The sequence below is a fragment of the Haemorhous mexicanus genome, chromosome 1, assembly GCF_027477595.1.
Source record: "Haemorhous mexicanus isolate bHaeMex1 chromosome 1, bHaeMex1.pri, whole genome shotgun sequence".
Lineage (NCBI taxonomy): Eukaryota > Metazoa > Chordata > Aves > Passeriformes > Fringillidae > Haemorhous > Haemorhous mexicanus.
Window position 1 is genome coordinate 60,953,305 of NC_082341.1, and position 144,179 is coordinate 61,097,483.

Below are 144,179 nucleotides of genomic sequence, written 5' to 3' on the forward strand. Positions count from 1 at the left end.
TTACAGACAAATAAGATTTTTATTTACTGGGGTAATAAATCCTCTGGTCACATATTCGAAGCATGTCTGGCTCAGGGCTGCTTTGGAATGGAGGTGAGGCCAGAGAGAGGACATCTTGAAGAGAAGCTGAATATTACATGTGTGGTAAGAGAGAAAACAGGAATTTATCCTGGAAGGAGATAAGGAGGCAAGTGCTCCTGGGGCAACATGGCAGCTTGTTTGGCTGCAGATCAGAAGGCAGGATGCAAATGGCACTGCAAATTTTGTGGGTTTGCTATTTTTTCTTCTTGGCAGAGGCATGGTCAATACTAAAAGTTTTCTCTGAAGAGAAAAGGGCTAGGCACAAATTAGTGCTTGCAGCACAATCATGGTATTTTTGCTAACAAATTGTTGGGCTGGGTCTTTGAGTCATGCTGTGCTTGGTCCTTCCCTCTCAGGTAGCTTCTCTTGTGTCACTTTGCAGTAGTGATTCAGAGGGACACAATGTGCAGAAAAAAATCTGGCTTTGCTAGGTCATCAGCTTTTATATGCAGCTATCCCAAATGGTGCTGATGGTTCTTGTAGCAAACTTTGACATTTACCCAATCTTTTGATTCAGCACAATGCAGCTCACTGAAAGCTTGCTCCACTGAAGTACTTCCCGTTGAAGGCATCGCTTTCCTTTCATATGGTAACCTCAGTAGACCAACAAGTTGTTATTTAAAGCATGGAGAGATGTGGTGAGTGAAATGCAAATGCCTCAGGCAGGGGAAAAAGGCATTCGGGTCAGTGGTGTCTGACAGCTGGTGTTCTTTTGAAAGACAAAGTCATTTGAGGTGAATATTAAAAGCCTGGGTGTTTGCTCACGGTTCAAATTTCAACTTCTGTATCTTCGAAGAGAAAAGGGTAATTCCAGCCATGGGAAACTTGATCCCTGATGGAGGTGCACTGCCTTAATGAAAGTGTTCTTTACAAACTTTAATAAAAATGTTCTTTAATAAAAGTTTTGGGACTGTTCCCCACAAATCCCCTCATTGTGAAACATTTCAGCCAGCCCCACTCTGCAAGTATCTACAGAAAGAAAACTGAAAGGGTTAAGGATAATCTTGATCAGATGTTCAGTGCATGCTCTGAGCATCATGTAGTGCTAAGTAGCTGTAACAGAACACAGGATGTAATTTTCCTTGTGAGCTATTGCACCGGGATAAATGCAGGAGCAGCAGAAAGGTGACTTTGGGGGCTGGTCTGCTGGGTGTTGCTGGTGGCATCCTTTGGCTCTCTGAAGAGCTGTGTGTAATTCACAGCTCTGTGAAATCACCCTCCCGGCAGCTGTTGACTGAGTTATTATGTGGTGATCCAGAAAACTCCAGCTATGTTTCCCGGACATGGCTGGTAAGAGAAGTTGCTTCCCATGCTTTTTTCTGCTCCAGCCTCGTTCCATTTTCTTTGGATAGTGCGGGTGAAGGAGTATTCACCACTCAGCTCACCTTCTGAAAGGCTGCAGGAGGGAGCTGGAGGCGTTTCTCCCTGGGGGGAGAGGGAGCAGGGTCTGTTTTCCTGGCCCGGTGGCCTGCTGCTGGCATGCCTGGCACTGCACCTGGGGGCTGCCTTCAGACCACCCCGTGGCCTTGCTCCTCACACGTGCACAGAAGAGCTTTCTGGAAGCAAACGCAGTGTGTGACTGGCGAGGCTCTGCTGCGAGGGCAGGATGGGCAGCCCCTGCAGCACAAGGACAGGCTGATCTCACATGTTCAGATCCCACAGCCTGGCATGGCTCTCTTCCAGGGGCCTCGTGGTCCAGAGCAGAATGAGGATTTTGTGCACAGATATTAAACGTGGCATGTGCTGTGGTGCGTGATGGAAAGAGCATTTTTCTAAAATATTTGATAAACAGAGCCTGTGCTGAAGAGGCTGGAAGCTGGGTAAGGAAGGAGTGGCTCACTGGAAAATACCCATTTTGCATTTCCAGAATGAGTAAAACTTCCTGTGACCAAACTGCAGTTATGTTAATGTTTCCTTCCAGCTTCAGACACAGTTTTTCCCAGAGGAGGCAACTGGAGTGTCTCCCTGGTACAGGCAGTTTAAATTCACCTTGAATTAATGGAAAGCACTTAGTATGGTTGCGTAAGATGTGAGTTGATCAGGGCAAATTTGGTCAACAACACTGGAGAACACTGGGTGTAGGACACATGCTCTAACAGCAAGATGTGGGTCAGTGAGCAATGACAGTAATAAAAAAAGCCAAGAGAAGAGTGTGGTAATCTGATTTTTTTGTTGTTGTTGTTTTTGTTTTTTTGGGTTTTTTTGTCGGGTGAAAAAGCTTGCCCTTCCTCAACTGAAACAAAGATTTTTTTTTGCAAATATGCTCTTAAGACTGAAACCTTGATTGGCAGTGGACTGCCTGCTTCTTCTGTGAGACATTTGTGGAAGAGGAGAGGAGCTAAGAGTTATGACAGGTATTTTATGCAGCTTGGGTAATGTTGGAAGCCCTCCCACATGAGCTCCATTTAGTGTTCCACATGGTGTTTGCCAGCAGGAGACATTTGGGTGCATATTTCAAACATGCCTAGCAAAAGGCATCTGAAATTACAAGGGCATAGAGGGGCCAGAGGGTGCCAAGGGACACTGCCAGCATAGGTAGCACAAGCCTCAGCTGAGCAGAGAAGCACTGGAGATCTGGCCTTCCACAACTGGGGAAGAGGCGCAGTGGCATGGGTCCCCAAGGCTGCTCCCTCTTTTGGGGCTGGCCTGAGTGGCTCAGAGGACACACGAGGATGTTAATTTTCTCTCTGCGATAGATTCTGTATTCAGCAGAAGCAAAACCACCTGTAACTGCAGCTCCTTGAGCTTTCAGAAAAGTCAGTCTGCAGTGTTTGTGTCTGTCTTGTCTAAATTCTCCTCGACTCAAGTATTATTCTTGCAATAAAGATGGTCTTTGGGGTTTTCCCCCCCCCCCCCCATTCTGCACTCTTTGCTCATGGTAAGGAGAGCATTAATTTAGTTTTGTTCTGTTTTTAAGTGTACCAGAGATGTTGAGCTTATCTAACAGAAACAAGCCAGGTGTGTGCTACAGTGTGCAAATGACACCAGGAGCACTTGTCCTTGTCCTAAAACAGAGAAAGAAAAAACAGTTTGGGTGCTGTAATGCTACTGACTCCAGGTCACCTGGTGGTATTTTGAATCATGATGAAGCTGTAGTTTCTCTGTTATTTTTATTTTCTCTCTGCTTGTTTACTTCACAGTGGAGAGAAAATGAGTCAGAGTAGGCTAGGGATAACTTTGGACACTGCATTTGCACACTCACTTGTTCAGCAAAAAAGGCAGCTTGAGGATCTCCCCAGTTGCATTTCATGCCCTGTGTTGGCTAAGATGGATCAGCTTTTTGCAGAGTGGCCTGTACAGTGCTGTGTTTGTGACCAGAACAGTGCTGGCAGCTCACCAGTGTTTTAGCCATCACTGAACTCTGGTTGCACAGCATCAAGGCCACCTCTGTTTCTCACTCTGTCCTCCCCTCCAGCAAACAGGCTGGGGGTCACAAGAGGCTGAGAGGGGAACCAGCCAGGACAGCTGACCCAGGTGTTAAAAGGGACATGCTGGACCCACAGCATCACACTCGGCAATAAAACCAGGCTGCGGGCAGGAAGTTTCTTCCAAAGTAGCTGTTGCTCAGAGGCTGGCTGGGCACTGATCTCTTAGTGGGAGGTGGTGAGTGGTTGACTTTGCATCACTTAGTTATGTTCTTTTTATTCACTACAAGACCTTTATATCAACCCATAGATATTTTCCCCATGGCTTCACCCTGCTGATTCTCTTCCTCATCCTGTAGGAAGGAGTGAGTGACCAAGTGGCAGTGGGGGCTTCACTGCTGCCTAGGATCAACTCACCACACTCCTTCTTTCCCAGCTCACTCCCAGGTATCAGCAGCTTCTTGTGGAAGACAATTGATCCTGTAATTAGTGAGCATTTTGCCCCAGGGATGAGTGAAGTGCATGGGAGAGGGAGATGGTACAGAGCTCTTTCTGCATCATGTCAAGAAAGGTCCAACAAAAAACAACTTAATAAAATAGCCATTTTAGTTAGATGGAATAAAAAGAGAAATCTGTCCCTTCTGATGCTGAGCACCATGCATTGGATCAGTGATGAATGGAGCCTGCATGGTACTTTCCCATGGCACACTGTGCAGATCGCATCTGTGGAGACGTTCCTCTATTACATGTCTTCTTAAGAGAAAGCACTCCTGCTCCTGAAGGTTGTTAAGGTGAGAACTTCTGGCTGCATTGTTGGACATGGGCAAGCATATCCAGGTGGATTAGGAGCTGTCTGTGGACTCCTCTGATGTAGCTAACTACTGAGGTGACCTTGATGCCATAGGACACACCAAAGGCATCCCAAGAGCAGGTGGGGAAGAAATAATTGCAGCCAGCTGGACCTGTTTGACAGAAGAGCAGGCTGTGGGTTAAGCAGTCCTGGTTCAACTTTTTACCTGAGTAAGCAGCTACCCAGGTAAAAAGTTGAACCAGGACTGCTGTTTGTTTATTTCCCCACTCTGAACTTTGCCCATTGTTTACAAAGCTGTAATGGTTTGAAGAAGGGTTCATGTATCTCTGCCAGCTGCCAGGCTGATTCCTGCTCTGACATGTTTGCCTTAGGGCTTTTTCTCCATTTGTCTGTGGAGATGGTAGCAGTCCAAGTACAGAGAGGAGTCTAGTCATCAACCTCCATGGTCATGGTTCCTGCTCCCCATTGCAAAGCATGTGACTACTGCCCATGGATGGGCTTGTTTGTCAGAGCTCCTCCTTGGAAGTGGAGAGGGTGTTCCTCTGCAGGCAGGTGGGTGTTCCACTGATGCTGATATTCACTGCTCTCTTTGCAAAGACCAGCTCACAAGGAAAAAGGAAGAGTGGTGAAAATGCAATAAAACTGTATCTCCTATTAATGCTAGCTTGATTCTGCCCATCAGCTGCCAAAACAGGGGCTCACCCGTGCTAGGAGGGGCCAGGAGGCAGCTTGTGCCACCAGTTGCAGCAGAGTTGCTTTAAAAAAATCAAAAAATGGAGAAGAGGACAGCTGATTTAGTGATAATACATTATGGTAGGAATGGCCAATTTCAAGACACTTAAAACCCATTTACTTGTTTTATGAACAGTACAGTGAATATTTCTTTTTAATGTCCCCATGGCTGTAGTTGTAGAATGAGATATATAATGTGATAATTGAAGGGAATTTGGCTACCATAGGGATTCATTTTATCCTTTTATTGTGCAATGTGTTCAAGAAGTAACTTAGAGCTTATCTGCACTTTAGCAGGGTCTTGCAGGGACTTCATATGCTTGCTTCTATGCATCAGCATTTCTGTAATGTAGAATATAAAATAATCTTAATACTCATCTTTCAAAAATCAATTGACAGAAAAACAGACTGGTTGGGAGACTTGCAGCAATCTGCTATTTTTGCTACTGCAGTGACTACAAGTAAAGTACCAACAGCTGTCCTCCTCCTCCTCCTCCTGTAAAAAACTGCAAAGAGATGGCTAAGACTTGTCATGAATCTGGTCCATTGGGTGGTTCATTCCTGTGTCCTGTTGGTGCCAGTGTCATCCTGGTAGGAACACTGCCATATGGAGCCAAGTGTAGAAAAGGGGCTCTGCTTACTTTTTTTAAGTCAGTGGACCTATTTGCAAAAACTAAACCTTATATAGTAATTTTTACTACGTCTACCAACATTAAAAAGCCCTTTGAAAACATCCCACGTCCGTTCACCATTTTCAGCTTGCTTAAACCACGGAACATTTCTTACCAGATTTCTTAATCTAAAATAAATCAAAGTTCTCGTGATGTTTGGAGGTTTGGGGACTACATTGTTACTCTGTTAGCTGCTAGAAGCTACTTCATAACTAGGTGGCTAGAGGTGCTCACATAATCAATTTCAATTCTCCTACAGCAGATGTCCTACAAAGATTAATTTAGTCTTCAAAGATCTGGTGTGAAACTTTGTCTGCTTCTGTTTTCTGAATGGGTCATGTCGCTCTAGCAAATAGAGGGTTTTTCCCTAAGGGGGAATTTTGCCAGTTTGTGTGAAAAAATAAATACACCTGTCCTTTTTCTCCTCACTTGAAACAGAGGACTGCTGTCTGGCAGTGAAGCAGTACTCTTTCTAGGGTAGGCTCTGCTTTTACATCAAGAGGGCAGTCCTTCTGAGCTCCCTCTCAGTTACTGTCTCCCAGAGAAAGAAGTCTGCTTTCATATGAAGCCTCACAAGGCTCATTCTTGTGTGACTGCACTCAGACCTGCAGGTTGCGGAACTTTTCCTTGATGATGCAAGACTCTCTCTCTCCAATCACCTGTAATCACCTCAGGTTTAGATAAATTTCTTCCAGCACACTCTCCTGCTGGAGTCTTGCTGGGTCTGCTGTGGTTGGGTGATCCTGTACCTGGCAGGATGCTACGCTGGAGGCAGCAAGCACCTCAGGATGGCACCACTACCAAGAAAACCTGAGCCTGGCTTTTTAGATATCCTGAGACCTGAAAGGTCCCTTCCTGATGCTGGCAGCTACTCAGCCCGAGGAGTTCAGCCAGCCTGTCATTCCTCCTACTCAGTGTCTGGTGTCACTGGTCAGTTTAGCTGACATCCATGGATTAACTCCTGAACAACTAGGATGTTTTTAGTGACCAGAACTGAATTGTGTTCACACAGCAATGTGCTGTAATGCAGAGTTTTTACCTTTACAGTTTCAAGTAAGGGAAAACAACCTAAATTTAGGCAGTTGTCTGCTTCCAGTTAAGTATTTTAGAATCTGAATATTGTATACGATTTGTTATTGAATAGACTTAAGTGTATCCTGGAATAATTCTGAAAGCTAACCTGGAGATCTGGTGGCAGCTTGGATAGTTTCGTCTTCTTAGGTAACCATTACTTTAAAATACCTGTTTTCTCAAGACAATTTCTTCATGATTTCTCAAAATACATATTTAAATGAAAAAAAATGGACTTTCTAATCTGGGCTACTCCTATTTTCAACTTGCAATTTGTTTAGACCATTGTGCTTAAGGAAAAATAATGTGCTAAGGGCTCCAAGGAAAGCATGTAAAGAAGTTGGCATAACTGCCTGATGATAATGCATATGTGAAACACGAAATACGAACCATTAAATAATAAAATGTTTTAAATAATGCAGTTTATACATAATTTGGTTGTTATAGTGTCTCTGAGTGAGTCAGATGCGATGACATCAGGAACTTCAGGATCCTCATCCAAAAGTCAGAGTTCATAACATCCACTATGTATTTTTAACTTCAGCAATCAAACTGTCAACTCTCTATAATGGAATTGAGCTTTGTTCAAGTAGCAGAGCTGCTACGTCCTTGTAGGAAAGCTAAGTCTCAATGTTATCACTGGTCACCTGATCTACATAGGAGGCTGTGTTGGATATTTGTGTGATGGTACTCCAAGAATGTCTTTGACAAATACATTCAGTGGTAATGTGCAGGTTCATGTGCTCGTATGCTGCAAGAATTGCCCAGTGGAAGAAATGGTTGCAGTTGAGCAAGGTGCTGCTATGCAGGAAGTAAACAAAAGGCTTCTGATATCCTGAAACTAACATTTCTATTTTTAATTCAGCTCTTTTCCCTTTTAACACTCACAAAAACCTTTTGCAGTTGCTGCTATAGGACACAAAATCATACATCACTCAGATGCAGGAAAATCCATCTCATTTCCTACCTGTTGGATGAGCAGCAGGGGATGAGCAGCCTTCCTTCTACTAATAAGATAGAAGGAAGCATGTCTGGGATAGCAATATGGGGAGTCCAAGGAACAAGCTTTGAGGACAGCTGTGTAGCCACTTGGATGCATGGTGGATGATCCATCCTTTTCAGTGTGGCTGAAGGAGGTGGATGCAGTGTGCACGCTGTTATTCTCCACACAACACCTGTGTGCAGCACTTGTCCTCTCCTGGCCCAGTGCAAGCAGCAGTAGAGGCTCCCTGGTCGCTTTGGGTCTGCCCTACTTTGGGTAGAAGATGCATGATTTCCCTCCCCAGCCACTGCAATTCAGAGAGCCACAGAAATCACAGAATCATAGAATGGTTTGGGTTGGAGGGCACCTTAAAGACCATCTAGTTCCAACCTCGCTGCCATGGACACCTTTCATTAGGCCAGGCTGCTCAGAGCCCCAGTCCAGCCTGGCCTGGAACGCTCGCAGGGATGGAACAGCCACAGCTTCTCTGGACAACCTGTTCCAGTGCCTCACCACCCTCAAAGCAAAGACTTTCTTCCTAGTATCTAATCTAAATCTACTCCCTTTCAGTTTGAAGCCGTTCCCCCTTGTCCACGAGGCACGACGGAATTTTCCGTAACTCCAGGGGAGCAGGACCCGGGGCGGTGGCTCAGCGCAGCCCGAGGAGGAGAAGACGCCCCGGTGCGCCCGGGGGAGCTGAGCCCCCTCCGGCACCGAGTCGCCCACGGTGCCCCGGTGCGACCCACCGCGTCCCAGTACCGCGGTGGAAAGGGGAGGAGGGCCCGGGCCCGGCGCCGCCGCTCCCCGCCGGAGGAAGGGGCGGCCCCGGCGCTCATTGGCGGAGGCGGGGCCGCTCCCGGTGCGTCACGGGCCGCCCCGGCCGCCGCTGCCCGCCCGCGGAGCGGCGCCGGGGGATGGAGGCGGCGGCGGCCGGAGCTCGGGGAGCAGGTGCGGGGCGGGCGGCCGTGCCTGCCCGCGGGGCGGGAAGAGCGCGGGTGGGCCGGGGAGGCGGAGGAGCCCCCTCGGAGACACGACCCGGGGGCCGGGCGGGGGTGGCGGCGGAGCCGCGTGTCCGCGCCCTGCCCGGCCGCTCTCAGCGATGGAGCGGCGCGGCTGCCGTGCCGGGGCCGGGCTTCCCCTATGGGGCGCCAGGCTGGGACTGGGGCCGGCGCTGAGGCTGGAGCGGGGGCGGCCCCGACCCGCCCGCGGCAGGGCGGTGGTCCGGGCTCGCCAGCGCCTGGCTGGCAGCGGCCGGAGCCGCCCTCGGCAGAGCCAGGCTCACGCCCCATCCCTTTCCCCAGGTCCGGGCCCAGCGTGAGAGGGCGCAGTCATGGTGCCGCATCCCGGCCAGGAGCCCGCCCGTGGCTAGAGCCGGCCCCGGCCGGAGAGCTGCGGCGGGACACCCTCAGCCTGAGGGCATCCCTCAGCCTGAGCGCCTCCCCGCGCGCCCCCGGCATGGAGCCGGGCGGCCTGGAGTGGCTGCTGGTGCCCGTGCAGCAGCTGGTGTCGTGGGTCATCGCGGGGACCATGGTGTTCGGCGGCGTCGTGCCCTACATCCCCCAGTACCGGGACATTCGGCGCACCCAGAACGCGGAGGGCTTCTCCACCTACGTCTGCCTGGTGCTGCTGGTCGCAAACATTCTGCGCATACTTTTTTGGTAAGTTGGCTGTGTTTCCGCTCAGTTCTGAAGGTTCCTGCTTGTTTGCCAGGTGTAAAGATTTGATTGGAATGTTTGAAGAAATAATGTTTTCCGTACGTTTTCACTTCTCATGAAAATCTAAATGCTGTCTTTCCATCAGTGTATTTTTGTTAAGTAGAGTGAACTGGGCTGGGGAGCATGGTCTGTTTCCCTTGCCAGATCTGATTATCAGCACTCTGATTTCCAAGGTGAAACTTTTTAACTTGTTGGTAAAGAGGTTTATGCTAAGTCAGGTCTTTTTTTCTTGCCGACTGTATTTTGCATTTCTCATGTTCTATCTCCATTTTCAGAATGAAAGCCTCGGTACCACACACTTACTCGAGTGTCTAGTTGGCATTAGAACACTTGCCATATATTCTTGCATTTTCCCAGGATGTTAGCTGGCTTCAGAAGGGGTTCCCTTGTAGATCTTCATGCACAATTACAGGTGAAAATTTTCATTCTTGGAAAAGCAAGGAAAGGATGTGCTGTCTTTCAAAAGCAAATTTCTTTTGCACTCAACACGAGTTTCAGTACTTAAGAGCAAGTTAGTTTCCATATTTCTTGTGGTGGTGGACAAAGAAAATGTTATTACGGCATGATTTCTTTGAATCAGTGTTAGAAATATCTTGCTCATTACTTCTGATTATATAGGTGCTACACCACTGAGAATGTACTTGGGAAACCAAAGATGAAATGGTCTGGGCAATTACTGCAACTAAGGACAGTTATTCTCTGATTCTGTTTTGACTACAGAGTAGTGGTTTTTAATCCATAAAGAGCTGATAGGTAACAAGGCTGCATCTGTTTGTTGGTTTTCAGGTTTTTTTTCAAAGAAACCTCCTCTGACTCTGTATAATGGCTTCCTGGGTTCTGCTACAGCAAAATGCAACATGTAAGTGCTGTGCTGGAGTGGAAAACAGGAGACCCTTTCTTGGCACCACAAGCTGGCAGTCACACAGAGGAGGAGTCATCACTAGAACAGAGCTACTTGTTGCATTGGAACTGTGTTTTCCTGGGGAGAAGTACATGGAGAAAGCAGAGAGCAGGAGGGAAGTAGAGGAGCTGGCAGGTGGAGGAGAAGTGAAGAGCCTGAGCTGACAGTGTTAGAAAGAGAAATAGTCTAATTTTTGGTTTTACTGGAGGCAGTCAAAATATAGAAATGGCTTACACCTGAATGGAGATGCTGGCAGTTTCTAGGTAACTCAGGTGAGTGCATCTGTTAAGTGAGACTCACACTATGGAAAAACTGAAAGATCTTTAATTTGAATTTTAAGTTCATCTAGTTAAGAGACGTGTGAAAGTATAAATACTGCAAGTAGTGAAAAGTTATAATTTATATCAATATTGAAAGGTTTGTCAATACCTCAAAAGAGAGAGAATGAGTTATATTGATAGGCGTATGTAAGAGTAGTTAAGCCACATGATAGTATCACTCCCTGACATGTAGGCACTGTGTAAGTTCTGGTCACCTTGGAGCTTGGCATGGAATGGCTTCATGCAGGAGCCTGCAGAAATCTTTCTGTCTATACTTGCAATGAATTGTGTCTCTCTTTAGTTCTGCTGAACTAAAAGACAAAAGAGTACTTGCATAATGATAATTCAGTGTTCCTGGGAGAGGATATTTTGCTTGTCTGCCTAAAAAATCAGGCATCCCTGGTAGTTGGTTATAAGCACCAGTAAGTCATGAAAACAGCATTGAGGGTGGATGTTATCCTTGGGTATCTGGATGATCAAAGGAAGATCATCATGTGATTCCTGTGAACATTGTGAAAATGCACTCATAGAGCATCTTGGCAAGTCAATTTTTGCATTATTTGGTTAATGTCACCTACGGCCAATGCATTATCTGGGACACAATGCTCCTGATAATGACATAAACAGCAGAATGATTTTAATTGTATATGTAATATTCTTTGGAGGAAATTTGAAAGTTTTTATTTATTTTGTTTTAAATTTAATAAATAATTTAATCCATTCTGGTGCCAGGACAGAATTGTTCCTACAAGTAATTTTGTTCTGTATATAATTTTTTTCCCCAAGTACCACTTGACATCTCCTTCCCTTTAGCAAACCCAGTATTAATCCAAGTCTCCCTTCTGAAAACTCTACTGCCATAAAGCTTCCGGATTCATTTGGTTTCACTTAATTACCTCTGATTATTAAGCATGTGGTTTGAGCCAGAGTAATTTTTTCTGGGCTTCCCCTCCACCCTAATTTAAAAATAAGTACTTAAATTGTTAGGCCTTAAAAACTTACAAATTTTAATAGTGTTGCTTTTCAGGACTTAATTTTTTCCTAGGATGGCTGATGTTTTTATTGTTTTTTACTTGTTTGTTTCATTTTTAACTTCAAAGACACTTCTATTATTTGTTTCTGTTGTTACTTCCAGGTTTTCCCTGAAATTTCATGTATTGAATTTGTGGCTTGCAAGGACAGTCTGTTCCTGCCTGTTTTGCCTTTTATGTCTCTTTATATTTGCTCTTGGGTAGTGCTGGTGTTTCTGTATTTGTGTTACTCATAGCAGGCCCTCCCACGTTTCCCTTTTGGCTTTATTATACTTCCTTCTTCTCAGCTATGGAGACAATTCCTTCACATTCTCTTTGTGGAATGATGGATTCCACAGTTCCTACAACTGAACTTGGTTATTTCAGAGGTTATCCTTTTTTGGTTTAATGCCTAGTTTTGTTGTGGTTCAAGTTTGACCTTTCATCTCTCCTCCAAATAGAGTATTTGCTTCCTAATCTTCTTGGCATGTTTTATGTGTCAGTAGAGTTTCAGCTGGTGAATTGGACTGTGACAGTAGCCAGTGAACAAAGTACTATTTAGATCAAGGATAACAATCCTGTTTCCAGTTACCTGTTCTCACCAATGCTGTTTCTGTGATTCTCACTGTCTTCAGTGGTAAGCCATCTTTTGAAGTCAAGAGGACTCAGTGCAATGCCTCTCTTCCTTGTCATTCTTACATCTAATCACTTAATTTCAAGGTGTTCCCAAAGAGCTTTAGTTTGCTAGGGATGACAATAGCACAGTATCCATTTTTCATGCTTCTCTTTCACACAGTGTCTCAAAATGTCATCTTTAAGGAGCTGTTTCTGCTTTCAGTTCTGTGTATTTGGCCTTGCTGTGTTTCAGCAATGTGCCGGAACTTTGTGTGAAAGGATTGGTCCGGAAGAATGAAGACAGGGTATGGATAGCAATGGGCGTGATTCTTCTTCACTTTATTTATGCATGCATGGCTTTTGTTTAGGAAAAAGAAACTAGAAGTATGGCCATGTTTAAGTCTTTTGCCCTTTCAAAGAGGATTCTTAAAAAAAAAAAAAAAAATAGAAAAGTAGACAGTTTGTGCTTATGACATCATGCAAGGGAGTCTCTGTTTACCAGTGTGAAGAGCAGATTTTGTGCTGTAGTAGATTTTATACCAATTTAACTTTATTTTTAGTAGTAATCTATTGTTACAATTTTATCTAACATATCAAAGCAGTATTTATTTTGGGGTGCCAGTATAGCTGGCAGATATGATTTATGGCTGCATCGACTGCCTCTTTGTTTAGTCATGCCATTGTCAGTTCTGCTTCTCCTGTCTGTCTTCTCCAGCCCCACAGGTCACTGTTTCTCTGGACTGGTTAGCTTGGGGAAAGTGTGCACTGTGGATAGACATGGAGAGGCAGTGCAGAACTCCAGGCCTTTGTAATTGTGGTGGATATGAAAGTGTATGGCCTGCTCCAAAAAAAAACCTGATAGCAATTTTCTTCCCTCTACATTTTTAATTAAACATTTCATTACCATTTTTGATAGCTTTTGCCTTATGTCTTATTATACGTTCTTGAGTTAGCTCTGTGTTCTTGCTCAAGGGATACCCTGAGCTTTGAGGTGATTAATTAATCTGTTTAAGGTGTCCCAGGCTGTTTGGAAGTTATGGGATGGCTCCAGAGTTCCCTGTGGCACTAGACCAAGGTGCACACATCATCTGGGTTCGTGTGGCTGCCAGCTGAGTAGCTTTGCATTGTCATGATGGAGAACAGGAATGAGAAGGCGGGTGAGAGTTGTGTAATCAGTAGGGGGTGGAGGATGCAGCAAAACTTACTTGTGAGTTCTCCCTCTCTACCCCCTCTCTTTCTTTGCCCTTTCTTTTTTAAAACAGAGCTTATAAAGAGATAAATTACAATTTCTTCTAATATTAAAATGAGAATAAATAGCTAGAGGAAAAGGAACTGTAGATTTCTTAGAAATCAGCATAGACATTTTTATATATATCTTGACCAAGTGCAGCCAAAAGTACTTCTGTTGCCTGCTATCCCCAGAACTTTTTTGGGATTTTTTTTTTTTTTCAGTTTTATATTTTGTAAAATGGATGTCATTATATAATAGGTTTGAGTATTTGCCAAGAAGACAATGTTCTTTCCAAAGGGAGTAAGGAATCCCTTGCAATTCCAAGGGACACTGTCCTAAAAACTCATACAGCAGTGCCACAGAAATCCAAAACCAGAAAATAATACCATCCAGTTTTGGAGTTGTTCTCACAAAATAGTTGCTGTAAGGCAAACTGTGGGAACAAATTCTGACAGCCAGGGACAGGATGGAGACTATGGACTGTTATTTTTGATCATAGGTAACCCTCTACCTATTCCACATCAGTTGACCTGAAACACAAAGTCTTCTTAAAACAGCAATATCAATAGAGCTCAGAGCTGTCTTTGCTGGAGTCAATGGAGTAAGCTCCCTGTTTAAGAATAGAGGTTTAGATACTCGAGTATGGAGCTGGAGGTAATTTACAGAGAAATGGTGAACTTGCTCTTGTCAGGGGTAGGTTCCTAGGTATTTATTGTGCTGTAACATCTACAGTGCTACCTGTGGACCAAGTCCCTTCTGTCTTGTGCAGCTTTGGCTTTGGAAAGCAAAGCAGTGAAGTCTGTAAGATTTTCTGTGAGAAAGAGAAACTTGTGCTTTTAAGGCTTCTGTTACTAAAATGGATCTTGCCAGTTTTTACCATGTGTGGCATGTGGGATGATGCTATGAATCAACCTGATAGAATGACTACAACTTTGAAAGATTGCCTTACGTATGGCCTGCTGGTGGAATCTTGCTCAGATATTGAGAGCAAAAGTGTTATGCAATCCCTCCTCCTTTGTATAAGTGCCACAGAGCAGGGATAAGATGTGCTACTTTTTTATGCAGAAAGTAAAGTGGAATTTTGTATGCCCAAGTGAGGAGCTTCATTTGGGATGATGCATATAGTCTTGGAAGTTTGCATGCCAAGAGGAACCTTGTATCAAAAGATTCAATTGCAAAACTAGTTTGTTTCTTCTATTTGCTTAAATCCTACAAGTTAAATTCTGTAATTGTGTGGGGTGACTTTCAGGACAGCTGCCGTTCTGCTACCCAGGGCTATATGTCGTGATCCTGGTGGTGTGTGCTGTATCCTGTGTGCTTTCCATGTTGCCTAGAATCTGTAACTTCCTAAAGAGCTGAAAAGCAAACAGCAGATGAAAGCTGAAACAGCATCCAGGAGTGTAGGAGGAAAAAGAGTGATCTGGCTGCACCAAAAGCAGTCAGTTTCTTTTCAAAGATGTCTTAGAAAAAGCGATAAGCAAACCTTTTATGTTTGGTCTAGCTTAGGCTTCTTTTCCACAGTTGGCATTTGCTGTTTCAAGTAGGCCCAGGACTGGAATAGCAGGATTATTGCAGAATTGTATCAATGGAATGACATAGTTTTCTCAATAACTAGTTAGTCTCTGCTCTGGCTTGAACGTGCACTTCTCTTGTCTTCTTCAGCCTGAGCATGCATTAGTCATTTGAAGGCTGTGGAAACACTAATAACAACTAATAACGTGTAAGCCACTCCCCCTGCTTTATCTGCATATTTGACTAGTACAGGAAATAAAGGGTTCTTTTGTTTTTACAAATGAAGTAAACAATGGAAAAGCTCTTTGTCTCTTTATAGTCTGACATATGAACTCTGAGTTCCTTGAATACTGCAAGTGTCACTGTTCATTTTGTTATACAACACTGTAGTTATGGGATGAAAATGCAGAATAAGGTGGTGACCCCTCAGCCCCAGGACTTCAAAGCTGATCTTTTCCACAAGCCTGTTCTAGTATCCTTAGGCTCTTCACCTTTCTCTCATAAGGTGCTTTAATTACCTTAATGTGCCTCCTCTCCTGTCCCCTGCTCATGCAGAGACAGGAATAATGTCTGTGAGGCAAAAAGGAAACAGAGCATGGAATGGCACGCTTTCCCTGCAGGCCTTACATCCCATAGTGCTCCTGGCTCAAGCTGGCCTGAGGAGTCTTAAACTGGATTAGTGTTGCTTTGGCAGGCCCTGATATTAATGTAAAGTACGGTAAGTAGCTCAGAGTGGTGTTTGTGTCCATGATCCTGAGCAAAATGAGTGTTCTGGCTTTACTTTTACAGCTTCAAGAACCCAGGAATGGTCCTTGACAGTGGTATTCCCTTCAGTCTTGCTGCCCAGGTAGTGTGGTGTAATCCATGTGGTGAAGTTTGCCCTGCCTGTTGGTCTCCGTGGCAGCTGTTTGTTTTCCTGCATATGTGATCTAGTTTAGCGGGTTGTGTTGCCTGCAAGACTCATTCTGGTGTTTGAGGAGATATATTTCACATGAGTATGTTTTATTGTATAACCTTTGTTGTCTTTGACTGGATGGTTGTGAAAAACCCTACAGGTGCTTTGCATTGTTTGAAGTTCCCATAAGAATTTTTAAATTTCTATTTTAACTCTCTTGTGTGTTGTGAGTTTTGTTTTACTTCTTTTCCCACCTAGTGTTTAGGTGGAGAGGGTCTGTAGCAATACTTGAATGTCATGACAAATGGTTGTGATCAGACAAGGCGGTGGCTATGCTTATTTTTGTTTGTAGTGAGTGGGTATTTATACTGCAGGCAGTACTTTTGTGAGGCACCCATTAGTGAATGACCAATAATCTCATCAGCAGGGAGAAGCTAACCTTGCAGTGACCTGTGGCTGGATTTGCTGTCATAATAGCTTCTAACTTGTTGTGCTGCTAGCTCAGTCCCTTTTAAATGCATTACTGTCTTTTTACCTGCAAATACATTTGTAATTGAAGATGGTTTTTCTAAATCTGATGTAAGCTGGTTTATAGTTAACTACTCTATAATTCTTAGTAAGTCTTTCCCATATTTTTTCTCATCCCTGAGTAAGAGACAAATATAATAGTATTGAATTCCAGTAGGTGAGGGGAACTTGGCCACAGTCAGCAACACAGGCTGAGTGAGCTCTGGAATTATGAACCTGGAGCACAGGCTAGGCCAAACTTTTATTGTTTTCCTCTTCATTTTGAACTAGTGCAGTGAAAGCCTTATTCAGAGCACACGCTGCCTATGATTATGCTTATCAGCTGTGTTCTTTATTTCCTTCCTCGTAGTGTCCTCAAAATTTGTTACAGTAAAGGCTCCATTGAGGGTATAAGTGGGGGGCTGAAGGTCAGAACTGCTATTCCTGCAGTAGTAACTGGTGGCCCTCTGGCAGTAGCATGCAGCCTCAAGGAGTTGTACTTTTCCTCAGCTGTATGCCATTAGGCAGGAAATACTTGGCTGTTTTCACTGATGTGAGCTGCTTGGCTCTTCTGCACACGATTTCCAAGGAAGCTAGTCAAGGACTTTCCACTCTCTGTCCTGTTCCTTGTTAGTTGACTCATAACAAAAATTCTCTCTGGTGAAATGGCGGCAGTGGAAACACAGTAGTGTCAGACAGCATGATGGTGAACCTAGCTGGTTTTTACTAGCATGGACCTCAGCTGTAAAAGTAGCCCAAGTGTAACAAATTCCATTTTGTCAGGGTGCTGTAAAACAGGAGCTTTCAAGAGAAGAGGGCAATAATTGCCGTGCCTTTGAGGCTTGGGACTTGGTCAACATGATGTGGTGGAAGATTGACCTTAGTAACTGTGCTTTTAGGAAATTCAGAAAGCCTGTGTGCCTCATGGTGCAGGTGAGGGAGCTGGGGAGCACAGCAATGTATTCTGACCAAATCACTTTCTCAGCATCTCTGTCTTCAAGGCATAAAACCTGGCAGAACCGAGCACAGAGAAGCAGCTCACTGTGATGTGTGTGACACCTTCCTGTTGTAAATGCAATATATTTCCACCCTTAACCCCTTATGCACTTACTGAGTGTGTGGTGAGGATTGCTGAGCTTTCATCAAGTGATGTTGGAAGAGCATTACTGATCTCCACTGAAGGATTCTCCTTTTCTTACAGCAGAATCTTGTGCAATCACTTAAGAGTAAGCTCTTCAGTCAGGACTGGCTACAATCCAAGTTCACCCTCTCTGTTGTATGAAGGAAGTGCACGGAAGCTCCCATGACATGTCATCTGTACTTCCTTACTTCCCCCATTCTTCGTTCAAATAAGGCAAAAATTTATTAAATAGTTGGTTGTTCTGCAGACCTGACTTTTCCACTCAGATGTCTAGATAGGGCTGTGGGTATTTATTTCTTTATAGAGCAAGTGCTGTTGTTTTTATGACTTAAAAATGGAAAATTGAGAAAGGGAAGTTTTGCACAGAATTCCATGTGAAATCTTTGGAGTGTGTGTGTGGAGAGCACACGTAACTGGTGTTAATGTGGCATAACTCTCTGGTCTCTCTGTACTGACTGCTTAATGAATGCGAGTCTCCTTTCAAAACAATAGGTTGGCTGCTGGCTTTTGAAGCAAAGACTCAAGCTTCTCTCTTCAGCACCTCTAGGATCAGTCCATTGGGATGTTGAAATGAGGTTCTCAGATGCTTCTGCTCTGAGCTCCTGTATGGGCAGCTAGGTCTGTCTGGTGACTCTGACTTCCTAAGCCTTCCATACCTGTTACTGTTAGCATTTTTTTTTTGCAGGTGCTTAGATGTTTTACCTACTTTCTTTTCCTTTTTTAGGTTTGGAAGGCGTTTTGAATCCCCTCTTTTGTGGCAGAGCATTATCATGATCATTACAATGTTACTGATGCTGAAACTGTGCACTGAAATTCGTGTGTCCAATGAGCTGAACGTCAAACGCCGCTCTTTTGCAGGTCAGTGATGGGAATTGGCTTTTTTAGGATAAATATCTCTGAAAATATGGTGTGCTCTACTTTCAGTACAAAAGTTCTGTGTTGCACTCCAGTCTCCCCACTGTAGCACTTTCTGAACTTTTTTTTGAAGATGCTTATTTTCCAGATAAAAATGTACAGCTGAAATTTTATTTCAGACAGGTCTCGGTTCAGTCTAGAAATTGGAATTCTCCCTAATATTTCACACCGCATTCTGAATATAGAGCTGGTTGTTATGTTATTGTGCTAGCCTGGATTTTTTAAAATATCTTGGCTGAAGTATTTTCTTCTGCTGTATTTTTTACCAAGTTCTTAGTTATGATCTTAGGCTATTATCTAAATGCTGTAATTGCAAACATTTGCTTTTGTAGATAATGATTTTCTATTTACTTGGAGTTACTGACCGTCAAGAAGCCAGGTGCTTCTTACCATGGTTGCAAAACTAGCTCTCTTTGGCTTTAGTGAGATTAGTTGGGATTTATGGGAATTTTCTCATATTTTTTATTTTGGTTAATTTTGATAATTTCAGTTGGGACAGACTATTATTCTGTTTAATAAAATGTTCAGTCTTTGTGCACAGTCCTTGTTTTTTTCCCTGCAGATAAGAAATCTGAGGTGGGTAGATTTTTGTTTCTCTGTGTTGACTTTGACTTACAACATTTTATATAACAGCTTATTACCAACAAGAACAGAATTAACACTGTCAGCTTTCTGTCAGTTGTTTTGCCATTAAGGATGTATAATTTATTCTCTCCATCTGTTCTCTTCCACACTCCCTAGTAATTGAGGGTCTGATCCAATTCCAGATATCCACAGCCATCATTAGAAGGCAGCAGCTCCTGGCTGTGCAGTAGGGTAATTTATCTAATAGCTAAGGAGGCTACTTCCATTCCTGCTCATTGTGGAGTGTAGTGAGAAACTATTCAGGTAAGTGAATTCATGTGGAAGAGGAGCTGCAATCCAGTTTCCAAACACAAGCTGCTGTGTTCACAGGGATTTTCAGTCTGGCAGGATGAATGACTTAAAAACTGATTTCAGCCAGATTCAGCAGCAGGTAAAATCCAGGAAGTGTTTGGGAGGGGCATGTATGCTTTCTTTCTCCTCTGCTGTTTGTGCTAGCGTTTTGTGGTGTGACAGAGAGGTTTCTCTGTTTGCCCTTTCTGAGAGGAAGTTGTTCTTGTGCACATTTACACACACACTCTTGCAGGCTCCTTCAGTAACCTTTGGACAGAAAAGGGAGGCTCTTCAGTTTAATATATGGTGCTCTTTAAGCAACTCTCCGTGAAAGACATACAGTCTCCTAAGGGGTAATCAGTCCTTCCCTTGACAGATGATAGAAACTCTTTAAGGTTGCGTTGTATTATATAAACCTTTTTCCTAAAACTCATTTTGTCGTATGGAATTTGCTAGAGAGATGGATTTTTACCTGCTTGTGGTCCTTAATTATTTGTTTTCATAGAAAGGCTTGTGTCTTCCCACAAACACTGAGAATAGTTGGAATATTTTTCTTACATGGGATTGATTTTTAGTAAGGACAACTGTATGATGGCTCAGAATAAACATTCAGATTCATACAAAGCTCCTTTCAAGCTGGACAGAATGATAGGTTTAAAGCACAATACGAGTAGGAGTGAGAACTGTGTTTCTAATCATACACCTAATCTTATCTCTAAAGTTTTATGGTGATCTAGGCAAGCTGATAAGTCTGTGTACTTACTTTCTTTCCTTATAGCTTACTGGGGCAGTGAAGAGCTAGGTTTGAAGTCACTGTTTTTTGCTTAACCTTGCAGAATCCTGAGGGAAGGTACAGCATTTCTGTATGATAATATAATTGTTATTTCTCACATGGCTGGTTTTCATTGTAAACGTTTTTCTTTTCTATCCTCCCTTTGAATGTTTCAGCAAAGTAATCCAAAATATTTAGAAAGAATAGAATATTTCAGTGGAAGGGAGTTTTCTGTTTTTTTAGATTATTGTTAAATGTGGTATTTCTTCCAAATGGCAGAAGTATATTTTTACCAGTGTGTTTTCAGTTATATGGGAATTGCTTTTTTTCCTTTTGTTTCTATTTTTCTCACAAATTAGATCTCTTAAGTAATAACTAGTTCAGAAATAATCTGCTTCCTATCTTGAAGCATTAAGAAGCAATCTCTTCAAATCCTGACAAGCTTCTTCTGTATTCCTTATCATGTTTTGTAGTGTTACTGGCTTAAAATACCCAAAATGTCAATAGCTGTTCAGAACATATAGTCGTTCAGTCAATTTGCTTCTACTTGGATATGTAGGATAACTATCATAGCATGAGAAATGCAATCTCCCTAGATTTTCTAGTAATGTTATTTTTTTAGATTTTTTCTTTTTTTTTTTTTTTTTTTTTACTCTCTACATAGAGAACTTAAAAAGATTATGTGAGTTTTCTTAAATTTTTTTCCCTTCTCACAGTTACTTCTCAATTATGGGATTTTTTCCCCCCACTCACTTTTAGTATTGCAAAATAAAATTAGGTTGAAAGTGGTGCAACCCATCTTGTGCTGTTGCTGCCTTCTCTGATTTTTTGTTTTGGATACAGAGACTTTATCCTTCAGTACATACCTATCGAAAACAGAGCAAATGCTGTTCATATGCTGTTCTATTACTTTATTTTTTTTTTTTTAACTTGGACTGTGTAGCCTGTGTTTAACAATTCAGGTTGGGGAAAGCCAGCACCCATCAGGCAAAATACAAAACTAACAGATACCCCAATTTGATTTTAAAATCTCCAGTGATAGGACAGTTCTCTCCCCTGCATGAGAATGCTTTGAAAACTACACTGGGTCCTCAGGTGAAATCAGCAAGCATGAGCAACAGCTTTTTGTCTTTTATCTTGTATTTAACATTACTGCATCTTAAGTGCTCTAATGCAGATCTTCTGGTACCATTGTTGAGGTAACAGTAGTTTTCCATATTTGTTCCCAAGTTTTAAAGCTGTGTCTGTGGAGCCGTATGTATGCTGCATTGTTGGCTCAGTACAGAAAGGGCCAGGCTTCTTGTTAATTTTGTTGTTGGTGTTTTTGTTCAAAGTATTGTAATATTTTGGGGCATGATGGTGCTACCATGCTAAAGAGCTGAGTATTGAAATACAAAATGTGGATTTGCTATGTCTTTACTCAAGAACCAAGAGGTGGCTGAAGCAAAATTGTCACAGGTACAGACAGCTGAAAACATCTGGTTACTTTTGGGATGTTGGTGGGCCAGAGCGGTTTCTTCATATTCTTGGAAAGACAGACACTCTCCCTAGATCAGTCTCCCACCTCTCTCTTACAAAGATTCTAGTAGTGCCCAGGACGTTGTGACAGGTTTTGACCCCCTTGAATGTATGAACTATACTGAATTCCAGTGGACAATATTTGTTGAAAGGAGACTCTTGGACATCTCTCCGTACTTGTGCAGCCCAAGCTCCACAAGTAGAACATTAAATCCTGTGTTTTTACATTATTTCCTCTTGTCATTCATCCAGTTTTGTTGGTTGACTTATTCTCTTATATAACTTGTACCTTACTATAGCACTCTGATCCTTTGAGGAGCTTTGGTTTTGGCCCTGGAAAACTCTCTTGTGGAATATGTGGTTTTCAACTGGCAGAGGAAGGTTAGAGTGGAAAAGGTTTAACATGCAGCATGGTTGCAGATGAGGTCTGTTCTCTCCTTCTTCTTGTTGGGCTTTGTGACAGTATTTTTGAATAGCATTTTCCACCAGAGGCAAGGTAATTACTGTCTCAGCTGTTAATACATACATATCCACACAACCAGTGTTGCTGAGGTAACAGGTTGTTTTCTCTGATCATGAAAAGTTAGAATTTGCTGTCTAAAGTAATAATCAAGCTGCCTGTTTAATTGTTTTTTAAGCCTTTATTTTCCCCTCATAGGTACACTGCTTGTTGGGATGTCCACTGTGACTGTTCTGGGACTTCCTACTGCTCAGTCCTATTTTAACATTGTGGGGTGGGAGGCTTATAGAAAGCACGGGGACTAAAATTTCTGTCATGTTTTGGTCTGGCTATTATTTTTTAATGAATAAAATGTACTAACTGACTAAACTGTAACTCAAATAACCACTGTTGCATTTAATCATAAAAGTCTGTTTGTCTTTCCTTTCTTTTTTTTTTTTTTCCCTTCAACTCTTTTTTTATGTAGCTGCAGATAGTAAGGATGAAGAAATCAAAGCACCTCCCAAGAGATCCTATCTGGGTATGTACTGTACAAACCCATTCTGCCTGAAGTTTTCCCCTTAACCACATATTTCATGATTTGCTACTTTTTGTCATCATTTTTGGAAATAATTGCATGATCATTTCTGTAGAGAATGTTTGCATTACCTTTTCTTGACATACTAAAACCTGGTGTCTGTTTTTTTGTTTGGTTTTTTTTTTAAATTTTTAACCTGCCCACTTATAACTTTCATGGAAAAGAGGAAAAGATGCTTTCAGCTCCATTTCAGAAACCAATTCTTTGATGGCAGTTGAATTGACCACATTGTGTGTCTTCCTTACTCCTTCCCCAAGCTGGACAAACAAAATAGAGATTCACCTCTTCAGGCTCAGTTGGCCTTTTTTCAGCTCTAATGCTGGAGGAAACTATGAAATATACAGCAGTATCTTTCAGCAGATATTTCACTTTGATATTAAAGCAAAGTGCCTGCATCGTTGTGAATATTCCTCTCTTTTTCATTATAGAGCAGCCTCAAAATTGCTATTTGGGAATTAGTAATGCCCAAGGTCAGAGCTTCCAGTCCTCAGTTTCCAAGCTGGAATCTTAGTTGTTTAATTTACCTAAGGAACAAGAAATATTAGGTGCAAACCAGCCTTGCAGTACTTTTTCCACTCTTAATAGTTTGGAATGCCAGTTTTAGTCAAGTAACTGTAGTTTTGTTTTAAATTAGTTGGGGTATTGCATCAGAGAAGTTATGTTGACACAGAAGTTCCCCAAAGTCAACTTTTAGACTGGTTTTACCTGAACTGATTCAGAATCTTCCATTGGTACCAGCTGTGTTCTGTTGCAGTTATTTAGTTAGTGAGAGATCAACTCAACTGGCAATATCCAGGACACTGAAGAACATTACTGTGGCAAAAGGAGAGTCTCTGTATTTCTCAACACACAGTTAATCAAGCTGGAGTTAGCCCTAGGAAACTGCCCAAGAGTGGTATTAACCTGAGTGCTTTCTTGAAGCCATAAGGCCATCCTTGCTTAGGTTAAATAAAACTCTCTTTTAATGATTCATCTTCTGGATCTCCCCTTACAGATTTAGGGGCAAAATCCATGCTTTGGGAAATTTATCAGGTTTTTTTGTCTGATACCAGTATTTTTGCAAAGCACCTTTTCCTTTTGTATTTTCAAAGCATTCTTTTTTCTGGATTTGGTGTCAAACGGTTTTCTTTCTGTTTGTCTCTAACTCCAGTTTGTGTGGTCATTCTCACTGGCTTGCAACACTAACCATTGGAATGTAATGTTTAAGCAGTTATGTCTTCCTTGTGCCTGTATTCCTGTTCTCTTTTACTAGTTTCCAGCAATGTTTTATTTACAGTCTCAGAGCTATAAATAGTTGTCAGCTTCAAGTGGTTAAAATTAAACAGAAATAAGTAACTTAATGCGACCTTTTACTTATTTCAATCAATTTTTTTCCTCGTCCTATTCAGTTAAAAAGTAATTTGTTGGTAGTTTGATAGCTTAAAAAGATGTAGAATAAAGCACCACACATCTTAATCCAGCTGGTCTAAGTCTGAAACATTTGGTTAATAGGTATTACTTGAGCTTTGTTTTGGAGTGGCTTAGCAAAATGGGATGAATTGAATTATTGCTAAGAAACGAGGCAGCCTTACACTACTGCTCTGAAGTTTAAAGACTGGGTGGGCAAGTTAGTAATATGACAATTCTCACTGCTATAAAGAAATTAGAAATATTTCGAGCTGTTTGTGTATAATGTGCATACTAAAGTGTGTGCTGGTGCTATTAAGAGTGGGGTGCACGTGCTGTGTGTCACAGCCTATGTCATACTCAATTTACATAGGGCTTAACTGAGCTGTACCCTGCAGTGCTGTGCTTTGCTACAGCTCTGGGGAAGCTCACTTAGAGATTAGCTGAGGGGAATATTTGCCATACTTTCATGTGCTAGTGCATTCTCATTATGTCCTTCAATGAGTTTTAATTAAAACTTCTGCTCAGGAAGAACATACTGTTTTTTAATTTCCTTTAAATAGTTGAGTGGTGTAAAAACTTTTTCAATGTGTTTTTAGGCTTCAGAAATTATAATATTACTTTCTTTTTCTGGTCATGTAGTAAATTGTCTGTAAATGAAGATGATCTGTGAAAACTATTTAGTTTTAGAGCTGTTGAACAATTAATCTGAACATGTACTGGGCTACCGATGAATTTTAGGTGAACTTGTTAGATAAATACAGAGGCATTTGTTTGGTGCTTCTTGAATAGGAACTGAAGAGTTCCCTGAGATTGCTTTTAGGTTTGTTTTATTGTCAATAGTTCAAGAAACTACTTAATGCTACTGTTTTTCCACGTGTTATCTGAAAAAGTCTTTATCTCTGTCATGTGACTCTGAAAAGTGACTTTCTATCAGTCAGTACTGAGAGAGAGTTGAGGGTGTGGGGGAAGGTTACTGCAGTTTGAGTGACCTAAAAAAATTTTCAGTAAGGTTGGCCCCAGGGTGTAGGGTTTTCTGATTCCATACAGAAATAAAATTATTTTCCTTTTTTTTCTTGGTGAAGGAAAGATTAAAAAGAAGTAGCTCCAGTTCTGGAGGATTAATGCTTTATTTCCTTTGTTTTCTAATTAAGATATCTAGTTCTACCTAGTGCCTGGAAGCATGGCAACTGCTGAGACTGAACAAGGCGCAGTTGAGTTGAAATTTGGGTTTTTGCTTGTTCCTTCTTTCATGATGAGATGATTTAGAACTTATGTGAATAAGAGTATTAATCTGTTTTGTTAAATACAAATTCCATATATATATTTTGATCCCTGTGAGTGTTGGAGACTGTTGAGGTAACAAAATCACTAGAAAGTAACAAAAGAAGTAACAAAGAAGTAATCAAAGAAGTAACAAAACACAGCCATAGTTCCTAAGAGCTGTGTGTTGTTTAAAGTTATTCAGAGTGGTTTCAGTGTGTGGCAGGTGAGCCTCAATGTGGATGGGACTTGTTGGATTTTTTTTTTTTTCCTTCTAAGTAGATGGTTAGGCGTTTGGAAAAACATTTCTGGGATTTCCTTCTCTATCTGAAGATGGTTTTAACACTTCCTGTATTACTGAATCCTGAACCTTGGTTTTAACTCAAAAAACCTCGTCAAATCACACTAAATTTTAAAACATGAGTAATAAGAACTAGTGTTAATGGAACAGCAAAAACTTAGAGTCATCAAATACCTGTTGCAAAATATTTGAAACTACTAAACATTTTTTAGAGGGGGGAAATGTAAAATGTATGTATAGTTGACTTTGCAGACTTATAGCTGCATAATAATGAGGAGAAAATAGTAATGTGGATTGAGCAGGTGCAGGAATCTGCTGCATGTTTCCACTGGCAGTGTGACAGCCTGGTGAATGACTGACACTTCCACCTCTCCTTTTGTCTGTGCTCCTTAGTTAGCTCAGGGCATCAGCTGGCTTGTGTTGTTCAACAGCACCACCACAGTGTTGACATATTTTAGAACAGCACTACTGCATTACATGTGCCATGAAGGATGTAAACTGTATTTAATCAGCTCTCTGACTTCTTCTGTTCAGTGTTGGGTCTGTTTGGGTTCAGCAGGGCATCCTGCTGGGCTCAGCAGGGCATCCCGCACAGCTTGCAGGCAAGCCCTGTGTTTTTCCAGGGGTGCTCTGTAAGTCACATGCACAATGTGCTTCTCTGTCCAGCCTCACCACCCTGAGCAGAGCTGGGGATGCAGCAGAGGCACAGCTGTCCTTGCTGGTTGTGGGGAGCACCTGGCTTTCATTGAAAGTGCTTGACTTCTGCACTGTACTGTCCACTGGTTGAATTCCCTGTGCAGCTGGAACAATGAGAGCAGAGTTGTTGCTGGGGTATCACCACCTCTAGTTGTGCATGACTGAACATGGAAGTGCTCTTGGAAGGATTTTGATCCCTCCTCCCCAGGATTATATGTATCCTAGTTAGACTTATTTCAGAGTGCTTTTGTTAGTATTTTGGGGAGGATGTTCAGGAGAAGAGATTGTAATGGCATGTCTGTGAGAAAACAGGATGCCAAAAGGATATTTTTTTTGCTTATTTGTTTTGCTTTGTTTAGTTTTGTGGTTTCTTTGTTTTTTATTTTTTTTAAAAAGGATTTAAAAAATATTAATGGAGTTCTAGTTGTTGATGAATTCATGTCTACTTTGCCTGAGAAAATGGCACCTGTCTGCATTAATGCTTTGGTTGTAATTCTGTGTATGATGGGAACAGTTATTTTCCCATGTCTTTCTCTGCATCAATTTTAGACCTTTTAGGAGACGAAGGAGAGTAAGAAATGGAGATTATAAACACATAGGGGCAATTTAAAATTTGTTTTAAGTAATACTTAAGTGGTAAACATCGGTGTCTTGTTTAATACATAATTTTGGTTTATTTTTAGTTGATGTTGCAGAAGAGACCAACACAAGTCTGGAGAATAATTTGTCTTTACAGATATGGGTCTGTGCTGGAGGTCTAAGTTATTCAAGCATTTCGGAATAATTCCGTCTAAATAGAAACTTGATTTTTTTTAAAAAGAGCTTAAAAATTGTTGGCGTACTGAACAGATTGAACAGAACTTTTTATTTTTTAAACTACAGACAGAGAGGGAATAGTTTCATTTAAAAAGTTGTTCCTTTAATTTCGTAGGGAGTTTGTCCTGAACCATTGCAAGTTGATCACTGAAATAATTCTCTTTCAGAAAATGTGAGAAAAATGGGTTTGGATCAGTCTGTTTTCTGGAACCAGTCTTATGTTTCCCAGTAGATACTTTCTTTCAGGCTTTGAAGTTCCATTCAGTGTAAATCTTTCTTCAGCCCCTTAGGTTAATGGGCCTCAAAATAAAAGTTCTGTGGCCTTTTATGTCCTGTTGAAAATGTTGAAAGTGGTTCTGTAGGAGGGCTTACCTTTTTGCAGGCTTATCTGGCATTGTTCAGAAGGTATAAGAGGGAAGGATAAGTTTAAATTCTGTATTCCAGAGAGACCTTTTCCTTTCAGAAAAGACAGCTGGGAAGGCAGAAACCCAGAGAATGATTTTTGAGGCCTCTGAGCAGCTATGATCCCTGCCTCTGGCAGTTTGCACTTTCCTTAAGGTGAGAGATCCAGAAATAACACACATCCTCTGCAGTGAGGTGGAGGCGTGAGGCCGATCTGCTTCCTGCCTACCTTAGTGCCCTGAAAGCACATTCCTGATCACAGTGATCAGGAATGAATTTTCTTTTATTTCCCCTTTTCCCTATGGTGGAGGCAACTGGCCCACGTGGTTATCTGGAGGGTGGAGGAAGGAGAGAGTGAGAATTGCAGTAAATCCAGAGACTTAGAGATAAAGTTTTGAGGGATCTAGGTGGATAAGTCACTCTTGTAATGCATGGCCTGTAGCGGGTTTAGGCCTGAGAGACAGGTGGTGGCTTTGCATGAGAGTTAAGGTGGTCACCTTTAGAAAACCTAAGGGTATTTCTTTTCGTGGGTGTCTTGGTTTAGAAAGACAGGTGTCTGCTAAGGAAGGCAGGAGCCTCCCCAGAATTGGAAAATGTAACACCCCTCCCTCCAAATTGCTATAAATTTTAAATTAAGGGACTCTCAAGCAAAAAAGTATAGGAGCAGGGAATAACAGTTCTTTATTAGGGAAGAAAATAAAAAGATAAAATAAACAATGCAGTAATCTAAAACAACACTGACAAAGTCAGAACACAACCTGACACCCTGTTGGTCAGGGTGCTGGTAGCAGTCCAATTGGAATTGTGGCTGCAGTCCTCCGGGAGTGTCAGGTGTGGTTCTGTTGGAGCAGGGATCCTGTAGCAGTGTGTAGTGTTCCTCTGAAGATCCAGTGGAAGAGGCAGCTGTTCCTCTGAGAAATCCAGTGGAGAAGCCCTGCTGGTGTTCCAGAATCTCAAGATTATACCTGGGTAGGAATGTTTGGCTCTTCCCTCTGGGCAGAGCATCTCACAGTGGGGTGCTACAATTCTTATCAGTCCTTCAGTGACATTCAGTAGCCTGTTATCAGCAGATGTCCCCCCAGAGGGAGGAGTGGCTGTGGAAGAGATAAGGAAAGCTGCCCACTTAACAGAAGACAACTGCCATACAGATGGCAAATAGAATACAATTTGCTTGGCAATCCAGGACAGTGGGATGCAATAGAAGTGGAAGAGACTGACATTACCTGCATGACTGATATGTAAAGTATGAGGCAATAGCTCCCAAGCCTTAAACTAATCTCAGATGTATTGTTCCATTCATGAACTGCAGACTTATCAGTAGTTGTAGTTAAGCCATAGGGAATAATCCAGTGTTGTGGGCTCAGCCTGGCAGGCAGCTCTTCCCAGCAGAGCCATCCGCTCACTCTCCTGCAGTGGGTGGGAGGGGAGAGTCAGAAGGCTAGAAGTGAGAAACTCCTCTGTTGAGGTAAAGACACTTTAAAGGGTGAAACAAAAGCTGTGAATACAGGCAAAGCAAAATAGGGATTTAATTCTCTGCTTTCCATGGGCCAGCAAATGTTCAGACATTTCTAGGGAAGTAGGAATTCATCATGGGACATGATGGAGCAAAAATCCATAATTTCAGACGTCCCTGCTTCTTCCTCCTGAGCATGCTGCTTACACTTTCTGTGATCACTTGATGAATGTGTGAGCCAGCACAGGCAGGCTCTACTGTGATTTGGTTGTCTACAGAACAGGGCAGGAATCTCAGGTATGTTTGATTGGATGCCTCTTATCACAGGCCTGTGTTACCTAAACACAGATGCTTGAGTTGCTTCTTGAAGAAAGACGAGGTGATAAAATGTGGTATAAATCCAAAAAACCACAGTATTTTTTCTGAGCCCAAGAAATGTCAAGGACTCCTCTCTTAATTCTGCTTTCTGGATTAGAAATGTACGAGAGCTGTGGAGCACCTGTTACTTCATGCTAGCACATGGGTCCTCCTTTTCAAGTTGAAGTCTTAAATTAGTCAGTATGCTTCATAGTGGATTCTTGCTGGGTCTGCCAGCTATCTGAAATGGAATGACATGTGTCTGCCAGGTAAACAGTTTTTTTGGCTGCTGACCTGATGTTTTCTTTAAGTAGGTACTGTAACTCAGAGGAAAGAGATCTTATTTAGGTGGTAACACTTGATCCTTTTTTTCCAGAATTTTGGTTAGCACAAGGATGGTTGGACAGGTTCCTACTGATTTTGGGGTTTGTTTTGGAACTTAGATATTTTGCCTTATTTTAAGATAAAACTAGACTTGGTAAGCAGAGAGGTAATGTCCTTTAACAGATGACTTGGGGAAAAAGTGTTTTCAGCTGTGCAAGTTCTTGTGCAGGTCTGAAATAGAAGCAGTGAGCTTCAAGTTCATTTCAGTTTGGAAGCTGCTTCTCTCAAGTTTAACTTTTGTATCAGTTACAACAGTTGAGCAGGAAGAATAGTTGCCACCTGTGGGATGGGGAATGGAATGAACACCCACCATGGAATGTGGATGGGTGAGTTGTATTTCACGTTATATTTTTAGTGGACAATGAAGCCAGCAGTTCTAGAGTCTGTAATTTTTGATAACTATTGATGAATTTTAGTTTCTAAACTTTCTGTTTGGCAACTTTACAAAAAAGTTTTTGTCTTTTGGGCTTCACTCAGAGATCAGAGTTGGCACCTTTGACAAGGGAAATCTTACCTGGCCGGTAATGTTCCTCTCCCTAGTTTGTATGTGTTTGTATGTATGTTTGTATGACTAGTGATTGTTTCATATTAGCCATGCATTTTGCACCAGCAGAGTTGATGCACTGTATGAAGTATTTTGCATTCAGCAATAAATGCAGCAGCGTTCCTGTGCTTTGAGAGCTGTATTGTAAAAAGTACTCTTTCAAAATACTTGAGAAATTGGAACTGCCACCTGCAACTTCTTTTAGTTATTAAACTGAATCCTCTGAAGCCTTAAGCACTGAAGGGGTTATTATGATCTTGTGTAATGTGGACAATAACATTTTGCTTATATTTTATTGTAGTGCATACAGTAACTTGTGGTTAAACTGGTTCTTCTTCAGAGTTTAAAAATTTACCCATTTTTAATCAGCAAGGTTCAAAGTACCACTTCGTAAGGTGAAATGTCCTCGGCTTTTAAATTTTTAACAGGTTACTATTGAGAAGAGTGGACTAGATGTCCTGCAGAGGGCTTTTCTGATCCAAACTATTGTGGGATTCTAAATAAAATAGTTGTAATTTGCTCTGTCAACTGTATTAGCTTTGTAATGTTTTGTATAGCATGTTAATTCATTTGGCTTCAGTCATTGGTGGTAATCAAACAATATACATATTCTCTATCCCTAAAACAGGGAGTTGAGAAAGTATTACCTGTGTTTCCTTGTTACCAGGGCAGGGAACCTGGTGGACATTGTTCTGTTTTTGCTGCTACTGCATTTTGAAATTATTATTTAGCTCCTTTTAAGCTTTCAGCTTACAGACAGTAGGGAGATTGTCAACCACAGACTTGTACAATCTCTTGTGAGTTAGAGTCATTTCAGTAAGATGTTATTTCATGGTAGAGCAGTATGTTTGGACCTAAGTCTTTTGACCCCCTCTTTGCACCAGCCTTGCTGCTGCTTTTGAATGGCTTTGACATGAAAATGTGGGTAGGCTGTTGTTTTGTGAACTTCTTTATGCAGTTTACAGTGCTTGTGTTTATAGTTTAAGAGGATCTGCTAGGCTAAATGTAGCATGTTAAGGGCACATGCCTGTTCCAAAAGCCTGCCTGCTGCAAGGAAAAAGGGGATGGACAGGCAGGCACAGTTTAGGTGGAGTGAAGGGAGGTGTGTGCAGTGTGAGGGTCCTTTCCTTTTCTGTGCAGCACGAGGAGCACACTGCAGTGCTTGGGAGAGCTGGAAAGAAGCAGTGCAGCTGCTGTTCTCCCTGCCTGACTTTTTTTTTTTTTTAAAAAAGTTGAGCGAGGGGAAAAGAAAAAAATCTTTATCTGCTACCAAGAAATTTCAGTGTTACCTTAAGTTGAGAGAAAACTGTTTTTCAGTCTGGGGAGAAAAGAAGAGAGGTGGTGGAGGTTGCTCCCCAGCCTGGCATGAGCAGTAATACCTAGAGGTTCACAGGAGCAAGGTTCAGCACCGTGTTTGTGGAGTGTGCCTGCTCCGGCTGCTGCTGCCCCTGACCAGCCATCCGGCAGGCCTGTCATCCAGCTCTGCTCTGCTGGGAAGAAGAGACTTGAAACAGGGTCTGTTGGAAGAGCTGTGTGGTAGCAGAAATACTATTAATGGTGTAAGAACCATGCCGTGTTGGTGGTGTGGTGGGGAGATAAACCTGTGAATAAAATTTGGATTTTTCTTGTGCCTCACGCAATTCAGATGGAGGAAGGAGAACTCCTAGCAGCATCTAGCCACATGAGGGTGCTCTGAGGTTTCCAAAACTTGTCTGCTGAGCCACTAAACTGGAACATCAGAGACAAGGCAGAGCTTACTTCCAGGGCTGTGGAAATAGTAAATAAACAAAGATGTTGAAAAAATATTTTCCTTCTTGGTGGGACCCAGAATAATTAGGTGCCTTAATAATACAAGCAGTGAAACATCTAAATTTCAGACAGCTGGTTTGTCTGCTCACCCTTCACATTGGGGAGTATGTGTTCAGCAAAGCTGCTGTTTTGGTTTGGTGGAGATGAGAAGCTTTTGCAATTGCCTGCTTCTTGAGCTTGTCACATGCTGTTGAAAACTTGGTCACATCTTGATCTGAATGGTGAGCTTCATTCTTTAAATTTGGCTTGGAAAGGTCTTCTGAAGTTATTTGATCCAGTTCCCCACTTGGAGTGGGTCCAGTTAGATGAGGTTGCTCAGGGCCTTGTCCGGGTGCGTTGTATCTCCAGATATGGAGATTCCACAACTTCTCTGACACCTGTGCCAGTGTCTGACTGTCTTCATGATGATAAAAGTTTTTCTTCCATCTAATTGGCATTTCCCTTGTACCTCGTGTCTTGTTATTGCCTGTGCTGTCTCCAAGTGCCTTCAAGAGCCTGCCTCCATGATCCACTTCCCCCTTAGATAGCCATAGGCAGCAAGAACCCTTCTCTTAAAGCTGAATGGGTCCTATTAGCCTCTTCCTGTACACCATATATCTGAGCCCTTTAATTATCTTGGTGGCCCACCACTGGGCTCATTTATAGAATCATGAAATTATTTAGGTTGGAAAAGATCTCTAAGATCATCAAGTCCGGCTGTTAACCCAGTGCTGCCAAGCCCACCACTAAACCGTGTCCCTAATCACCACACCTAATCTAATAAATTCTTTCACATGTGGTCACTCAGCTGCTACCCTGGGCAGCATGTTCCAGTGACTGACAATCCTTTCTGTGAAGTTTTTTTCCTAATATACAATCCAAACATCCTATAATCCAACCTGAGTCCATTTTTTGCTCATCCTATTGCTTGTTACTTTGGAAAAGAGACTGACTCCCATGTGTCTACAGCCTCCTTTCAGGTAGTTGTAGAGAGTGAGAAGGTCTCCCCTGAGCCTTCTTTTCTCCCTAAATATTCCCAACTCACTCAGCTGCTCCTCATCAGACTTGTGTTCCAGCCTTTCCCAGCTCCATTGCCCTTCTCTGGACACGCTCCAGCACTTCAATATCTTTCTTGTAGTGTGGGGCCCAGAACTGGACACTGGACTTGAGATGTGGCCTCAGCAGTGCCAAGTACAGAAGGTCAAGTACTGCCCTGGTCCTGCTGGACACACTATTGCTGATGCAGGCCAGGGTCATTGGCCTTCTTGGCCATCTGGGCACATGTTGGCTCATGTTCAGCAACTGACAGCTGGCAGGCACCCCCAGGTCCTTTTCCACCAGGCAGCTTTCCAGCTACTCTGTCCCAGCCTGTAGCTCTGTGTGGGGTTGTTGTGACTGAAGGTGCTTGGCCTTTTGACTGTCACGCTTGGCTTCACCTGATTGATCCAGCCTGTCCAAATCCCTCTGCAGAGCCTTCCTACCCTCCAGCTCATCAACACTCCCACCCAACTTGGTGTCATCTGTGAAACTGCTGAGAGCACACTCCAGTAGGCCAATGTCTTTCTTCTACTTAGAAGCCCTGAATGCATGACTCCCGATAATGTGTCTTGTGGGCATTGAGTAGAGAGGAATAAAAAGATCCATCCATCTGCTTGCCATACATTTGCCCAACTATACAGCCTGGAAGGTGATTGAGTGCTTTTACAATGGGGATACACTTTGACTCATGCTCAAATTGCCTGCCATGTTACCCTCTGCTGTTCTGTGAAGCTGTTCTCTAGTGAGTCAGCTCTCTGCACCAGTACTGTGTGGTTACTCCTTCCCAGCTGCCCAGTGACCCTGAACTTCATTCCTGTCAGCCCATATCCTCAGACTAAGATCCCTTTGAATAGCAGTGCTGTCCTCAGTTCATAGAATCATACAATATCCTGGGTTGGACGGGATCCACAAGGATCACTGAAATCCAACTCCTGGCCCCGTACAGGACAGCCCCAAAAATCACACTGTGACCCTGAGGGTGTTATCCAGACACTTCTTGTACTCTGTCAGGCTTGGTGCTGTGACCACTTTTCAGAGGAGCCCAACCACCCTTTGGATGAAGAACCTTTTCCTAATATCAAAACTAAACCTCCCGACACAACTTCATGCTGTTTCCTGAGGTCCTGACACTGGTCAGCAGAAAGAAGAGATTGGCATCTTCCCTTCTGCTTCACATTGGAATGAAATTGTTTATTGCTTACTCTCTCTAATTTGGTATTCATGAACTCACCATCATCCAGTTTGTTAATGAAAGATATTAAAGAGTGTTGGCCCTAATATTAATCACTGTGGGCTGCCCTGTACCTGGTTGTAAATTTTATGTTTTTTCTTTGAGAGGTGAAAATCTTTTAGCCTGATGATCCAGCCAATTTTCTGCCTTTTTTATTGTCCACAAACCAATCGGTAATTTGTTAATAAAGATACTACAGAAGCCTGTCAGTAGCCTTGTTGAAGGTGCTGTAAACAGCTCCTCTGCTGCTCTCCTCTTCCTCTTAAAACCATGAATTCATAGAATGTTAAGGGGTTGGAATGGACCTCAAAGACCATCTAGTCCCAATCCCACTGCCATGGGTAGGATGTGTCCCACTTGACCAAGTTGCTCAAGGCCTTATCCAGCCTGGCCTTGAACACTTGCCAGGCATCCACAGTCTGCCTGGGCAACCTGTTCCGTGTCTCACCACCTTCACAGTAAAAATTTCTTCCTAATATCTAACCTAAATTTCCCCTCTTTCAGTTTGTACCAATTACTCCTTGTCCTGTTGCTGCAGGTGCTGGAGAGTCCCTCTCCAGTTCCTGGTAGGCTCCCTTCAGATACTGGAAGGTTGTCTCTCAAAGGTCAGAGTGGTCAGTTGCAGTTTGCACTTGGTAAAGCCATGCAGGCTGTCCTGGTTACTTTCTTATTCTTCCTGTGTTTTGAAGTGACTTCCATGAGGACTTCTTCCATAACCATCCTAGGGATGAGGTTATCCTTCTCCTTGCAGACAGGTGTGATTTTTTTACCTTTCCTTCCCCATGTCCCCAGTAACAGAAAATCTCTCCCAGTACCATGATCTTTCAGAGATGATGGACTAGCCTTGCAAAGACATAAACCTGCACCCTCAACCACCCCACATATATCCTCTCTGTGTCACTTGAAAATTTAGGTGCAAACTCCTGCTTTCCTGTTCCTGGGTACTGCTTCACTCCCTCATCTTTGCTAGCAGGGCTGAGGAGCTGTAGGGGGCAGACCTCACCAGTGAAAGCACATTAAAGCATTATTAATGCAAGAAGGCAAGAGGTGATTTCAGAGCCATGGTGACAATTAGTTATATGGCTTTCATGGTGATGTCCTGCTTTGCTGCCTGCCAGCTCTCTTTCAGTTTCTGTAAGCAAAAAAGTGAGAAGAGAAATGTTGATTTTCTATATGATGGCCAAGTTGCCAGTTCAGTGCAAAAGATATAAGTGAAGAAATTTTTAAAGTGTGGCTCAACTCCCCACAGACTTCAGAATAAACTTTCAGGCTGAGGGGCTTTTAATTGTTAGTACAGATACATTGGTAGCTTGCTTTTAAGTTTCCTAAGTAGTTTATAGTGCTGGCTGCCATTGTGTGTGCTTAAAGAAGCACTGTTGCCCAGTGCTGCCTGCTCAGACATAATAGATTGTCTAGACAGCTTGCTAGGGAGAGAACTTCTGGTTGCAGCACATTTTTGCTATTCTAGAAGATCCAGATTTTGTAGATTCCATGAGTTTTTAAAGAACCTTATCTTTGCATTTAGGTCAGTGGTATAGAATCAACAATTCAACGCATGAGCCTGTCATCAGGGTCAACATCTGCCAGTGTTAAAGTTCTGTCATGTACAGGGGATGGAGCATAGCTTGCACTCACTTTCTGCTGCTGACTCTCTAACCATACTCCCTAGGAAAGGCAGATATCACTTGGGAAAGCTCCTTTGATATGTTTAGGGCGTTCTGTTTCAAATGAGCCTGCTGAGATAACCATACCCACTGCTGTATGCAGTGAGAGGAATGGACAGTGAGGTGACCTGAAGTGCTGGGCAGGGTGGCAGCACCCACTTGCTCTCAATTAAAATGCTGCACGGGGCAGGTGTGACATTGGATGTCTAAGCTGCCATAATTTGCTCTATGAACTGTATGTGGAGGTAATGCTAAAGGTACAATGTGATTGTTGTACAAAAGCTGATGGATTTTTTCACTGCATTTTATGTCCTGTATGTTTTGTTAGCTATATTTAATTATTTAAAAATCACTGAGAAGATGAAGTTACTAGTTTTTAGTAAGCTAGAAATAGGTAATATAAATAAATAAATCAATGCTTCTGAAGCTCTTATAAATAATACCATTTTAACAAGGCATTTCCTGATGCTGGAGATTGAAAGGCACTTATCACTGAAACATCAGTGCTTTGCCATTTTCATTGCTGTATGAACAGAAAACAAAATAAACCCTTTTCTGTTTTAACACAAATGTCATGCTTTTAGCCTGTAATGCAGTACACTGACCATCCTGGACTGAAAACAATTTGTGATAACTTTATGTTCTGAAAATATTCCCATTTTCTCTCCACTGCACACTCCCGCTTTGCAAGCAGTGATGCACCAAATGTTTATTGGAAAAGGATTTTCAAACTCTAGGAGAACATTTCAAGTGATAGGGAAGAGAGATCTTAGACACTCCCCCTTGTTTGGGAGTGCTTTTTAGAGATGACATGGGAAATCCTATTTTGTGTCCCATCTCTGAAGCAGGAAAATGAAGCAGTAGAACCTAGATACTCTGTATTCCATGTGAATGCTGAGAAAGGATGAATTAGGGCAGGGGGCTTAGGTGCTCCTGCTTTCCTGTGTGTTCTTGATCCCCTGTTGCCACCATGAGAAGGTGCATGCAGTTGGCTCTGTTTAGCCCTCATTGGCCCTTTAGTTTGTGTTTGTTTCTCTGCCCCTGAATGTTTTTAGCCCTGTAAAGACTGGAGTGGAGCACTCCAGTTATACAGGCTGCAAAGCAGTATCAGGGCACTTGGATGGGATACAAGAGACTGACATGGAGGCTCCTGCTTGCATGGATAACTCAGAGTTTATTAGTGTGAGCAAAGTGGCTCTGATGGTTTCTTGATAAGCCAGGCTGCAGATGGGAGAGAGAGCCCTCAATGGGAGCCTGAAGCCTGCATCCTAAACCTTTAGGCTGTTTAGGTACTGCTGGTTCCCCATCTTTTAGTGTTAGTGTGTTTTTTTTCCTGACTTGGGATGGAGAAACATCTGAAATCTCAGTGTTTTCCATAACAGGAAAAGGCATCCTATCTGGGTCCATCCATGACTTGCTGAGTGGCCTGCAGAAGCTGGAGGCGAGCCAGTCTCTCCCCATGAATTGCAAAGGGCCTGAATCTGAGGCTTAGTCTGGTGGGTTGGACTCCAGATCTCAAGTCTGAGGAGATGAATACTGCCCTCTGTGGTGCTGAGATCAGCACTGTGTCAGGGAAAGCTGCCTGCCTCGTGAAGTTTTACTTACTGATTTTCTTTTGCAATAGTAAGTTCACAGTTGGCTTTATCTACTTTTATTTTTGGAATAATTTTTTATGAACCAAGGTGTGCTGAAGAGCAAACACCAAACCAAACACCTTTTTGGTGTGGATGCCAAGTTGTCACTTCTGCTGTTTGGCAGTCAACAGATGCCCAAAGAGTGACGACTGCTCAAGAGAAGAAACTTGTTTACAAATTATTTATCAGTTCTGTTCCTGTGTGTTGGGGAGGTGGGCATTATTTGGGAGATGGTGCAGACCTTGGCATTAAGTGTGAAGCTGTTTGATGGGAATGCTGCAGTGGAGCAGATTTGGCCTATGCATCAACTGTGCTCATCTGCACTGAGATGTGACAGTCAACTTTCAGAGACAGGCAATACATCATCTTCGCCCTGCCTTCCAGCTTGATACTTTTTACTGTTGCATGCACCTGATATAGATTATTTCAGGTTGCATTAGATATTAGGGCAAATTATTTAGACATTTAGAGGTGTGATAGCACAGTGTAGGGCAGTGCAGGCTCACAGCCACATTGCAGATTGCAGCCAGACTGCTGGAGGGTTGTACAGGACATAGTGTCAAGGAACAGGCAGAATTAAGGTGGAAGGATTACTTTATAGGTCATACCAGTTCCTGAATTCACTTCAGAGTCGTGTCCCACCAACTGTTGTTCCTGTTTCAAGGCCCAAACCATCTCCTTTTCACTTGCAACCACTCTGCTTCGTTAAAGCTGATGAGGAAAGTATGGGTTTTTTTCTCTTAGTGCAAAGAAAGGTTAGTGTTGAAGCTACCATTGCAAATAATGATTTAAATTACCAAGGAAGAAATATGGTAATAAAATAATTTATTTTGTGTCTTTACTAAAGAAAGTTTGGTTCATGTGGTGATACGTGTAAATAGAATAACTGTGTTTTAATAATGATCTGTTTAAATGACATTTCTTACCATCTTAAAAAATTAATTAAATGGTCAAATATTGCATTACTTCTACTTATAGCAAGCTGCTTGGTTGAAAATTGATTTAAAATAGAAGTGCAAAATGACTTAATTTAAATTATAAAAAGGTAAATGAACTGCAGTGTTTGTTCTGAAGGTTCATTTTGTGGAAATGTTTCTTTTTAAAAAACAAATGAAGTGGATATTATTTTCAGATAGATTTTTAGTAAAATTGATTTACTCTTTTTTTCTCATTCTTTTATACTCTCAGTTGCCCTTCAAAGACACAAGAACAAAGCAGATGTTAGCTCCCATCAGTTTCTTGTTGTGAGAATAAATGAGATATTTTTTACTAAGCAAAACTGAATACCTATAAAAATTGTTCTTGCAGAAGCAGACAAAGCCTTCTAAGCTCTGGCTCCAGTGCACCAGCCAGTAATTCTTCAGATGTAGTATTTGACTCACTAAAGGTATGCAGTAGTGATTTAAGTGATGTTAATAGGCTGGCAAATATAGACCTCATCAGAAGGGGTGCATAATCACATTTCAAAATTTGATTTTGTTTTATGCTTCAGAGCAAATGTTTCTAGCTTCAGAATGTTACCTTGTAACTAAGAGAATGGTGTGTAGTCTCTGTAGGAGGAGGTGACATAACACTGAGCAAGGTTGGGAGGAAAGGATGTCACTTAGCTCTTCCTGAGAAGCTGCTTCCTGTGTGGTCTCAAATCAGCAGCAGAAAAGGTGGTTTTTTTTTTAGTGAATTGTGAATTTATGGTGAGGGGCAGGATGTACACAGTCTCCCTCCTAACACTTGGATTACTAGTAAACAGCATGTTTCCCTCCATGTGGGAAGGAAACAACTGGAGCAGCTATAGGAGGGAGCAACTATGCCACCATTATTCCTGAAGTTATGAAGGTCTCCTTTCAGATGCATTTATTATGTGCCCTACTTTCTCTTTGCTGTGTGATCAGTATGCATTACATCTCTGCATCAGGATCCTATGTCCAATCCCATGGGTGGGGGAAAGATTCCAAATCCCAGAATTCAGTTCTGACAGATTTATTTTTACTTGCATTTACGTTTAGAAAAAAGGGTCTTGTTCATCCTGACCGATTCCATGGAGAAATAGAAATCTGTGAAAGGAAGACAGATCCTGAGTATTCAATGGAAACATTTTTATTTTGAAAAGCTGCTTAAAGCTGTCTTTTTTACTATTACCCATTGCAACTCAGAAGTCTGAAGAGAATTTTGGAGATGGAACATTTTAAATATTCAGAACATCTCTGTTTCTTTGAGTAAGGTATGAGTGTCAGGATTTTTTTCCCATCAAAATCAGGACCAGCGCTTCTGTTTCTAAAACACATAGACTGCTTTGGTGTTACACACACTTCAGTAGCCCTTGCAAGTTTGCTGTGGTTTTTTGTGTGTGCGCATGTGTGTAGGTAAGCTTTAAAACCTGACATTTATCTCTGCAATAAGAAAAATTATGCCATCCTCTCCTTTCTTAAAGTGCCTTTTTAGTAGGTTGCTTTGGAAGTGTCACAAACTGCAGTTGTAGGTAATTTTTTTCCCCTTATCTCCAGTTTGTATAGCCTTTGGAAAAAAACAGTTGCTGGTCTTGACATTCTCTGCTTCCTGTCACCCCCATTTTTTTTGTCCATTTATACATACCATGACAAACTTGCAGTAACTCCTTGCTTATGTCAGTGTTTTCCACTGCTGCCCTTTCTTGTCTTTGCACCCCTTGGCATGTAAAAATCAGGAGCAGTTATTTTAAGACAATGTCTTTTGCCTTAGATCTTTTACTTCATCTTCAGAGATGCTATTTACTCCCCGATGCCTTTCTTCACCCCCTGTTGAGAGTAGGTTGTAGTAGAACAAGTAACTGCACTTAGGGAATAGAGCAAACTTCATATGGAAATGGCTTAAAATAGTCTTGTACACAAGTTGCTAATTTAATTTTTGTGTACAGTAGATGTTAAAGAACTGATCAGCCCTGAAAGAAATTCACTGTTTCTTCACAGCAAAACTCAGAAATGCAGTGAGGATTTTGTGGATAGGATTGTTGTTTGCAGCGCATTGTTTATGGTTCATCTGTCATCATTCTCCACATCCCTTGCACTCCTGAGTACACAATGTGAAAGGGACAACAGCAGTGGAGGGCAAATCCCAGAATCACTTGGCCAGGGATAAAAGGATGGCACCCTGTAATGGCAAAGTCATCTCTCTGGTGAACACTTCCAGTGCACTCTCTTCTGCCTGTTTTGGTTTGAAGGTCTTTTGTTGTCCTTTTTAAAAGTAAAAGTATTTGTAAAAGGGCATAATAGCCAAAGTCTTTTGACTCTAGCAATGGCTGTGTGCCAGGGTGCTTAGCAGCAATGCTGAAGACATTTATGATCCTCTTTTTTCCCCCACTTGTTCTTGCCCCCTCACTTGTACTGACAGAACAGTTTGTGGGATTATGTTTTGAACCAAATAAGTGAACCAGTCTTGCTTAAAATGCAGGCTTGTTCTTTTCTTCTATGTGTAAAATCTTTAAAAAAGGAAGTAAAAAGCACACATTTTGTGGCTTCAGTGGGAAATGCTTCAGGGAACTAAACTGAACAGTTAGAGGTTGAGAGGGATAAGAGGAACTTAAACTTCTGCTGGGAAATTGGAACAATTTGTGAATGCACACCTATGTCACCACCAAACTCTTCATTATAGAGCCACTTATTTAAATCAACTACCTTTTGATCTGTGTCTTGAAGGGTTTGTAGCTTCGGAGCGTTGAACTGCAGGCACAAGGTGTTCAGAAAATGTGGTATTCAGAAGTGCACCTTATATTAAAAAATGCTGCTCTTGTCAAAACAGGGATTTATCTCTGGTCACACTAAACAGCTGGGAAGTTGAGGGGGAAATTGTGTTTCAGGGAAGCTCTGTCTTGCTTGACTCCTCCAGTTACAAGTGCTGTAATTGTAAGGCAGTCTGCAGGCACTCAAATGAAACTCTCTACTGGTCTCCTGTCCTGTAAATTCTTTCTGCTAGTGCAGTGGAAATTTCTGCTGTTTGGTGCCCGTATACAGTAATTTAAATTTGTGCAGACTTGTAAGCAGGATGAGCTTTGAGCTTTAGTTTAATGGTTGTGAGGGGACACTGAAGGCACAGAGCTTCTGGAAAATCTGCTACCAGAAATCCTTTTATTCCCTTTTCTCTAGAAAGTTGCATGGAGATTGGAATTACTGCCAACTTTATCTACCTATCTATATATATATATATATATTCTTTTTTTTTTAATAGCAGATGAATTTCCATAGTCACCTTTACACTTAAATGATGTTTATTGTAGTAAATGAGAAGTTATAAGTTCAGATTTTTTTGCTACTGCTGGCCTGAAATTTGTGAATTGATTCTTGGTGATGAAGGTTGTCACCAGTGAATGGTCACATCTTCCCAAACACACATACATAAATTATTTTAATGAATTTGGTCAAAATTGGTCAGAATGTAGGAGATGCTTCCAGACCTGGGTGGGTAATAGCTTCATGACCCGCTGCCACAGGACATGGGAAAACTTAGGTGGTAGGTCCTTAATTCAATCTGAGACATTAAAAGTTTAAACTCATTTCTTAGATCTCATCTGTATGTTTGCCTCTCTCTTCATCCTCCCTCACATTTCCCAAAGTCTTTCTTTTTATTCCAGCATAGAACAAAAATCGAGAAATAATTTTTTTTTATATGGGATTCTTTTTCACCAGCCTACACTATTATTATTATTAACTATAATGGATATTTGAAAGGAAGCTCTATGAAACGGAGTAGAGTGTGCCATCATTTTGAGATACTAGCATCTTTGTAACAGTGTTCAGATAATTAAAGAAAACTTGTCTGACACTTTCATATGTGTAACAGGGACTGGGCAGAGGAGAGAGGCAAGTGAAAAAAAGAGATAAAAACTTCCTATAATTTCTTCCATGTTTGTGATAACTTTAAAGTGTTCAACTATCAATACTGGAATGGGTTATTCTGAGGTTAACTGAGGTAATGGCCAAGAGATGTTTAGCAGGCCACATTGTTTTAGCAAATGAGGCAGCTTCACAGGGCATTCTTCTGTTTAGATGCTAAATTACTAGGGCCAGTTTGGGGGCTAGAATTTGTCTTGGCTGGTGGTGGGTTACCTAGGAAACAAGGATTAAACCTGCCCCCAAAAATCCTAAATGAGGAGATGAGTTTGTATTTTCATGAAGAGTGTTTAGCTTTGTGTTGTGAACATACTTATGCATGCATTTATGAATGTGTAATCGTCTGACTTCAGTGTCTGAAAAAAAATCACAAATGCTTTCTTTTTGTGGTGTCTTCACAACAGAGGAGATAGGGTTCAGGCGAGGTAAGATCAGACAAGGCTGAAGAAGAGGGATCACTTATCAGCTTTTTTCTTAGAGATCTGCAGTTCAAAAAGTAAAGTCTTACCTGGCAGTTACTTCCAGAGTTTCTGGGAGTAACTTGCTGCATTGTACATCAACCTGGCATTGTGATCTCTGGCACAGTGGAATCTGAGTCAAACTGCATCTGGTCTAATGCACAGCTTGGTTTTGTAATGTTTAGAAGAACTTTTATTCATTTCTTTAATTACAGTCTTTAAATGAGAAAGGGCATATTGTTTCTAATATTATAGTAGTCTTGATATCTTCTGAGATTTAAGCTGCAAATAATAAGTTTCAGTAATATTCAAAATAAATTAAACTGTTTTCATATAGAGTTTATAGCTCCCAGCTACAAGAATTTTAGAGTCAAGGCTGCCTGCTCTGCAATGCTTAACTTACTCCATTTTAGTCTTTTTTGGAGGCCTTTGTATATTGCCTGCTAAGGCTGTGGGTGATATCTTCGATAAACTATGCAGATGATAGTGTAAAATATTGTTAAAATTATTGTAGAAATAGAAACTTGGTACTACATGTTCTTCTTGCTGTGACATTCTCATCATCCCTGCTTATCTTGCTGTCAGAAAAAGAAGTCTCTTTCTATAGTTAGCATAGAAAGGCGTATCTGGCCCAAAGAAGAGTGAGCTTATCTCTTATCTGCCGCCTCCATCACTGGTACAGTTGGGAGCAGAGACCTGACTTCAGAGCTCTGCCTTGAAGGTCAAGGGTTGGGGCACTTCTTTAGTTTGACTTGCTGTGGAGTTTTTGATGCTCCTGTTGTAGGAGGTGAGCAGAATCAGGAGTATTTGTAGTGAAAGCAGCGGCTGCCCAGAGTCATCAAAACTGCTGTGGCATTCCCTGGGCTTTCCATTTCACTGCCACTGCTGCAACTTTAGAGGAGGATTTCCTCCTGGGGTCCATGCTTCTTTTGAGTCACATGGCTTCTAAAGCTGTTCATGCTGCTTTCACACCACCTTTCAAATACAGAACTTATTTCTGTAGCACTGAAACCTCTGGGCCACAGCTGTCTTATTCCAGTGGCTTTCCAAGCCCCATGATCTGCCTAGTTATTAGGCTGTTTTCCTTCATTGGTCATAATTTCCACTTTTGCCTGCTGTTGAGATTATCTCATGAACGCAGTGACTAAGAAGAACAGTCAGTACATTGGAATAGAAAGGAGAGACTTCTATACTGAACAGGCAAGAGTAGCAGTAACACAGTAGGGAGTTGCAGTAGTGATGCTGCTGAGGATGTGAGTCTTTACAGGAGGAATATAGTGCTGTAAGTACCTTGATTTAGATATACCTAGCCGTAAGTTAAGTGCACTGCTCTTGTAGCAATATTGGCACGTGTGTGGTGGTGGTGGTTGTCATTTTTCCTTCTCCTACTCTTACTGGCCTACTAGTACACCAGAAGTGTACACCAGAAGTGTACTAGTACACCAGAGACCCAGTGCTTTCTCTTAGCTGGACTTGGAAAGCAAAGAATTTGGTTAGCACGTGTTGCACAAGATACAGTGGTAGGGGGGTTGCATGTGTACTGAAATAAATAGGGCAGGAGATCTTTCTCCTTTTTAATGCCTTTATTAAAAATCAGCTCGGGTGGGAAGAGCCAATGGGTCATGCTCACGCTGCTGCTGCTCACAGGAGTGGCACGGAGGAGGAGGAGGAGGAGTGCAGCTGTGTCCGCTGGTCTGCAGGCAGAGCTGGGGCTTCCATCCTCACGAGAGCACCAGGAGATTCACAGTTTTTCAGTTTGACATTTGGGGTCCTCTTTCTAGCTGATGTCTTTTTAGGTTAGGGTGAAAGGTAAAAAGCAGACACTGGATTCTGTTCCTCACGTCTAAACATCACTTCAGTCTCTTAATTCCGTGGTGGCTCATTGTTTTTAGAGGTTTTTTCTGCTAGATTTGGTGAGGGCTTTCTTCATTTGCATGCCAACCCCGATGTCACCTCCTCCTCACAGTCCTGGGTGCCATCCTCCAGGAAGAACCAAGGTGATCCTCGTTAAAGGGCATTTCTAACCATCAACAACAGGTAATTAAAGAAAAACTATTAACAACTGGTGATTACAACATGAACTTATTAACAACAAATAGTTAGAACTCCAGCTTAGCAGCAATTGGTTTAACTTGTGAACTCTGCAACCTTTAAAAAAATGGACAGCTTTTCTACTCATAACATGTACCTTCTGCAAGATTGCTTCAAAAGCATCTTCCATCTGGAGAAATGTCCTTGCTTTGGAAGAGAGGTCTGGAGTACTCTTCTGCACGCTTTTTGTTGGAGGGATTGGGGTAGGAGTTTGCTTCTGGCTGCCCCCAGGTTGGTTCCACTCATTCTGCAGTGATGTTCAGAGATGGCTAAGCTGAGCTGTACTGCTCCATGAGGATTTCCCAGCTCACCAGCAATTTCCGTGCCCAGCAGTTGGAACCTTCTTCACAGATACTACACTTGCTAAAACTTCCTCTGTATTAAAACAAAAAATCTTTGTTCTCCCCTGCTTGCTTTTATAATTTTGCTTTCTTTTTCATGCTTATATATCAGCAGTGCTGTAAAGAAGAGGCATGTAAGTGCATGCAGGCATATTTAGGTTTAAACACACAAATTAAAATGTTGACAGGGCCGGTATCAGTGCAGCACAACTAATGTAAACAATTCTGCATCCTTTTGTAAGACAGTGGAAATTCTCAAAGATGAGGTAAAGGTCAACCTAATTTTGTGGGTTTATATAACTGCATTTTTCTCTACATTTTTTTTTTTTCTTCTTCACTGTGAGACTCCCATAAACTGAAGCTGTGTACAAAGCAAATGATACTGCAGATAGCACAGCAAAGGCTGTCAGCTGCACAGAAGGTGCCCAGGGTATGAATATTTTGATTTGGCTTTTCATTCCTATTGTCATTTGTGTTGTTAGCAGCAGGGGTAAAACTTTCAGAATAAATTGTAACTTTTAAATTGCTGCTCTTTAAGGGCCACAAAATAGTCAAGATAGGTGTTATCGCTAATTATCTCTAGTGAGGACCACTGTGCTAAGTGGTATTCAAAGGTTCCCTTAAACTGAAGGCTATAAAATCAGGGAAATAGCACTTTAATGGGAAAGACAAGGTATTAAGAAATAAGAGTGTGGATTGTTTGACTTTTTCCTATATACTAGTGCATTTGTGTCAGATTTTTCTGAAGCAGTTGTAACTCACATGTGTTTCTTAACTGGGCAATTGCTAATTACCTTTGGTGAGGAGGTAGAGTGGACCCTGCAGAACCCAAAGGGGAAGGATAGAGCAGTTGCTGATGCTTGTAGGTGTGTGCTGGGAGACAGTGTGGCATATGAGTGAGAAGCCCTGGATGGGCAGGATAGCACTGAAAAAGTGTCAGCCCACTTACATGTAGTGTTTTTGAGAAGGAGGAAGAAGAGTGGGTAATAATCCTGATAGGAAAGAAAAAACATGAACCTGATGTGACAAAACAGAGACCCAGCATAGAAGATTTTAGAAGATTGTGAAGCTACCTAAAATAAGGCAAAGAAAGCTAAGGCAGGTACTTGCCTTCAAACTAGAGAAGATGACTGAGGAGAACTAGGGATAATTTTGATGTAGAGGAGGTTTCATAACACTTGAACTTCTAATCTCAGGTGTTCTCTCCCCCACCAAGTACTGAAAGCTCCACTGAGCTTTTAAAAACAAAAGTTCTTTGTGTGAATCCTCAAGGTTTGTGTGGGTCAGGCTTTCAGCCTTTTTCTATGTGATTAAGATTTGATGTTTTCCCCCCCTCTCACATGAAAATCTGCTGGTTACTTTTTGTTGACTAGAGGACTCATGCTGGGTCTTTAGGGAGAGTCAGATACTAAGAGGAGTGGCTTTCATGAACTGACATTAGTCTAGATGTGGCCAAGAGAAGGCACTGTATGAGCCAAGGGATGTCAAAAATGGATTTCATTGAAAGAGAGTAATTTGTTTAGTATATGATGGGGTGATATTTTCAGAAAAGGTTCAAGACCCTCCAGAATATTTTGCTCCCATCTTGCATTGGCTAGAGAGGAAACAGAGACACTGTTTGAGTACAGATCAGTGTGAAGACCAGATAGAAGGGAATGTTTGAGAGATGCTGACAGGGCTGAGCAGATACCTAAAAGTAACTCAGAGTTTGAGAAGTTTCTAGGTCTTGGGCCTGAAGGAATGGAGATGTAGAGCATTGTCTGTTTATAGACAGTGTCCTTTCGAAAAGACAGAGCCAGAAGTTTTTTGTGCTAATCTCTCCTTTCTTCTCTTTTGTACCATGAGTGAAAGATAATAAGTCCCTTCTCAGTCCAAATGAGTGGCAATGCTGGCTTCAGACAGCATTTGCACGTTTCTGTCAGTTCTTAAAAAAGGAGGAAAGAAAATCTAAATGTGTCAGTTCTCGCTGTCTGTCTGTAATGCTGCTTCCTTTTTTCCTTCTTTCTGGAAGGAAAGGGTGCCTTGCTGGGTATGTGGATGATGAGAGTGAGAGAAAAAGTTTTGGATCATGCAGTAATAGTCGTGCATAGTCTTACTGCCCTTATCACCCCAGTTATTTCCTGGGTGCCCTGTGGGGTTCTCAGAATTTCAGAACAGAGCATCAGAGAAACCCAGGTTCTGTCTGGGAGCTGCTCAGAATAAGCAAGGTAAGGAGTGCTAGCCAGCCTGCTTCTCTGCAATCCTGCTGCTGTTTTTAGATGAGACAGCTAAAATCAGGATTGCCAGGGAGACAGATAATGCCTGAGGCAAATGTCTGAGGATTTGCTGCAGCTGAAGAACTGGAAATGTAAAAGTCTCCTTTTCAGGATCCACTGCCTGGGCCCAACCTCTTGTGGCAGGTGCTTTGCAAGTCCTCTTTAGAGAATGTGGCAGAATTTATTTTTAAGATTCCACTGCTGAGTGCAGGAGCTGTGTATAGCTTAGAGGACTCACTGGAAGTGTGAGAGGTCTGAGTCAGTTTCTTTTGTCAGCCTGGAGATACAAGTCTGCATCTTCCAGCTGCCCAAAGAGTTACTATTATAGCTGGGCTGGGATGAGGAGCAGCGGCGTATTTGTTTGCAGCTCAGAGCTGAACCCCTTTTACAGCAGAGACCATGAGTTCTGAAGATAAGCAGAAGAGCAAATGAGGGGGAGTGTTGTAGCCCAGTGGCTGAGAGCCACAGGCAGCACAGAGTGTTGCAGGCTGTGGCTTCTGCATCTTCACAGTGTGTACGTTTTACAAGAAACAGACCATGGATAATAATCTGAAATACTTCCCAGCCATGACTGCATTTTGTAACTGTTCCAGGTTGGATATATTACTGTTATCAGGCTCTTTCACAGCATCTAAGCCAGATTTTGGATTGCAGTGTTGTTGGGGGAGGCGTTGGACATCTGACTGCTCGGGCTGGACTCCTTTGATCGTGTGGCAGGAACAGGTCAGGTGGGCATGCATGGTGGTTGACAGCCAGATGATGGAAATTGGGTATGCTTTGAACAGCACCACAGTCTCACAGAACATTAGAATTCACTGTGTACCAAGGGGTTGGAGGATTAACTACTGAGTCATCTGTTTAGAAGGGCACTCAGGGTAGAGACTGTCTGCTCAGCGTGCTCTTAGGAGTTAATGAGCAGTACTTTTCATACAAGAGGTCAAGAGTTTAGTTACAGGATGCAGTTTGGGTGAGTGACTGATGTAATGACATTCAGTAAGGAGTGGGAGAGATGGTAAAACCAGCAACCTTCCTAAGAAGAAAAGTTTATTTCCTTGTCAAAGGGCTCAAATGCAAGCTCCCACCTTGCAAAGACAGGCAGGGGAAATGGTGAGCTTTTCCTTGACCTCAAAACTAGGAAGGAACCAACCAAATGGAGGAGCTGGGTCAAATGTCTAAGGACAAGTGTAAGTGAATGTAGTGCAAGGATGTAGGTACAGAATTAGGTCAAGGCACAAAATAAGATGCAACTAGTAAGAGAAATTGAGAGCTTCAGTAAATAATTTTTAGGATGTCAAAGTCTTTGCTTCACTTTCCCAGAAGGAACTAGCATGGTATCTGGCTTGGTATAAAATGTTTCTTGACTAAAAATAATGTAACTGTTTGGACCTCTGTGTCATCCTCGCTTGAAAGTTGATACTCTGGACTCTTCTTTCTGTCACTTGGCATCTATCCCACACCAGAGTCTTGAATTTACTACTTGAATTTTGGCCCAACTGGTAATAACCATTGTTATTTACAATGCTGTCTCTCGCCTGCTTTACATTTTTCATCTCTGACATGCAAAGTGCCTCCAGAGGAGGTCTTTTAATCTCATCCTTCTTCACCCTCGAACTATGTAGAGTTTTATCCAGTCAGTGCACAAAAAACCTACTGAGCTGCTCTTTCCCCCAGCATTAATAGGATTTTCCAGCATAAATCTCTCATCTATCAATGGATTAACATGCTTAAAATGCAATTCACTGGGTGGTTTAAAGAGCTCAGCCATGGGTAATAAAATACAGTACCTTTCACCACAGTAATGCTAATTCTGATCCACACAGAATGTTAGTGACTGGGAGTTGCTGCCTGAACTGCATCAGCTGAGTGTACTTACAAACCCATGTCAGGGATTTCTCACTGGGCAGAATGGAGTGAGCTGTGCAGGCAGTGCCTTCTCATTTCAGGGAGTAGGAAGATAGGCATCCACATTTAACTTCGACAGTTTTAAAGATGTTGCTAGAAATAAATGGTGGTACAGGGGATTTCTTGTTTTGTCATTCTAAGGAAAAGAGATGATGGGGGGAGCAAAAAATCCCAATATGATATTTATTATTCATACTTTTCTTCAAACAGGAATAATATCTGCAGTGATATGTATAACTTTGTTCAGTTATCAGATGACATGGTCTGGGACATTGGTTGGTGTTCTTTGCCTGTCTTCTTGGAATAGGACTGGTTTGCATGCACATGAATTTTATTCTGTTTTTAAAACTACTTTTTTTAAAAGCATTTAAGATTTTTTTTTTGCACATACCTGTCACTGTATTTAGCAGAATCAACATTTTTTTCTTTTAAAAACATATCACTCCACTGCAGAACTAATGTGTTTGGACCCCCTTGAGAAGGGAGCCACTTGGAAAAATGAGTCAGAGTTTATTTCCAGATCTTGAAGTGATGGGTGTGTGACTTTTTTCCCCTCTGAATTTTTGAAACTGTTTTTCAAAGAAAGTAAACTTTAGCCTTGGTTAAAAAGAAGAAATCCTGTGGCAAAACATTTTAGCAGTTCAAGGAAGGGCTAAAGAAACAACAGCCTTTATGGAAAGTCAGGTGTTTCATTCTCTACGTTTTTTGGGGTTTTTTTTGTAATGCAGTGTTTTGAGGTTTAGTGTCCTAAAATAGACTTCTGCATCTGGAGAATACATCTGTTAGGTAGAGCAATTAGTGATTATATATTGGGTTGTTTTTACAGTAACTCAGATGTTTTTCTGCAAAACTATTACCAAGGTTATGATTGCTCTTATATCTTTTGTCATCTCTTCCCTTCTTCCCTTCTTTCTTAACTATATTACCAAGCGAAATTTATAGCAGAGACCAGAATTTATAGACTAGTACAGTGAAATGGAGATTATCTAGCATCATGATAGTTTTGAGCAAAATAGGGTCTCTGTACTAGTAATTAGTTCTCCTGCTTCAGTTGAAATCCTGTTTTTCTCATCTATGCTCAATCCCACAGTGTTTTTCTCATCTGTGCTGAAGTGTTTGCATGGATCCGTGGGTTTTGTAGCTTGCCTCACAATAGCTGTGGGAATGTTGACTTTTTGTTCCTTCAATGTAGTTTTAGTTCTTTGATTTCTGTTATGAAAATGAATTGGGGAAATTAGGATTTGGTGTCCAGGGATGGTATTTTGAAAAGAATCTTTGAGCATGTGGAGAACACAGGAGGAAAAACATTGTATGCAGGGCAGATGTGACAGCTGGTAGGAAGATTTAATGAGTGAAGGACCATGGGCCCTTCATCTCCAAAAAGGAAAGCCTTCACAAAGCTCTAGAAATGCATGAGGCTCATGTGGTTTGGGCTGTGCCAGCACTGGGTCTTTTATTTAGTCTTGTGTCCCTGGATTCTGAAGCTAAGGAGCCACTACCATAAAATACTGAAAGTCAGCATTTACATTGACAGTGGTTTTGCCCCAAGTCATTTTATTCAATTCTGGGTAATGGCTGATAATGCTGCAGGTTGGGTATGGCTCCTGGCCAGTTGTGCCTTCCTCTTTAGTGGCAAAATAAAATTATTCAGCTGGGTGCCCTCAGGAGGTGTCCTGAGGTGAGGATTTGACAAGTACTAAAAAGAGAATAGCTAATAAAGTGTGTCTGAGGGCCAGACTGATACTAATATGAAGGTATGAAGAGATGCAGAATATAAAACTATCACTTGGTGTGTATATGTATCCAGAGGCAGCCAAGAGCCATCTCACTGAATTTTCTGTTAGTGTTAGTCAGGGGAGGTCGATGTCTTCCTTTCTTGAGTTAGCAGTGGCACTATTTCTGTGGCTTTCTTGACTACTTCTGAAGTGACAGCAATGGAAATCTTCTAGTGATGTGCTGTGTGTTGCATGGCTTTGGGCTGGTTGGAATATCCCTGTTAGAACAGTACTTAATCACCTTGGTAGTTCAGAGAGTCCAGCTGGTCTGAAGTAGGTGCTTCTATGAAAGGAAGGCAGGGACAGCACCTGCTAACAAACAGTTATTGTAGCATTTTTGTTAAAAAAGAAGTTGTTATATTGCTATACAATCAATTGCTGTGGTGTTGTGTATTTTATTATTCATCAATAAAACTTCTAGGTATCTCCCAATGATACACTGTAATGTACCAAGCAAATGCCATGGTTAGTTTGTTCCTTCTCTCCTTCCCTCAACAGGGGATATTGCATTCTGTGGCTGAGTGTTTCGTTGTGATGGATGCAGAAATGGGTGCTACACCTGCACTCCTTGGTGCTGGCAAAGGCAAGAGCAATGTTTTGTCCTAGAAGTGGAAGTGGTGATGTCTGTGAGAGGCTTTTTTCCAGGGAAAATCTTGCCTCAGTCTTGTACCTGTCTCAGTAAAACTGTAGCAGCTGCACTGGCATCTTGCCCGTCCCCACAGGCAGCTGCAAGGCACCAGGGAACAGAGCTGTGGACTTCAGGTGACCTTCTAAGCAGCTTGGATCGAGGCACTTGGAAGGCAGAGATAATGACCTAAGAGAAAGAATGCTTGCACTGCGGTGCTTGGGGCCTGTTATTAGTACTGGAAGGTTTTTGTGAAACATTTCCTATGCCAGCTCCACTAGAGCAGTATCCAGAGTCCATCATGTTTGATAGGAAGGTATTTTTTAAATGCTTACATGTAAAAAATTATCTTTGTAAACACTTTGTTGTCTTGCTAGTCCTTGTTTTCTTGTTTCTTTATTGAACACCATCCAAAATAAATGTTTTTGAAATCAGGACTATTATTTTTTATAAAATTTTCTTGGTTTTGTGGGATTTTTTTTGGGGGGTGGGGGTGATTGCAAGTGTGTTTGTTTGGTTGTTTTGTTTTAATTTTTTTAATCCTATCCCTCATTTTCTACTAACCCCTTCCACCAAGGACTGTGCCTCCCTCATGCTTCCCAGTTCTCAATTTCACCCTGATTACCTTTGAGTTGGTTGGGAAAACATATTTAATTCTTCTTGCATTCCTGTTCTGTTGCAGATTTTGACTTGAACTATTTTTGGCATTGGAGCAAGTTTACAGACTACGTGCAGTGCGTGCTCACGTTCACTGGTGTGACTGGTTACATCACCTACCTGTGGCTGGACTCCTCCCTCTTTGTGGAAACGCTGGGCTTCCTTGCTGTGTTCACTGAGGCCATGCTGGGCGTCCCCCAGCTGTACCGCAACTACCAGAACAGATCGACAGAAGGAATGAGGTACGGTGCTGTCCTACATCAAACACGGGTGTGTGCCTTCGTGGGGGCTGTCTTTGCAGTGTGGGAATGCTCTTCCAGGAAGGGCAATGTCATCTCTCCAATTTTTACTTCAAAACACAGCAGCAGTTGGAGTAGACTTTCTGTCAGTAGAAGCCGGTGCAGCACTGCTGAAGGCAGTGGGCAGTGGAGTGGGAGGCAGACTTCCATGACGCCTCTGAAGTCTGACCCATTATCCAAGTCCAGCTGGAGAGTTCCAAGGTGAAACATGTTCTAGTGAAATAAACATGTGAAACCACTGCTGTTGTCATTAGCAACGTGTTGCAGTTCTACTCGAGCCGCACTACACCAGTAATTAGAAATGGTCTAAAGAGATCTTGCATATCAAAAGTAATAAAGAGGATGAAAATATTTTGAGCCTGCAGCCTATAACTATCAGTGTAACTCATATAATTAGCTTTTCCTCACATATCTGCTCATCACTTCTTCATAATCCATTACTACATTTGTAGCAAATGACATCAGTATTTATTTTTGTGTCAGAGCTTGAAACTGACATTTGCAAAAGCGCCAATGCGACTTTTACAGTCATGACTGTAAAAATGTGGGACAGAAAATTTTAATCTTGTGCCCACTCTTGAGTCATTAAGTCAGATTATTTTTTCACACTGTTTATTGGATAACTCAAATGGTAACACTAAGATTACAAAGGCAACTTGTGAAGCTTTTTGAGAGAGGAAACCTTCTCTGTGGTGCATCAGTGCACTGGTCTGTAGAAACAATACAGCAGCAAATTCAGTTCACAGAGTGCTGTGATCATTTGTGACTGTCATCTCTTCCACTGTTTCATTATGACTTCTCTGCATTCCTTTTAAAATTTGCTGAGTTAATTTTTACTTTGGTCAAGACAATTAAGCATGCCACCCCCAAATGAAAACAATTCTGTCCTCCGTTCACATGGTTTGCTTTACTTGTTTGGCTTGAGCATGCTTATACTAGCTACTCTGAGATCTTTTCTAACTTGCAATGTTGAAATGTTCAGAAATTTGCTTTGATGCTTCAGACATTTTGTATGGAATGAGTCAGGATTTGCTTCCAAAATACTGGGGTATTTTTCATACGCTCACTGTCTTGGAAAATTCTGTACCTGTGATATCCAGAAAGCAACTTGGAAAATTCTGTACCTGTGATATCCAGAAAGCAACTTATCTGGTCTCTGGCTTATCTAGACAGTTTTTATGCTCTTGTTTGACTTTTTTTTTCTTTTTCTATTTTTCATCTGTGAATCATAATGCCATATTAATGATGGGCACTGGTAGTGTTTTGCTTTTCCTTAACTCCTTCCTGGGGATGAGAGTTTCAGTTTTGCTGTTTCTTGCCTGGGCTTTTAGCTTTTGTTCTTTGTAAACTGCTAAGCATAGAATTGCAGAATTCTTGTCTAAGACTACTTGGTGAAAGAGTGCTGTGTTTAGTCAAGAGAAAATAGCATAAAAGCTCATGTTTCCTTGTCATGGAACAGAACCAGGTCAAGCATAGCCATGCTGCTTATCACTTGTGCCCACGGTTCCAGAATGCATTCCTCTCTCTGGTTCCACTCTTGAAGCAGTACTTTATGTGGCATTGGACATTGATGGGTCTGGGCACTGATGAAGTAATGCACAACTTTGTGCTGTTGTACTGCAGTGGGAGGATATTCACACATATGCTGGTGCTCTTTCTTTTTATGAAGTTAAATTGTGGTTTTATATATGTTGCAGGTACCATACACACTTTGTAGTACCATGCAATCCTAAATTGACTGGATGTTCTGTAAGCATTACTGGGCTGTTCCTCCTGTGAGAGTGAGTGACTTCTCCCAGTGTATTGCCTTCTGGTGAAGGAACTGTCGGAAATACTTCCTCTGAACTTCCCTTCCTGTGCCCACTTCTCTAAGAGCATATCAAGAAGAGACCCCAGTTAGGGGAACGCTGAAGGGAGCATGTAACAGTGCAGCCAGCCTACTTGCATGGGTATTTACCAGGTGAGGGCTGGCTGATGCCCAGGTTAGCTGATTCCCACTGCTCTGTGCAGTTATTTACAGCTCAGAAATAACCATGTGTGTGGTTGGTTACACTGTCAGAAGCAATTGCATTGGGGATCCGGGCCAAAATGGCTGACTGCCAGCCATGCTCTTAGCAAGCCTCAGTGGCAAAGAAAAAGAAATGAGTTTCTAGTGTCTCTGTGACTTAAGCTTAATGGGCAGAGCAATGAGTATTAAGCTGTTCTATATAGTGACCTTCTGGTCAATCATCACATCCTGTTTGGAGGTGGTAATTTCTTAAATCACAATAGTTCTGTCACCCTGTGCAGGAGTGCTGTCTGTGTTCCTGATAAAGATCACAGCCTTCACTACTGACAGAGAAGTGGTTGTTCACAGATCCTCATGGCTTGGCTGAGAAAAGCTGTAACATGCATCTGTCTCTGAACTGGGACAGAGCAGCTGATACATTAATTCTATTTAGCAAACAAGTCTTTTCATAAAGGTTAACTGTTGAAAAATAAATGGAGAATAAGGTCTCAGTATGTGGCCCCATCTGATCGTAGTATCCTGCCAGACTCTGATACTCTTATTTCTGAAAAAAGGCCACACTACCCACAATCCTTCCTCTCCCCCAGTAACACCTGTTTAAGTGAGGAGTTGAGGACATCTCATACTTGAGGTAGCAGTCATTTCCCGGTAAACAAACGTGGAGACCAGGGGCCATGAGAGAGCCAAATGGGAGAGGTGGCTGCAGTGGCAGCCAGGATATCCTTTAGGAGTCTGTTGTGGAAAGGGTCCTATCATCTCACCCTGTATTTCCATTTGCTACTGCCTGAAAAGTCCCCTACTGAAAATGTCCTCTGTGTCAGGTAAATGTCCAGAGGGCATATGCAGTTTAGACAGTTACGTTTATTGTAACAGAGCATGACTGGAGTGAAGGAATCACAGTTATGTGCTTTGTAGTCCTCCTGAGAATGAGTCTGTTGTTCTTTGATATCTCTGTTCTGCTGAATAGAGCTTCTCACATCTTATTTTAAAGTTTTCATTTTTTCCCTTCCTTTCTCATTTTCCTTCTTTTTGTAGGATTATTACTACTAGGTCTTGTAGCTTCCTTCTCTCTTCTGACAGAGCAGGGACCAAAGGAGAAGTTGGAAAGAAATGGAAACAACAAAAATAGAAAGGAGATGCATGCTGAGTAACAGCTTTTGTGGAGTGAAGATAGTGTAATATGTCCTTGTGATGGGTGATGGGTGATGGGTGGAAACTTTTCTATGATTGAGTAAACAACTAAGCTAGTCAAAGCAGCAGAAATTTTCATCATGTTCTCTTTGATAATTCACCTCACTACTTTTGGAATGAGTGCTTTATGGAAACTTGGAGCTCCATTTAAGTATTTAAGTATTTTTGAATGGTTGCAAACCTAAATAGTACAGTAGTAGTTATATAAATTATGGTACCAAACTTGACAGAAGTGCTTTGTAATGAATTGTGTTAATACCTATCAAATAAATATTCACTTAATCTCCATTCTTTTCAAGAACTGAACTAATTCTGTCAGGTGACCTAGTAAAAGTAATTTAATTACTTTAAATATTGGGGTGGATTAGAATTATAAGTGATTATCTTAGAAAAAGGACAAAAGCTGCCTCAAAGTTGAAGAGCTTTAGAGTATTTGAGAAAAAAAGGCACTATGATATTAAAAGATGGTGCATCACTTGTAAATTTGCTTTATATTATGTGGTAAAATATTTCAAGATTTGGCATCCAGAACACCTCACCTCTACCACCTGTTAGGAGTCAGAGCTGCTGAATACTACGGTTGGGATCTGATGCTCCTTCCTTGTTTTATTAACTGCTTTTGTTTTGGGACAAAAAGCATACAGACAGGAACTTACTCTGTCATTTATCATTGTGTCCCCACTCCTTCTAGGATAGTTACTTCCCAGCCACTTTCTCTTTCTAATAAACTGCACTCATGAGAAATGGTGGTATTCAACAGGAGGCAGTGGAAAGGGCAGGAAGGTTGGCTCAGGATCTGGCAGCTGCACTGCTGCACACAGTGGTCAGTGCATTGGGAGAATCACATCCTTGTGTGGACAGCAGCTTTTGTAGGGAGGCACTGTGTGCTTTTGTGCAGGTGTGGGGAGAGCCTCTGAGGGGAGGCACTGCTGTTAATATGCTCTCCTCATAATCCCATCTGACCTCCCTCCACCAAAGGAGGAGGATGGAGGGTTGTCCTGGGGTGACTTTATGATTCTTGTATCCCCATTCGTTTGTTTAGCCCAGAAATAAGTATTGCACCTTTAAGACTGGTTCTGAGAGTGAAAAGGGGGAGAGAAGAAGTGTGGAGTTTGTTATCAGAAACTGCCCTTGCTCCCCCGCATCCTGCTGCTGGACTGCATTGTCTGCAGCACGGACAGACAGCAGGACAGAGCTCTCCTTTGCTTTTAGTTAGTTTTACCTAGCTGAGGCAGAGAAGTTCCCTGGACTGTGGTTTTTCTTTTTCTTGGGCCTGTTTAAACCTGCTCTGGACTGAACACCAGAGGAGCACCAGCAGCTCACACCTGTGGCCCACCAGGCCAGGCTAGGGCCGCAACATTTCCAGCGCTGGAGGGACTGATAAGAGACTGAGTGAGCTGAGCTACAGCCCACAGAGGGGACTTTTCTGAGTTTGTCTTCTCTTTTGGAGCAGCAAGAGGTTCTACTGTTTAATATTGTTCAATTTTTTGTGCTGATGAATGCTTTGCCTGTTAAATAAACAGGTTTTTTCCACTTTTCTCTAAGGAAATCTTTTCCCAAACCAGATGGGGGAGGGGCCACTTGAGTTTGCCTTCTTGAGGAAATGCCTTTGGAGGTTTTCTCCCAAATTTGCCCTAAACCAGGACAAGAGTGTTCCTCTGTAAGGTCGGTGGCCAAGTGGTAGGTGTATGGTCCTACCCAAGGACTGTGTTAACCTTGGGACTGCATGAGGGTTGATTTGATCCGGGACAGTATTGCATTCCTGTCTGCTGCCCTGCTCCAGAATAAAGCAACTGCCCTTCATCATCAAAAGTTTTTTTGCAAAGGCTTCTCAAAATCACCTGGCAGTAACCCTTTTTGACTGCCAGCTGCTGCTCAAACCCCATGGAGAAGCAGTTTCTTTTCAGTCAGAGCTGCTGCATGGCACAATCTTCCCAGGTCCAACAAAGAGGTCTGGCAGTAGGACAGAGCTGGGCTACATATCTTGCAATCTCAGAAGCCACAGTTCATTGGATACCCAAATGTGCCCATCAGTTGTTAGCTTGGAAACATGTGGGTTCAGTAAAGCAAAGAATTTTTGCAGCAGTAGTTGAGGTCCTGATATGCAGTGTTGTCTCTTCCCTGGCTGCACCCTGGGCACGGGGTGGCCCTTGCTGTGCTGGGCTCTGGGCTGTACAGGCAGCTGCAGGGTCAGAAGGACACAACCAGGGAGAACCTGTGTTGTGCTTCTGCAGGCAGTTTCCCAGATCTGTCTTCTTGCTTGTGGTCAGCTTTCAGTCTGCTTGGAAGGAACCTCCTTTCTGCACAACTTTGACTGTTGAGTTTGGCTGACTTTGGGTCGGGGGCACAGAATTTCACTGCCTGGAGACAGCCAGCACAATCAGTGACTCTGCTTATGTGTTGATAGGAGACTGTCTTGGGAAATCTAGTCTGGAAAGGCTGAATGGGGATAATCTCAGGATTTCATTCAATCGTGTTATTGTGCTATGAAAGAAAAATATTAATTCGGTCCCTCCTGTGGCAGTGCTGGGTCAGTCACAGTGATTATCCTGTTTTAAAAAGCGCAAATCACTGATGGAGAAATAATTGGCATTTATTGTCTCAGAAGCTGCTGGAGTCAAAAGCTGCAAATTAGAAAAAGCTTTTTCATTCAAAAATGTTTTATAAGGTGTGCTGCAGCTGTGAGCTAGTTATGAGCAAGTATTTGTCTGAAATGTATTCAGTGAAATGTGTGTGGTATAAAGACGTATGAAAGAAATAAATTATATTAAATGATTCTAATATGTATATATATTTAATATGTTATTTACTTTTTCCTCTATAGATAATATTAAAAATATTAGAAGACAGTATTTCTTAGGAGAGATAAATTTTATTGTTGGTTGCTTTTATTGTATACTGCTCTATAGCCTTTTCCTTTATGAAATATGCAGCTCTTTATATCATTTTTCAGGAGAAACTTTTGGCTTCTGAGACCACTGTTTGTTCCAGAGACAAACTCCAAATCATGGATTTATTCAAAAGCTGTGAAGTAATGCAAGCTGCTGTATTTTTTGCTGTGATGAAGCAACTGAAGGCTTTATTCAGGACTGGCTAACCAATGTCTGGCCACCTCCCTTAGTGAGCTTTTAAATATAAGGAGATTGGGCAAGTGCTGTAAAAATGCTACTCCTCTGGTTTCTTGGGATTTTTTAGCCTGAGGGAATTTTTATTTGTGAATAAGTAAAACAGCTTCAGTGAGTTACTTCCTTTGGAGTAACTTTTGAATTACTTCCTTTATGCTATTTAAAAGAAAACAAAACCCTGTGCTAGAGGGAGGTAGCAAGACGTGTGAATGTTTCTGCTCAGGCACCAACTGTGTATTAGCCTCTTCAGTATAAATTTAGGTCCATTTAAAAGGGAGGCAATTCACATCTGTTATGGCAACTTTGTTACATATCTGTGCTTTATTGGGGAGTCTCAGTAAAGGAGTGAGAAAAAATAACTGGAAAAGAACTTAAAAAGTGCTAAAAAGGAGGGAAGTTAAAAGAGTGATACAGGCAATAGCCATATTGAATGTTGTGGCTTTTTTCTCTTCAGCTCCTTTTTCTTACTGTCAGAAATTGCATGGATGAGAGCAAAATCAAAAAAATAGGAGTAGGGATAATGGATGCCTATGTGAAAGATTTTCTTTCCTGAGTATGCCACATACACAAAGTAGACACTGACCAGGACAGGGGAGACCTGAGTTAGGAGTCAGTTGTGTCCAGTCCAGAACTAACACCAAGGAAGATGCCGAACAGAGAGAGAACTGTTTCCCACAGGCTTTGGCATTGTACCCTCCAGGTGCTGGTTAAGCAGTGTCTTCTGGTATTCTTAAAATAGCAGCTGCTTTATATATTAAACAGACAAAACAGAGAACATGGAAGAGGGGTATGGGAGGTGAGGGCCATTTAGTTCAGACACAAATAACCCCCATTATAGTTTTGTGGATTCAAATCATCTGACCCAACTAAGAAGCAGGTTTTCCTTGCATAAAGCATTGTGCAGACAACCATAGTGACTTAGTTATGAAAGAGGAAGTAGTTCTTGAGGGACTAGTTTAACTAAAAGTTAAATATGGGGCCCTAGCAAATAGAGAAACCAAGGTCTTAAGCATGAGCTAGAACTACATTGGGTAAATGTAAAATTATTAGCTCTACTTGAAAGTGGTTTGTACTTAGGGTTGTATAGCCCATTTCTTAGTTTCACTGCCTTTCCTATTGCACTAAGTTAATCAGAACTGTCACTGTGTTTACAAATTGCCTATTTAAACTATACATATAATTTACTGTAGTTCTGTGATTGTATTCTTTTGTCTTCCTAAATGCTCTTCTTTACTCAGGTCCTTGGTTTTCTTTGTGGACCTATAATTGTTGTCATTGCTTCTGTAGCTCCAACCAGCATTCATAGTTTTCTGGGGAAGTTTTACTTGATGGATTGTGTTGCTTTGCTGACATTTCCTCTTCTGCTCCTGGCACTGATCAGCTGGTGGCTCTTGTCCTTTATCCTGGCTTTTATGTAAAATATTCCAAGGATTTTAATTTCTGGACTTTGCATACACGACCAGGTTTGCATAATAGTCAGTGAAAACAGTTCTCATGACTGGATGGACAACTAGAGGTTTTTGTACAACTGTAAGGCTTACTACAAATAGCTTGTCTTCTCTCTTAACCTTCTCATTTGTAGTTCCAGTGGGCAACAGGAACATCAGATTCCCTTCCAAATCTGCCTGTTTTAAGGCTAAGAGATTAAAGAAAGTAGTCTGTAGTCCTCAGAAGATTTAGAATTTCTTCTTCCTTGAAAGTATTACTGCATCAGGAAGATAAACAGGCTTGGTCTCATTGCACTCAGGATGAGGGCAGAGTTCTGTCAGCATGTGAGCAGCTGGGCTGAAATTATTTTGTTCTGATCCTAGGAATTAAGTGGATTCTCTCCTCTTCTCCAGACCCTCTTTTCACTTGGAGTAGACCTGTGATCGATGCCCCAGGTTCAAGGGGCCTGCACTTTCTGCTTGACTCTCTGCAGGTCTGTGCTCTCTGTGGGTTGCTGTGCTGGGTCAGCACTGCAGTCACCTCTGGGCTCGCCTGCTGTGTCTCCCCAGAGCTGTTCTCTCAAGACCTGCAGCAGCACAGTATGAGTCTCCAAAGACAGTTCTTTTTGCCCTGTACACTCAACACATCTGAGAATTTCAGGAACTGAAGGAAGGGACACGTGGAAAAATTTAGGAGGAAGACCTTCCTTCCCTCAGCCTCCCAGCACTTCTGACAGCATGAGCAGCGGTATCCACTTACCTTAAGCATCTCTAAGGTTGTAGCACAGTGTGGACTGCTAAAGTTCTTGCACACATTGAACTCTTTCTTGTTTCTCTTCCCCTGGCACCTCATCCCCTCTGTTCAAAAAGTAAAATCAAAGCAAATGACTTCAAACCAAAAGCATTCATCTTTTACAAATAGTTCAAGGCCTCTGTACAGTAATAGGCATAAAGCTCTGCTGGCATGTTTAATGAGTGCTCTCTCGGTAGGTGCTTTTCTCTGTGCCCTGAGAATTTGAATTACAAGAGAAAATTTATTGTACTTCTGTTACAAAACCATTCCATTAAGTTTAGGTGCTCCATCTTCCTCTGGCAAGGAAGTGTCATGCAAGGTATTTTGCATAGATAAGGTCAGGTCAAGGCACAAAAGTTGGGAATTGAGTCTGTCATAAAGATACCTGAGAGATGAAAGTTTTCTAAAATTGTTGTCTTCCTCTGTTACCTAACAAATTTGGGAACAGAAGTGCCTCAGTTCTTGACATTCCAGCACCTGTATTGTTTTGTTAGACTTCACCACAGCAATTGTGTAAGTGGGTTAAGTTACCTGCATGTAAGTGGTTGCAGAGGTGTCTCCCTCAGTGCAGTAGGACTGAGTGGGATTAGAAATACGGAGTGGAAGTAAACCGAGATTTGGATCTGAAGACATGTAGGTTGAGATGCAAGAATGTGAACAGCCATAATGGTAGTATTGACTGTGATGAAGATCAGTAAAGTCAGCAGAGAGGTGAGTAATTTAAGTAGTTAACAGATGAGCCAGAACAGCAGAAATAAGAGATCAAAGAAGTCAGGAAGTGGCTTTGCACGGTGGTCCAGAAAGACTATGATGAAGAATTGGGTAGAGAATGGGAGTCAGGTAGATGCCAGTGGATCGACTACAGAGATTTTCTGTTTCAGCTTTGACCTGTAATGGTTTATTTGGTTCCCTGCTCCTCAGACACAGAGGGACAAGCAAACAGAAGAAGAGTGGGAAGTGCAGAGGCTGACATACTGAATGATGAGCTCAAAAACTGAGATGGGGAGGGAGTGCTCATAGTATTCTTGAGTGGAATGTAGAAAGAAAAAAAATCTTGAAATCAGAAAAACCTGTTTCAACAAGGCCAAAAGGTAGGGTTTTAATTTGTTCTGGGGAGGATGGCTAGGAATGATATATGTCTACATCACTCAGGGAATTACTTGCTTGGCCAGATGTCCTGACATTGTCAAGTCAAGGAAGCTTTCTGGGTAGTTGTGGAAGTCTTGTTCTGTCAGATACCAAGTCTTGTATTAGAGAATTTCCTAAAACAGGATTCATAGTGTACAAGGCAGCAGATGGCAAGAGTTTGGGCATGAAGATAGGCTAGAGGATGTCTATCCTTGTTGAACTGCAAAACCCCTACTGGGGCTGAAATTTTAAGATTTGTTTCATGCTACTGGGATTTGATGTGGTGCTTTTATTTCCTCCCTGCAGTGTTCCATTCTGCCTATAGCAGGGCTTCAAAGCTCTGCAGCCACCGTGGGTCAGTTAAAAGTGGCTCAGAAAGGGTTGGTTTGTGGTGGCACTGGGTGACAAAGCACAGCCTTCCCACTTGGCTTTGCTTTAAGAAGCAGCACAGAGGTGTATGGTGTGTCACTATCACCAGTAACTTCACTGCTGCAGCTCTGTGTGCACTTGAGCATGTGGAAGGAAATGGAGAAACCTGGAATTTCAGATGAAGAATTAGGTGGTGACATACCTTCATTAGAGTTTGCAAGGGGTTATTTCATAGAATCAATAAAGTTGGAAGAAACCTCTAAAATTACCGAGTCCAGCCATTGACCTAACACTGCCAGGTCTGCCATTATTTCCTTACGGTGCTAAGATGTTTTGGAGGAGAATGCAAGCTTTGTTCTTGCAAATGTCTGTAATTCCTTTCCAGACAGTAATCTGGACTTTGTCCCTGAGTGATCGCTTTTATTTTACTCACTAGTATGTTTGGGGTTTTAATTTCCCCAGTGTTTTCCTAGAACGTGAGAAGCATTTTTACTAACTGAAGAATGGGATTATTCATGACAAGTAATGACTGCAACATCATTAGATCTTGTCCTTGTGGGTGCTGGCTTTGAAGACATGTGAGCTCCAATCATCTAGAAAAAGGAAAGCGCTGGAGCTGGGACTGTTACTTTGTGTATGTTGACCGAAAAGGTAATTGCAGTTTTTGAAGTAGAAACTAGAAGTGTGCTCGAGCTATGTAATTGTTACCATATGAAGATGAAGGGAAAATGTATTCAGATTACCTTGAGCTGAATGAAGAGTCTGATGATCTCTTGGTTGTCTAGGGCAGGAAGAAAGGAAGATTTAAAGGCAATGTTTTGAGCCTTGGGATACACAGCTATGCTGAAGCCGACCTCTGTTCCCTCATGTCTTTTGATTACCTTTCAAATTGAATTTGTCCCAGGTTATTTAGAACTAGAGCAGGAAATGCACTGAATGGTGTTGCACACAGAGACATTATGTTAATACTTCTTGGCATTGGCCTTGCAGGACATAGCAGTGATGTGGCAGTGGGCAGGCTGCCACTGCTGGGATGTGGCAGGCCAACTCACCCTGCAGGGAAACAAGCCATGGGAAGGAGTGCTGCTTCCTGGGAATTGTGTCCCTGTGCCCTTGCATGGCAGCAAGTCCTTTTATCATCCACCGTTAAGTGCATGATGTGGGGCCCCAGGGTGGGCTGTGCCAAGTGGCTGGAGAGGAGATGGGCAGCAGGAGAGCATCTAGAGCAGCATGAGCCAGCAGCTGTGCCTGCAGCTCCACCAATTGCTATGCTGTGAGTGGGAGGTGAGAGACAGGGAAGCAGGGACAGATCTCAAGAACAACTTCACGAGTGAGATCTTGAAGAATGATGTAACTTAGGTGTGCTCTGCACCATTCTCATTACACTGACAGTACCATGTGTGTTAGCAGCTGACTGTGGTTATTGCGAGAGGTGCAGGATGTGATTTTCTGCCCTGGCACCAGAGAAAATCTGGTCCCTGCCACGGCAGCAGGTCTCAAGCTTCCCAGTTCACCAGCATCAGAAACAGAGCCTGTCTGATCTGTGTTCATACCACATGTCTAAGCAGACCTGAGCTTTGCAGTCTGGCTGGCATCCATTTGTGTCTCCTGCAGAAAGGGCACTGGTGTGAACTGTGGCTCAAATCTGTCCTCTGATCCACAGAAGAGATTTATTTTCACACCTGCTTCATAGAACTTGGGAGTTTTTGTGCTGTTTAAGACTTGCTGCCCTTCTTTCTGCAGCACAAGTTGTAGAGTACTAGAAGTACTTTGTAGCTGTTAGGGGTTACCAGCTTCTGGACCCCTACAGACTGAACTTTAGGCACAGCTGCTTGGCATAGTTGGAGGCCATATTAGTGATCCTGGACTATCTACCAGCCCTGTGTGCCATGTCCTGTGGTTTCCTTTTGACTATCCTTTCACAGTCATGTTCTAACAAATGCTGGCTTTTGAGTGGATGTGCTGCATGGGATCAAAGTTCCTGACGTTGCCATAGTTGGGAGTTTAGAAAATAGATATTAATGAAGAAAAAATTGACAAATGGCCATTTACCCAGGTTTTTTTTTTTGTTGTTTTGTTTTGTTTTGTTTTTTGTGAAACTTTTGTTTAGATGCACCTTTTTGGGTTTGTTTGTCTGATGGTGTTCCAGAGTGAAATCCTGCATTTCATCTTTTCTCATTGATGAATACAGTTCCTGAAAATCACAGGAATTTTTAGATAATTTGTCCTTGGATTGCAACTGACTGTGGTATCAATTGCTTCTGGATATGGCTTTGACTCAACTGCTTCAGCTTGGTTACAGAGGTCCAAAATAAATGCTGGATCTCTCTTGCTGGAAGCTCCTCTTAACTCCTGCTAGTGTTGTGGGGCTGGATGAAAGCCTTTCTCTGGAGATGGTCAGTGCTGCTCCAGCCTCAGAGGAATTGTTGAGAAGTGAGGTAAGGCACCCATACCAAGCAGGGCACGTAGGACTGGTGAACGGTTTCATGCTTGGATTCCCAGCTGGCTGTGCAATATTTAAAACAAGATCTTTGCTTGTTCACACAGAAGGACCTGTCTTAGGGTATGCACACTTAGTTTCCATGTTTTCAAACTTCAGACGCTTTGGATATCTGATCCGTGTGTTTTCTTTTTCTTCTTTTCCTTTTAATAGTTTTTGGCAGGCTAAGCAAATTGGTTAGCATGAGGAGGATTCCTTTTTTTGTTCAGCCATATGGCATTTTGTTAGAAACAAATGCTCTATTTATTAATTTTTGTTTGTTTTGTGCGGTGTTAAAAATAACATGGCATTCATGTTTCATGTTTTCTGGTCTCTGTTTCACTGCTGTAGGCGGGCCAGCCTCTGATTGAAGTGCAGTGTTAGGGATGCTTGCTGTCTTTTCTAAGTAGACTATTTTGGAGCTGCAAATGGGAACTGAAAGTTTTCCAAAGTCAGGATGTTACAACTGAATCTGCTTTCACTTCCAGACATTCCTGGGCAAATGGCTTGTGGGAGGTAGCAGCTTAAAAGGTTGCTGGAGAGATACCTTCTGTATTTCTTCCTCACTTCCCAAAACCAAATGCAGTGTTGAAAATACTCACTGACAGGCTGCTTTTGTGTGGACTTTATTCCTGAACGAAATACTATATTATCAGCTTTTAAATTATTTTATTCTGCTTTTGTATCCCATCATTCAAAGATTTGACGCTGTGTTTTAACATATATGTAAGTCAAGTGCTAATATATGAAGAAATGTCTGAAACTGTGGCAGTCTAACCAGATTTTCTGATTTGGCAAAACCTGTGTCATGGTCAAGATGTGGGGAAGTTGGCCATGATGTATGGAAGTTGTGGACAACTTCATCTGATTCTTGAACAGAGTCCAGGCTAATTCTCTTCTTGACATGGGTAAAGGTAAATAAATCATATTCCTTTTTTCTCTTATCAAACATAACTTAGAAGTTTTGAGTTCATCAAGTGTCTGAGCACAGCTAGCCCTAAGTTTTTGACTGTAGCAGGATGTAATTACATCAGGGCAACATGTTCCTCCTGTTGCTATTTGTGCTGAAATGTCTGCTCAAACCACTACAGGATTTTTCAGTGGAAGTCACTGTCTAATGTCTGATTCTCTCAGTGTCTTCCAACGTGCAGGGTATTTTTGGGTTTGTGTGTTAAGCTACAAACATGCAGAGTCATAACATCAGTGTGAGAAAATCTGCAGTGCAAACAGGAAGCGAGGACTGCTGTGTCTTTTTCCTTCTGCATGTTTTGTGCTCAGTCCCAGCCTGTGTTCTGCAAGCTGCTGCTCTGCAACCCTGCTGCTGTTTGGATGGAGGGTGGCAACGGTCTTAAGACAGACTGGTTCACCAGGGAAGTGGAAGAAGGGGCTTAACATCTCATATTCTTTTACAAGATTCTTCTTTTGGTAGTTTTTGTTCTTTCAGATGAAGGAAGAAGAAAGATGTAATGGTCCACAAGTGACTAATGTTGAACAGAGTGTGCAAAGACTCCAAGGGAAAATCAGACACTTGAAAATCTTCTTGCAGCCAGGTTTTGTGCAGAAGGAATTAAGAGGCTGAAAAGCTTTGATTAGAATAGTATTAGTCCTGGATAAGGAAGATGGCACCTGAATATCTGGCAGATATAATTATTTTGTAAATTACTCATCCTCTAGTATAGTTACACAGAAAGAAGCAACAGAATATGGTTTGGGATTTTTTTTTTCCTGTTTTGAATGTAGCTCTTTATACATCTAAATAATTACAGAAGCAATTCTGTAAAAATTAAGGTTTGTTGGCTGACTGCAGATAGCATGTTACTGATAGCTGCTGTTGCCTCTAGTTGCCGTCACTTCATAACATACAGGGAACCTGAATGAAAGAAGTTATTCCATGAGAAAAGTGAATGCTGTTTTCCAGCATGTAATTTATTTATTTAGCAAATGAAGATGGGTACAGCTTATTTATGAAATCTGCTCTCAGTGGTAGAGAGCAGCAGCACCATAGGGCATTTTCATATTACCATATTAAAAACCATCATTTAGCAACCCACCCCTAATCTAGTGTCTGATCAGAAGGGCTGATGTCTCTCTGAGAATTAATTCCAGCAACAGAATAAATAAATGCTCTTTCAGATTTTAAAATAGTTGAAAAACTACCAGCTTTTCCTTTTTGTGGTCATTTGCAATTTATGAAGACTCGGCCCTGTTGGTTACTACATTACCAGCTCCTTTTATCGAGCTCAGCTGTGAGGAAGGCACTTGCTTTTTAGGAGGTTTGTTGTCATTGGATACTGCGGTGCTGATGTACATTACTGGGAAGTGCTATTTTTACCGCAAGTCTGCCTCAGCCTCTGGCAATACCAGATTTTCGAGCACAGTTCCTGCCTCTCCAGTTGGCATCTCTGTTGTCATACAGACAAATGCTGCCATTTGCTTATTTCTGCATCCCCAGGTTGCTCTCTGGCACTGCTCACCCCTAACCTGCTTGCTCATTTGTGCTAAGAGCAGTTGTGCTGTCCTCCTAGAGCGTATCCTCCATATCGACAAGGTGAGCATTTCCTGCCTTCTACCTCTCCCCAGCTTAGCTTTGGGCTGTTTCAGGAAAGAAATATTTACTCCTAAGTCCTGCTTTGCTTTGTAGCCAGTCCTGCCCAGAACAGCTTGGTTTGTGTGACTTTGCAGATAGCAGGAAGATGGAATGTGAAGTTGGTCTTTGTGAGACAGTCTGGGAAATTTTTGCTGCACGCCGCCTCTTTGTGCCGTGCTGTCCAGTCTCAGGTAGCGTTGATGGTGGGCCCTGACTGCCTGTTGTAGCAAAGCCTCCTCTGCATTAGCAGTGCAGCTAATTAGCATTTCTCTTGCACTGTGAAGCCAGGGGTCAGACTCTGGTGTGCCAGAGTCTGTGATCTATCAGCCCATGACACCTGACACATAGCAAAGGTGCAGATCCATGGGCTGAGGTTGGTTGTAGGAGCATCACCAAGACCAAATGCTGGATCCTGCGCTTGGGTTGCAACAAGCCCAAGCTACAGGCTTGGGAAAGACTGTCTAGAGAGGTCCTCAGCAGAAAAGGACCTGGGGGTGCTGGTTGGCATCCACTTGAATATGGAGATATTTAAAAGATGTGCAGATGTACCACTTAGGGGCGTGGTTTAGAGGTGGACTTGACATGATTGGGTGAGTTTAGGTTAATGGTTGAACTCAGTGATCTGAAAGGTCTTTTCCAACCTAATGATTCTGTGATTCACTCAGCAAATACAGGGTTTTAGTAGAGCAGTGAAGCAAGGGCTTAGGTGTGCTCTCCCCATTTTGCTCTTCTCCACAACCAATTGAAAATTCCCATTTCTTCTGGGCAGTAAAATGTTTCCTTTTTCACAGACACTGCTCTTTTCTCCACCAGGGCAGGTAAGGGCCAGCTATCTGCCCGAGCTAGAATGGTGTCTTTCTTGTCTACCCCAAAAGTAAGACCAAATATAAGAATTACCTCTCTTCCCCAGGTGTCTGGGTAAAGTTGAGAAGCTGCAGACAAAAACTGGCTTTTCTGTGCAATGTGGCATCCTGAAGTGACACAATAGCTGGAAGGTGTGAGAACAGTGACAGTGTATCCATGCCATCCATCCCTCACAGTCCTACATGCACTGGTGAATCATTGCAAGTGACATCTGCACATGCAGCAAGGACAGAGCAATTGCAAATCCCAAATTGGGAGGAGGACCATTACTATTGCACTGAGAATCTGGAAACTAGGACTTGGCAGAAACTATGTTGATGGTGTTAGCTTCATCCAGCCTGTCTCAGGCCTGTGATGAAGCGGGGGCAGGGCCAGCTCTGTTTCCCCCAAGGTGCCACACAGACACTCGATGGGTTTCCCAGCAAGCTGAAACTTTTGAGGCTGTGTGTGCAGATGAGTGCTGGTTGAGATGGGAGAGAGCCAACAGCAGTTGTAGCTTTTCCTCTCCCTGGAGTAGGCACTGGAGGAGTGAGACACATACTGACTTGGAGAGGGTGCTGGGGGAATTGCAGGGTGCTTGGAGTGGTGAGGTGAGGGTCCTGGGCCAGCACACACCTCTTTGCTAATTCCCTAGCTTTACCCTCCTGGTGGATTGATGTTGGTTCATGCCAGGTGCTCACTACACCACTCATACTGCTCCCGCTCCTCGGCTGGACAGGGGGAGTGAAAAATACAACAGAAGGCTCATGGGTCAAGATAAGGACATGGAGATCACTCACCAGTTACCATCACAGGCAAAACAGACTCCACTCAAGGAAATTATTTTAATTTATTGCCAATCAAAACCAAAGTACGATAATGAGAAATAAACCCAAATCTTAAAACAGCTTCCCCAGACCTCTCCCTTCTTTCCAAGCTCAGTTTTATTTTATCTTCTTTACATTCTCCCTACAAATGGCACAGAGGGACAGGGAATGGGGGTTGTAGTCAATTAATCACACGTTGTTTTTGCTGCTTCATCCTCATCATGCTCTTTCCCTATTCCATTTGGGGTTCCTGCCAGGGAGACAGTGCTTCATGAGCTTCTTCAGTGTGGGTCCTTCCCTTGGTGTGCAGTTCCTCAGGAACTGCTCCAGTGTGGGTCCCCATGTGTCCTTTCCATGGGGTGCAGACCTTCAGGAATACATTGCTCCATCCATTGCTCCAGGGGTCATAAGTCCTGACAGAAAGCTGCTCCAGCTTTGCTGCTGTGGGCTGTGCTCTCCATGGACCACCCAGGGACCTGCTCCAGCACAGGCATCCCATAAGGTCAGAACCTCCTTTGGGCATCCACCTACTCCAGGGTGGGTTCCTTCACATACTACAGGTGGATCTGTGCTCCCCCATGGACCCCCATGGGCTGCAGGGGGACAGCTGCTTCATCGTGGTCTTCACTGTGGGCTGCAGGGGAATTTCTGTTCAGTGCCTGGGACACCACCTCCCCCTCCTTCTGCACTGACCTTGGGGTCTGCAGGGCTGTTCCACTCACATGTTCTCACTCCTCTTACCTGGCTGCTCTGTAGTGCAGCAGGTTTTCCCCCTTTCTTATATAGGTTATCCCAGAAGTGCTACCACTGTCATTGATGGGCTTTGCCAGTGGCAGGTGCATCTTGGAGCCAGCTGGCATCATCTCGCTTGGACTTAGGGGAAGATTCTGGCAGCTTCTCACAGAAGTCACTTTGTAGCCTGCCTCCCTGGCCCCTGCTACCAAAACCTTGCCATACAAACTGTCTACCCCAAATTCAGGTCATTTTCAAGGACTTGTGTACCAAGTTTCCAGTTCTCTTCCATTCCTGTCGTTCCCTGTCCTGTTCCAGTCTCTTTTTTCTATCCTCTTCTCATCTGACCAGCCTATTGGCTCCTCTGCTGTCTCCTTTGCTTTCCTCTATGGCCCTTCATTGCCTTTTCTCTCCTCTTGCATGATGCTGTCCCCATTTTCTTGCTAAACTCTTTGTGATTACCCCATGCACCTTTGGTCTCTGCTGGACGTGCTCCTTTTGTCCAGTCCCAGCCTCTGCTCTGGGAGGGCAGCCAGCACTCCCACAGTCACTACTTTGCAGCAGCTCTGAGAATACCTTGGTACAGCTGCAGGACTGAGTGTTGTGGGCTATCAAGCGTTTTCTGTATTTTATTTTCATTGTACCTTGGTGATTTGCAGGTTTTCTCTGGTGCTTTGTCCAAACTACTGGAGAGAGAAGGATGTATGTTTTTTGGTACACAGACAGATCAGTGGCATTACCTCTTTAAACTACCTGTAGTGTTTTTTTAAGATCATTTTTGTCAAGGACAAGTTGAGATTTTCATGTGTGTGGAGTGTTGTCATGTCCTAGTGAGAACTGCAGGCATGATGTTGATGTCCTTGAGTGTCAGGTGTATGAGCTGAAGTGTGGGCTCTGGAACGTGCACAGGCTATCAGAACATGCACACAGTTTTCCAGCTGGTATTGCAGACTGTTGGGTTCACAGGTGGCTTCCCAGCAAGCTTGCTTCCTTGCAAAACTTACTTTGGCAAGCCTGGCACAGCATGTGACACAGTTGGAGGTGTGCTTGGCTCCTGTGGTGCTGCTGAACTGCAGGTGTCCTTAAGTTTTCCCTCAGTGATTGATTATTCCTTCTTTGGGTGGGTTAATTCTGCTCAAAAAAAACCCCACTGGTTTTATCCATTGGGAATGAGTGACAAATATCCTTTGTATTAAGGATGTTTGTTAAGTTCCTATTCAGCTATCTCATGGTATCTCTGAAATTGTCCTTCTGTCAACAGTGAGCAGTTAGTTTGATCAGCCTGGTTGAGCATGTGCTTTTGGTGAGGGTGCCTAGCCATGCCAGGACTGATTCACAATTAAATTGTGATCAGGTGCCCAGCAAACACTAATACACCTAAAATCAAAGGAGGAGAAATACTGACTGCCAGCAAGCAAGGTGCCAGTTTTATTACCCTCAGAGTTTATTGCTTTCCTAATTAAAATCTCAATCAATTTGTTGATCACCTCCTGCATCTATAAACGTCCTGTACGTGTGATGTAAGGTGACTTGGTGTGACTGGGAGCATGCACAGGACAGGTGGTGCAGGCTCTTTGCACCAAGCACAAATGGTGTGTAGAGTTCAGCAGTTTTTTTCTTTTTCTGATTTTTTATTTACATTTTTAGAATGACCTTGGGTGGGGAATGACTGCTCACTTAACCCCATATCCTTGCTTGCAGTTCCACACAGATTCTGTGCAAGGTCCTGACTGTGGACCTGTTTGTGCTCTGGGCCACGTGACCCAAGTTACAAAAGGCTCATGTTTTCTGTGGTGTGATGGGGCTGTACAAACTGATGCTTTTGTCCACCCCTTCCCATGTGGGAAAAAAGCGGGCTGCAGCATTTGGCTTGCAATGGCATTGTGTGATTGTGCCCAAAACACAAATCCTGTGAGCTCCTGCCTGAGTGTTTGAAAAATGAACATTAAGTCCTGCCCTGCTGCATGGGCCTGGCTGTGTGTGATGGAGTCTGTGCTGGCAAAATGTAAATTGCTTGTAATTATGACAAATCATGTGCAGTGCTCATACTGTGAACTACAAAGCTTTTGTCCACTGCTGCTTATCCAGCTGCTTAAAAAGCTCTCCTGATAAAGTGCATGAAGCTTAGAAACAGCCTTCCAGGTTTGGTCACATTTTGTTGAGGACACTGAAAATAATTTGGTCTGTTTGAAGAAATTGCTTCTATTCCCCAGAGTTTCTCCTGATGTGGGGGAGCAGGAGCTGGACTACAGGACAGGGAATGTTTAGCAGAAGAGCAAGATGAAAGCAATTTTGGTTATTAAAAGGAACTTTGAGCATTGCTCTTGATCTGTGTCCTTGATAAAAATCCCTAGTGGTGTTCATCCTTCCAGTAACAGCTGCAGGCATGTAATTTATCCTTTTTCTGTATTACTGGACAATCTGTCTGCCTGCTTTCTTTAGTTAGGCACTTTCTGCAGTAAGGAGTGGTTTCTTCTACCTGTTTTGTTTGTTTCAGCAGATGCTAAAAGCATGCATGCATGAGAGAGCAATCTGTGTGTTACTTTACCTTGCATGAGCGCAGAATGACACACACAAGAAGTAACTGCTGGGATGAATTGTTTTCCATGCACTGTTTTACTTTGGTTTGTGGTCAGTGCTGTCAGCATGTGGCAGCCATGTTTACAGAGCTCCACTGAGTCAATATCCTAGCTGGAGATTTTAAAATGTTTGATACCTTCATAGCCACAGGAGCTGCAATTGCTGAGATAAGAGTGCTGCAGTTTGTGGAGCAGAGAGTTTGATCCTCCCTTTCAAGTACAGTGCTGCCTGTCTCGGCCAGGCACGCCGTCTGCCCCTGTCAAGGGGAGTCCCAGCCCACTGCTGGGTATAAATCCTACCTGCAGTAGGTGGGATCCTCTGGCACAGCAGGTCTAATCCAAAACCAAGTTCTCAGCAAACACTCTTCCCTTTCTTCTGTCTTTTAGTATCAAGATGGTGCTGATGTGGACCAGTGGAGACACGTTCAAGACTGTTTACTTCATCCTGAATCAGGCCCCTTTCCAGTTCTCCATCTGTGGACTCCTGCAGGTATTTGTGGACATCGCTATCCTGTTGCAGGTTTACTTGTACAGCCACTACCCTCAGAAGCCCGTGTCCCACACTGCGCACCCAGCCAGCACCAAGGCTTTGTGAGGAACTTGGCTGGGCAGGTTGCAGGTCAGCAGAGTCAGCCATGGCATCTCTTCTTCCACTTGTAAATACTCCTGTGTTGCCAAGTTGAAAGCAGAAATGAGAACAAGGATGGAAAACACGGCTGCACGTCCAGCTCGGGAGGTTAAAGGACTTGCTCTGTTTTCAGACTTAGCTGTATAGAACTGTTTCTTGGTGGGGGGAGGGGCACTTTATTTTTGCATATGTACCTACGAGCCTTATTAATTCACAAATGTTTGTATATTTAATCACAAGGGCTGGATGGTTTGTGTTTTTAATGCTATTTAAAAATGTTACACCACAGAAATTATAGGATATTTTGTCTGAAACTTCTACCTATTTATATAATATAAAGTCTGTATATTGGCAGGAAGTTTGTGGCATATACTAGCATTCAGTATCTCCATGATGGAGGAAGCAGTATTGAAGAACAAATCCAGGAGCTTTCTCTTTCCCTATAAGGATGTCTGGTGAGAGAAGGTGGGGGTGGGAGGCCCTGCAAAGAGGTGAGCAGCCAGAAATGAGCCGGCCACAGATGCTGTACAGCTAAAGAGTCAGCAGATGTTCATCCCTGCTGCAGGAGGACACATGGAGGAGATGGTGGAGGGGGTCTGATGGTGCTGGAGTCATGTCTAGAGCTGGCACAGCCAGTCAAGCATCCAGGCAAAAGGAGGAGCCAGCAGGTGACTTCTGGGAACTTAGGTACTCATGCTTTGAAACTGTGGGGTGTGGGAATAGCCTGCCCTGCACCTGGGGGGCAGCTCTGCCCCTGCAGCTGTGCACAGGACAGAGCTGGGCTGTAGGCTGTCTTTCCCAAACCAAGGGGCCAGCAGATGGGCATTACCAATATTGCCAGGCAAGTATTTCTAGATGTGATTGAGCTGCAAAGATAGAAGCAGGTCCACTTTCACTGGCTCAGAAATGAAAAAGTTGGAGATGGGGGAACAAGCTGTATCCCCTGGAGTAGGACCAGCATCTGACAGCTTGATTTGTTGAGCCTGGGGTTCGTGTTCATGTTGTTCAATGCCAAACAAGAACCAGGTTATGTTTTGGGGTGTTTCCTGCATTGGCCCCACAAGGGAGGAGTTCATGTTTTCCTTTTACTGTTGTGAACTGTTAGGCTCTTAAAGAACAGGTTCTTTTCTTTTAGAAGAATGAACAGGCTGTACTGAGAGGGACTGAGAAAGCTGAAAGAGCAGAGTTCATGTAGATGTTGTCTCTAAAGGCCATTAGCCAGCATAGGTCACCGTACTCTGTCTGTGGCATGCAGCTGCTGGTGGTGTGGACCCCTGGGGGCTGTGACCAAGCCCCTGGGCTCCTGTTGTGACACTGCTGTCATGAAACTGCCCCAGGTGATGTGGGGGGGCTGTAGCAATGCCCTTGGTCCCAGGAACAGCTCTGCCTGTGCTGCATCCTTCGTGAGGCTTCCTCCCTCTGCTGGGTGAGTCCTGCCTGGCCACAGGCAAGGTGTTGGACAGATTTTTCAGAATAATTTTTTCCCTAAGAATAGCCCAAGAGCTTCTGTTTTCTTAGCAGTGGCAGCAAGTCTGAGGTGGGATAACTTCAGTGTGTAAGTCAGATAGTTCCCCTACTGTGCTTTCTTTGAGCCTGGACTGTCTGGATTGGTGGCAGACTGTCCAGTGGAGGGGAATCACACTGTGCCCAGGCACTGACTCCATGCTCTTTGTTCAATATCATACTCTTCTAGGCCTGAAGTGACCTTACAAAGACAATGTACTCAGCATGGCAGACTATGAATGTTTTGTTCCTCTCTTTTCTCCAGTGTTCTGGTTGTGCTTCAAGAACATCTGGGCTTTTGTCTTTTTTAATTGAAAACGTAACAACTGGCTTCTCTGGTATGCTGCTTTAATGAGGATTGTATTTCTACTGTTAGAAAACAAACACTTTGTTGTGTGTTTTAATTGTCTGAAGGGTTTTTTTAATAACTTGTAATGGTAAGATTTTTGTATTTGGTGGTCTTTTTCTAATATTCTGCAAAACAGGGATGTAAGAGATTAATGGTTCATATAAGAAACATACTTTTGTATGTTACAGCTTCACTGGGAGTGCACACTTTTGGCCACCTCTTTGGCTTTGAACTACAGGTATTACTGAGGATAAAATAATTTCTGCTTTTTCCTTTTGGGATTCTTCCTTGAGTGGGTTCTTGAGTCTGTCATTAGTACCTAAACCAGCAAGCTCTGTGGACCAGTCTCATTTACACCAGAGCAGCAAATGCTGGAAGAGAAGCCAGTGAAACCATGTGTGTCATCTTTTACATGTGGCATTTAGCAAGTGGGACTCTTGGCCAGGAACTCTAGAACTTCTTGCAAGGTACTTTAGGGACAAAGTGTTACAGAACTTTTGTTTTGTTCTCTGATTGTCAGGAAGTATCTGTTTCAATGATCACCTCAGAGAATAAGAAATTGCTTACTTTAAATACATCTCTTTGAATGTATGGCACATTTCACGTACTTTATTTTTTCTGTCAGTTGCAATGTTTTTTTTAATAAAAATTACCTATTATATATAAATTGCAGTGTTGCTTTGTTTTGTTCAGGTACAAAATGCGTGCTTCTTAACTCTTGTTATAAGTCATCTTGTCAGGAGCATTGTTGATACAAATAACTAGCATGCTTTTTCCTTCTGATGGGTGAGTAAGCACAAGGCAGAAATTATCCTGAAGTCATGATGCACAGCAGGGATTCTGGATTTCTGTTCCCTGCTCTTCCATACTTACCAGGGTAAATTTAACCATCGAGACCACATAACTTGTGTTTGCAATGCTCACAGTAAAAACCAAATTACTAACAGATTATTACATAGCTTTAAAGGGACCTTGTGTCATGCAGGCTGCAGAGTGAGGTTGAAGATGGGATACAGATGAGGGATGTGCTCTTGGCAGCCTTTGCACAGAAGATGAGGACACTGAGTCTGTCATCTCATGGCCAGCTGCTGCCCCAAGAGAAGTTTTGACCACCCTCCCAGTTCATTCTGGATGGGAAAACAAACCAAGGCTGTCAGGAGCAGCCTTGCAGCTGCTGTGCACCTCCTGGATCCTGCCAGGCTGCTGATCCAGGATGTTGGGCTGCTCTGGCATGGAGAGCTGGCTTGCTATTGCTATGTGCAATGCTGCAGGAGCTGCAGAAGGGGAGCTGGGGAGGAGAGAGGGCTGGAGGTGTAGTTAAGAGGGTTGGGCAGGGTGAGAGGAGATGTGGGGAGACTGAGCTTGCTCAAAGAAGGGTTTGAAAGGTGATACTCCCGAAGGGAAGTAGAAGGAAAACCAAAACATGGAGGTAAAGGTAGGTAAATCAATAAAACGGGCAGGAAAAGGAGGAGGAATATGAGGGTGGGGAGTAAACCCTGCCTGCTCTCTTGCAGTCTGCTGGCAGTGGAGACCCAAGCAGTTCTCACAGCAGTCAAGCCTGCACCTTCTCTCCCAGACAGTGCTGGTGTTACTGGCACTGCTTTGGCATTCACTGTGGGGAAGCCAGTGGTGGGGCTGGCCCCAAAGGAAACAGTGGGAGCCCCATCTCTGGGTGCTGCACCAGCCCAGCCCTGCTCCCTCAGGGCAAATCTCTCCCCCTGCTTTGCATGGCAGGCAGTGGTCTGCACTGTGGCTCCATGGAGGGAGAAATTTCATGGTTAGGTGTTTGAGATGCATGCAGTTAGGTGCAATTAAAAAAAAATTAAGACATACAATAAAGCTCACATTTGGTACTGGGTATTAAGCAAAAATGGACCCACAGGTTCTGTTTGTTAAATCTGATTGTGATCCTTAGGCTTGAGAGCCAAGCAGGTTCCAAGGACATGACTGACAACTGTAGCTTTGTTGGAGGCTTTCTGTAAGAAAGAAGACATCCATATGAGAGTGAACAGTGTGCCAATAAATAAACAGCCAACAGCAATAGATAAAAGACAAGGACTAGAACATAATGTGAGGTTCACCCTGGGGCACAGGCAGGTCTTCCTGTAAACAGCCTTGTAAAGCAGCCAGTCCCAAGTGGCTGTCAGCATCTGGAAATGCACTGACAGCAAACACGGCATTTCAGACCCCCCTCCTGCCCTTCTGTGTCCCGGCTTATGTGCACTTGGCTCTGGTAGGTGCTAGCTGGGAGACTGAGGGGCTTCACTCAGCCACAGATGGGTCGGCAGCACCACACTGGATTTCTCTACCTGCCTCTGTCCTCTTCCACGCCGAGGCCTCACAGTCCTCTAAGCTGTGGCTTGTAGGTGCCAAGGATGCTTTTCCCCCTGAAGCATCTGCTGTGGCGCTGCCATAGCCTTTGCCTGTTCTGGCCTCAGCAGAGTGGGACAGCAGCCTCTGTCTGGCTCACAGTTGAGGAGATGACACCAGCATCACATTTTTCTTTGCATTACTGCTTGTCCTTAACTGTGCTGTAGAAGTGGCTGTGCACGTGCGCTGTACGAGCGGAAGTTGTGTTTGACTTTGTGCCATTCCCTTTAGCTCTGTCCCTTTAGCAGCTAACACATCCTTAACTCTCCTAAGCTATGGCTTTCATGACTGGTCTTGCCAGCTGCCAGAATTTGTAGGTCTAGATCCAAGCATGCTACCACCAAGGTGGATGTGTATGTGGACATCTACCATGGTAGGAGAGGTGGCTTTGCTCACATTTTGAGTCTTTGTCCCATATAAGAAAGAGAAATATTTTTTCCTTTTTTTCTTTTTCCTTCAGGCAAAACTAGTATGCTACAATTGCGAAGCACTTGGTTCAAAGAAACAGGGATAACTACCTGGTGGCACTGGTGTGCCTGCAGACAGCAGTGTGGCATTTATTATAGTTAGAGATAAATGGCCTTAAAATCATCTGTGTGCTGTGTCAGAAAACCCCAACCACTATGCACAACAAAACCAACATTCTCCAGCAGCTGATCAAAAGCAATAGGCATCACCCATAACAACAGCTGCCCTGGGTGAAATTTATTCTCCTCTGAGTGTCTTTTATGTCTGGCAATGTGTGCATCACAACTTTATATAGCTTCCAAAAATAATTTGTTTAAAAGGTTCCTGGTTTATATTTGTTTCCTCATCTGTCATCCCAATAGATAAAATGAAACTTTATTAAAAGCCAGGCTTTGACTAGGAGACAATGAGTGGGTTTTGTCACTTTATTAAAACTCTGTGCATGCTGGAATTAATTATGTGCCTTTTGAAAAATACAAAGATCTCACAATTGTAGGACAATAGCAACTTGATGGAGAACAGCAGCAATATGGTGTGTGTCATCAGTCTGTTTTTCTACACAGCTGCTGAGCTGCAGTTTGCTGTCCCAGCACTGTTTCTTTCATGTTGCAAAGCCAAAAGCTGCATTAATTCATGGTTATTTGCTAGCACTGCAAGTGTGAAACTCTTCATTCTGCAAGGATGTCTACTCCAGTGTGGCTTTTCTAGTACTAAGGTAAGGGTGCTTGCAGTTTTTGGGCTTCACCACCTCGAGGAGATGCATTCTGCACCTTCCATGTGCACTAGCTTCATTCACATGGAGATGGAACATTAAACACACCTGGTGTGCATGAGCCAAATCACCACGAGGAGTGAACTTGTGAGTCCACCTAGGGAGTCTGTCGGGTGCCACCTTAAGACTGAGCATCTGAATGCCACCAGAAGATGCAGTGCTGCTCCTCAGCACCAGGCCACACTGCTCCCTTTGCTGGTTTGCAGTCAGCTGGCTCCAAAGCTGGATCCCTGATGTCAGACCTTAATAATCCTTAATGAAAGAAATGTCTGCACCGGGAATAAAAAAACCCAATAAAATTAAAATCTTTCATGAGTCACAGCAACCCAGTGCTGGCATTGCTTTGCCAGGAGTCTGAGTCAGCCCAGACACCAGGCACCAGCCCTGGGCCCTCCTCTCTAGCACGAGGAGCAGATGTGCTCCCGGTGCTGCTGGGCCACGAGGGATGGGCAGAACCCTGGCATGGGCCCCTGTGTTTGGTTTGCCTGCAATTCAACACAGCTGGGGCTTTGCTGACCCAGGTGCATCCTGCAGGGTAGGGGGGCTCAGTTTTGCTGCCTCCATCCCCTGCAGTGCTCAGCAGCAAGTAACACAAGTTACTTCACATCAGCACGGCAAAACACCAGCTCCCTCCACACCCAAATCATCAGACACCAAGAGTCAGCAACAAAGCTTTATATTTTTATTAAAATAAAGTGTAACTTTTCCAATTTCCCTTGCTTCATTCCTATAAGGAATGGCTTATTATAAGAGTTTGCTAATGTAGGATTAGTTTTATAACATATGTTGAGGCAAAACCCCCCCCCCCCCCCAAACTAGAGACCTGACAAATCCCATCTTCAATACATCAGGTTTTGTTCCCTTCCTGGTGGGTGGAGAATATGGAGGGTGACACTGCATGGCTTTAGTACAAATAGGAGTGTAGGTACAAGAGACTGTTGGGTTCCATCTCCCTCCATTCCCTGACCACATCCCACCTGTAGGAGCACTGAAAGACCCACACAGCATTCTGACTTGGAGCAGCTACACAGCTCCGCCAGGGTGGGGGCTGGAAAGCTCATGCATGGGGCTGGCATCAATAAGCAAACATGCAGATGCCACCATATGATTATTTTCCCTTTAAAATGACTTAAATCCTTAGAGAATCAGGAAGAAGAGCCGGACACTTGTTCTAATGACAGGATTGTCTTTTTCTTGAAAGGAGGGCAAAACCAAAAGGCTACTCCTAAGGCAGAGCACAGCTGCTGCACTGCAGCTTGGGCCAGAGCCCCACTGACGGTGTCTCGCTGGCTTCACTGGGTTTGTACTGCTGCCCTACTCCTGCTTGCACACAGCTGCACTCAGTGCAGCCACCACCACTGAGAAAGACTGTGCAGAGCTGGGAGTCACTGCTGGTTCAACATTACCCTCCCCTTCTTGAGCTACATTGTAGTTCAGATTGGTTCAGTTGCCTGTTAAACACATTTCTCAATACACGAGAGATGGAAATAGTTAACAGAAAGTGGAGAAACATCATCATTTGTAATGGTATTTTTAATATTTGACTGTTAGCAAAGGAAAAATAACCAAGTTAACATTCAGTACCACAGTCAGGAAGATTTTTTGTATGTATATTTCTGTCATGGGACTAAGATATAAAGCTTAGGATGGTAAATATGCATCTCTACTAAATAATGCAAACTGTGCTCACACAATTCAGAGCTGGCAGCGCTGCCAGCGCTCTGGCTGTGCTGCTTCATCTGTAGAAGACAAAAGCAAGCCCCTGGTAAAGCTGAAGGAATGCTTTTGCCCTTCTCTTGCCCTGGCCCCTTGGCTTGTCTGAGGTTTGTGTTCCTTGGTGGTGCTGCCAAAACAAACGTGCTGTGGGGCGTCGCAGCACAGGGAGCCCCTTGCTCAGCCCCTCGCGCAGGGAGTGCCACCGAGCAGGGCACGGAGGAGGTGGCACGCTGGTTGCTCTGCCACATGGCACCTGGCATGGGCTGTGCTTCACATTACATTCTGCTGGCTGGCTATGTTCAATGGCTGCTCCTTGGGCATACCAAAAATACTTGCTCAATAGAAAAGCCCTAAGAAAAGCAATGGAGCAGAGCTGTACTAGGTAGAATTTGCAGGGGTACTTTTCAGAGGTCCCTTAAGATCAGAAGTTGGTCTTTAGAGAAACCTTGTGTGTGTCTGCCCCTCATTTATGCAGTTCATGGCATTCTTCTTGCAGAACTGACCTCCCTTGTCCACTGCTTCTTGGGCTGCCAATGTACATCCTCAGCTGTTCAGGGTCAAGAACTTCTCTTGGCTTACTGGTCCACTGAGGTCAGACCCTCCTGCTCACCAGCACTGGGTGGGAATGTGGCACTGAGCCCCCATGTACTGTCACCACCCGGGAGCTCGGTGTTCTCCTGCCGCTGCCGCACCTGCCTGCTGGCTACTCGCTGCTGCTGCTCCTTCAGCTCACTGTAGGAACGGGAAAAGGTATGAAAGATGGATGTGACTGGGAAAGCCATCAGCAAAATCCCACTCAAGATGCTGCTCAGGGCTACCACCTGTCCGGGGATGCTACGAGGCACCATGTCCCCATAGCCAACAGTTGTCATGGAGATCACGGCCCACCAGTAGCTGGTGGGAACGCTGGTGAACTCCTGCTTGGCTCCCAGTTCGCTCTCAGCCAAGTAGACCAGCGGCGAGAAGAGGGCCATGGCGACGCAGAGGAAGAGCAGGAGCAGCCCGAACTCGCGGGTGCAGCGGCGCACGGTGAGCCCCAGCGTCTGCAGCCCCAGCGAGTGCCGCGCCAGCCGCATCACGTACAGGATGCGCAGCGCCCGCAGGAAGCGCAGCACCAGCCCCACGCGCTCCAGGTACTTGTTCCCCGCTCCCCCGCCGGGCTTGCCGCTGTTCTTTGTGGAAACCACGTCCACAATGAGAGAGATGTAGAAAGGCAGAATGGCCAGGATGTCGATGATGTTGAGCGGGGTTTTCAGGAAAGCACACTTGTTTTCTGCCTGGATGGATCGCAGCAGGAACTCAAAGGAAAACCACGCCACGCACACCGTCTCCAGCACAAAGATGTCGTAGCACTTCCGTGAGCATTCACCCTGGGGAGAGGAGGAGCGGGAAACACATAAAAGAGGGAAGAAACAGATTTAGCCAGGGAGTGGAACAGAGAGAGTGTCAGTTCTTAAAGGAAAGCACCATGTGGAATTGAGACGAACTGTGGTGTACCAAAGCAAAATCATGGCTGCTGAGAGGAACTAAAACCAGAGGCTACGTGTTTGACTACAGGACAGGTCAACAATGCTCTGGAGTGTCCCAAAGCTGCCAAGACAGCTTTGGTGTGATCTTATCAGCTGTTGGCCAGAGAGCCTACCGCTAAAAGGCCAGTGGCTCGCACTTCATCTCTAACCAAGACTTTAACATCTTTTAAAAAGGATTAATACAGGATTCATGGGTTGTAATAAATATGTTATCCTTCTTCCCTTCCTGATCAATAATAAATTGCTTACTAATGGCTCATAAACACCTACAGCATTTTATGTGATATGCTTGGAGTTATCTATAATCTATTATTCACTAAATACAGTACATATTTTATATTCCAGTGAACATTTATTAGCACACTACAGTCAAACACATATAAAGTACTGAGAAATGTAGGCATTTCTAAAAGAAAAAATATCACAAGATAGAGTGGGTTATGGAGAGATAAGTGTTTTTAATTACTGCACCTGTAACTACTAGTGACCACGATGCCTTCCCCAAGCTTTCTTCCCCTGCTCTTCCCTGCAGGCTCACTTGGTGCAAATAAAGAGAGCTCTGGCTCTTTAGCTACACTGCTTGTAAACAAGCCTCAGTGCACTGGAAAGGCAATAAACAATAATGCTGGTGATGGCCACTCCTCGGTTGTTAATACTGTGGCAATTCTCTGCTATATCACCCTCGGTACCTCCAGCTGAAGAATAAACAGCTTCTCTAAATAAACAGATTTTGATGTGGACAATTATAGGGCTAGTGCTGTTTCCTCTGTAAATGCTTGTATAAAAGTGTGAATGCTCTGGGGGCTTTGTGTGGAAGGCAAGTTGTATACTTATTAGGGGAAGTGTATATTTACTCAGTGTGCTAGCCTGAACAGTTTGTGAAACAGTTTGTTGTAAGGAGTCAGTCCATGCTAGTGGGGTGTGTGACTCCCACTGGATGCAACAGGTATTAGGTCCCAATGCCCAACCTTGTTTTACTTGCCTATGCCAAATCACAGCAATAAAACACCAGCTGAGAATGGCAAAGCCGTGTCAAGCTGGTTCCCATTTCACCGCTGGAGAAGCTGAGAACCTGGCACATCTATTAGCAGTTCTGCCCACATAGCTACTGGAGTCTTCTGCTCCAGAGAGCCAAGGAAATTTTTAATGCACAGCACCACATCCTAACTTCATCTCTCCTGAAGTGTGTGTGCACAGGCTTTTTCCCTGTTTGGAAAGAAAGCAGCCAGCAAAAGACTGATGAGGCTTTTGCCCTCTTCGCTAACTGCAGCCTTCCCCAAAATATGGAGGGACTGGATATGTTTCAAGGGCTGTTGCACTGCCAGCAGGCAGAGCACATTGAGAGCACACAGTCATCACATGGAATGCAAAGCCTTGGGTTACCTCAGTATGACAACCAAAATGCTGAGGCACCCTGCACATCTTACACTTAAGAAGAGATTGAGACAATAACTGAGATGTCAACAAGAAAAACAGACGTGAAAAGGAATCCTCAGAGCCAGGATTTATGGTCCTTGTAGTAACCACAACAAAAAACTGTGATGCCTTGTGTTTATGGATTTTTTTGTATTCCACTTTCAATTGGCACATGATGTACCTCCCACTATTTCCCCGGGGGTCGTGCTGATATGGAGAGACAAATTACTTGTCCCATTGAAATTACTGTCAAGATTTTAAGCATATTGCAGGGAGGAATGATAATCTTATTTTACCAGTATAGTAGCTCAGATAGCCTCTCTTTAAATTCTGATATTGTGATATGTGTGAACACTAGAAGGAGCTTAATTTATATCTGCTTCACCAGACTAATTTGGTCATAAGTATTTTTGTCACAAGCATAATGCATAGGATGTAAGATTTTGTTTCTAGCAGCTTTCCTCCAATCACAGCATAATTATGCTGTCAGGCTCTTCTATCAAATACAGAATCAAGATGCTTTCACACCACAACACAAATCTGGCTCTGTGAGCCAGAGACAAAGCTCACAAAGTCAGTGGAAGGACTCTGCCTGCACCACTGTAACTTCTCTCCTTTTGACCCAGAAAGCAGCCCTCAGACCAATATTGTCCCAGAACTCTGCTGCCTGGGAATTTCTCATCAGGATAGGCTTGATCTCACACCTAAGGGCAGTTGCTGGAGGTGATTTGCAGCTCTTCACCCTATCCTTGCAGGTGCTCTAGAGGATCAGGTTGTGGTGTTAGGATGACAACCCAGAGAAGAATAGCTATGGCTTGAGCAAAGCAACAGCAATGACAAGATGAATACCCAAATGTGCAAATTTGCTTTCTCTGACAGGTGCTCCATTACTTGGACCACCACCTATGGAATCTCGGATGCACCTTGCCTAAAGAGCCCTGTCTGGCAGGAAGTGTTCTGGATTCTGATGCACATATATACACTTTTTGTGCCACTAGAAGTTTTGGGAAAGTCAGTGAAGCCTATGGGGAATTTAGCCTTAAAATAAACCTACAAAGTCACTAAGGTGATTAATAGCTAATTTGGCACCTAATTCCCCCAGCAATTTCTATTAGCTGCATTTGGAAAGGAGACTGCAGAAGTGCTTCTGTGTGTGAGTTTTGGTGCAGGAGAAAAAAGGAGTGAAGATTGCTCCCTCCTCATGAATGGGCTACCAGGGAAGATGACTTTTGGAAGACCCTGTCTGCTCTCCCACACTCTGACATGTTTATCCTGTGTAGGTTCACAGACCTAAAACATTGCTATTTATGTCTTCAGTCTTCCTACAGAACTACATCCCAAACACAAGTGCAGGAGTGGCCTGGCAACCTTTGTTCAGCCAAGCTCGAGAAGCTGGGTGGAATCTGGAGCTCAGATAATCCAGCACTGCAGAACCAAGCTGCATCTTTGCCCATCAAGATAACGAGGAGCTGAAATTTCCTCCATCCAGAGCTGAGGCTGGGTCCTGGCTTTTTTCCACTCTTCCCACTCTCCACAGCTCACAAATAATATGAAAGTTGAAATGTTTACTTTCAGTACAGTGGAGTGATAATGTTTTACTACACAGAGTTCACTTCAACAGGATGAAACAATCCCCCCTTCCAGCAAATGCATAATTATCTCCAGCAACTTGCTCAGTATCCTTATTAACCTAGCACAATCTGAACAAGCCAGGCTCTGTCCAAACGCTGTCCTAAGAATAAGAGGGTCTGAACATGCTTTTAGAAAACAGATTTGTGTGTCAATCAACCTGACAGAGGTCTCTTTTTTCAAATAATTGTCTTCCTATCCCTTGGACCATGTTTCAACATCATCTAGGTGTGTCCTATTATTATCCTCACATGTTATTAAAAACAGCAACTCAAAATTGTATTTCATACTCTTTGCACTTCATTTCTTTCAGTTGCAGCTGCTTTTCCTTGCTGTTTTTTTTTTTTTCCTGCTTGACTACAGCACTGGTTAAGAAAAAAAAAAAAAAAAAAGGCAATTTTTGCTTTCTAAACCTTCTAACTATGTGTTCCAGTCCAAATGGATGCTGTAATTCTGTTTGGGCTTTTGAGGTTTTTCCGTTCAAGAAAACAAAGCAAAAATTCTCAGAAAGGCAGACACACAGATGGAAAAAAAATCAGGAATTAATCAGCCATTGGAACACAGGAAAAATAAGTCCTCACAGAATAGGGCATGCTGTCCAAAATAGGTCTTCATCAAATCTGTATGCTCTCAGAAAAGATTAAGCTATACCAGCTTGTGGCCATGAACATATTCATTAACAACTACACACTACTTTTTACTTTTTATAAGCAAAACAGCTTTCCCTCATACCAAGTAACGAAATTTCTTCACCCTGTAGTCTAATGGATACAGTTTCATCACTACTTTTTCATATTTAGATTGATGAAATTGAGCCACAGGGAAAATTTTGTTTTTCATAAAGTGTGTATATTTATTTATCTGTGTACATTTGTTTCTTTCAAACCATGAGTAGTTTGGGTTTTTTTTGTGCAGAAATTTCTTGAGTATGGGAAATTATCTGCAGTTGTACAGAATTTGGGGGCTATATACTAATATCAACACAGGGAACAAGGAAGGAAAGTAAGAAAGACATCAGTGAGTAATTCTGTGCAGTCAAATTAAAGTGAGTATCCTTCATTAGGATCTATAGAAATTTGCTGTCAAAAAGCCAACCATGGCTTCTTTCTTCTGGAGGAGCGTTTTCTTTGCCAAAAGTTCCTTTGGCAAAAGAAAAATTACAGAAAGGAAAATTGGTGCCACTGGAGTTCAAATCCATCTGTATTCATTGCTCTGTATGGCCTGTCTAAAAGTGGCAGACATCTTTCAGAAACATTTTAGTTTGGCTTGCAGGGTCTGTTTCACTTGTACTGAACCCTGTACTGAGCCCCAGAAAAACTCTCTGCTGTGTGTGGTGTGACTTCTCGGCCCTGCCTTAGTCCTCTGGTCTCCTGAAAAGAAATTGTGACTCTTCCTTAGATTCTTGCAGGCTTTGACACCATCTTTTAATCCCTCTGCATTACAAGATGTCAAAAGCCAGATCACCTTTAACTGCTCCAGTTCCTCTGTTGCTTTCCATGCACTTTTTTGTGAGGTCAGCAGCTCCGCAGCACTTTGAAGGAAGACGTTTCAATGCTGCCCACTTTGACCCTATGGGAGATCTCCCTTACTGTCAAATCTATATGTTAAGAAAAAAGAAACCCCAACATGAGAGGCATTGCATACAAAAGTACTTACACAAGCTTGAAAATCATGACGTTTCTAAAATGATATTTTTGTACATGTCCGCTTGTCCCTTGAGCCTTTCGGGTCACACGTTTCAAGTGTTTCTCTGTGCACATCAGTGTGGAACTTGAAATTCTGATGCAACTGAGATCTCAGCATCAGAGATCCGTGTTAAGAGACCTGCAGACAAAGAGACCTGGAGCCCTGAGGCTGCTGACAAGTCTGCCTACAGTCCCCAGTCCCGAGGCTTAGGGTGTTCCCCTTGGATTTGGGCGGGAGGCTGAGCCGCCGGTTTCAATGAACATCTGCAGGGTGACCCAGAGGACAGACACTCCTCCACTACCAATTATTCAGCAGCCCAACACTCGGAGCCTTTGCTGGGCTTTGGAGAGACCCAGCTCCTGCTCCTGTGAGAGCAGGGTGGAAGCTTGCATCTGGCTCTGTCCCAGTGCGTGGGAGCGCCTGGAGCACCGGCTGCTGGATCAGTTGCTCTCTCTTGTCATTGTAAAATGAAGAAGCCTTCCTTGAGAAAAAATTCCAGCAAAAGAGCAACATTCCCAGAAACACAGCTCACCAACGAAACTCCAAGGTATTGCTCATGCTGGCACTTTCTGATGAAAGGCAATTTTCTGATGAAAAGTGATTTTCTGGTGAAAGCATCCAGACAATTTTCCCAGCAGGGATAAGTGCCGGACTCCTGCGATGTGCCCGACCTTGGAAGGGCAGCATCCCACCCTGCCCTGGGGCAGAGGCAGCTCCCTGGCTCTGACCACCCACAGACACGGTGATTGTAACTCAGCGCTGGGGTCAGGCTGAACTCGCAGTCAGCCTGCTCTGAATATTCCCTTGTGCTCCTGAGCAGAGATGATTCAGATAACTGCACAGCCTGTCCTCAAAGCTGGCTGGCTATGAGGTCAAAGTGACAATTCCTGTTTTTAAAGTCACCAAAGGGCCATGAAAGAGCCCTCTGCTTCTTGCTGTCCACACTTTGATCCGTAACTCGAGCTTCGTTTGTGCTTCATCCTCAGCCCAGCTGCCAGCGAAGGTAACCCGTGCCCTCCGAGGGGAGGGCTGCTGCCACCTTTGTGCAGCCCTGCTACGGACACAAGACAGCTCTTGGACCACTTGTCTTTGGTGAGGAGAAAGGGCAAGGAGGTGGGCAGGAGCTACACTTCTGCATTTCCCTTGATGCTGAGACAGCACAGCCCCAGATCACCACTTCTCAAAACCCCTCAGCCTGCCGTTTTTATCCTGCCAGTGAAGCTGCAAAAAACACAGAACACCAACAGGAACAAGGGAGATTCCAAGGTAGAAGGTAACTGCAGGCTGTGCTAACATACTCAGCCAGAGTCTAATCAGCCTGTGGGATTGCATGCTGTGCTATTCACCTGCAGCCATGCAGCCAAGGGGCTCCTGAGCTACCTGCAGGTGCCTTTCATTCGTCTCAAGTTGCTGCTCTGACCTGCAACTGTGAAGCCAGATGGCTGTGCTCATGGAAATCTCAGAAAAGGGCCTGGGAGTCAATGAGAGGGAGGAGAAGACCATGTGAGGACTTTACCTAAGACTACCCTTGCAGCCTACAGAGGCAGGAGACACATCAGGATGGCACTCCTGATCCAGGAGGCTGCAGAGGGAACCAGCTGTGCTTCCTTGGGCTACTCTGCCCAATCCACAAGCAGCTGAAGCTCTGGGCCATCTCAGCCCCAAACTGTACAACCAGAATTAGACACTGTAAGTTGGCCTCAGGTTCCTAAGCCATATAAATGCTGAGCTTTGAGACCTGTTTAACTGACACCTTTTTCCCTGGAAATGCTACAGATGTCTTGACAGCTGACTGCATGGATTTGGCATATACATCTGAATGGTGGAGAAAGACACAAGGGATTCAATTGCCTACCTACCAGGTAAGACTTGCTGTGGTCCTAAGGCTTTCTTCCACTTCCCTGCCTCCTTCATGTACTGCCCCTGATACATGCAGATATATTCTTTGGTCCACTATCCTGCCTCTTTTTGCCCCAGTAAAGCTTTTGTTGAGAAGAATGGAAAGCAGGTGAGTAGTACTACAGATGCACAAAATGCCCTCTCATTAATACCTTCTTCTGAACTAGCTCTCCTTATGCCTGTGCCCCTTTTTAGCACACACTTCTCCAAAAGCAACAGTATTTGTTAGACGGAAAAAAATGCTATCTGGCTCTACTTTATGGAAAGCAACCAAAACCTAAACTCTGCAAGAAGCAGGAAACACAGAAAGAATAAAACAGACCATGAACTATCTATGAAACTGTCAACTTGCCTGATTTTCAGATGTCTATCAGGAGCAAGCTCAGCACCTCATCCAGAGAGGCTGGGGGAAGTGTCAAGACATCCAATGCCTTAAATTTCCTCAGACTCTGTGACAGTGGCTGGGAGCAGCTTAAGGAACCAGTGAGCTCCAGCAGCCAGCTGCTCCTATCTCCCACTCTGATCACGGCACACACCAGGAGTGAGGGGCTGTACTATAGCATAAGGAGGAGCAATACACCCTGGGTAACATTTTCTGCAGATGTGGTCCAGGAGTGGCTGGAAGGGCAGCACCATCAGCTGAATAACTGCAACCAGCAGGGCAGGTAGGAGGGTGAAGGAAACCCTTACATGACCAGTCTGTGCTGGCTACCTTCAAAGGGAACACCTCACTAATTGACAGGAGAGAAGAAATAACTACACCAGCTTTCAGTGCCTGGACTCCAGAAGACACAAGGGGTTGCAAAAAAGACCCCCTGCAAGAACAGAGAGGATGAGAGACCTTTTAAGATGAAGCTTCTCAGTTTTGAGGGTTGGGGATGTGATGTAGTTCCCATGAGAACAGGGGTCTGCGCTCACCCCAGAGGACCCCTCCAAGTCCTGCCTGCCCATAAGGTTCAGCTGGCAGAGGAAATGATCTCTTGCTGATGCTGGAGTTGGCCTTCGGGGTCTGAGATCCCCACCTGGCTGGTCCACAGCTTTCTTCTGTGCATGAGTGTGAGACATAAGCAGGCTATTACTAATATTTAGAGAATTACTACCTATATGTACAAGAATAGATTTACTGCCATTTGCTTGAACAAACATTCTAAATCAAAACACTACTTTTGTGCCTGCTTTGGCAATTCTGCAACTGTTCAGTGCCATTGGGACACTGTCTGAAGACAAACAGCTACACAAGAAGACACAGGTCCAGGAAAACAAGGTATTGTATTTGAAACTCATCAACTGCCATGGCATTCGAGGCAGGATTTCACAGACCACAGCCCATATGGCTGGCTCGTCTTTGCCCTGCAGCTGACCGCTCTGTGGGAAACACCCGTGGGTGACAGAGGGGTCCAGGTGTGCCCAGGATTCCTGCACATCCCGCTGTGCTTGGACCAAGCCCAACCTGCCCAGCCTGGCCTCAGGGGGCAGCTCAGCACAGAGGATTTGTTCATCAGCCACTGCTACTGACAGAGGCGGGAAGGCAGGAAAAAGAATGATTTCACCAAACCAAGGTGTCCTCCAAAGAACAGCTTCAATTTAGAAACACCGATGATCTCAGTATTTCTGACTAAAATTACCTTGGAATTTTCTATTTCCGGATTTCCAGAATGTTTTTTTTTGGGGTTGGCCCATTTCTTTCATTGAAATTGGACGTAAAAATTCCCAAGAGAATAATGAAGCACCAGGAGTGTCCTTACTGACAAGTGTCCCTCTCTTCCCCTAATTTTACACGAATAGAAATCTTCCTCCTCAGCCCCCTCTACTTTCTAGCTCTGATAGAGGCATCAGAGCCCTGGAAGTTTACAATTTTTTTTTTTTTAAAAACAGTATCTGCAAATCTAAGCAAATGCTTGAGCCTGAGCCTTCATATGAAGAAGCCCAGTTACACTGCAACTTAGCAAATCTGATTTCTGTATTTCCTATCCTAGTGCTCAGAAAACAAGGCAGACTCAGTTGGCATTGGAAAAGCTTGCAGCTCAATGGCACTTGGCCCTTGCAGCACTCCTGGTCCTCACAAACAGGGCAAGACTGCAGAAATAAAGATGAGGGCTATAAACCAAACCAGCATCAAACTGCAGAACCAGAGCAGGGCTGAGTTCTTGCCAAGGGCACTTGGGTGCAGTTTGAACAGTTCCAGGGAATGGGAACACCTGCACACCCCTCCAAAAGAGCCAGCCCAAAAGGAACAGGGCTGTGTGACAAAGCAGTGGCATTCCCAAGGTTTTCACACCTACCCAATACCTGGGAAAAGGAGATGTGGTGGCACCTGGCTGTGCTCACAGATATACACTTCCAAAAGTCTTCCTATGGTCTTCCTAAAGCCAGCATCCTCTTTCCATCTTCTCCTCCTCAAGCTTGTCTCACACTAAAAAAAGAATCTTGTTCTCTCTCTCTCTCATTTATTAATTATATTAAAAGATCAACTGACTCTTAGTATAATTTTAAAGAGTATTTTCCGTCTTATTTACCCCAATTTCTCACTTCTTTCAATCATTTTTTGAAGCTCTTCTCCTGCCTCCCACTCATTGCTAGTTCTGTTTTACTGACCCATATTTATTTTGCTGGTTCCTGCAGCCCTGTAACCTGCTATAAGATCTGGGGGTGTCTGTTTTTTTCCTTGGAGGAAAGGAGGACAGAGTCAAGCTTACTGTTTTCCTTTGACATTTTTTTCCAAACCTGTATCCCTCCCCGCTCAGTCTCCCTTTATCCTCTTATCTGAGAGCAAGGGAAGGGTTTGCCTGTGTTGCCAGTGGGAAGCTTTGCCTTCCTGCTGGTAGCAGCTCAGGCACAGCTGGCAGGGAGCTCCCGCAGTGCCCTTGCACTGAAATGCTCTAAGCTGCCGTGGGTTTTTACCAGGTGGATGTGGCCACGGTGAAACCACACACACTTCCATGTTCTCTTTCTGCCCAAGGCAACAGTAAAAACAGTGCTTCCTGTGACAGCAGTGCAGCACACAAGAGCTTACCTTAAAACACCCAGCATTTCTTCTGTGTGTGAAGGCAAGGAGCTGCAGACTGGGAGAAAATCTCTGCAGTGTCTGCTCACAGTCGGAGCAGGGACTTTTCGGGAGAGTGCTGCAATTTCCCTTGTCACCATCTCTACCCAGTGTCCCAGGTGCCAAGTTTCCAGCACAGCTCAGGATGCATTGGATGCCTGGGACCTTCACACTCTTCTTTGTATTTCCTATTTGAATCCAGGCTCAGGAAATGAGATGGGGCAAGGGAAAGGGGTTGTTTGTGTGTGTGTGACTTACGGAGGGTGAAGGTAGAGTGAGTGAATGGCCAGAGGGGTGGGCTGGCACATGTCCTGGTGAACAGCCTGTTCTGGCTGTGGCTAAGCCCCACCAGTAGCATGTCCCAGACCCTGTGGCACCCCCTACAAACCCAGTCAGTGCTGGACAAGACACCTGGGTTAGGATGCTGCTTTCATGGGACCAGATTCATGCCACACCACTCTGAAGAGAGTTTCCAGGCTTCTGAGCTTTTTCTGGCTGCCCTTGCCTTTAATCACAATTATGATCTGTCACTGCTCATTTCATCTTACTGATGCCTTCAGGTCTGAATATTCACAAGGGCCAAGGAAGCCCCAGACAGGGAGAAGATGTACAGCATCCTTGCTGGCACCTCCTGCAGCAGCAGGAGTCAGGGACAGGATGGCAGTGGCTCACCACCCTGGAAGGGCAGAAGAGGCTCTTGAGCTGATCCTCTGTGGAGCAGAGGATCGTGCCAAGTGGCTCATGAATCATATGCATGGATTCAGCTGAGCTGAGTTATAACGTTTAGAAGGACTGACAGAATGTATTTAAAAACTCCGTGAGATGCACACAGGCATGTCTAGAGAAATGATTTCCATTGTTAATTACCCACACTGTAGCACACTTTAATGCAGAGCATGAGTTTGTCCAGCTGCAGCTTTCAGTTATTTCAGTTCATTGTTGCCCACAGACGTTCTCTTAATATGATTCCCACTGCATCAAAAGCACTTCTGGGGTCTCATTATAAAGCAGAACTTGGAGATTTTAAACCATTTTAAAAACTTTTTTTCCATTTGCCTGCCAAAGGGATATCAATCTGGACACAGTATCTCAAGCCTCACTTGATGTCTTATGTTGGTTTTCTACTATTATGAGCTCTAAAATTTTTTTTTTAAATGGTAATGAAGCTAATTTTTGAAAAATGCCTTTTTATGAAGGAAGAATATTGTGTGGCACTAATTCAAATGTCTTATAGGAGTACCTACATCAGAAGTTACTTTCTTCTGAAAACTTTATAACCTCAAAAAAAAATTTTGATTAATGAGGGGTGTTCTACACAGACTAGATCAAAATGTGACTGATTGTACTCAGTACCATGTTTTTGATGTTTTTATTTGGAACTAATATCATGCTTACCATTAGAAAACCTATCAACTTTATAGATTTCTCCTGGTCCCTTCTCAAGCCTTTGTTTAAAAACTTCTGCAAAAAATCTTACAACTATTTTTTTCCCATCTGTATACCACTCAATTAGTCTTGAATATAAATGTCTACACTGAAAAAAACCCCAGTTTTAAAAACTTTTATGTTTCATCTCCATTGCTCCACTCTAGGCAATGAAAATGTAAGCATTTATAATGTTGAATGATTTAATGCAATTCTTCTAAGTGTGGTACACATGAATCAGCTCATTACCTCAGCCTAGCTATATGAGGTGCAGCCAAATGTAAATCTGCCTGCTTGCTTTCATTCCAAACCTCCAGAATTGATAGCAACCTATCCTGGAGTTCTGAAATGAATTTTCCAGATTATATTTTCATTTCAAATAAATGAAAGAGTTCTCTCTTTCAGAACGCTGGGACAGTACTCAATAAGCCCACAGTGCCCAAGCTCTCCTGCAAAAGGCAGTGGAGCAGTGTACGGAATACAGGAGCTGTGCTGTACCCCCAGGATATTAGGCTGTGATGAGTAGCTGTAGCAATTTTACAAACATGTCTGAAGGCCAAGTGGCTATTATTGTGAGATATCGTCTGAGATTCCCTGGATGATTTACCTGGAAGTTTGGAGAATAAACTCGCTGGTAGGGATAGATACTTATGGGGGTGGAACCAGAGAGATATTAAAAGAAATTAAACATGGAGCATATTTTGCTGGGTGAGCCACCCTGCACCAAATATAAACCAGTTAACAGTGTGACAAAGTTAACAATGCTTTTATAAATAGTTTTAGCTGTTTAATTATTTATCACTAATGTTACATTGCAGCATATTTATATAATATTTAAAAGAAGACCCAAGCTTGCTATTTATTCATGAGAAGATATCCTGCAGACTGAAAGAGTTCATTGGCCCAGAATAAAGTTATTAACAAGTCAAAAGTAATTTTATCTTAGCCAACTCCTGCCTTGTTCCCAAGCAGCGCAGAGAAACACTCTCAATTTTTTTACTTCTAAGCCTAAAACACTGCAGAGAATCTCAGGTGGCTCCCAAAGTCTATATTGTGACCTACTGTCCTCAAAATCTTCCAGGACAGCTCCTTAACTCATAATCTCTCTTTATTTAGGGAAAGCAACCCAACAGCAGGCGCTGCCATGAGAGCCACGGTGGGGAAGAGCCAGGCATGGAGAGCTCAGGGGGTGACTTTGCTGAGAGGGGGAATTTTGAGCAGAAGGTTCTGCAGGCTCCCTAAGGGACTCTGTGTGAACCTGCCACACAGTGCTGTGTCCCCGCCCTCAAGCTAAGGGCAATTCTCAGAGAAAGAAAATGCAACATTCCTCCTAATCCTCCCGATCCAGTGGAGGATGATTTTCTTACTGGGACCATGGCTCCTTTATCTGCTCTTGAAGCTGCTGCCATGATGGAACAACCCGGTACGTCTGCCAAAGTTTAGAGAGCTTCAATGAAGCAGGAAGGCTGGATTTTTGTTTTTTCTTCCAGGGGTGGGACAACTGTAGAAAACAACTTCTTTTTTTCTCAAGAAGAGCAAGCAAGCCGGGGAGAAGAAATGCTGAGAACTCTCCAAATGTAGTCATGACTAAATACAGCCAGTTGTTATCCAGCACTCTGTCCACACAACCAATAGCAAGAACAACCAATCATTCCTTCAAATGTTTTCTATTCATTAGCAGCTTAAGGCAGCCCTGCAAGGAGGAAGGACTGTCTTGTAAAAGAGTTGGCACAGCTGGCACGTGGTGTGCTATTTGACCAGGGGTTTTGCAGGCTGCAGGGGTCCTGGGCAGAGCTGGTGCAGAGGGCAATGAGATGTACAGCAGTGATGCTGGGGACTCCCAGTACCCAATGTGTCTCCTCAGTGTGTGAACACAGCCATCCTGAACTCAGCAAAATAAACTGATACCCAGATATGCTCCATATAACAGCTGGATTTGGACAGCAGGAAAGGAGGGATTGGGATTCGGATCCACAAAGCAAAACCAAAGAAATGTGTTCTTCTACATTAGGGGCTGTGTCTTTCAGATGCCTGACAGACATTTCCCAGGAAAATAATCAAAGGACACGATCACCACTTCTTGATATTTGTAAAGAACATTTTGCCATTGGTCTCACACATATAAACTCCATGGGAGTCAGAGAAAAGATGCAGAAAGCCCCACAGAAGTTGACATTTAAGGTTTAGATCGAGTAGTGTGGATGTTCTCAGTTCTGTGATTTTAACACTGTCTGTGTGACACACAGAAGCAGCATCACTTATTAAAACCAAACCTCATCACTTCCCACTGCTTTCAGACAAACCTGATCTCTCAGAAAGACAACTTGCCTAGCAAATGCCTCTGACCATCAGAAAGGAGTTGGGAGACCACGCTAGCATGACTCAGACTTGAGAACTTTGCAGTTACTCCTCAGTTTGGATTCAGCATGAACTAAGTTGGTCTCACTTGCAAAAAAGAATTCCCTTGCCTAGAAACGTGTCTAACAGGTGAGGCATGAAGAAGGTACCTGAACAGCAGGCAGATGTAGTTTTATTTCTGTTGTTATGATGACCATAGACATTGTGTTTAAGATATTCTGTCCCAAAGCATTCCCAACCTAAAGGCAAGATTACACAAAACAGGTGATGGAATTACATGAGGCCAGTTGAGAACTTCAACAAGAAAGCAAACATTTGCTTATTGCTGATAACTGAAACTGTGAGCAAAGGATGCTCTCAAAGCTTGTAATAAAGTGTGTGTTACCAGTTTCATTTAAGAACTATCTGAGGAGAAAACCTACTCTGGCTTATGAAAGGAAAAAAAGTAAGAAACACCTTAGCTCTAGTTAAAATAGAGCTCTGCAATGCTCTGAGTCCTACACCCCTTAAGCAAGGACATGTCAATGATAAACTGAATATGAATCTCATGTGCCTACAGGAACTTCCATGTGCACGACGTAGAAAAGGCAGGTGACCATTGCTACTGAGTCATTTGGTCTTTCCCTGGCCTCCTGTCAGCTGTGGCCTGAGGAGTCTGGAGCAGACACAAAATGCAAATTAGCAATATAGGGTACAAGTACAGTACATCAGTTCAGATGCCAAAGCTGATGATACTGTTACAGCTTATCATTTTTGCATTTCAACAGCAGAGCTGGGAGTGGTATAACAAATTCTCAGAAGATCCCTAGGGAAATTAGTTAGGAAAAAGTATCCTCAGGATACTTTTTATAAAAAGTCACCCTCAGTGCCTACACACTATTAATAGTTATCTGTAACACCAGCAGGGAAATATTTTTTAATACATGTTTTTTGTTGACTGTGCTGTAATTTCTTGAACAGTTTATTTCACAATGAAAGTAAAAACACAAGCTGCAGTTTTATTAATACTTTCATTCATGAAAACAAACCATATGTGCATCACATGTGGCTCTAAGTTAAAATTAAGGTCTCAGTATCACAAGAAGAGCAACAACTGAACAGTCAGAAAACAGATAAAGTCATAAAAATGATGCCAGTAATTCCAGAGTCTCAACCAGAGTGCCATCTTAGGATAGCAAGCACCACTGGACTTTGTCCAGCATGTTTGTATCTCTCTTGCACTGAGGAGCCCAGCACTGGACATTGCTCCAAGTGTGGCCTCCCCAGTGCTGAGCTGAGGGGAAGAACCTCCTCCCTTGATGTGCTGGCAGCACTTTGCCTGATGCAGCCCAGGATACCAGTACCTGTCTTTGCAGCGAGGGCACAGCGCTGGCTTATGGCCAACCTGCTGTCCACCAGGATCCCCAGGTCCTGTTCTACCAGCCTCCTTCCCCTCTGGGTGTCCCCAACATGTACTGCTGTGTGGGGCTGCTCCTCACCAGGAATGCAGGATTCTGCATTTCCTCTTGCTGAGGTGCACACTCTCCCTGAGCCGGTCTCCCCAGCCTGCCGAGGCTGTTCAGGGCTGCAGCACAGCTGTCCGGCCACAACGTGCCCAAAGTTTGTGCCAACAGCAAACTCCCTGCAGGTGCACTCTGCTTCACCCTCCAGGCCACTAATTTAGAAGCCTGACAGGACTGGAGCCAGAACAGACCCCCAGGGCACACTGTTAGTTACTGGCCTCCAGCTGGACTCTGTGTCACTGACTGCCATGCTCAGGGCATGGCCATCGAGACAGTTTTCAGTCAGCCTCACTGTCTGCTCATCCAGCCTCTTACAGAACAGTTTGTCTGTGAAAAGCTATTGAGAATCATTATACCAGACTCTCTTAACCTTGTCTGAGATTACTTTTGTGTGTACCTTTGTGAAACGAAACCTTTAGTCACAAGATTGTTTAAAATGCACATTCACAATTTACCTATTCTCCATCCGCAATATTATGGAAGTAGAAGCACAGTGTGTCAATTGAGCTTAGAAGGTTAAATAGTTTTGGCTTCTTTACAAGCTATTATTAACTTCATTATTTATAAGTTTCTTTGTTGCAATGCTCTTTAGCTGAGGGTTATTGAACTGTAACTTCCTATCACACCATCTCTAATTAGGCGAGCTTTTCCCAACACGTTACAGAGTGCGGTGAAGAACGAGCTCTCTGATCTGCTTCTCCTGTTTTGCGATGTGCTGCTACAAATGACTGAGCTCAGGGGTCTCAGGCCTATAAATGCTTTTTTGAATCAGGATAGAATGCTTGATATTATTTTCTAAGTTCCACCCTTTCTTCTCTGATAACAAAGCTGCTGTCTAACAAAAAAGAGAAGATTTGTCTTCAGAGAGAAATGTTTGACATTTCTGTTTTCACCAAGAAAAAAATGAAGAGTCTAGTATGATGACCATCTGGCTTTTAGCTGAACATCTCTGAATGTCTTTTGGTTGTTCAGCTCTTACTGTGTGTTTAAAGCTTCTGCTGTAATATATCCTGACTGGTTCACTTCTCTGATGTATTAGCTGCTTTCTTTGAATCACTTGATAGCTGCTATTTGTTTGGAGAGGTGAGAAGTCCACTTCAAGGTAGGATATGCCTAAAATGCCTTGAGGATACTCTGTGCCTCTGGCTATTTTTATGTCTTGGAGATGACTTTTGTGGTGGTCTTGAAAGAGCCTGGTGCCTGGGGGCTCCTGCTATGATTTTGTCTCAGCAGATTTTGCCTTTCACGGAGACTTTTCACCATTAAATCGAAATCTCTCATTCTGAAAATTTTGAAATAAAAAGTTTATCATTGTCTTGTTACTTTACATGGAAGAACCTGACTGCCTTCACATGTTTGTTTTCTTCACATACTTGAAGCGTCCCTTTCCTGAAATTTCCAGAAGGAGCTATTATACACGTTACTGGATTGGTGGATTTTATTTAATTTAACAAGCAAATAAAAGCTAAATGAGAAAAAAAACCCTATATATATATCCTTCTTGGGTAAGTGAAAAGTAGCTCAGGATCTGATTCTGTTACCTCTACTGACTTTCAGAAAAGAGTAACGCTCAAGGTGAATCAAGGTGACCTTTAGTAAGAACAAGTATCTACAAAACAGGGGAGCATGAGCCTTCCCACTCTTGTTAAACCACCAGGGATTGCCACTGTCATCCAGAACACCTGGAGCAGCGAATAAAGTTAACAAAATGTATGACTGACTTTTCTGCTCTATTTTAAAAGAGAAAGGCAGGTACCTAAAATAATTTCCTCACCCACCTGGTAATTACATCTAACTTTTAAGGTCCCACACTTACATCTTGTGTGAGGTCGTTTACACCTCTGCAGGACATCACTGGGTGTAACACCTCATCCATTCAGATGGCATTAAAGGATCAGGGTATGGAAAATTGCTCCCCAGAATGGCTTTTTTCATTATTGGCTTCTCTGCCTTTTCCTGAAGCAGTAACAGGCCAGATAGATGGCACCTATAGAGCTTTTGTTTTCTGTGGTAACAGCAGCTCAAGGAAAAGGCCACTGTTTGCTGGCCAGAGCACCTATGACAGCCCTGACATGGAACCATAACAACAGCAATGCCAGCCAGAAAGCCTGGAAAATGTGCACACTGAGTATGGTGAGCATTTGAAACAGTATTTACTATTTATTTGTTCCTTAGTCAGGAGGGATGCACATCCTTTTTCTGCTTGTTAGGAGACTGCAAAACCCGACCAAAGAGCTGTCCCTGGGCACAAATTTTAATCTAGATACTGGGAATACAGCTCAGGATGATTACCATGAATTTGAATTCACATAAGCTCTCTTATCTCCACACCTGTTACTTGCAGAGCTGCCTTGGCTTGCTAAGCCATATAGGGAGTACAGGCAGGGAGTCTGCAGCCACCGTAGGTCCCAGACCCTACAGGTGATCCCAAGGGGGCAGATGCCTGCTCCTTGCCTTGCCAGAAGTGATCCTTCACCAGTCCCCTGTGCAAGAGAGCCACCTTTGTCTCAAACAAAATAACCATTTCCAGTCTGTCCACAGACCTTCCCTGTGCAAAGCGCGGAACAAAGATTATTTGCAGGAGTTCTGTGCTTTTAGAATTTAAGGGCACAGAAGAACATTGGATAATTTATTCTGATCCTCTCTGTATTGCAAGAATTTCACCTTTGTAACTTGATCTGCAATTGATGTTTTTCTTTTGACTGAAGTGAAATCTGTTTAGCTGAGGGCTACACAAAAGGGCACTGAGCTTTCAACTGAAATTGTCTAAAAGCACAAAATCCATGAATTTTCCTCCTAGCCTGTCCCAGTAATGAATCACCTTGGTATTAAATACTGGCATACAGTTTCCCATACGAATTTATAAGGATCCAGCTTTTATCCATGCATCATCCCCCTACTTATCATCTTTTAGATGATACAGTTGTTCTCCCCTCATAAAAAACTTACTTACGTGCCTAATCCACTCACCTTCCTTCCAATCATTGAAATCAACTGAAATGTTCAAGTTTCTTATTGTATGGCATTTTCCCCAGGTGTCTAAGATTTACAGGTCTTTAGCCCTCTCCCAGTTTTTCAAAACACCATGAAAAACGTGAATGTGAAAACTGACTGCAGTACTCTAGTGTCAGTCCACCAATATTACATACAGGAACAAAAAATCTTCCAGCTTCTTATCAATACTTCCCAGCTTAGATATTCAAGGGTGGCATTAACCCCTCTGACTTTATGCTGCAATAGGAATTTATGGTTGCTAGTACCCTAAATATTATTCAGAGCCTCATTTTGGGAACCAGTGTCCCTGCTTTTACATGAGCAAGCCTGCATTTATCTTTACTGCAAAATTTTGCATTTGACTATGAAAATGTTCTCCTTCTAATGGTTCCAGCTTACCAAGAAATCCAGGCTTCTCTCATATGCTTTTTTTATCCTCATCAATATCCTACTCCACCCAAAAAACATTATTAGCCTATTATTATGAGTCCCATTTATGTTAGACCATTCCTTAACTCTTGTAGTTCTTAAAGCAATAGTTCAGCTCTCACTTAAACCTGGGAACAATTAAACACTAATTACATCTCAGTTTTCAACAGTAGAATATCCCTTGTACTTAGAATTCAGGATACTGGAGCCCTAATGGTTATTCACAGTAAAAGGCATGTGTTTTAGAAATGATATCTTAAAAAAACCCCGTCATTAGGACAACATAGTGTGAACTAGTACCCAGCACTACCATCCTCAAATTTTAAATCAGAAAAAGCCCTTAAAATAAAGATCTGATAATAAATCATATATCAGTCAACATACCAAATGTGTTTTTTTTTTTTTTCCTGGCTGCTCCTGAAGGAGTCTGATTCCAAACCAAACTCTTCAGCTGAGATGTAACCTGAGCAGACCTTGGAAGCAAAGGCTGGGTTTAACTGCACACAGGGCACTCAGTGAGGAGCAGGGGTCTCTCTGGAGCAGCTGGATCCATTTTCCATCACCTTGCATTTTACTTTCAAGGTGAGATAACAGTAAATGCCTCTGGTCTGGGGATGATCTCCCTCTTTTCTGCTCGTGGCAGTAGGGCACAAGCCATCCAGCCCCTGGGTGACAGCACACGGGAAGAGCTGCTTCCAGGAGGGCTCAGCCTTCAGCTCAGAGGCAGCACTCCATGGGGTGAAGTACTGTCTTAGTAGGTGAAGTTCACAACCACATTCAATGACCACGGGGCTGGGAAATAAGCCCAAACATTTACTGTCAAGCTTGGACTTGGGTAAAACTAGAGAGGGCATGAATTCTTCAATATGTCCCCACCCCCAACTCCTCAGACTGCATTTCAGCACGTATGTGAAGAAAATGTGAATGTCCTCCTCTGCCATTTTTCAGATGAGCTCTCCCTGGCCTACATACAATTAATCCTAGGAAAGTGAACTGCTTGCACAAAAAAGGGACTAAACCCTGAGGAAATCTGATGAACTAAAGAATAAACAAAATATCTGTAAGACTTGATTTTCAAGGGCATGAATCATCCACAGCTTACACTTGAGAATACTAAGCAGGTCTGAAAATTGGGACAATCGCTCTGTTTCTGCTGTTAAGTTGCTGCCTCAGCTTCCCTGGCCTTTGCATCACCCTATAGTATCAAAATACTTTAGATGTGGTTTTTACGCTGGCACACTGAGAGTTCATTCAAATTGTTCAAGTACCTTTAGGGAAAATTGATTTGTTAGCTCTAAACTTAACCTCAAAACATTAAACCAAAAGAAAGGCTCGTTTTTATCCCCAGAGTAGCTAGTGTGTCATCTGGTGAGACATGACAGAAAACAAATCTCATGGGTAGGGCTAACTGCTGGTGTGAACTGGCTAAGCTGGGCTAGCAGGGCAGAGTTTGGCCAATCTTGCCTCAGTTTTAAGTGACATAATGCTTTCTGTGCTCTGCCCAGCCAGCCCTCCACATCATATATACTGAACACAACATCTGCATATCTGCTGCAGTGATTTTTCCTGTCACCTTTCCTGAGGGGACAAGAATGCAAAGCATGCTCTACCCGAAGAAAAGCTGCACTTACCCGATCCTCCTCTTCTCTGACATCTGGCATGGTGCTGATGCAGAGGCTGACAGCAGTGATGGCAACAAAAGAGATTGAAATACAAGCAAAGATCTTTCCTGGGATCCCTGAGTGGGGGTTCTCCACCATATCCCTGAGCTTTCTCATGCACAAACTCAGTCGGCTGCTGTCCTGGAAGGCACATTGCGTAGCTTCATTAAATACCATCTCCCTCTCAAACAGCCTGGCCTCAGCTGCCTCTTCCTCTTTCTGTCGCAATCTCTTTTTACAGCACCACTCCAGGTGGTCCTCTTCTATCCCCCAGTACACAAGCTCCTCCTGGAACGAAAGAGCACACATCTCCCTGAGAAGCCTCAGCTTCCCAGCTGTCAGGAATGTCATGATCGTTCTGAAGGCACTAGGATTACGGTCAAAAAAAAATTCATTGCAGCTAACATCATAATCATCACAGATGTCCATGATTTCATCGTAATTGTTGCAAGATTTTAGCTTCCCAAGCCTGGTCAAGGGGCAGTTCTCCAAGGTGGTCCAGGGAATTTTGTACTTAATACCACCTACGTTGATGATCACAAACCTGGACCGGTCATCCAAGCGGGCTAAGCAGCACAGGTCTTCTCCAGGATGCAGAAGTTTGGCCTTTTTGTAGAAGAATCCTTTCTTGGTTTGTACTTCACACAGGTTTTCCAAGTTGTTGAAGGAGCGGGAGCTGAAGTCAGGATCTGCATTCCCAGTGAGCAATGCCATTTCGTGGTACATCTGTTGAGTCCATAGGGAGGTCGAGGCTACTCAAACAAAAGCATCTGGAGCTTGACCAGAAAGTCTATCTGTAAAACAGAATTTTAAAATTACAAGAAAAGTGGGGCACTCTTAAATGATAACAATCCTATCTTCTCCCTCCCAAAAAACTCATCTCTATGGCATTCCTTCTTCCCCCATTATTTTGGGACTATCTTTCCTTGATAGTTGCCTGGGGAAAGAACTTACTCTACAATCAAGTCAGAAGCCATGCTGTTACTTCCAGAGGGTTTAGTTAGTGATTGAGTGGAAACAAAACCAGTGTATTACCATTTTTAGAAATTTCTAGATATTCAAGCTATATCCTGGACATCAGCACACACTAGAAGAGAAATCTAATCATGAGGATAAATGGCAATTCACAGCTTTAGCAACTTAATTAAAAAACTTGGTTGCAAATGTTTTTTTGATTATTTTATATTATCATATAAAATAGCATCTATATTATGTTCCTATTGCAAAAAGCCTATAGGTTGAGGATATAATGGATACTTACAGTACAGTCAGAAATCAGAAATGTGATGGCAAAAACGTGGGTAATTCCCAACCTAAATTCACCAAGCCTAGCAATAGCAGGGAATATGTGGGAGCTGCGAGCCTGCTGGGTCTGAGCTGAAACCAGAGCTTGCCGGGGAGCCTGTAACTGCTGGAAGCTCTGCTGTGGGCTTGGCTGCAGTTGTGGACAGGGCTCCAAGCAGCCTGTCAGCAGCTCTGAAACAGGAGACCAAACTGAGAATGAAGCTGAGCTGGAAGTGACTCGGTTGCTGCTCTTATTTCTGGACAGCGCATAACACAACCGGTCACATTTGGAAGGAATTGTGTATAATTCCAGGATTTAATTTGTGCCTCTTGCTTACTCTTCCTTTACCACACCACAATCCATGTTGCTTCCTTACTTTTTCTAAAGCCCATCACATGCATTCTTCAAAGCTGTCTCTCTAAAGCAACACTGGGATGTCTTGAAATGCTGCCATGTAATCACATTTGTGAATCACCCAAAACTTCCTGAATTGCTCAAATATGAAGTAAGAAGTCAATGTAGGATGACTGGGTCTCCACACAAAGACCTGGGCTGAGAATGGATGCAGTGATGGGGAACAATTTTAAGCAGAGGATGGAGAAACCGAGAAAGAACTGACTAGTGAAGGAAAAACTGACATTTTTGATGACAGAATGGTAATTGTGAGGCAGTAAATTCATAATTTATTAGCAACATTCTCCAATTCCCTCTGAATTTCATGCCTCAACCGGGAGAGAACAAACAAATGGGTGCTAGGAAAAACTGGAGAGCATTCACATTCAAACACATTCCCAGAGGAGCAACTTCCTTTATCTTTAATCAGCTCACCAACTCTTAGCTCATTAGACTTAATCAAAATGATCTCTGACAGAGACTGGTGAATACTTTTAGTCACAGCCCTGAATCACCCTCTAAACATTCTTACCAACCACTCTTAAACAACAACACTGCAGTAACAGTGGTACTTTTGCTTCAACACTTCTTCGAGGATCCAGTCCCTGAATTTCAGAATAACACTTATATCAGATATTTGTAAAAAGCCAGAGAATGACTGCTTTGTGTGCAAAAAGCTGCAGCCACCCAAAGATACTTTTCATCACCGTGAAAGTCACAGAAGAGCTAACGATGCCAAAGGCTCTACAATTTCACTTCGGGGGAGAGAAATAATTGTTTAAACATCCGTTCCTACAGGGCAACATGAGCAACAGAGAAGAGCTCCTTCATCTGGCTAAGGGCCAGTAAAGGGCAACACGCACTCCAAGGAATGGGTGCTTTCACAGCACAGGCTTGAGTGCAGCTGGGACTGCAAATACCATTACTGTCACAGCGAGAGCGCACTGTCAGCGCAGCATATGCTTCAAGGATTTGGTCTCTTGTTGCTTTCTCTTGGTAAGATAAAATATTCACTGTCACTACTGAGGGCTCTGCACTTTTGTTTTCATGCCTCACTTGTTTCACAAGTCAACATACTAAAAGGAGTTTACATTGTTTTGACATCAAGGCCAGGATTTATTTTTTCCTCTCCCCCGTGTAGCAGGTCGTTGCATAAAGGGGCCAGATAGATTTCACAGAACTGCTTTGAATCTAATCTTACATGCACTTCTTCCTCCTTCTAAGCAGCAGATAACTCAATGTGAAAATCTGTAAGCATGTTGTTTGCTACAAACTCTGTTAATTACAGAGGGTTAGTCTTTTATTTTGTGGATATAAAATGATGTTGCTTAAATCTAAAGCTTAAGAACCAGCTTTTCTTTTTTTTTAAACATCAATGAATAAATAGAAAGTGAGAGAGAAGTAGTTACAAATTAAAGTTGCCTATGATTTAACAGGTTGATTCTGGACAGTGCAGGTAGCGCCAGATGCTGGAGTTCAGTAACTAAAATGAATTTTCTGACATCACAGTTCAGCATTCCAGAATCCAAAATAGCTGGCAGCATTTGTTTTGGAAATCTCATATTTAATCTCAGATTAAAAGATAAGCATGTGAAGACAGTTGTATTTATTGTTCTCCTTGGCACTTCCACCTTGTGATCTGACTGCCCAAGACTGGGCTCGGATGTCAGTAGAACAGCTTGTGATGCCATTTTAACTGTCCCACAGAAAACCAAAATACTGTGGGCTCCCAATTTGGCATCTATCCTGAGAAGTAAAACAAGCCTGGAAGGTCTGCTTCTGATCTTATGTGCATGGAATGTATCATGACTTTCACTAAATATTAAAGGGTGTTTCAAAATTATGTAGGTCTTAAAATACTCTCTGCATGCCAGGGTTATCTAATGTATGCACATGCCTGCGGTAAAGCATCCCATTGAAGATTAATATTAAAAGCCAATACTTCCAGAAATGATACTACATTGTCAGTCAGTTGGCATTTCTACTATTTAATCTGACACATGGGTGTATGAAAGACTATTAAAACACAGTCTGGAATAAGTTGCCCATCACAGGGATGAAGGACAGAATTTGACTCTATATTTGTTGTTCATAATTTTGAAGTGCTGTGAGAGAAATGCTGTATGAATATTTCAGTTTGAGGATCATATCCAGGGTGGGTCATACATTGTGTGGATTCTTTTCTTTTTGAAGTATAGTCCAACAATTTTTATTCACTAAGAAGTACTTTCTTTGGCCATCTCTGTATGCACATGTGTACGTCTACACTCTCACACACACACACACACACACAGAAGTTCAGCCCCATGTTGTCAGCAGCAAACAGCTGAGATCTTCACAATACAGGTATTTCTCATCAAAGATTTTATAGATTTAATAAATGTCAGAAGCACACAGCTGCCTCACATTCTTCTTTCTGCTGAATTATCTCCTCAGTGGAGAAAGGGCTATTTCCCTGCTTACTGCCTTTTCACTTTGCCTGCTCCCAGAACTTCTCTTCACACCAGCATTCCTCATTATCCCATTCTATCAGTATTGCTGCATCTAAGTCATATATGATTCTGCATGAGGTTCCTCTGGTCTCAAGTCACCTTGGATAAGAATGAAAACTGGGGCAAAATCTTCCCTACCAAGAGGCTGAGCAGCCTGGCAAGGAGAACTTGAAAACAGCGATGAAAGGGAGGTAGTGGTGGAGCAAAGACTGCAGGGTGCCATGGCAGGAGAGACCTCGTGAGGAAGGGTGGCCACATAAAGCCTGTGCACATAAATGAGGGAACAGGAAAGTGTCATGAGCAGAGCTCTCACACCTTTTCTCAGAAACCAGCCTGAGCAGCTGGCTCTGAAGAGCCTGTAGGCGAAAGCAAGTGGTCGGGGGGGAAAACTGGGAGAATTCAGAGGTCTTTGGGCAGTTGCACAGAAGAAAACTGTTCCTCTGAGGGTGGTCAAACACTGAAAGAGAATGCTGAGAGGTGGTGGAGGCTCTATCTTTGGGGGTATTCAAAACCCATCTGGACACAGTACCAAATAACCTGTTCTAGCTGATGCCACTTTGAGCAGTGGCAGATAAATCAGATGAACTCTGAAGTTCCTTTTCTACTTGAACTACTCTGTGATTTTGGGAACAGTATCTTTTTAACTGCTGCTGTAAAATTATAAAGTATTGAAAGTTTACATTTGGGCTACAATAGCAAGAGGAAGCTGTGAGACCTTTTAGTAATTAATGTTTTAAGATTTCCTTTGTGAAATGAAACACATTTTGACAGAGAACGGGTAATTGTGTCATAATTTAAATCCACAAACATGAAACATATATTAGGGTGACCACAAGATGTTTTCTCTCAGTTCCAATGAGAGTTGAGTCAGTGAATCTGTTCTGCAGTGCTCAGCCATTTCTAGTCAAGGATGTGCTGAAACCTGTCATTGCTGCCTGGGACCAAAGCAGTTCCCATTTCTTGTCGTGACGTGATTTATAAATCACAGCACACACAGTCACCTTAATATCAACCTTACACATGCAATTGACCTTCCATTTGGTGATGTTACAGCTAATAGTGTGGACAGAGAGGCTTGGGAGATCCATGTTACTCTTGTACTAATTACAATCCAGTCGAACTTGGACTCCCAACAATAAATCCTTGCCAGTCACTGTGGAAACATGGAGAGGAGAGGAGAGCACCTGCCCATGAGGCTTACAAAAGGCAAAACAGATGGGGTCCAAGAAATACACATATTTCAAAACAAAACAAAACAAACCCCAGCAAAACAAAACTGAAAAGGGGACTGGGAGGATATGGTAAAACAGATGCAGCTAAGCCAGGAAGGCAGACCCTGTGGGATTTGGGGAATTAGCTTCTGAGTTTGTCCGCACTGAACATGATTATGGCTCCCTACATCCTCATTATCACAGCATTGCAGAATCATTTATGTTGGAAAAGACCCTTAGGGGATCCCTGAGTCCAAACATTACCCTGACACTGCCAAGTCCACCACTAAACCATGTCCCAGAGTGCCACATCGATGTTTTTTTAAATACCTCCAGGAAGGGTGACTCACACTTCCCTGGGCAGCCTGTTCCAATGCCTGACCACCTTACCAGTGAAGAAATGCTTCCTAATATCCAATCTAAACCTGCTCTGGCACAACCTGAGGCTGTTTCCTCCTGTCCTATCTCTTGGTACCTGGGAGAAGAGACTGAACCGCACCTCGCTACAGCCTTTCAAACTTTTAACTTGGACACAGTCAAATGCTACATATTTCTGTATTTATTGCCAGTAAATTTTAATATCCCTAACCTCCTAAGGCCCTGCTTAGGGAAGGCAACAGCTCAAGAGGTTGAAAAGGTACTAGAATTTTGAACAGCCGTTCATTTTGTCTGTTTCTTCATCAGAGTGACAGGAAGCAGTGACAGCACCTTACCCATCTAACAGAGAAAGAAGGGTTTCTTCTACAGGTCTGGAGCACAATAGCCAAGATAGTCTTCTCCAGAGAGTGTTTTGTGGGCCTTGAGGAGGATGCTGCATTAGTCAGTCAAAGAAGCCCAGGAGACTCAGGCTGTAATGACGGCTGCAAAATTCAGCATGTGAAGCTGGACATTGTTTCATACTCTGAGTATACATTTTCCTTAACATTTTCATTAATTCAATGGAGGAAAAAAGTAATCATTTTCTTCTCCGAACATCCCTCATCACATTTAGGCCACACTACATAATTAGCTGAAACAATTCAATTTGTTAAATGAAAAAATTAACTTGACTCAACATTAATTATTCTGACATACACCCATAGCTATTTGTCTCCGCTAGACAGATTATGAGTTATCTTGTGTCATTGCACTTGCCAGAGTTCCACAGTGAAAATATTAACATTGTGACATCTTTAAGAAATCAGGAATTTGGTTGAACTACCTATGTGAAGCTATGGGATCCTTACCTGTATCTTCATAGCTAAATCTAGTCTTATTCTGCACATCCACAAGATTTTGGTGCCCACTTATCTTTGTGCCCTGAATAGCACCAAACTTTTATTTGAATGAAGCTATTTGCACACTTCAGATGCACAGCAGACAAAGGCAGATGTGCTTAGTAAAATACAGACAGAGGAAGAACTACTTATTTCTACATTCTATCCAGAACTACAAAATTCTCTTCAGGCTAGCAAGCTTCAAGATTTCACAAAGGTCTTAAAACATGTATTTCACTTAAAAAGAACTATAAATAAAAAACAAGCAGAGACTGCAAGGATTAGGCAGAAAAGTTTTTCCCCACAGAATTATAACTACTTACAATAAAATAGAGCATCATGTTTAAAATATGCTTTATTTGTTTAGGTGAATTAATCCTCAGTTGGTTACAAGAAAAACAGGTTTGTAAAATGTGCTTTAACCCTCAGTTCATATTTCCTGAACAACTGAACTGACTCCAAATACGCACCAAATGGATGAAAGGGAAGGGACTTCAGAGCAGAGCTGTACTTCCCAGACTCTGGGAAGATTGGATTGGACATGGAGATTTGTTTGATCCAGTTCCTGTTAACTGCAACCTTGGAATAAGTATACAGTGTCAAGAGCCTAAAATTAAAATGTGTTCTCTTTGCACTTGCTTGGTCAGAGGCTGAGCCCTGTGAGCACTGTACCTTTGGCCCTCACTGGCAGCCACTGCCAGTGAAATTTTTATTCTTCCATAAATCACACACAAGTTTATTTTAGGACCTTTACTGATTAATCCTGTTAGTATCCCATTTAATCAGCCAGTCAGATAAGGTACTATGAGTTACTTGCCAATCTGAAATATTTATTTCCCTGTTCTTAGATTTATGTATTTCAGAATAAAAAAAATAATCAAAATCCAGTTTTTAAAGTATCTGCTCCAAACATGATTACATACCCACAGCTGGCTCAAGATACCAAGTGAATGGCACTATTAAATGCAAAAGTGACAGACTGTGTAGTATTTTAAAACAGCATTGTTTATCCCTCTCATCCAGGAAATTAAACAAATTGTCTCATTTCTGTTGCCAAAATTCAGGAAGCACAAAAAACCAAACAAGTTTTGGTGTCTTTGAAAATCACAGGATTATCAGTCAAGTGTTCCAGCTGGACTGCAGATCCCTGCAGGGGGAAAATGCAGTTTTTAACACAAGCTCTGCTCCTAACACTGATCTTTTCTTTCTGATCCATCCTACAGGTTTTTGCAATTCTATACTTAGCAGCTTCCCACCCACATGATTAATATGCTTGATTTCATACAGAATATACCAACTAGATTTCTGACTAGAAATAAGAAGGTTTGGCTGTGTGATGCCACTCTTAGCCCAGTTTCACATTCAGAAGTTCATAAAGATTTGCTGGGGCATGTTTCCTAATAACTGTACCTGTCCTTGTGTCTCTTTCAGGGCCATTCACAGGCTTGTACGAATAGTTGTTAGATACATATGACTGAAGGTGAAAGAATGAGAGGAAACAGCCTCAAATTGTGCCAGGAGAAGTTTAGACTGGATATTAGATAAAATCTCTTCACTGGAAGGCTTATCAAGCATTGGAACAGGCTGCTGAGGGAAGTGGTTGAGTCAGCATCCCTGGAGATCCTGCAGACACTGCAGCTAGGGACATGGTTCAGTGCTGACCTTGGCAGTGCCAGGCTAGCAGTTGAACTCAGTGATCCTAAGGGTCTTCTCCAACCTAAATGATTCTATGAATAAATGCTCTTATTAACTGCTCACAGATTTCAGATGCAGATCTAGGCTTTTAAATTTCCACATGAAATCCTTTGCAGAGAAAATAAATTGTATACAGATGCATCTTGCTTCTCTTGTTAGCTCGAATTAGTGAACACTGGATTTTATGTGTTTCCCTTGTTTTTTTTGCAGATGACATTCTTGTTCTCATGTGTGTTTCATAAGTCAATTGTGCACTGACCTCAAAAATATTCCCATCTCTACTTAAATACAATTCTGCCTCTAAATTTAACACAATTGTAGTTAATTATTAACATCATTGCATAGAATACTTTGTAAATTTAGACTCATTAAGATTGTATATTTAATCCATGGTTGGAGTTAACAGGAACTGGATCAAACAAAACTCCACATGCAATAGAATTATCTCAGAGAGACACTGGTTAAAGGATAGCTCCTGGCCCAAAGTCTGTCCACTTTAGCTCATCACTCTCTATGTGCACATCTGGGGTCCCCAGAGCTTGTTCTGCCTTGTTTGTCCCAATATCCCTACCCACACTCACAGTGACACACAGATTTTGCAGAAGATTAATATGGCTGTGGTTCCAGAGCCCTTGGATGAGGTGACTCCTAAACAGAGGGGGTTCATAACTCTGTGGCATGATGCCCACACTGAGCACTGGGAATACTGGCACAGTGCTAATAACTGCTGCTTCGTGCAGCAAGAATTACCTGCCCTACCTGCTGTGGACAGAATTCAGGGATCCTGTCCTCCAGATGTGCTTTTAAATGAGGTGGTGATCCAGATCTTGCTCTGTACACAACTTGCATTTCCACAAGGAACAACCACCACAGCCTGGAGCCTTCCAGGAAGATCCCAGAGTCTTCCACTTCTATTCTGGGCAGTCTTTACCCAGGAACATCTGCATTTTGCAGCTTTCAGTCGTGGTGACCTGGAAATACTGCAGCAGCTTGAAGTAATTTAAAAAATTAAAATTTGGGCTCGAATAAGTAGGAAAACTAATACTATGACTAACAAAGAACCCTCTATGTATTTATATAAATTTAACACAAAACTCTGTTTCAAAATGTCAATTTCATTACATCTTCTGTCCTGAATTCCTCCTAGACAAATGTGGTAGCAACATCAGCTTTCCCAACAAAAGCTGACAGGACAAGGCCACAGCACCTGTGTAGAAGCACTGATTCTTTTGTTTCCTGGAAAGGTGGGAGACAGTTTCTATTTTTCCCCCTCAAACAGGTAGAGAGAGGTCTTTTGCAGTTTGGGTTCACAGATGCATTTCCACATTCTTACCTTGCTATTGAAAAGGATGAAAATGACCTGTAATAGTCTAAGGCATTTCTATAATTTCTCTCACCAACAGCCCACTTTCCCCTCCACTGAACTGCCATTGCTGTATTCAGCAGAGAAACACTTAAATTCACTAAACACACTCACTCACTTAAAAGACCATCTGATAATGTTACCAGTTTTAATGTTTCATAAAAAGCCAAAACGATAAGAAAACTTTGCACTTTCTCTAATGCAATTATTTCAGTCAGCTCACAGACTGAGGGTGATAGCATTTTTAAGACCTTGCTCTCTATAAAATTTCAATGGACTTGTCTACACAGTGCAGTGGGAATGAATGGATTCCACTGTGAAGATGGTGGCTTTAAAATCAGGTAAAATATGACTGATCCAGTTATGTGCAATATCTTCAGCAATCATTGAATCCTTCATAAATCACCTCTCCTTTCAAAAACACTGGAACAGATATAAGAGGAAGGCTGACAGGCTTATTACTCATGTATGCAAGAGCTGAAAACAGTTCACTGATATCTTGGTGGAGAGCCCTGGTAGATCAGATGTCATGCAGAAACACTGATGTAACGTTTCCAGAGAACTGCTATACTGCCAGATGTGTGAGAAGCTCAATTCTAAGACCAGCTCCCCAGTCTAGAGGTTTCTGACCCAGCAGGTTTATATGTACCACTGAATAAGGTGAGCTCTTGGGGCAGTGAAAGCAGGCAATAATATCAACACTATGACAGCATCCAGACCTTTAAAGGATGCTCAGGGTGGCTATTTATTCAGTAATTGTTTTTGCAGTTGGGCTAGCAAATGAACAATTCCTGTTCTCCATGAGAAAGCTCTCCTCTGTCCAAGATTCCTTCAGTTTCTGCCAGATTGCTCACCACCTTTCTACTTGCAATACTGACAAATACACAGAAACATTGGGATAAAATACCACAAAGGAATTAATTTTACAGCATCACCACTACTGATAAGATTTTGTTTCTGAGCCGTTCTTTTCGTGCAGCAAAAGGACATGTTGTTACTCATAGGCATACATTATTCTGCAAGTGAGACAAACAATAAATCACTGCCAGATCCCAGTATCTCTGGCACACTTCAGAGCTGCTGGTTTCTTCCTCTGTGTTGTCATGCTTTAAATCTTATTACCATCAGAAAGATGATGAGGAATTTCCAGCTACTTCAGTTCACTGCCAGCTGGCCTTCCCCTTCCACGAGGAAGACTCCATGAGCTGCACAGTCAGTGGTGCCCACATTAAAACCTCGGGAGGTAATTAACCCAAGGGCTTGTTCAGGAGGTGTTTAAGACTTCACTCCAGGCCTCCTTCATGGTCGCCTCGTGGGTTTTAACTTCCCCAGCAGGCTCCTACTGCAGCGCTCTGTGAGATGGGCTCATTGTGGGCTGCCATGCAGACACACAGAGGCTTTACATCAGCAAAGGCACATCAGTAAGATTGCACAGACCAGCTCACCCCAAACCTGGGTCCCGCAGAGATCCGTGCGGAGCTGCCGCTCCCACGCGATGGCTTCGCTCAGAGCCAGTCCTACAAAGGGCAGCCAGCCTGGCAATGCCATTGCCAGTGGAAAACAGCAAGGTGACCAAGATGGTGAACTGGGCCAGCAGAACTGAGCAAGTTGCTTCTTCCTTCCACCTTTACCTGAGTGGCCAGTGCAGCTAACAGGGTATCCATGACTATCTCACTTTGAGCAATGGAAAGCTGCTCTCGCTTTCTTGTGTTGCCAGAACATCTGATGGGCTCTCAAAGAAGCTGGAGACTGGCAAGTGTAGGAATAATTTTGCACCTCTTTTTCTTTCCAGCTATGCTTCCTGACTGCCAAAGGAGGCTCACTGGAAGGTGCTCTGCAGATGAATACGCTGGTCTAACTCATCAGGTTGTGTTTGCTAGGGCACTGCAGTACTGGCATAGTCAGGGGAAAAAAGATGGATGTTCAGCTAAATGAGAAAGATCACAGAATGGAGTTTCATAGTACTAACAAAAAAGCTGGGCTCCAGCTCTATTGCAAGCCTGTACTTTGGTAAATATAAGGTTTCTCTACTACACTGAAGGATCTGGAGCAGGGTCTCTACAGAAACTCTCCACAACGACAGCAGTGAACAGAAGTGATTCTCGGGCACAAGGCTTATTTGATCAGCAGCTCTGTGCATTTGTATCATGCCATACAGCAAAACACCCCAGATTTATCTACCTCATTTTTATTTATCCTAGGGCATTTGTTCCAGACAAAACTTCATTATTCTATTACTGGGTGTTTTGCTAACAACCAACCTTTACTGATAGCACAAAAGATACACTGAAGAAATAAGCAACAAAATAACTTTCATTCTCTCTCCTCCTGAAAATTTTTAATTAAAAGACATATCATAAAATATTAATTCATAGCCAATTTGCTTGCTCATCAAGTAAAAAGCAAGCACAGATATCTAAAACACAGCATCTAAAAATCGGAATAAAGATTGGCAAATAAGTAGCTAAGAGCTACTTAATGAAGATGCTCAAAAAATGCATGTAATCTGATTTGTAGTGCATAATTCTTTTTGTATTATTTATTTTACACTTTAAATGACCTCGTTTTATTTTATTTAATGCATTCGGTCTCAGTAGCTCACTGACACAGAATAATTTATTTTAAACTCTGATTAAGCAGGCTGCTCTCCAGTTCAATCAGTCCCCTTCCCAACAGCAAAATTTTATTTGGCTGGTGAAAACTTCTATACCCTGAGAGGAACTTGAAGCCCCATTTGGCCTCAGAAACCTTGTCCTGAAGTGTATAATCATACTCCACAAAGCCTAGCTTCAGCTGAATCATCAGGAATTGAATGGGCTGTGGAATTGGGTTCTAGAGAGGTCCATCCTCAGCCTTTTGAGGAGCTGGAGTGGAGGGTACCCCCCATGAAGACTTCCTGGACTGGAAAGATCCTACCAGTGCTATACAGTAAACCCCATTCATAAGATAAATTTCTTTGTCTCTGTCATCATTACAGAAATGTTTTTGTGTAAAGGATAGCTTCATGATCTGTAAGGGAAACAAAGTGTGAAATAAATATGAGACATGTGCAAACACAGATGGGTTTACAGAAAGAGTGGGAGAGAAAAAGCACTTAGCTAAACCTCTTGTGGTCAGCTAAAAAATGTAAATGGTACTGTTTTGAGATAAAATATGATCATAAACTAAAATCACTTGGTGGTTTCATGTTTACAACTGCTAAATAATAAAAAAAACCACCCCACATGTAATCTACAGTGTGAAGGCAGAGGAGAAGAATAAAAGGATAGAGATCAATATGGTATAAAGCAGATACTTCATTATTTTAGAGCCTAATTCAAGCATATGCTGAATTCCTGCACTTTTAATGTAAGTTGCCAAGTGCCAAGCAGCTTGTAAGAAGCTCTCAGAATCAGGATCCCAGTCTGCTGTATCACCCAAGAAAACCATTACCAAGTACATGCATAACTGGTACTAAGCCCATGCTTAAATATATATTAACACTCCCCTAGAAAATGTTGTATTTTCCCCCATTCATATGCATATCTCTGCAGATATCCATCTATTGCCCTGAAGAGTCAGGGAAATGACAGATATGAGATCTGCAACACGAAATGCATGTGGCACGGCTCCAGCCTGTGGGAGCACAAGGCCAGGAAGCACCAAGGAGGGTCAAATCAGTCATCAGCTCCCACTGGCTTCCAGTGGAAATGAGCAGCTTGAATCTGGTGCCTGCATAGAAGCAACCAGTGCAATCTGAGACACCCTGGCATATCTGAGGATAGCAGATGTGGCACAACGGCAACAGCTGGATGGCAAGAATGATGTGCTAGTACATCTGAAAGAGCCAGCTCTGGGCAACCAGAACTACCCCAGGTAAACAGGTCCTTTGAGAATCTTTGCACTCAGAGCCTTTGGGGGTTTATATTTAAGCTCTGGGCAGTGACAAAAGATCCTCCATATTCATAACTTTTTAAAGTATGGCACTCTTACATCAAAAGTCAGTGCTGAGGACCAACTGATCTCTCCATGCAGATGAGATACTCACTGAAACAGCAGAAGTGCTATTAAAAAAAAAGTGGATTTCTACCATGCTTTGGTGCATGTAAACCTGAAAATTCCTGTAATCAAAGTTAAACACTATCCAAGAAGAAGTTTCCATAAGATTCACATTAGGCAGCTATACTTACTACTAAATAAACACAGCTGTTTTACCCAAGCTGAACACATTCAGCAATTTGCATTACAGAGCATAACTCCTGAATGCTCAAGTTCAATGTGATCACTGCAGATACAGGTTTTGCACATACTCAGCCTATGCATGTGAATTTCCAGTGTCTGTAGCTTGATCAGGTGTTTGCTCATACAAAGGTACTTGTGATGGGGACCAGCTGGAAATAAGTCTGTGTTTAGTTATAATGTGTGTACAAATGTGTGTACAGGTAGTAAAACAGTGCAAATTATTCCTTGTTTTTGGAGATACCTTGGTCACACAATGTCATTATGGAAAATCAGTGGTCCTCGTCCTTCCAAAGCACATACACATACCCAAGAGCCAAATAGAAAAAGAGAAGCCAGTTAAAGGGTTAATGTCAAGTGGTGCTACCTCTTCTGCTGCTGGATAAATGCTGTTTTCTAAAAATAGCAAATAGCCTTCCTGATCCTGGACTGGTAAAGTAGAAGGATTTTAAACTAAAATGCATCCTCTATGAACCACAGTAAAAAAGTCCCAGTTTTCTCCAAACCCTAGAAATTCTACTACTCACTGTATTTATACAAAACCAAAGCCCAGCTATGAAAAATAAATTAAATCTAACCACCTAAATATCCTTTTCATGCATTAGAATCTCATGCTTTCTCCTGCCTCTGTTTTATGCACAGTCTGCCTTCCCACTGACTTGACAAAACTGGGAATTTGTCACAGTGACAGAAAAAGCAAGGCCACTTCATTTGCCAGTCTATGGGAGTAAAGCAAGCTACTTTTCATAATGTATGTACAGGCATCATGGGAGCACTCACTGGTAGCTGTGTTGGAATGCCTGGATATTGTGTGTTTGTCAGACTGTCATAAAGATTTATAAATACACAGCTACAAACTGCAGATGAAGTCTTGCAGTACGGACAGGCTACACGCACCTAAATTAAGAAGGTGGTTTAAATCTCGATACAGAAAGATGCAGAATGTCTTTCTGCATGAAAACATGTTAAGGTTTTCAGACTGTGGTGATTTTGCACACAGAAAATCAATGCTTCCTCAGGTTCAGCAAGGCTTACTGGATTCTGTGTGGTTCCACCAAATAAGAGGAAGAGCAGGAAGCAATATAGAAACCACTACAAAGGAGCCTTCTTGAGCACTGAGTCTCAGATTATGGGGACAAGATGGGGACAAGGTGAGAGAATAGACAACATGTTGCCTCATTTCCACCTCATTTCACACTCCTTCACATCTTTATTTCCAACCCAGTAAGCCAGGAGCAATGAAGACCGCAGATCCCCAGTCAAGCCATCCCAGACAGACAGTGGGGAGGAATTTGATGCAAGTTTCAGACATATTCATTCCAAATTCTCCTGAAAGTCTCATAGCTGTTGATGAGCACCTCCTTTATGGACATCCATGCCACCTTTTTAATGAGTGATCCCCTCAATCAAATCTTGAACTCAATTTTTTTCCTAAAGCATGAATAAAACACCTTTATCCATTAGCCTAGTTTCTGCTGCTTTTCTAGTACTGAAAAGGCAAAGGAGTCACCAGCAGTATCTTTTCTTATTTCCTGGCAGATCTAATAATCTTTCTTACTAATCTGGCAGATCTCTTCTCCTTTTGAACAGTTTCTTTACTCTCTCTCCAAGCTATTCTTTGCTAGAGCAACATACTTTTCCTCTTATTAAGGACCTTTTCACCCCAAATAAATGTCTTGCAGTATCAACCCCCCATGCATCAGTTCCAGCTCCTCATTACCAGGTCCATTTTTCCTTCTGCAGACACCTGCATAATTACATTATGTGAAATAGGCTATATAAATCAGCAGTCACTGTCATATGTTCTAAAGAATTGACCTGCAATTGTTGTCTACTGCAAAACTTCATCCAAATTTTAGCCATCAAATCTAAGCCATAAAGTCAAAAGTTAACTGAATATGGGTTACAGAAGCTACATTTTGGAACCAATAACTTACAATTTATTTGTCTAGACCCTACTTTCAAAGCTATTGTGATCTCATCCCCATAGGCCTTGAAATTGATTTTTCAAACAATACTTTAATTACCTTCCAATCTTGCAAGCTTTCTTTGGTGCTTGGTTCAGAAGCTGTGATTGACCCTGACTTTTTATGTCTGGGTCTGTGCACTGGTGTTATCTGCTCTCCATCCTCGATCACTGCTGAGTGTGCCAGCCCAAAAGGGCTGGTGAGTAACTATTAGAACACAGGGCAACATATGAAGCTTTCCTGATGCTTCCAAAAAACAGTGACTAACAGCTCTTAAATTATCAAAACTGTGGCAAAAATAAATTATATTTAAGGTTGCATTTTCACCACCTCCTTATTTGTAAGTTCAAAATACATCCACATAACTGTATCAGCTAATTAGCTGTGCAGCTATTCAAATGCCTTTTCAAATGCATTTCAAATGGTCAAATGTAGATTTTTCATACCTGAATGACTGTAAACAAACAAACCAGAAGCCAAATGAAGACTTGGCTATTTAATCTAGAGGATATTGCACATTAAGAAACACATTTTAAGTTGCAACAGTGTAAATTATTTCTATCCTTTTATACATTTTCAGTTCCTTCATGAAAAGAATCACATTTGATCCACTGAAAATAAATCTGGTCAGAGGCTATATAAAATGCAGAATGTGCTTCCACAAACAGAACAAGTAAACTTGTGTAATTGGTACATTCATAATTTATTTCAGAGTCACTCTGTTTTGCTGACATATATCTATTCTTCTTAAAACCTTTTCCAAGGAGTTAGGTTCCAATACAGGCTATCTTAAATCTCTCATTTCTTTCTGCTTAATTCTGATTATTTTACCACTTGAAACTTCCACTGACTACCTGCAATAGTTATATTTAACCTTCCATATGCCCCTCTTTCTCATACAATTGTTTATCTTCTAGGACAAGGACTGGTATCAAACTTCTTTTCTTTTGATTAGGTTTCTTTCCTACTGCTAAGTAGCACGTGTACCCCCCTTAGGCTTTCAGTTTACTAAATTAAGTGTCAGCACTTTTTATGAACCCTCAACTTCTTTTCCCACCACAGACTGATCTCATTTCATTATCCTTGGCAGTTCTAAAACCTTTCAAAATTTGGTCTGCTGAAATTCACTACTGATGCAAAAGGACATAAGGCTCACCCTGACAAGACACAACTACAAATTTTGAGCACACCTCTCTAGTTAGCCTTGCCCAGTCTTACTTCATTTGTCATTCAATGCCTAGAAGTAGAACTTGGGCATACTGTACAAACCCTAAAACCAGAAGTGCATGCTTTCCCTAGAAAAATATATACTTCTTTCCATTTCCTGAACAGTTCTTCTCCTCATCACTTTTTCAACTGCTCTTAGTGGAACTACATTACCTGATTGCTTTGCCTAAGGCAAATGGATATATATTATTTCAGCATCTCTTTGTTTTCTTTTTTCCTTCTGGAGGGTGAGGCCAGTAAATTTTATACTAGATTAGCAACATGCCATGAAGTCAAAATTCAAAGAAATATTTGCATGCCTCCTGCTCTAATTCTTGCTTTGAAAATTGGTACTCATGTTGGCTTGAAACATGAAAAATAACTGTGTGTGGCCACAAAAGTACACAGGAAAACAACATCTGTCAATTACACTGAGGTATTTTTGTCATATCTGCCCTTCTGGCTCTATTCCAACTGTATCACTCTTGTTAAGTCAGTGACTCACTATCAGTTGCTTGCCAGCTCCAGGCACTGCTCCATGACTTCTTCCAGGTGACTCAAAGAGCACAAGATTGACCTTAAGGTAGCTTCAAATGACAATAAAATGTGCAGCCTGCCAGAACAAACACAATTTCTCTTTCTCCTCAGCCCCAGTCTCATCCCACCTGTGTTTCCCATTCCAGAACATTAAGAGTAGGAAGAAGGAGATTATTTGAAGGATAAGCCTGTAGGTGTTTCCAAGACACATTTGTGATTAGGCAAAGATTTTCCTTTGACTTTGTCCAGCTAAAGAGCAGACGACAGTAAATAGACTTTTTTTTTTTCCCCCTCCATGGTTCTATCTTTTGCATTTACTTACTTCTGATATGCTTTCCAAATGTTTTCTCAGGGTTTGGCCTAAAATCTTGATATGCTGCCTCCTAAAATTCTCTTCAAACATATGTTATTTGCCTTGAAATTGATAGTGTCTTTCCACTTCAGAAAAAATCTTCAGTTAGAGGCACCATGACAGTCTCTATTTCCAGACCAAATCCATTCAGTTATCATGGGAAGAATTAGGTCTTCTACAAAATCCAGTCAGGGCATCCAGAGAGGAAGCTGATCTGCTAAATAAGGAGCTGCCATTTTCCACAGCTCCTTTTCAGAGCTGAACTGCCATATGCTGCTGCTGCCTATCCCTCCTTCACTCGCATCCCCTCTGGAGGAAACCAGCTCTGCGTGCTTCCTCTGGCTCAGCCTTCCCCAAAACGGTGTGCACTTTACTTAGTTGCAGGCTAATGTCTTCTCACCCCACCTCAAGTCACTGAAACAGGTTTTTGGTGCCCTAGGCACCCCTCAGAAGAGCAGGTGCCTCTTTTCCACACACACTGCAGCAGGGGATGCAATGGGACACATGATCCCTTGGGGTCCACGGCAGGCTGAGTCACAGACACAGTGACATGTGACACACTCTTAGTTTCTGGTTTCTTGTGAGGAGCATGCAGGGCTGAGGAGGTGGAGAGAAGTCAGTGTAGTTCTGATTCCCTTGCACTGCATCAAGGGGGCAGGGAGAGAGGGAATGGGAGAAGAGCTCTGCTAGGCCCAGCCTAAATCTGTCCCTGTAACATGCTAAAAAGAATAAAAGTTTCAGTATGTGTCATTGAGGCTGAGTGGTACCTTCTGTATGAAGACTCTTTGAAGAGTTCTGTGACACCAGTGCCCATCAGGAATCAGCACTGTCTAGTGCAATAATGGAGCTCTTACAGCCAAGCATGCACACAAGCTATTTCCAGCTTTTCCGGGGCTCAAAAAGCTTTGAAATGAAATTCTAGGCAAGACCTCCCTCTTGCAGTCTCACCTAAGCCTTCCCTCCAGCCACATCTTGCATACCAGCTCGTAGCAGGTATTCCTAACCCCACGTCTGCCTGCCTTGTCCTCCTCTCCAAAGGGACTTTGGCATCACTTTCCACATGTTTTGCCCCTGCAAAGCTACCAAGGCCTTGCCCCTCATATTCATGCCTGCCACTCCACTCAAATAAATAATAAAAACCATTGGATGGAATGTGGATGGGAAATCAAACTTGATAAATGAGACTGTCTTTACATAACTACAAAGTCCTAATCATAAATGTACTAATGTACTTATTCCTGTGCTGTTGAGAATCCACTGGTATAGCAAAAATGTAACACTGGCAAATAAGCAACAAAAAATGTGTTAAAATCCATCACTGGATCCCTGAAAACCCACATGTTGTTTCCTGGCACTCCAACATTTACCACTTGGCTTGGATGAAATTATGGAAAAGGCAGAGGGACACACTTTTCCTTATCACACTCATTCATTATCTTCCATCCTCACTATCACTGTACAAGACACAAGCTCTGTGCCACCACCAGTGTAGGGCACAATGTCATGTTCCCTCTTGCCTTTGCCTTTCATCCAGCCCCAACATGGGGCTGAGGAGTTAATTCAGAAACCTGAAGTCAGGCATTGTCGATCTCAGCTGGTAAGGACCCACACCTTCATTCAGACAGTTCCATGAATATACACCTGGTGACTCTGAAACCACTTCAGGTGATACCTGTTATCTCTGTGAATGGGTAGGTGAATGCACAAAATGAACAGAGAAAAACTCTTGCTTCTTACAACAGAGGACAGAAAAGAATGCAAAATGTACAGATAAACATCCTGAACACTGTTGTCCTACTCTGACCTAGCAGTATTTTAAGTCAAAACACCAGTCCGTGGTAATTCTACTCCAACTGATTTTAAGTGAAAGTGGATCATTATATTATGACTACCTGAATACATTTAATGGCCAGCTGAAATTCCAGCAATGGATGCCTCAAAGTTGGACCATGCCTACTAGCGTTCATGGGTGGCAATAGGATGACAAAATCAGTAGTTACAGAACACTTCATCGGAAGGTTCAAAGAACCTGCACATTCATGATGTATCCTGCTCTTGGGAGCAGTTTGCCCCTAAACCCAATGCTGCATTTTCATTTACATTCTGAAAACAAAGGGTTTGATTTCTTTTATACCTTTCTTATGCTATTGAATTTGACTTTAGCTCTGTCTCTTGCTTCAAGATTTTTCCCGGAAAACCTCCAGTGATGCATAGAATAACTTAAAAATTGTAGAGTAGGATCTTTTGGGGGTACAATTACTTTTTCTCTTTAATTCTCTTTTGAGAACGCCAAGAGTGGTATAAAGGATGCCAAGGAAGCAAAAAGACGAGGAAGGAATCATGTCACTAAACTTCAATAGTCTGAATGTGCTTGAAAAATCATCTTGACCAGGAAGGAAGCAAGAAGAGCCCAGAAAAATGCTGACTCCAGAGGCTTCAGAAAAGAATCAGGTAGCTGCCACTATAAATGACAAATCCTCATCTGACTTTCTGGTTCTTCATGCTGATGAGTGCATAGAGCAATGTGCCCCCCTTATAACTTTTTTTTTCTATAAGAAGCTCAATTAATCCAGTTTATTAAAAAGTATCAAAGTATGAGTTTTGGATCATACACCAGTCTTCTCTCACTTGAACTAAAGGTGAATCCCTTCATTTTAGGAATAAATAAATTCTAGATAATCTTAAAAAGAAATAAAATTCCAGTATTTAGAATTGTAGTAGGTTGTTGAACAAGGAGCCATGTTTGATATGCAACAAAAAAGCATGCATATCCACCTGTACAGCATTTGAACAGGTATTATTTGTCACAGTCTCCCACAGATGCTATCAGAGCTTACAGAGAAACGCAATGGTTATTAAAGATGATTCACTGCACTTATTAACATGACAAAGCACAAGAACCCTGAGCTAGTCATTAGAATGAATGAGATTCGATAAATAAAAGAGTGTGTATGAGATTTGATAAATAAAAGGCTTTTCAATGTTCTATAAGGATCCACTCTTGAAACCCCTTACTTTTTGTGAGCCCATCAGCTTCAGGACACCAACATACTCAGTAGTTTGTGTGAATTACTCACGAGGGTCCCTCCCAGCTCATACTACTCTATTATCCCATGCCACTGGGATAGTGCAGAGAAGAGGCCAATCTTTGATTGCAGTTGCTCAGTTAAAATTTTCAAAAACAGAAAACAGTATTGTGGTGCCAAGTCCAAGCTAGTGCGTGTTTTAAAGGTATTCATGCTGATTCCCTTCCTGCAGGAGAAAAGCAGAGCTTGCCAAAGTGACTTCCAGATGGAAAGTGCATCCCTGATCACACGTGTCTACAAACAGACCAAGCTGGGCAGTCCTGAGGCTGCTCTCACTTGACCCATGTGCAGAACCATCACACTGGAACTCAGAGTAGAGGAAGAAAGCCAAGTGAGAATCACCTATTTTAATTGAAAAGTAATTAGGCAAGAACACCAGCAGATTGCAGTGGAAACTGAGAAGCCATAGAACAAACTGGTTCCATGGACTCAAGGATCCTTGTGGATTCCTTTCAACTCAAGATATTCCATGATTCTATGATCTAAGGGTGAAGTCTTTCAGGATTAGACATTGAATGCAAGCTCTTTTTACAATTTTTTATTTTAAAGCTAGGAAAGAAATAAAATCAGAAGTTTTACTCTTGCTTAGTCCAAGGGTGATATGTTATTCATCCATAACTCTGAGGGTTTTAACTCTAGACCACTGTACAAGTACAAACACCTAGGACTGAGACATGCTGTCATTTACACAAAGGTAGGTCTGGACAGGCTCCTTTGATTTAACTCAGCCAAGAAGAACATTTCCCTGCCATGCAGCCAGGAATTGTTCCCAATTAAGAGCCCTGAACAGCGGTCTGCAGAACAAATTCCAGTCCCTCTGATGCCAGAGGAAGCCTTCATGGCGTGAAGCCTCACACAACCACCAGGAGAGGCTGAGCTCAAAATCAGGCTTTTAGGGAAACACTAAATGCAATACTAAACTGAGAAATAGTTTAGCGACATTTACATTGAAGAATATACACGTGAAAGAGGATATTCACAATCTATAATCACAAAATGCTGGGACTCTCTATAGCCTGGACAGTGTGCTGCTTCTGGTGGATAAAGAAAAGGTTGTGTATGCTGTGCATTTCCCAGCCTTACAGGACTCAACCTTTTGTTTCTAAAGCAGTAGATATGAAATGGAGCCTTATATCTCATTCTAGACAACTAAAACTTGTAATGAAAGGACTTTTCAAAATTTCCCTTTTTTTCTCTCTCTTTAATATGTAACCCTGATCATCTTCCTTAATCCAGGTATATTTGCAAAGGTTTTTGCAGGCTTTAAAGTCATACTCAGAAAAGTCCTTCCTGAAACACCTTTGATGACTTTACAGTATATAATAACATTAAAAATTACTCCTCAAAATTTGAATAAATGACCTTGAAAAACAAAACAGACAAGAACACAGCAATAAAATTATTCTAGGTATAGAACTTAAAACAAATCAACCTTATCTGAACCAGAAGTGGTGTGACTAGAGTTGTTCCTGCCTTCTCGCAGGCTGAATAGAGGAGACTTTCTTAAGGAATTGGTATGACTTTCCCTTAAACAATGAAACCAAGTTCAACTGAATGGAAGCCAGAAAAAACTCTAAAACTTAGAATGAATATATTATTGAGTACTGCCACAGAAACTGTCTGATTAAAAGTAACAGGGTCACGATTTTACTGTGTGCTCCTCTACAGTGAAAGCCTTCCTATGAAGGATACTACTCAAAGTTAGCATACTCATGCACATCAATAGAAACCACAGACAAGCCTCTTATGGCTTCACTGATTGCTAAGCCTGACAGGTAAGGTAGGTCATTATTCTGAGCATGGAGGTAAGTTCAGAAATATGGCAATATGCATTATTGCAATCAACAGGCATTAGTGTACATCAGTGTGCATTACTGTAATCAAACTTAACAGCTCAACTGATCAACAAGGTCTGGCAGTCTGAAAAGATGGCAAAAGGTCCACTAATGGTAACAAAGTGGTACTAGACTGTCCATGGAGGCACACAGCAGGTCTCTGCCATCAAAGTGTAACTGCAATTTCACTGCAAGAATCAGTCTTGATGGCCTACAACAATCTTCATTAACTAGGCGCACATTAGAGTGATCTCCAAAAGCAATAATTTCTGATGTCAGAATTAGACACTAAAATTTATGAGATGTGCTCCATGTCCTGGGAAATATCTGTTTTTTCAAGTAGCCCTTCCTTAACTTTGGAACATTATCAAAGGCAGTTTGTGAGGGAAGAGAATTAATTTGTGAGAACCAAGCAAAAAGTTCATCCTGAAAGGTCAGAATAAAGTAGAATTCTAACCCATATAGACTTTAGTCTTGGAATAATGTTTGAAAAGCTCTAAAGAGGCTTGAGTTTCACTCAGATTTTTGTTGAATTAATCCATATTGTGATGGCAGAGTCTCCATAGAGGCTCTGGCTTCCTGGCTTTACCAGCTGAAAAAAATTGCACTGATAATCTGAAGGAAAACAACTATTTTCCTCACGTCCCTTACAAGCTGTTCAGCATGGAGTACCTAGGATTCTCACCCTTCACCCTTCAGAGAAGTTCAAAAACCCCTCATCTTCACTCAAGCTCAGTCTATCCTTCATCCTATTATTTAGAACATTCAATGATTCACAGTGTTGACAGTGCACTTTCTCTAGCAATTGTTTCCATCTCATTTCCTAAGCAGGATGTTCTTATTCTTAGAAACATATTAACCCCCCCCTAACAAAAACCCCAAAGTCCAAAACCAAAGAAAACCCTAGAGATTTTTTTCTATACACTGCAAAAATCTGTCCATTGTTATGATAACCACACTCAGACAGTGGGACAGGTTCCTGGCTGACACTGCCTTACACCACTCTGGCAAACAACACAACCTAGACCCATCAATGGGAATCACATACTGGTCCCTTCATTAATCTACATCACGTGTGTGGTTAAACCAGCACATTCCCATTCTTGTTGACTCTGAATGTGATGCTCTCATATTATTGCTCATGCAGTTCAGTGTTGCTTCAGCTGTAAACAAATACAGAGTTTAGCTGTGAATGAATTCCTTCCAGCTCAGGCCAGTAACAGCCCAGTAGTGCCAAAGCCACCTGAACCAGGAATGGTACCCAGCACGAAACCAGGGCTCACAATCCATGCACTACCACAGCAAGGGAGGGACTAAGGGGGAAGAGAAGGCAAAAGGGAGAGACTCTGAAAGGATGCAAATGTTTACACTCCCAAAGTCACCACAGTAAGCAGATCTGCACTAAGAGATACCTGTTTTCAGACAAATGGGCATCCAAGCAGTATTTTCCTTGACTCAAAGCTGGTTTAATGTGACAAACACTTAAAGCAGGTCCAGTTCCAACTCAAGAAATTAAAAAGTGAGTGGAAATGAGCTTCTATTTCAGGATTCAGTTCTGTTCAACAACCTGGACAGATAAAATCCCAAAGTCTCAGAAATGTGCTAGACTTGAAGAAGTTAGGTTTAGTTTTCAGGGGTAAAGGGCTAGGTACAAAAAAATTATTCTCACAGCTGTGCCAAATCCCCAGAGGACGGTTTATCCTAAATCTGGTTTACTTCTCCTCCTTTTCCCTTAATCTGTCCAGATTCTCCTTAAACATTTTAAAGTCACAGATATCCTGTGTAAGAGCCGAAATGAGGGATGTGGGACTCCAAGCAGCTCTCCAAAATGCAGTCTATTGTATCCAAGGTGTTACAGCCATCCAGGGTCGTGGGTGACAGAGCCTGTGGCTACAGCTGTCAGCTCCAGCTGCAGGTAGGCCTGGAGACCCCTTGGTTTTGGTTACAATGCATTATATACTTTTCTTTGATGAGCATCTTAATACAGTAGAATAAATCTATACCTCAACTTTTACCTATAGCCTATCATAACTACGATAATTACCATATTCATGTTACTATTCTCCAATCACTTAAAGTCAGTACATTACAGTTTAAGCTAGAAGTTGTTTTTCAGTTTTCTTGCAGTGGAAAATTCTGAGACCTTTTTTTTACTTGCAACTTTGCTGACTTGTTTGCCTGTGGTATCTTTCTACTTGGTAAAAAACTCTTCTTGTTTGAGGTGGGTTTATCTTTTGCTCTAATTCATAAAAACCCCTTCTAACTAACACACCCTTTGGCTCCTTGGTTATCCAGTAAGACTGGCCCAGCAATTCTTTTCTTCTATATTAAAACTTGCTTCCAACTCTATTCCTTCATTGGACTCCACATTCAAAAATCTTTCTGCCAAGCATACATATCTGTGAGACTTGTCAAACTTTCATCCTTCCCAACAATCCTGTAACTTAGTGGGGCAAATGTGCACAAAATGATGGTGTGTGAAATCCGGTTCACAGCCAACACACAACTGCTACACAGTACATCTAGGAAACCTGTCACATAGTCAGTCCATCCCAAGAATGTGTCTGACTAGAAACATTAAAAGAAACCCCAACGAACATTGCAAGATGGCAAGAGATACATAATAAACAAATAAACATGTTATATATAATCTCCAAAGTTCCCAGAGGACCATGCAGAAATCCCAGGTGTACTAAACAAAGACAGTGTAGTAGTGGGCTTGGTAGTGTTAGCATTCAGACTTCATGATCTTAAAGGTCTTTAGCAACCTAAGAGATTCTATGATCCTGCTGTGTCGCAGCACCCTTTTCCCCTTAAGGAACGATGGAATTCAGGCAGAGAAGGGTATCACCAGCGCGGGCCCAACTGCTCCCATTCCCTAGTGGGCATCCTGGCACTACTCTGCACACAGACAAAGATGGATCTTACCCATTACTCCCTGCCCAATTTATTTTGTTCACAGAACCATTTATATATGGCTGAGACAAACAGCTCTAACTCAATTGCCAAAAATCCCCCACAACATTAATATTTACGAAGTGCTTCTTGTGGGTACCATCTCAGTCTAAATATTATTTGTATCTTCAAGAAACACAAAGCTCTGAATAAGAAGATGAGAATAATCTCCATAAACACCAACATGTGTAATTCTTCTTCTTGAAACAACACTGCAAGGATACATTTTTAATGCTTTATTTTTGTTTCATCTTGGTGGCTTTAATATTCCTAGAATCATGAGTACATTTTTTCTTTTAAATGCTCACATCCTTTCCCATATGTCAAACATTGATTTATCTCCTGCAACTTGTGCAGAACTCTAATTTAACACACTTTAGTTGGATCTCTTGTTTTCAATAAGCATCACAGATTCTACTGAGAGCTCAGAAAAACACTGGCTGACCAAGCACACAGCATGGAGAACCATTGTTTGTGCAGATACCCTGCAAACATAGCGGTTTTACATTTATTTTGACCAATAGCTGGCATCACAGTTTACAGTCTTAATTATCCTTATTTTTAAAGTAGTTATTTAGAACCCTAAAAGAGAAGAAGAAAGAAATCATTTGGGACCTTTTCTACTCAGGAATAGGAATAGACTATAATGGCTTAATTCAATTACAGTAATTTAAATTCCTCCTTTAGCTTTTTGTCACTTGGAAAAAATACCACTGACCTCTGACTTGCTTTAAAGATTTCGATTTTATCACCAAATAGTGGTGAAATTTGTTGGTAGAACCTGAACAATCACCAGAGATGCCAGTTCATATTAAGAAGCTGGGAGACTGCATACTTCTTACCTAAATTCCAGGGTGAAAAAAACCAAAGATTTTAAATATTTAATAAGAAGAAAAATGCTCTAGAAATTGCTGTTCATGCACCTAAGATTAGTGAAAGCACTGGAAGTTTGAAGAGGTAAAGCACTCATCCTAAAGCACATCAGCATTCAGTAAACCATCACAGATGATTTTTGAATTGGCAAAGGCAGAAGGACAATATTAAGACAGCAGAGTGACTCTAGCCCCTCTCTCATCTTAAATAACATAGGGAGTGTTCATGCTCCCTGCTGGGAAGTCAGGGAAAGGCCACTGGTCTTTCATCAGGCACTATGACCAGCACCAGAGCCTTCACAAACATTGCTTTTTTCCCACTCAGCTCACCATTTAACCACAATGCACAGAATCTGAATTTGCATTTGTATCTTAGTCCAGTGAAGAACAAAACTAAGTGAGGAGTAAGGAAAAAGTCTCTCACAGGTAAAACAATACACAAGAGGAACACAAGCAGCAGACCCTGACTTTCCATGGGGCTAAACTGCCTTGAAATGGAAGGTGTGTGTGGTGCAGAGGCAGCATACACCGGGGAAGCAGCACCAAGTAACTTAAAGTTGTCAGGTTTAATTAACTGGTTCTTAAAAACGTCTGATGCAAACAAAGCATTGAAGTCCCTTGGCTGATTATGGCATCTCTTAGAATCTGATGAAGACATTCATCTGAGTAGGGAAACACACTAGTCAGGTAGCTCAAAACTAATGTCTTCACTGAGCAAATAAGTTATTCCATGCAATTCAAGGCACATTGAGTGTTTAAAGAGGTACTGCACCAGAGCTGATAGGTTTCTTCATGTTTTTAGAACTGAAAAACGTTTGAAAAGAAATAATCTCAATCCTTATCACTGACACGCATCTCAAAGTTTCTGAACCCTCTACTGAAAGCCATCTTTATCACAAGTTTAACACTCTGGTCCTTGATTGCCCATTAATTTTTAAAATAAGAGAAAGGCTCCTCAGTCACTCAGACATCTAAAAGATTTGGAGTTTCCACTATCTCAAGTTTCCTGTTTCTTCTCTTAATACTATTTAAATTGAACATTTATTTTTATCATTCATTCAGTCTTAAAATGTTGTCTCTTTTTCTTTCTTGCAAACAATCTGAGGACACAGGGATCAAATCCATCTCAGTCTTTCCCCTAATTGCTCAAAACGAGCAATCAAATAGCTGTGTGCATGCAAGTTCACAAGCTAAAAGCTATGCCAAGCATTCAGAAGACAATACTGCAGAATAATTCCCCACTTGGGTACTCACCCTGTACCAAGAGTACCAGGGCACAATGTTAGCATAGCTACAGCTACAGCATCATCAGTTCCCAGCAGCTTTTCTGGCTCTAGCTTCTCCATTAGTCTGGTCTCGGGCTGGAGAAGTCCAAGGGTTTCCAGAGAGTGTAAAAATCCATCCAACACTGGCTTGATTACTGATCCTGTCTGACTGGAGACAGTTCTGGGTTCAGTGCAAGGCACAATCTGATTACCTGGGGGTAACTTCTTACAGTGTCCTGAAATCATAGTCAGGCATTTAAAAGGATTTCTCCCAGACTCAAACGCAATGACAAAGGGAAAGACGAATATGACCATCACAGTCCTGCCTAAGTTCAGCAAAGAAATGCAATTCTAATGAAACTCTTCTCTCATCTGTTTTATCAACACAGAGCTACTAAGGGGAAATTAAAGAAATAAACTCACGTATTTTAGGTCTCCAAAACCAAAGCCACATAAATAAAGCTGGGCTGTATTAATGGGGACCCTGACAATAGATCCAGGAACCAAGAGTTAGTCATACAAAGGGCTTAGGTCACATTAAGGTCACATTTAAAAACTGAGCTGAAACTTTTCTCTCTGTGCTGTTTTAAAGGCACTCCATACTTCAGCCCGAAGTGATGGCAAACATTTATTGACAGCTAATGCAGTGCTCCTGCGATGTATTATTAGGCACAAGCCCAGAGGCACAAGGCCAAGTGCTGTTCACCTCTTGGCAAGTGCCACAGTGTCTCAGATATGCACTGCCTGAAAATACCTGGTGATATTGCTAATGTTTTTTAAAAGGCAGGAGTCTTGAGTTTTCACAGAAACTGATACACCCACCAAAATGGGTGTAAAACTGATTAACCCACCAAAATGAAAGTATAATTGAAAAAGCCCTGCAACAGTTCACCCATTTTCTAACCCCTGTTTCCACACATCAGGAGTGATGTACACAAAAAATACTACCTTCCTTTGCCTTACCTCATGATTTACTTCAGCAGTGTCAAATCAGACCTTTCCTGCTTGGCTAAAAACCTTTCCAAAACAAGTGAAAACATCTATCAGCTTTTACCCAAGGGAAATGAACTGCTGAATATTCAATTATAGGTTTCCTTCCAAATGCTCTGCTTGTTTGTTTTAGAGAAGCCTTAAGAAGGGCAAATAAAAGGTTTGAAATCCTCTGAGCAAAGCTGACTTCTTTCTCTGAAGGTCACCCTCAAGTCATTTCAGAACCGTGGAAATAGCCAGGGGAGGGATATGCAGAGTCAAAAGACAGCTTTTCTTCTCAAGTAACTTTGGTACTTCGGGCTGAACTAAAAAAATGCCCTCAGGTGGAGGTTTGCCACTTTTTATGGACCTATCCAGTTTTACCCTGGGGAGAAAGATGCAGTAAGAAGTTCTTCTTGCAAAAGTATCTGCTGCACAAGTGCTTCAAAGAAAGGAGAGACTTTTCAGAACGACTCCACTAGAAGTGATCAGGCTCGTCAAGGGTCTTATGGTCAGGTACTTTCTTCTTTCTTTAAGGGACAAACCTTAACCACTGTTTTCAGGCTCAGTGCCAAAGCTGGAATATTCAAACCATGCAGTATAGACCTGAATCAAGACAGCCCCTTCATATTCCTTCAGAATTTACGGTATGATCATACTAATAATATGCACTCAAATTGATAGTAATGCATTTAGCAAACATTAACTATCACTGCCTTGCCTATTCAGAGAAAATTCTGCCTATGATCCAAACTGAAACGCATAATCACGTTAGCCATACATATTATTTGTAATATTAATATGTATAGCAGATGTTGCAGCCTGACTAAAGACTCAATTCTGCGTAAACCTTGAGAAAGACCCGGGAAACCAGCGGGAGCTCTGCCTAAGCAAAAACTACAGGATCTGGGGCCCCTGTGCAGCTCCATGCATGGGCACACCACCGTCATTCCAGTGACAGCTCCGCACACCCCGTTTCTGTAAGGAAAGCGAACCGCCACCCGAAATCCCCAAGCAGGCAAGCGAACAAAGCCGCGCTCCGGGGCACTCCGGGCAGGGCAGCGGCTGCGCCCCGGCACAGCTCCCGGCGCCGCCCCCCCCGCCCAGCCCAGATACCTTCTGCCACGGCCGTGGTGCGGGACAGGGCCGGCCGCGCTCGCTGCGCTCCGCTCCGCAGGGCCGAGCCCGCCGCGGGCAGCGCCCCAGCCCGGGGCAGGGGGCAGAAACGAGGCGGGGCGGCCGCGCTTCGCCCGGTTCTGGCAGCGCCCCTCGCTCCGCGCACGGCCCGGGCAGGGACGGGACCCGGCAACTTCGCGCACGGTGCCGCCGGCGGAGTTGCCGCTACCCAGCGCCATTCCCTCGCCCAGCGGGTGCCCCCGGCCCGCCCGGAGCCCCTCTCACCTCATGCACTGCCTCCTCCCCGCCGGGACCGGGGACGGCACCGGCTGCTCCCCGCTCCATCGCCTCGCCCAGCTCCCGGCTTCCAGCCCGCTCCGGCTGGTGCGGCCCCGCTCGCAGCCGCCGCAGCCCCAGCGCCAGCCCCGGAGCGCCGCCTGCCGCCGGGGCACGGCCCCCCCGCCCCCGGAGCGCCGCTGCCCCAGCCGCCCTGCGAGCCTCAAGGGGCACCGTCCTGGCCGGGCAGCGGCGCTCATCTTTCATCCATGTCTTTAACCAGCAGCCCCCTCCCCTCATCGGGGCAGCGCGGGCCCCGCTGTTGCCCAAGCACTCAGCCCTAGCCCGACCGTGACGCGCTTTGAGGCAGCGATCGCTCTCTCCCGGGCGCCGGACCTGTGCTGGCTGCGCTGCGCTCCCGGCTGAGTTTCCCGCTCCGCTCCGAGCCCACCGGCGGCTCCGCGCAGCCGGCAGGTGAGCGCTGTCAGCGAGCCCGCGGGGCGTGTCAGGCGCTTCCCAAGGCGGGGAGAGCCCTTTCCCCGAGTTTCTGGCCCTGCCCGGAGCAGCCGGAGCCCGTCGGGCAGGCGAGAGCGGTGCCGGCGGCCCGCGGGGACGGTGCCCCGGCAGAGCGCGGCTTGGCTCGGACCCTATCCCGAGTGCTGGCGGGGTTCGTGTGTGCCCGGGCTGCCAGGACCCCTCGGGGGGAAAAGTGGGGAGCGGCGTTCACAGACGGTCGGGCGGAGACACCATTGCCCTGCTTGATGTCTCCGATCTGCGAGCGGGCGCTTGGGGGAAGGTTGGATGCCGGTGTGAGTGCTCAGGCTCTGCCCGCGCGTTCACCGCATGTACACCGCCGCAGGATGCCGCTTCACCGGGCAAACCAAAAGCACTCCACACTCGTAACTTTTAAGGTTTTAGTAACGAGGATGATCTACCTCGACTCCTCCCTCTCCTCCCCTCAACCCCGATCGGTACCAAGCTACAACCTATTCGTAAGGACGAAATTCATTTCCTGAGGTGTCTCTTATCTCTTGCCAGATTTTTTCAAAATGCCTCTGCAGCTATACCTGAATCCAGATTTTTGTCAGTCTTAACACATTTTATTTTATTTATTTTATTTTATTTTAAATTTTAATCCTGGCTTTCATTAATTTTAATTTTTTGTATATTTTAAAAAAAAATATTTTATTCCCTTCCTCTTGGGGAAAATTCTGGCTAGTTCTGGCATCTCTCATGATTTTTGCCTCTTAATACTGAAGCAAAGATTATGTGTGTAATAATTAGTTTCTTTTCTCAGTTAGTGGATCAAGTGCAAGAATTTGTTAGGTCAAACTTGATAAAAACTGTCAGTCCCAGGCAGCCCCTTGTCCCTGCAAGGAGCAACTCTGTCTCAGAGAGAGCAGGACATAGTTCTGCCTATAGTATCTGTAGCTATCAGGGAGATTCTCTTTGTACATGGATGTGAATGTCATGTTTTTTTGTAGTTATTTCTTACAACCACTACAAAATCGATTGAGTTTCATGGGAACAATTCATTGCTCTTGAAGTATTTGGTTTTCAAGGTAGCAGTGAAGAAGTAATTGGCAATTAAGTACATTGCCTTCTGATTTAATTTCATATTCACGTTTGTCTTGCATTATGTAAAGACAAACAAACAGGACCTTGCTCATGGCCTTCTCAGCTCCATTTCAGCACTGCTTCTTGCATGATCTCCATGAATCACTCCTCTTTGCTCTCCCACTGAAGTCTGGAAGCAAGACAGGCGTCACAAAATCTGACCTTGTTTGTATCACTGTTAAAGAATTATTGGAAACCACTCGTCTTTCTCATACAGCAAGACCTTTTTATTTTCATTTTTTTGCTGCTTGACAGCACAGATAGCCTGGAACATATTCCCCCTGGCATGAGATTTTTGTGCAGTTACTTTTCTGTGCCAGTTCTATTCATTTATTTACCATGAATTTATCCCACCTGTGTATGGCTTGTATTTCCTCAAAATAATCTGTGTTAAAATACACAGAGGTATGTATTTCTTTCTTTTTATCCCCCCCCCCCCCCCCCCCAATTCCCAACAAGTAGTTTGACAAGGCTATGGAGATTAGGATCTCACTTCTATTCACAAACTGATGTGGTACTATTATCTTCAGAGGTTATCTTTCAGCTTGCAGTGGAGATTAGTTGTGCGTCCCCAGAAGTGAAGAGTGAGCATGACTGGACCGGCGTAATTTCACTTTTAATAATTCCAAAGTATTAAACAGTATTCCATCTCCTCCACCCCCCAATTCCACTAATTTGCAGTTTCTTTACTTCACTGATGATAGTGAAGAGTAAAATTGAAAATCAATAGCAGAATGTTATTTTTGGGATCCATGCCACTTACCATAAAAAAATAATACAATTCCAGTTTTCTAAACAGATAGGGAAAAGGTTGCATGGAGCAGTTAACTGGTTTGGACAGGATCAAAATTGTGCAGTCTTGGCATTACTTTTGTTGAAAACTCAGGCTCCAGCCTTTTTATCTCAGTGCTGTTGCTTTGGGGCTGCTTTGTGCTCCTGTTCCTTGAAGGCCATGTCATGTGTGCTATTCCCAACTCGCACAGCACCCAGAGCTGCAGAAGGGAGGCTGCAGGCACCATTCCAATCCTCCTGAAGACCCTCATCTCTAGAAGGGGGCCACAAAAGGAAAATTGGTAGCTTTGTTTAATGTCCATGCCTATAGAAGATTGGGACAGCCATTCCTTCTCACTCTTCCTCCTGGACTTGCTTGGAGTAAATAAAATTGAGTTTGGTTTACAATCATGCCTTTCTACTGCAATTGAAAACACATTTATATGGCTTTCTGTGAGGAGCTCTCTTTATACAGGTGTGTGGGTGCAGCCTCATCAGTCTTCCAGTTTAAAAATTTAATTTTCTACTTGGACCTGGTCCTGCTTCAAATGAAATTACCATCTGAAGTCCCAAAAATTTCAGAGAAGTATGATTAAATGCTTTGCAGGTGTGTTTACCCATTTCTTTCCAAACCATCCCACTAGTGTTGCTATAGCTTCTGTTCCACAGATGGCAGCTTCAGTGGCAGTGACATGGCCAATGCAGAAGACAAAGCATACCTCTGTTTCACTTCTTCAATTAGTTTAAAATTTCTTAAATATGCTTAAATGTTTTTAGAATGTAATAAGCATTAAGCAACTTGGTTACACTACTCACCAAGACCTACTTTCATAAAGTAAAAAAAGCAGATTTAAGTGCAATACTTTAGGGTGTTTTTAAAATCTGAAATCTGAGAAAAGGTGGAATATTATCCCAGAGCTGTGAAAGGGGAAAGGATATACCTTTTCCTTTTGATTCACAACAGAATAACTCCTAGAATTGTGTTGTTGTTGTTGATTTGTTTTAATTATTTTAACATCTCAGTTGTTGTACTGCCATGATGAATTTGGTCTAGGATTTGTGTCATCTAATCTAGAAGCTATTTTACAGGTCAATAAGATGCTTCATCTGAGTGTCAATAAGCCCTCTTCAAATACATTCAGCTTCTCAGGACTCATTTGGGATCAGCAGTCTTAGGGATAAGAGTTTATGCATGTATTAGTACATGTGTTTTACAGATGGAGAACCTGTTAAATTAGTTCACCATGGTTAAATTAGTTCACTAATGACCAAAGAAACAGTATATGGGCAGAGGCAGTAAGACCTGCACTAAAGCTGTAATTTTATAGTTTCACCCTGGTGTCCCAGTCAGGCAAGTTGTTTTAGCTGCAAACTGGTACATCCCTACCTGTCTGGAAGGGACCAAGTGGAAAATTGGAAGCTTTTGCAGAGGATGTGCCTAAAAATGTGGCATCAGGCAGGAGGTGAATTCTATATGCTAAAAAGAGGAGTCTACCTAAAAGAAGGTGTCACAAAAAGGGAAAGAAAGGTGTTGGTGACCATGACACCTGGGGTGTGTGTAGACTGTGGAGATGGTTATAGAAGCTTGCTCCCTGGAGATGGTGGCAGTAACAAAAGGAAGCCCCTGGAAGCCTGACTCCCACTCTTCAGCTCTCATAGCAGACAGAAATCCCAGAGATGGATAAGTGAATATGTCTGTGAAGACTGTGTTGAACACTATTATTGTAATGCTTTTGATCGATTGTCACAAAGTGCTGCTGAGTGTGTTTTTGAAGGGAGAGAGAGGCAGATAGCAAAATTTTGGTACCTGTCATGGAGATAATTATTTTTGTAGCTGAAGGGAGGGAAAACAGGAAAGGGAAATGGAGCGTCTCTTGCTTCAGGTAAAAGTGATTTTTCAAACAGGAAAATAATTAAGCTGAACTTCTATTTACATGACTGCAACCGATTCTGTTCGGGGCAGCTGATCGGAACAAGGTTCTCAGAGCTAAGAAATTACACTGCAGGTAACAATGCAGAAGGGAAGGATAATATAATTGTATCAATGACAGCAGATGCAGTAGTTTTCCCCCCAAGTTATTTGTGACTAAAGTGGTCTTGTGCATGTGCAAAATATTAATGATCTATTAGAATAGTAGCCATGTGTATACATTACATAAATATGGCCATGTGTATATATTACATAAATATAATATTTTTCCTGTACTTATCTTCTTCTGTATAAGAAGGTATCAAAGGGAGAATTTAGAGTTTTCTGCAAACTCTTTATATAAATTATATAATGTGTTGCAAGCAGGATGTACTTTAATATTAATGACAGTTTTTCAAATTATTTCAGGGGAAATTACTCAGGTTGGAAAATCACAAGAGTTAAATTCAAGAAAGCAAAAGGAAATCGAGAGAGTTACAGAAGATGTAATAGAGCAACTGTGGTGATAGCTATTGTGGTGATCGCTTCTGAACACTCTATATCCTTTTTGTGTGGAAATAATATTGCTGTGAGTTACAGCTCTGGTATTTCTTCTTCTGTTAGATATCAGGTTGTGTTTTTGTAATTTTGCTGAGAGTCACAGCAATGAATTCGTATCTCTGTAATCTCTTGCCTCAAGTTGCAAGAGCACAGTTGTAACAAATAGCATACAAGTCACCTTCCAATTATAGCTAAACTAAATTTTAAGGTAGTATAAGCAAACCTACCCTGAAAAAGAAAACTTGTTATGTACAAAGGTGTTTATGTTCTTCTGGGTCTGTTTATTGCCAGAGTCATGGGGTTGGTGGAGGGGAGAGTAACTGCCCAGCAAGAAACTCTTAGTTACTTGGCTCTTTGATTTGCAGATGAGACCTAGGTATATATATTAACACTTAGCAAAACTGGAGCCTTACGACAACAACATGTATAGGTAGATTTCAGCTTTTTCCAGGCCAGATTTCCAGGTCAGTTTCAGCAAACTTATGCTGAAAACTGTCCCTTTGTATAGATCTGACCAAGCTGCCAAGTCCAGGGGCTGCCACCGACTGCAGACCACACCACGTGCTCAGAGATCGCTTGTCCACAAAGGAAGTAAAAATCAACAGGAAGTTTGGAGGTAAAAATCAAAAGGAGGTTTGGAGGTAAAAATCAACATATGTCCGCTTCCATGTTGGTATGACAAATCCCAGCAGCCATGCTCAGGCTGAAAAGACATTTTGCTAGTGTTGGGGTTTGCCCACTCAAAATACTAAGGCAGAAAACATTATATAAATGGGAAGAAATACAGAGCATAAACTGGAAGCAATTTGGAAATTGTATTTTTTCTCTCAAACATAAGCACACAATACTCTGAGATGAAAGCGTAATTACTGAATAAAGATATGGTCAGGCAGCCAGGCAAATGGCAAATGAATCCAACAGTGTTAAGCTTGATCCTGCCCTGCTTTGGGAAAAATTGCTTCTTAAATACATTTTATTGTGTAAATTTAACATTTCACCTCGAAGTATTATATTTGCTTCAATACAGGCTTTGTGGTCTGAATGGTTCTCCTAATCCATTTGGCTGAAAATCAAGGCCAGTGAGAGAAAAATAAAATCAGAATGATTTTTGTGGGGTTTATTTGCACTGTTGTTCCCAGAAAAAAAAAAAAAAAATTAAGCCAAAATCACTAGTTTCAGATTCTTGACATGGATCATTAAATCAAGGTAAGCTCTGGTATTGGCTCTTTGATTCAGAACTAAGATTTCCTTTAATTTCAAATGTCAATACATAGAACTTTAAAACAGTTTAACAAAATCACTCTGAAAGTTCATTCAGGTAAATGTTTAATCATCCAGCATTGTCTGGAGGCTTATGAACATGGGAATCCTAATGTGCTCTAAAGTAGCATTTACATTTCTGTTGAAGGAGAATATGCCTTTTTCAGGGAGGAGTGAATTATCCCAGGAGTGGTCTGCAGGAAGAGAGGAAGAGTAGGTGTACAGTAAGTTCCCAGTCCCCCTCACTAACTTCACAGTAACTTCCTCTGCAGACATGCATCCAGGTCGGTAGAATTTATGCATTGTTAATCTTGCCCTGCACATATTGCAGCACTTTGGCTACAAAGTGGATCAGAGCCCAAAGAGTGAAGGATGGCTGTGTCTGCATTAGGAGCAAAACGGTGCTGAGGGTCCAACATTTGTCTTTCAGGAGCTTTTCCTGCAGTGTAGCTGTGGTGTGCTCCCAGGGACTCAAAGCCCATTAGTGCCTGAAGCACATCTTTCAGTTTAGCTCCTGCAGAAAGACCCTGGTTGGGCAGTACTGAGCAACACACACTAAGTGGGGAGAATCAAGAATAATCTGAACTTCAATGCTAGTGTAGATATTCTGAAGCAGGGCAGGGTTTCACAGGAGGGCTAGTCTGATGGCAGCCTGGGTGTGCTGTGAGTCTGGGGTGACCAGCGTCCTGGGGATCTGCTAGAGAGTGTGTGTGGAACTCCCTGAGTTAGCCGAGAGGTTGGTATTTTTCATTTTATGGAAAAAAGAATACAGAAAAGCACTCATCAGATTCATGCCTATGGCACCATTCAGTCTGTCATGGCATTTGATGCAGAACTAACACTCTGCACAGCATTCTGGGGTGAAGACCACATTATAAAGACTGCATTGAGAACTAGCCCTGAAGCTTTTCTTGCCCCAGTCTGTTTGCCATGAGAAACAGTAAATTAAATAACATTCAAAATGCCAGACTCCTGCATGTAATGAGCATGCAGTCCACAGAATTCACTAAGCAAGAGGTCAGTGGGCTTAGTGAATTTGCCTGGTTCTTTTAAAAGACTTTCTATTATTAATAACGTTTCCAGCTTCTTAGTGGGAGCTGAAGTTACTGCAGAGCTTTTGAAACAAATTTCAGGGGTCAGGAATGGATGTGCTATTTTTGGCTTCCACTTAACCACCCAACAGACAGGAATCAGGTAAATGATTTGCTCATGTTGCTGTAAGTATCATGTTGCTGCTATGCGTGGCATCTTTTTCATTAAAAAAAAAAAACAAAACAACAGAGCTACCATTCCAGGAGCTTGCAGCACTGATTAGAGAAAATGGTGAGGTTTGCCAAAGTGTTTTTGCTCTTTACATAGCAATTAAGCTTGAGAGAAAAACAGATGACCACAGGTGGGTCTCAAGCAGCTATACACAAACCTCAAATATCCACCTAAGCCACAGTCACCTTGGGGGATTCAGGTGGCTTTTGAACAACCAGTGGGCTGATTGTAAATTATTCACATGGATGCCAACCTATCCCTAGCTATGAAAACAGCCGATGAGAGAGCACATGGCAGCGGCTGATGGAAAGAGGAGGTTAGGGCAGCAATCTGGTCAGTGTCACCTGCGAACTTTGTCTGTTGTGGATTTTTTTTTAAAGTGAGAGTTAGAATCACAGTGCAGATGCTGACATCCAGAGGAAGGTGGTTTGGAGGGGAGGGAGGGAGGGAGTGTGGTTACTCCATTAATTCCGTCATGGCTCACATTAGCAGTGTGTCTTTAAAAAAAAATAGGATGCTGCTAAGGATGTAAAGGGAGCTCTGGTGTATGTTACATCAGCTGTAAAATTCAATTATTTCTAAATTATTGGGTTTTTTAAAATGCCACTGGCTGAGTTATAGCACAAAGCTGAACAAGGACTGCAGTGAAGAACATGAGTAATTTCAGAGATGGGACCTGCAGAATTTTTTAAGCAGATTTGTGTGATAACTGGGGCTTTTCTCATAGTGTTTAGTCTTGATAAGAACAAGACTGGTGTCTTATCTACACTCCTTATCACATTTACTGCCAAATAGCAAGCAAACAAAAAATTGTCAGAAAAGCTGAATGACTGAATTACCACTAAATGAATGCCCAGAGTTGTCAGTGATATCTTTGGCAACAAAGAGACCTAACCAAAACAAAATGATTTTCAGAATTCACTGAGGTGATCCTTCAGAAGCACCAGTGGGGGCTGCATCAACAGGAGGTGTCACAAAAGAGCTGTTTGCCTTCAGCTCCTTCTTCTTCATTGTGATGAAGGAACCTGTCACCGTGATATTTTCTGACAAATCCCTTCACCAGGATTTCTTCTCCTGGGAAGATGAGAAGCCTCAGCTTCTCCATGTTTTGCTGCTCTGGAATGCAGTCTGGAGATTGTTTATCCAAACATGTGAATTGTTTTTAATTAATGACCAATCACGGTCCAGCTGTGTCAGACCCTGAGGAGTCAGTCACGAGCTTTCATTATCATTCTTGTTAAGCCTTCTGTCTGTATCCTTCTCTTTCTTTAGTATAGTTTTAGTATCATATCATATCATATCAGCCTTCTGAGGACATGGAGTCAGATTCTCATCTCTGACCTCGTCCTGGGGACCCTCACAAACACCACAGGAACCTTCTCACTTCTACAGTGGGGGAACAGTTTCAGGCCAGAAGGGTGGGCAAACAAGGAGGGAAAGAGAGGCAGATATTCAAGGAGCAGTAGCCTCCTTGGGTGCCTTCAGCGCATTTTCTGTAGTGCAGCTAATTTCAGAGGAAAGTAGCTCGGGAAAAAGAAGGTGCTGTGTGCTTGGGAGCTGACAGGCTGCCCCTCCTCGACCAATAATTAATTACCAGAGCCAGAGGATAAGGTTGCTTCTTGGAAAATGCTTTTTGTCATATAATGGTCATGACAGAGATGAAAGTTCTTGGGAGTGCAAAATTGACTTATTTATCCATGCTATAACCTGACCGACTGCATGCACACCAGGCAGATCTAACAATGCTTCAGGCTGGGGCTTTCATGAGATGAATCTCTGCAGGGAAAATTGTCACTTGTTTTCCACTGCCCTCTTTCAGACATCTTGGACATGCAGTTTTGTTAAACAGAACCCAGCAATCCTTTTCATATTGGTATTTTTGAGCATCTTTGTTTTAATGGAGAAGTGGCAGCTCATTTAGAGCCCAAGAGCATGCATGAAACATTCAAGTGAGTTCCAGCTGAGACAGCTCTGGGTACAGTGTGGAAGGAGGGAGTTTGTGTGGCTGAAGACTGTCACCTCTAGCAGGTCTCCTTTCCTGTCCTTAGCCATCTGTCTTCATTAAAACCCAGGTGACAGGTTAAATGTCAGCAACAACCTTTGCACTTTTCCTTTTAATTCATGCCTCTTGAAGTGACACAGCAGATGCATAAGTTTCATCTTTATCATAATAAATTTGCTGTTAAATCCTATTTCACTATTTTAGCCTGATGGTTCCTTACAGCACACATTGCGAAACACCCTTTCAAAGCCCAACTGGAAATTAAAATCGATTAAACACCCTATAGACTGCCCAAAGCTGCGTGAAAATTGAGCATGAGTAGTTTCAGAAGTTAGAAATGCTATTCCTAAAAATCTGACAGGTTCTCTACCCCTAAGAAAGTCCAGAGAAGGATGTCCTGGTTTACAAAGATGCTAATTGGGAAGTTTAGGCAGGCTTCACTGCTGTGTTACACATGAAGCTGGATGGGTAGATTACTCAGGTCAGAGCTGTAGAGAGAATCATTGCCTTGCTGGTGGGTGGTAGGCACCATTGGGCCAGCAGTCCTGTCTCTGGTGATTTTGAGAGACTATTAATCTTGTTCCAGTGCAGAACAAAAAAGCCATCTAAGGTGCTGGAAACTTTTCCTGTGTTGCTAGGGAAGTCAGTGCAGTGAGGCATGGACAATGTTTTCCTTTCTACATCCATCCTCTAAATATTTGTAATTTCTGTGACTACTCATTGTGTGCATTCTTGATTTTCTCAAAGCAGTACTACTCAGATCTCCTTATCTTATTCTCCAAGGGGTTCCTAAACTGTAAGCAAGCAGGATGTGGATCAATTAGCTCCATCTACTTCCTTTTCTTTTTAATTTTTGTACTTAATAGCAAAGAGTTGCATTTCCATCTCTTAGTGATGCCCACTAACTTTGAAGGTGAAATACTGGGAAAACAAGGCATTTACGTCTCACTATGAGAAAGAGCTACCCCAATGCAGCACAGGGGAAAAAAAAAAAAAAAAAAGACACCCTTTGCTCTTCATATGCCACACAAAGTCCTTCAGCTGCAGGGGAGTTGGAGTGGCTCAGGAACTTACCCTCATGATAATATGAGGTACAGACTTTGTTCCTGGAAAGGGCTGAAGTAGCCACAATAGCTGGTCTTCAGTTGGCCATCAGGTGACAGCCTTAACACAGTTGCCCCACAGGGTTACAATTTTTCCTCCTACCCATCTTCCCTAGGCTTATTCCAAAAAGCTAATGATAATTTCTGCATAAGAGAAATATACTGATGTTTTCCCTCTCCAATCATGATATTGCCAAAGACACTATTCCTTATTTAGTTTTCTGTTTTTGGAGATAAATACTGTGCTCTTTATAACCCCATTGAAGCCAACAGGTTTTTCTCAGCTTACACTTGGGAATGATACCAATTTTCTGTGTGTTTCTCACTGTGCCAGTCTGCCTAGGACACAATTGTGGGAGAAAAAAAGACCTCCCACAGCTGGGGAAGAGGATCCAAACTATCTGACTGGGAATTCATGCCACTGTCAGTCTGTCAGCTGTTTATCTTCTCACTGACCCAAAGCCCTAGGAGATACCACCTTGTTAAATCTAAAGAACATCGTGTATCAGAGTCCCATCACTGGGCAGACTTGACCTTTTGCTACTACAGCATCTAGCAACTAGCTTGTCTGGGGAAAAAAAAAAAACATTCAGAGGGGACAGCAATTAAAAAAATGCAGCACAATAAAGCTCAAAATTCTTGTATGTTCTGCACCATTCATCCAAATCCTTTTTTCCATCCTATTACTTAATTAAATTTATAATGATGAAACAATTGCTCAGGAGCGTGAACATGCTCATATACGGGAAGTAAATTAACTCAGTAAATTGCTGACTAAACCAAACAAATTAATTTTTTTTTCTTTGAGAATAACATCCTCTCTATCCATTATCAAAAAAAAGATACGTGTATTAAAAGCTTGCACTTGAGGCACTCTCCCTGGTACTGCACTATTTGTGACACAAACACATTAAGTTTATTACAGCAGGGAAAATTATTTCTA

The 144,179-nt window shown here is 42.7% G+C and overlaps 2 protein-coding genes across 4 annotated transcripts; one reads left to right on the forward strand and one right to left on the reverse strand.

Moving 5' to 3' along the window:
- The first annotated feature begins 8,574 nt into the window (after positions 1-8,574).
- On the forward strand, positions 8,575-76,171 carry SLC66A2 (solute carrier family 66 member 2). 3 transcript variants are annotated; one of them, XM_059851136.1, is made up of 6 exons: positions 8,575-8,661; positions 9,015-9,371; positions 18,285-18,418; positions 22,607-22,660; positions 52,663-52,879; positions 73,412-76,171. In XM_059851136.1, exons 2-6 carry the CDS (start codon positions 9,169-9,171, stop codon positions 73,617-73,619), a joined length of 816 nt encoding a protein of 271 aa, XP_059707119.1. In that variant the 5' UTR covers positions 8,575-8,661; positions 9,015-9,168; the 3' UTR covers positions 73,620-76,171. The 3 variants fall into 3 exon arrangements, with proteins under 3 accessions (XP_059707119.1, XP_059707127.1, XP_059707138.1); XM_059851144.1 differs by having other exon boundaries at positions 22,613-22,660; XM_059851155.1 differs by lacking the exon at positions 22,607-22,660.
- A 3,603-nt stretch (positions 76,172-79,774) lies between these two features.
- On the reverse strand, positions 79,775-132,871 carry KCNG2 (potassium voltage-gated channel modifier subfamily G member 2). Its single transcript, XM_059851170.1, has 3 exons — positions 132,760-132,871; positions 102,372-103,195; positions 79,775-82,200 (listed from the first exon to the last, which is right to left on the reverse strand). Exons 2-3 carry the CDS (start codon positions 103,125-103,127, stop codon positions 81,406-81,408), a joined length of 1,551 nt encoding a protein of 516 aa, XP_059707153.1. The 5' UTR covers positions 103,128-103,195; positions 132,760-132,871; the 3' UTR covers positions 79,775-81,405.
- Between the last annotated feature and the right edge of the window lie 11,308 nt (positions 132,872-144,179).

What these genes read in the sequence shown, in the direction of transcription:
- SLC66A2 (XM_059851136.1), top strand. Translation starts at nt 9,169, where the DNA reads ATGGAGCCGGGCGGCCTGGAGTGGCTGCTGGTGCCCGTGCAGCAGCTG. An exon ending in ATTCTGCGCATACTTTTTTG is followed by an intron (nt 9,372 to 18,284) that starts GTAAGTTGGCTG and finishes TTCCTTTTTTAG; the next exon opens with GTTTGGAAGGCGTTTTGAAT. An exon ending in CAAACGCCGCTCTTTTGCAG is followed by an intron (nt 18,419 to 22,606) that starts GTCAGTGATGGG and finishes TTTTTTATGTAG; the next exon opens with CTGCAGATAGTAAGGATGAA.
- KCNG2 (XM_059851170.1), bottom strand. Translation starts at nt 103,127, where the DNA reads ATGTACCACGAAATGGCATTGCTCACTGGGAATGCAGATCCTGACTTC. An exon ending in TCAGAGAAGAGGAGGATCGG is followed by an intron (nt 82,201 to 102,371) that starts GTAAGTGCAGCT and finishes TCCTCTCCCCAG; the next exon opens with GGTGAATGCTCACGGAAGTG.